Source organism: Gallinula chloropus (genome assembly GCF_964237585.1).
Source record: "Gallinula chloropus genome assembly, chromosome: 1".
Taxonomy (NCBI): Eukaryota; Metazoa; Chordata; class Aves; order Gruiformes; family Rallidae; genus Gallinula; species Gallinula chloropus.
Window position 1 is genome coordinate 183,692,495 of NC_140085.1, and position 123,845 is coordinate 183,816,339.

The following is a 123,845-nucleotide window of genomic DNA, read 5'->3' on the forward strand; positions in this document are numbered from 1 at the left end:
ATGCTTTACCAGACGCCGTGGACACTGCAGGATGGGATTTAAATCCCGATCTCACCTGGATCTCGTCCGAGTCCTGGCAGGGGTAAGAGCCCAGCATGTATTTCTGTTGAGCTCACCAGCTTGGGGAGAGATTTCACCTCCCATCCCCTCTTCCTCAGGACAAAGCCCAGCCAAAGTCCCACATTATTAAAAATAATTCTGGGCACTACATTTGCATGGGGAGCTAATCTCAGTCCCCACCAGATGCTCGCCCCTTAACTTAGAGCTCACCTGGAGTAGCTATTCACAGCCCTACATTAGAGGCAACCAAAAAAGCGTGAGAAGCCTCATTTCTGAGGAATACAGATGAAACCACCACCTTTTAAAGGGCTAACATCCTTTGCCAGCGATCCCAGCTCCTAACCAAGGCAAACAGGAATATCCCAAATCCTCACTTCAAAGTGACACAAAGTGGCAACTTCTGCCTCAAACCTGAGGTGAGATATTCCTCCAGTACAGATTTAAAGGCTTCACATCAGACAGCTGAGCCAAGTTTCCTCTCTAGACCACCTCCAGAGAGAGCTCAGTGAGGGATGGTATGGACACCAAGCTCGGAGTGGGATGAGCCGCCCTCCAAAGCAGCATCTTTCTCCACGAAGCTCACTGGACACGTGGACAAACAGCACAGGCTGGCACTTGTCACTCAAAGGACTCAGTGTGGGAGAAATCAGTGCTGGGAACCGATTCATGAGCACCTTGCTCTGCCCCAGCTCAGTGCAGAGAGGGATGGGGCAATGCATCATGTGGCATGCTGGCACCTTACACCCTCTCTGGGGTTGGCCCTTTCTCTTTTTATCGGACACCACAGCCTTGAGGTAAACATCATAGAGAAGGTCAAACGATAAAAACTCTGCCCTTGGGCTACTCCTGAAGGTACCAGCTTTCCCTAAGGCAACACAAAAATCTAAGCATGTTACGTTGTTAACTTGCACAGTGTGTTTTTAAGAGACTAACTTCATTTTTTCCCTTTCCTGAGGGGGAATTACATCTTTTCCATAGAGCATCCACCACCACTTGTACCTCAGCAGGTAAAAAGACACACTTCTGTCACCCCACGGAGTCCAACGTTGGTGGGTGCTACCCTGCCGATTAATAACCACGAAAAAGCTGGTTTAGTTGCACATGAAGAGGCCCCACTGGATAATCTGTGTATCGCCAAGTTCCCTGAAGCACATTCACAGCAGGTTCTGAGTAGCAGCCCTTGGAAGAATAAGAACTTTTATCTAGCAAAAATCACTATCCTCCGTTTGAGCCTCAATATGCCTGTTTTCCCTGTTCTGAGGAGGAAATGTAATCTGCACTCAATTTACAGGTCAACTCTGCTGGCCTTCTACCTGAGGAGATACCTTTGGACTTCAATGGGAGCCCCCAGCCTGCCCCCAGCCCTGCGTTGCAGCAGGAGAAGCAGTGCGAAGCAGAGTAACTAAAGGGGACACACACACAAAACAAACTCTCTGCTTTTCTAATACTCTGCTGCACATTCTGTGCAGTTAATTCTCAGGTGACAGGAAAAGGCTTTGAACCATCCAACAGGAGTTAAGCTGTAATTACTTAGCGCTCTTACCTGTTATTTTTTTGTTGTTGTTGTTGTCGTCGTTGCCAAGAGGTTATTAAATATTTCAGAAGAAATGTTTACTTCAGTTCATGATTTGTAGCCGTCTGAAATCGGGAATGACGTCATTGTGAACAGCTAACAATCCTTTATAGTCTCAAAGTACACTGAAAGAAAAAAACATCCCTCTACACACTGCTGAGGACTCCGGCCTCCACATATTCAAATTCCATTATATTTGTTTCCTTTAAAGTGAGCGGAGTCCTCGGGCTAAAGCAGGGGTAAAGCACTTCAGAGAAATGTTTGTGCTTGTTTCTGTAACTTAGAATCATGCCATCTAATAGAGTCCACAGGAAGAAAAACCCCAGCCCATTATTCCTGCCCTTTCCATTTCTTTTCTAAAGTGGCAAAGAGAAATTAGGGAGCTTGAACAGTGAGTGTGGTAGCAATAAATTACAGAGGCGGATGATAAACACACAGTACATTATACATATATATTAATTCTGCTCATTTAGTCACCCACTTCCAGTCTGTCTACCTCCTCCAAGATGACTTCCAGCATCCCAAAGCTCTAAGCAGCCTCAGATAATAACAAAAAAATAATTTCCTTCTTTACCCCCAAAAACTGTTGAAGGCCAAGGCCCCGGGCCATAAAAATTAAATACTTCACAGCGACAGGTATAGTTGTGTAATACTGGATTATTACAAAGGCAAAGTTTAGAATACTAAAAAGATCCCCCCACCCTTCCCCTTCAAATAATCTCCCCCAAAACACAAACCAAAAAACAACCAATCTAAAACCTAAAGAATCCTTCCACGGGATTTTGCCCTACCCTTAGAGGTCCCAAGATACCAACATTATGGCAATTTATTGGGGTGGGAGGAACTAGAAACAAATTACTTAAATTATCTACATCGTAAAGCTGCTACACTTTACCTCAAGGCATTTAGCTTTATGACAAAGCAATATAAAAAGTGTGCCCAACACCACTAACACCACTTCCAAAGCCTCATAAAATAGGAGGAGAGACTTCACAGAACTTTGTGCTTGTATACAGGCTACAGGCTCGCAGATACTTGTTTTCCTCAGATCCCCTGCAAAAGCAACGCAGCCACCCCAAATTAACACCATTAAAACTCTTCTTCATCTAATTGATCCCCAGGACAGACAGAGACACCAACACCCCCACTTTCTCTCCCTCATAAAGTTGGAGGGAGATAAACTCAGAACTGAGCCTACACACCACCACCACCACCACCACCCCTCTCTGCCCACCAGTCTCCAAAAGAGCCACCAGCACCAAAAGGAAAATGAAATGCTCACCCAAACAAGGCAAAGGAAAAAAAAAGGGGGTACGCTCTACAGAGGGGCAGGTGGTTTTTCCCGTGGCCATTTAAAAAGCTGGCTGCTCTCAGGACCAGAAAATTGATGTCCCTTTAGTGAAGCATGGGGGGACAGAGAGCAGCCAGAGGCAGCGGCTGACCTGTAGCTGCATTTTAGCTGAAATGAGAAGGAGGATTTAAATGGGTGCTTTGTATAGGCTATTCCTAAAAATGCAAACATGTCTTCAGTGGTTTTCACCTCTTCTTCCCCCTGGCTCCCCCTAGTGCTTTTAAGCACATACTGCTTTTTCCTTCCTATTTAATGCAATTATACACAGTTGCTAAGATTATTTTCTTTTTTTCTTTAAGAGATGCGCCAATTCTTATGAACTGCTCAGGAGGGGTTTTTAAAAACGTGTTATTCACATGCACATCATTCCAGCAATCATGTGCTGACACCGGCCTTTCTTCCAGAAACCTTCATACTTTAGGCACAGGCCAATATATTTAAACTTTTATACATTTTAAAGGCATCCATGGGGTCCATCCTTAGAGAAAGTCAGCTAAAACTAATCCCTTTCCCTGCACGTTCCCAGCCCAAATAGGAATTATATCTAACCAGGAGGTTGCTAAAGCCCAACAGCTGAAGATGAAAACAGATTAAAATTTTATGCACGACCCTTTTTTAAAGGGTCACTTACAAAATGTTCATCTCATCCCTTATCTACCATGTCCCAACACAAAACACAATTAATTTCATTCTCTGTATGCATGAGGACCAGGGACCTCATGACAACATCATGCTTCTTACCTGTGGACATACACAAACAGAAAGATGTCCTCCAATATCTGCAACTCCCCGAATTGCTGAGCAGGTATTTTTAATATAATTAAAGCCTTCACCTCTCCAAACCACTTCTGTCCCAGCTCTGTGTAGTCAACCACTTCAGTGGACATGTTTGCTTAAGTTCTATTCACAGAATTAAAAATATGGAAAGGAAAGCTCCTTTCAGAAGGAACAAGAATGAGAGCTTTGCTGAAGACCTAAAATTTAACCTCTCCTCACACGTGTACCATGGGAGGTCCAACCCCACAGTTCGTATCATGTTGCACTAAAAAACCAGTTATTTACAGTAGCAACAAATAAAAGATGTGCACAGCCAAGCAAGCCCTTGCTGCCTAGTGCATTGGAAGGCAGTCCTTGCATCACTGCTAGCACTTCTCTTCATTAGACTGCAAAATTTCCCCATTGTCTCACCTGCCATCTCCCGCTTCTGAAACACCCAAATGGTATTCATGTTGCTTAGCCTTCCTGCAAATATTAAACCTAGTTTGCTGGTTTCCACATAAGCTCAGCAAGCAATTTCCTTAGTGTTAGGCATGAATTAGTAAGGCTAATGCAAGTCAAGGTTTCAACGCATGAAAAACACCTCCGCTCCCTCACTGGCAGTGAAAGACAAGAGAACTCTAACCTCCCTAATAGTGCTTGAAGCTGAAAGCTATCTTAGTGCATGTTCATCTCACTAATGGTGATTCCTACTAAGAGGATCAACGTTTGATGACAATGATTCTTTATGCCGAATGTGCGAGAAGGGAGAAGGCAGTTTGAGAAAATAAACCCCAAATGGAATGCAACTTTTCCTCTCCTGACTATTCCTAAGGAAGTGTAAGGCATTTTGCATCAGAGGCTCTCAAGATGACTTGCAGACAAACAAAATTAAGATTAATTTGGAACACAAGTTAAACAGTCTTGTGAGGCACTCACCTCAACACTAGCTTTAGTATGAGGAAACTGAGGTGGCACCAAGCAAACACACACAGATTTGCACTCTAAAATGTATCACTCAAGAATAGCAGAAGATAGGAACCATCATTCCAGATCAAAGCTCCATCAAATCCTGTCTCCAAGCGTAGCTGACACCAAGTGCAAAGCAGAAAATAAATATGTATCAGAAGAAGGACCACTCTTCCAGCTTCTGGAAATCAGCACCTTAGAAGTCTGCTGAAGTGTCATCCAAAATCACCACGCTAAATAGCTACGAGCAGCTCCACACTCTTTCACTTTAAAGATCCTAAAAGAACAAATACTCCTTTTCTTGGGAGACTTTGAAATGGTAACAGCAGAACTTGGATATAACGGATTGCTTCACATTGCTTCTGATCCTCGAGAACTGAGCAGTCAAGAGAGCTCAGAGACTGCTATTTGCTCTTGATGAGAGATCAAACAAGAAATCAGCACCGTCAGTGATTTACTGCATCCCAATTAGTTACTTTTTCAGGACAGGAAAGGCCAGGATTTACCCACAGAACCGCTGTACTTCTCCAGTGATTGCCTCAGCCAGGAGAACAACTGCTACCAGGCAGTCCCATACCGAGGGACAGTTGTACCGATGAAGAAATGAGTTCAGACCAAAGAAACTGAGTCAATTCTTATCTGTGTCACACATTTCTGTGGGATTTGGAAAAGGCACTTAGTCTCCCCATGGAACACAAACATACTAGGCAGCACCCAGCTTGCTGTTTTGGGGTTTTTGCAGACTGGGATAATGATCTTGCAATTCGTGTGATGTATGTCTCCAGAAACCATACGCACAGACAGAGCAAACTTCACAGTCCCTTCCCATGCAAGTTACTAATCCTACTAAAGCAGAATGGTTGAACCAAAACCTGAATGACATAAGGCTAAACAAGTCTAAATTGCTGCTTTTGGGTGAATTATTTTTGCTAATGTGAAACAATGAAACCTAAGCATTATTATAATTAATTTCAAATAGCTATTATTTTTAACCAAGTCTAAACTGACATGCCCACAGTCATCCAAGAAAATCTCTGGCAGTCAACACTTGCCCTGGAAGAGGAGAACTCAGGACTTCTCATGTTTTGCTCTTTACCAGTTTTTGTCCAACAACAAAGTTACTTTAACGTATTGGATCAGGATAGGGAACCTTGAGAATTCCTTGATCTCAAGCTGCACACGTTGTCTTCACAAAGTCACTCTTCCTCACAAACAATTAAGTATACTTATCACTTGTCAGCTTACAAATATATTTGCCTTCATGTGGTCAGTCAGTGGAACACTAGATGCTTGCTCGTGCTTTCTGTCCCATGATAAGGGTCATGACGTGACTTGAACATCATCCTACCTGTTGGGTGCTGAATGCTCCCTGTTTTCATGAATCCCCTATCAGAGATTTTAGTCACATATTCTTCTGGTCCCTGGATAGAGTCTTCAGTGCCTCCCTGAAGAGCTACATAGTCCACCCTGGCCAAAGGTTGCCTATATTGAGCCAATTAACCTATGAAGTCCACGTTACTCCCCACATGGGGAAAACCTAACCATCCCCTAACCATCCACTTTCCCACCTTCCTAAAAAGCCATCTGTTCTTCTCCCCATCTGTGTTGCCCAACAACCAACATTACAAAGTAATTATTATGTCAGACACGTACAACCACAAAGTGCCCAATTAAGGGCCGAGTTCCTTTTGTGTGAATTACTAAACCAGGGTCATTCTTTGAATTCCTGAAATGGCAACAGGCAGGCTGCAGGGCTGGCATTTTTTAGCACAGGAAGCCTGTCCTGAACAAGGACCAACAAGCATCAGCATGCTTGTCTTCAGGACCATCTCTGGTTTGGAGGGAGAGCAGCTGAGGTACCTAGGTGTGCTTTGCTTCAACTCTGCTCCTGGGTAGCCTCAACAGTGAAGAACCCTGGCAGGCTCTGGATACCTGGAAGAAAATAACTTGCCACAAGACACAAACAGCAACCTCTAGATATATAGGCTATACCAGGTCAAACACACTGATGGGAACCTTCTTGGCAGACATCGCTCCTTTACACAACTCTCAATGAAATGTGACACAAGTCTGATGGGGAGCAGCTGAGGGTTTAGCCTGGAGAAGAGGAGGCTGAGGGGAGACCTGATCACTCCCTACAACTGCCTGGAAGGAGGGTGTAGTGAGGTGGGGGTCCATCTTTTCTCCCAAGTAACCAGCAGTAGGATGAGAGGAAATGGTCTCAAGTTGTGTCAAGGGAAGATTAGATTGTGTATTAGGAGAAATTTCTTCAGTGAAAGAGTGTTCAAGTGTTGGACCAAGCTGCCCAGGCAGAGGTGATGGAGTCACCATCCATGGAGAGGTTCAAAACACACATAGACATGGCACTCGAGGACACAGTTTAGTTGACATGATGGTGTTGGACAGACGGTTGGACTTGATGATCTCAGAGGTCTTTTGCAACCTTAAATATTCAATTAAATGATTTATTACACAGCACACAGATCTATACTTAACAAGCACTGTCACACCCTCTGGGAATAGTTTGAGAAGTGAGAGTTTTCTTATGTAATGGTAGTTTACATACCTGCTCTCTTCCTACAGAAGAAACTGGTATTTTTTTCTCCTCTGTGTGCGCTTTTGCAGTGTGCACTCAAAAAATAACTTTATCTGCCACCAAAATCAACACTTCTGAAGGGTAGGAGACTGCTGCCATCCAATACAAACTTAAAAAAAAAAGGTCATAATGAGCACGTAAAGTGAGTAAGGAGTCCCTGACACATGGAAAAGGATTCTCAACCTGTATCAGCCCAGACATGAGAAGCTACCCAGTATCTTTGAAAAAAAATAATGCTTGTGCCACGGTCAGAAGCTACCTGAGCCTGAACACTGGCAGAACACATCTTCTGATATCAGATATGCATTGAAAACCTCAATTCTCTCTGTCATATAACATTCCTCAATGTCATGGCCAAGCCTAACATCACAAGGAGACAAAATTCCTATCTACTAAATTGAGCAGAGATTCCCAAACCCAAGGGGTCAGAGCTGTAGGAACTAAGAGAGAAAAGTCCTGAGAACATTTCTTTCAAAAGAGAAGTGTTCACAAGGACATAACGTTATGCCAGGCATTACTGCCTTGGAGTCTCCCCACGAGTAGCAGGCAAAAGAAATGGCTTGTTTCCTGAGAGCAGGAGGAATCCTGTGAGAAGGTCACCCAGTAAGAACTGTACCAGTTTAACTTTCCATTACCACAACGAGACAGTCTCTACTAGCTGTCATCACGGGATGAAGTTACTTTCACAAGCATAAGAACCTCCACTGACAGGTTTCAGCACACAAAGGCCTGTATCCAAACAGCTGCATGTTAGCCAAGTAACTAAAGAAGTAAACCTAAGCTGCTTAATACCTGGTCATTTAACCCAGCAACCGCATTGCCTGGGTTTATATTTTTTTCTATTTAAAAATAATACAGATGATTTGATTAGGAAGTTCAGAAGTAACACGTAACAAGGATCTGCGACAACATACACAGAACTCTAATTGCAGAGAGGTCCAATGCTTCCTTGAGACTTATGAAATAAGACCTTATTTGGAAAAAAGAAAATTGAAACAGATTTTTTTCCCTCTTCTCCAAACAAGGAGTGAATTCTGCTACTACCAAGAATGGAATTTAAAAACTGTGAAGATATACTGTGGTTCTCACAAAGCATGAATTATTGTCTGACACAACTCAACATCTTCCTAAAGAAGAACAAGTTCTTAAAAGATCTTGGACTTGACGTTGATTTCAAGTGTTGAAGTCCACCAATAAGCTAATGAAACAGCTAACAAGTTATCACTTAAAAGATTTTTTTTCATTTTATGCAAGTTCATATTCTTTTTTTACTTACTGCTTCTTGCTCCAGTGAAGTCAGTATTTGCAAATATGCTTTTTAAAGGCTCCCCATTTTGTTCATGGGTAAGTGCAAGATCAAATCGCCTCAACAAACTCAAAATTTCTTTGTCACTTTCTACATTCAGTGCATAGATACATTTTTCCAACACCTACACCCAGTAGTGACTTAGATTTAAAAACATGTCTTGACATGAATCCACCAAACCTGATGATATTCCAGGAGTGAGGTCAATAATACTGGCAAGGAAATCTCCCATTCTGGATTCAGTGCACTCAACTGCTATCAGCTCTTGGCTGCTGCTTATCTACAGGCAGTTCCTTATCCACTGACCGTTGCTTGTGAGCCTTGATGCCTTGTAGTGCTGGTTTTTAGGAGAACATTTCTCATCCTTAAGGTATACCCAGCCTTCCTGGGCGAATGGCGATTGACTTCCCAAAGGTTTGAGTCCATCTTTCAAGAGACTCAGCTAATGTGATCTTTAATTATATCAAATACACGAGCCCATGCCATCATTTGTCATTTTTCTACTCTACATGGCCTAGATAAAACCATCAGGAGGGATTTTTAACTATCTTCCAACCGTGTGCTCATCTGGTGTTTCGGTGGGATTTTTTTGCAAACAAATGTACAATGACTGAACATCAGAGAGTTTCATTGAGTCAGTGTCTTTGACAGACAAGATCAAACCCTTAATTTAACTGATACATTAGCTATTTCATAATACCTGGTTTGTGTTAATCACACTGAACAGTTTGACTTTACTGATTTTAAAAAAATACATTCCTCGGTCTCCATAAACTTGTAAGACCAATTTTCAAAAGTGTTCTTTCAGTCTTTATTTATTGCTGTAATATGATGGATTTATTCACAGTTACATGAGTATCCATAATATCCAGCTTCGTTCTCACTACAGATGTACATAACAGTTTTGTCTCTTCAGCATCGTTGTTGACAACTTCAGTGCAGCCATCAGACATATGTCACTGTTTTTTTGTTCCTGGTATTTTTAGAACTTCTCATTAGCCCTAGATCCTAAAGGAAATCTGAAGCAATTTAATTAATCATTTTTATTTAAAAAAAATACTTATATGTATTCCTATATATTGTCTGCTGCCCTTGAACTGCTTTTAAATCAAGATGTGACTCTTCCTTTGCTTAAACTATCTTTTATGATTTGGCTCTGCACACTCTAGGTAGCCCCATGTTCTTGCACATTTTCACCTCCAACTTTAAGACATCTTGCAAACAAAGTTAGAAATACATTAGTGATGTAACAGCATGTCACATCACGCAGAAAGGAAGATTTACTTAGTCCCCCACGTTTGCCGTCCTCAACGACAGGAATGTCACAATCTTTTGCAGCCAACTTTTCCCACGACCTTACGAACTGCAATGAAGAGATACTCAGTTTACAGGGTAGAGAGAGTTCAGAAAGAGAGAGGGAGAGAGAGAGAAAAAAAAAACAATGGGCAACACCTCTGTGCATGTTTTCTTAGCATTTAACTTCTGCCCAAGAATCAAGAATAGCATGAGGGTACCTTGGGAAATCCTCTAGCAATACCTTACTTTCCCTGACAAAACAGGGTGGAACATAGATGAATTGTAGGGGCATGTATCTCCTTGTATTAATGTTGTGGGATCTGGGGTGGTTTTTTTTGAAGGGAAAAATCTTTTCCAAATAGCACATATCCTAAAGACTATCAAGCCAATTAGACGTGGGAGTTCATTCAAACCTGCCTTCATTCAAATGGCCTTTGACCAAAAGCACTTTGTCTTTCACTTCTGTATTTTGCCCAAGGCAGCATGCAAAGCTTGCAGTAGAGAAATACAGATGTGGCAGGCAGTTACAGACCTAAACACAGATTGTAATGTAAAAGACAAGACCTATTACTGGCCTGCAGATGAGGAGGAGAAGGACCAAAGGTCAACACAATTTCTGTATAATAAAGTTCAGGCCTGAAGGTTCAGCTTTACTTAGCTCGTTTGCTAAGATACGTTAACCAATTTGTCAAAAAAAAAAAGAAAAAAAAAGAAAAAACCCAAACCAAAAATCCCAACAAAACCCTCAACCAAAAAGGATCAAAAACTACAACCCCTTGCTTTTCCCAGAGATTTATTATATGATATATTGTGATATTTACCTTAACAGGTAAACAACCACCCAGCAAACCTCACCCTATAAACTTCAATGTGGTGCCTAAATTATATCTCCTGCATTGCTCTGCAGACAGCTTCTCCTGTATCCAAAACCACAGGTAGTGAACAACCACCATGAATGGGTAGTCTTTTGCTTATTTATAGAGGTGAAAGACAGCTGCTTGCCTGCCAATGACTGCAGAAAGTGAGTCTGCATTTAAAAGGTACACCTGAGGAGAGGGAAAGGTGATACAGCCTGCCTCCCCTCTGACATATAAAAACCCAGTGTAACAAAGAGCTGAATATTGCACGTTGCTAGGATCATTACAGATGCTGGAAGTAAACTCTCTTTCCACATTATTTTATTCAGTAATTTCCAGTGTCCTTACTTTAAATAAACTCCACGCAACTTTCAAGACTTAAGAGCAAGTGAACTGCATTCTTTGCTGCAGGAAATTCGTCTGTATAAATCTGCACAAAATGCCTTTGTGCTAGATTGGCACGGGGTCTTTAACAAAGATCATCCAACCCAATTAGTTGTGACTCAACCATCACCCCCATTTCAAAGTCCAACTGCACTGCTGCGCTTTCTTCCATCTTAATTTATCGCCTCTTGCAACAGGGAACACAAGGCACAAACATTGCTGAGATATCACGAGGTGTTTGGGGTTTGTTTTTTTTTAAAACTCATCCTGTAAAATTATTTAAAGGTGTTGTTTCACACTTAAGTTTCTCTAAGGTTACACTGCTGCCAAAAAAGGGAAGTCATGCCCAGCCTGCCATCACCTCCATTGCACCAGTTCTAGGAATGGCACGACTGCAGAGGGAGACAGATCAGCCTCATGGGTACCCTGAAAATTTAACAGCTGTGAAGACACCAAACTCCTCTTACTTCCCTTAGAAATGTAGCTTTTGGAGAAGATAGAGGAACTGTGGAGGTACTTATTAAATGTAGCTTGTGTGAAATTTTTGGAATGACCTTTGTCAGTCATTTCTAAAATGGATAATGAAGGGAAGGAAAAAAGAATCCATTCACCCATGAGCAGTTTTATGGAGGCTGGGTGTGTGTGAAATGTTAAAATATTTCTACAGTGTGTGGTGGCAAAGAGTTTAAAAAAAAAAAAAAAAGAAGAAAAAGATCCTGTCCTTTCTTCCTCATTCCTGTACCCAGGCTGCAACCACACACCTTGATCTGCTAACGCAAGGGTTGCAGCACCTTGCTATGAATTCGTTAGCACAATCAATTAACCTTAAAAACAATCCTTCGCTTAAAACTCATGCTACCAAACCACAATTCACTTGACTGTTTCTTCACAAACTTGACACAAAACATATCTGCACATTAAACTGAGCTAACCAGCAGTACTTGGTGGATTCTTTTTTTTTTTTTGGCAGATACACATGAAATGTACTTGTCTAGGAACCCTCAGCTGTGAGATGTCAGTCTGCACGCAATCTACCTTCGTCTTGGTATTACTCTGTAACAGCCTATCTATCCACCTCCCTGAAAGGAGTGCCAAATTCATTCATTAGTGTCACTTCAGTAACATTTCTATCCGAAAAAGGGTTTCAAAGGTGTAGGAACACAGTTTACTTCACTTAGTCTGAGCTGCTGAGAGGATGTCTCACACGTTTTTAACATAGCTTCTTTTGTTCCAGTCATTCAAGGATTGCACAGGAAGAAAAGATAAATCAAGAAGTTAAATTCAGTTGCCCCAAAAATCAACCTATTAATCTCCACTGTCCATAAAAACCAGGAAGGGTTTTTGGCCTAGCACAACTATGAATGCAGAGGTCCAGGCTTAGGACAGCTCTGCTTCGCAATGAAGACCATCCACAATAACCTGGGCACAGCAAGTGTCCTGCCCATACCACCACTCTCTTCATACTAAAGCAGTAGTCGCATGAGCATTTTAAATTGGGATAAATGACACTGAAAATAAAATTAGAAAGCAATCCACCCATCTCCAGATGCTCATTTTTCCCTTAGGCCACCCCAAATTCCCTGTGATAAGCAGAAATATCAAGTGGCTCCAGAGAAAATTAGATGGGGAAAGTTATTCAGATAAAATTAGCTGAGCCAAATAAGTAACTTCAAAAAAAAAAAAAAGTTCCCTGAACAATGACCCAAATGAACAGGGGAGGGCTGAGAAGCCCATGGAGAACAAAACTGCTCCTTTCTTTGCCAGTAACATTTTAGTACGTTCAGAGGACTGCAGCTCCCTTGACCCTTCATAATGCTCATTAACAAAACCAAACGCAATAAACATTAATAGGACCATACTGCTTCCTACCCTTGCTCCTCCTGTTCTCCACACTGCACTGCCAGTTTCCACACCTCTCCAATGTTAGGCCAAACCAACTGTTGGTGCAGCGAAGTGAAATGGATCAGGGAAAAAAAAAATCAACTAAAAAAAGTCGTATTTTCTTCAGCTAAATTAGTTTTCCCACAGAAAAGTGGGACTATTTAGTCCAGAATGTTCTTTTTAAGAGGTCTGTTGTTGAGTCTCTACACCATGGCATGTATTTATCCTGTTTTATATGGTTGCACTCAAATTTCTTCTAGAATATATGAAAAATTACAGTTTTTGGGTTTATTTGAAAGTGCTTATACCATCCACACCTAATAATGGCTTTCAGCTTTTACTACATGCCTCCATCTGATGTTTTTTATTAGGTCAGACCCAATTCTATGCCAGGCACTCAGTCCTTTGCCTTTGTACAAGACCAGGACTAACCAATGAGCCTTACCTCAGTTGGCATCACAAGCCTTTACACTTTGATTTAAAAAAAAAATAAGGTGAAGTAAAAAGAAGTTGTGGAGCAGCCCACAGAACACTGATTAGCAGTGGAAACGCTTTAAAGTCACTAAATCTTGAAGATGTAGCAATTTTAGTCTGCTACATCTTCATTTAATGAAAATACTTTGTACACGTAATTTAATCTGCAGGCAAACCCACAGAGTCTATCAAAAGGGTCAGAATACTTTAGAACCACTAGCTTTGCTCCAGAAAATACCAGTAAAAAAACACTTCAGTTACATTCACATGGAGAAATAAAGATAAAAGGTTTTTAGGCATCCATTTATTTTGGCTCCTTTCATCACATACATCTACTGCCTGGTTTCCAGAGATCTCAGGCCGTTTCAAGTGCAAGAGTAATCACAGGCTTTCAGATCTTGTTAATTCATCTGAGTCACCCAAAATTAGAGGGCACAGTTTTAGGTCTTGTTCAACATATTGTGGTGGGGCCACGGCACAACAGAGACAATGCGTGCTGCTCGACCCGGTCCAGCATTACCTAAAGCTTAACCCAGTCCTTTCTCTGTTCATGTAACCATCTGGAATCTATCTGGCAACAAACACCAAGACTGTTAAGACAGAAATACAACTAAAAATGAAAGCGTTTCTTCTACATAAAAAGTCTGTAAAGATGAAAAACATTACATTACCAGCCTCCAAATGCAGACCTTGAAGGATATACCAGCTAGTGGATGGTTAAGAGTTTCAGCATATTGGGCCAGACTCCAAAACCCTCAAGCCAGTTGGTAATTAACAGACATCTAGGTCCTCCACATGAAAGAAGTCTATTGTTTAAACAGTGACACAAATTTTTCCTTTCCCTTTCATAGCCAGTCTCTGCCTGTGTTTTAAGATTCCCTTAGGACCATAACAGCATATGATTTTAGAAGCTCCACTTCTCAAATAGATAATTTGTTTGACTTTTAGTTGCCAGGTTTGCAAATATGCTTACATCACAGGTAGAACAAAATCATTTTAAGAGCTGAGCGGCTTCTCAGAGATCCCAAATCTCCCCTTTCTTTAATAGCTGGAAAAACTAATATTCAAATAACTTACTAACACTTAAAACCAAACTTATCTACAATAGAAATAATGATGGGTTACAGCAAAACTTCTAAGATAAGCCAAAGGACACCCCACTGAACAAGTTTTGTAAGGAAGCAACGATCTGTTTAAAATTGCCTGTTGTCTGATCTGTTAACTTAGTTAAGATCAGTGAGGTGGGTGAAAAACAATGGACTAAACTAATAAATGTGATAAACATCATGTTAAGCTTGCTTTTTGAAATAACGAGGTGTAGACAGTTCTATAAGGGATGAAGTTAAATCACCAGGAAGGATAACAAGGAGGATGCAACAGAGAAGCAGCAGGTAAAAGTACTCATACTTCAAGACAGTAAGTTACTTCAGAAGATAGTAAGAAGGAAAGAGTCGGTAAAACAAAGAGCAAATCCAGTAAGGAAAGGACAATAAGGTAAATGAGAATTATGAAACATTTTCTGAATGCCCATGGCTTTCCAAGGCTTTGTCTGCATTGCTATTTTCTGATGTCTGACCAGCATCCCTGTATCTCAACCAAACCTATCTGCCCACAGGAGGATACACCCAAATCCCCATCACATTCAAAATGATAAGAACATCCCCAGAGAAGAGAACTGGATGAGACAGTTCCTTTTGGACCAGCTTCTTCTCCTCCCACTCAAAGGAGCAGTCTCCCTGTCTGTACAGTCGTTCATCTCAAGTCTCTAAATATGACCAGAACTACGTATCACAAAAGCGTAATTCAGCAACTCAACCAACAGCACCATTCACCAGGACAGTCAGCCCCTTCATTGTCACCCAAACAAAGGTGCTAGCAAGTGCGTCAGGGAGTGGAACAGGCTGTCCTCACCTCTAGGTGCAGTCAGTCAGTCCAGGTCCACACCGCAGAAGCTGGTGACAAGCTCATACTGCTGCTGGAGGAGCGCTGCGCCCAGGTTACTGGGATGTCAGATCAGCATTGCTTGTGAGCTTCTGCCACCTAACAAGTTTGGGAAGAACTGAGCTTGCTGGCTAGCCTGCAGAGTTTTCTGATACGCTGCAGAAAGCCTATCTTATAGTTCTAGATAACAGCAAAACCTGGGGAATGCAGCTACGTTTCACAACTGACCCAGAGCCGTTTATCTTTGCTCTAATAAAAGACTTATTTCCCATTCCTTTTTGCTTCAAAGAACAAGGAAATCATATTACTGATTTCTGTTTTGTCCAAGGCATGCAGTCATGTGCTTCCAGCTTCCTCCATCACTCCCAGCTTTTGAGTGCTACTAACACTTCACAGGGGAATGACGCAGGTGACACCAACGTTACCTCTTCACTACACGTCCTGTGCATTCACTTCCTAAAATACATTAAACTGCATCTCCAATCCCGCTGACACGAAACACGTTTACACAAGTGTGTGAATAATGCAAAAGTCTGATTTCAAAATTCCACTTTAGAAAATTCCTTGCATCAGTCTCCAGGGTCAGCCTCGGCACTTCCCAGCTCTTTCCTGGAGCCAGGTCTCACCCTGCGTGTTCACTGACACACGTCAGGCGAAAGATCCCACTACGGCAGCCGGAACGAGCTCCTGCAGCTTGCTCACAGCAAAGGGGCTGCTTTGCTCTACTCAGTGCTGCAGGGTAACGCCACCGACTGCTTCCAAGTAAAACAGCCGTCGTGGTCAGATTCCTAATACTTACATTTCAGTGAATTATCACTGGAAAAAAGGCTCGAGCTCGTTTGCTGCTCATGACCCTGAGGCACGTGGCTTATCATCGCAAAATCCCAATCGTTCCCTAACCATATGAGGCAAGCAGACATATACAATCCTGTTTTCCAACCATAAATACAATTATTTAACAGCTCAGTTTTTATGAGATTGCTGCATCATCTCCATCTTGCCGACTAATGCTTACTGCATAGTTTCAAAGCCCACAGGCAACCACAGCAGGCCATTTAGTAGACATTTAAGGGAGGAAAACTTCATGAAGAAATAATCTTTTAAAACAAATGCTAATTAATACAATCATTATGATGTTTGGCCCCATCTCCCCTGTATTGGGTACATTTCTCATATGCAATTTGTAACACCACAAGCGTTTCATAACACTCACTATTCACTTACATGTGCACATATATTAATAATTCAGTAAAGTAAAACTACTTCATCTGCAATCAACACCTCATAATGCAGTGTGTTCCAAAAGCAAGACAAGTTTGTACTTAATTTTAAAATAAACCAATTACAGGGTAAAAATATCTCATTTTAAAACATAAACTACTATTTTTTATTGGGAGATTTCTCAGCACATTAGTAACGCCGAGCCACCCCGTTCCCAACAATGTTATTGTTAGTTGTCTTGTTTCTCTGTAGAGTTAGGCAGTACTCATGGGCTAATCAGTGAACTTCAAACACAGGCACAGATGCAGGCATGCTTATGTAAACATTTAAAAGGTTTTATAAAAGTACAAAGCAGATGCTGGAAATCAAAATCTTCTGGATGATCCTGGGTCTGATCAGAACTCCCAGTCATGTAAACATTGCATTCCCCCGCTGATAAATTAATTTTATACACACACCTCCCTACCCCAGCTAAAGAAATAATTTTAATATCCACAAGATTGGAAGTGCTTTGACAATTATTTGAGTCTGCACAGAGTTTTAAATGGTGGTAAAGTAACAAAAAAGATGACAACCCACCTTTTAAAAGGGCGCTTATTTTCACATCTACAGCGTCACAAGTTGGAAAGTAATACTGCCGAAACTTTTAAGGACAACGTAAACTTTATTTTCACACATAGAATAACAGTAAGCACGAAAAAGCAGCTCTTTAGCACTTGATAGGGGACAACTGCAGCCAGCAATGGCAAACGACGGAGCCGGCAGTTAAGCAACTCACCAAACAGTTACATTTGGAGGGCTGGAATGCCCAAGCCGCCCCCTCCCCCGCTGCCAGAACTCCTCTGGCCAAGACATCAATGCGGAAAGCCCGGCGGGCGGAAGGGAGGGCACAGCAGGCCGCCTCATCCTGCACCCCGCGCTGACACAACACCCCGCAGCGCCTCACGCCAGGCGGGCCCCACCGGACCCAAAACAGCGGCCGGGGCCATCCCTGCAGTCTATAACGCTCACTCAAGCAAACCAGCTGCCTGCCTCAGCCCTTCTCCCCCGCTCGCCCTCTCGGCGGGGCGGCGCCGTACCAAGATGGCGAGACCCCCACAGCGCCCGACCCTCCACGCTGCCGCCGTGAGAGAGTTACGGCACCGCCCCGCCCCCAAGATGGCGGACGCTCCGCCCGTCCCTGAGCCCTTTCCCCGCCCCATCCGCTGCCTCGCCGCGGCCGTATTGGCCAGCGCCAGGCGCAGCCAATGGTAGCATAGAAAGGCGCGCGTCGGTACGGGAGCGGCCCGCCCCTCGCACACAGACATTCGCTCGCACGGCCCGGTCCTGCCTTGCGCATGCGTAGTAGCGAAGAGACGCCGGAGTAGCCATAACCTGGAAGGTTGGGCGCCCAATTACCAAGAACTTGCCTGACCCAAACCTGCGCCGTATGGGAGCAGGGGGGTGGGCGCGATGGACTCGGCGCATGCGCCCTCGCTCCAGCCGAGTGGAGAGAGGGGGTTAAGGGCGCTAGTGCGCGAGCGCAGTGTCCGCTGCGGGGGCGGGGCGAAAGCGTCGCGGGTGGGGGGAGTGGGGAGGGGAGGGGTGCCGACTCCCCGGCGGTCTGGCGGCGCCCCCTGGCGGTCTGGCGGCGCTGGTGCAGCGCCCGTGGCTCGGCGGCGGAGAGTGCCCAGGGTGAGGGCGAGGGGTGAACCGCGTCTCGGTCCGGCCCGGACCGTCCGTGCGCCGCCGAGCGCCGCCCGCAGGTGCCGTCAATCGCGGGCGTGTTTGGGGGCGGTGGCGAACGAGGAGGAGGGTGGGTGGCTGGTTGGGGTTCGGCCCACGTGTCCGCCGGGGCCGCGTCGTCCCCCCAGCAGAGCCCCGGGGGGCCTGGCCCCTGCGAGCGCTATGGCGCCCGGTGCGCCGGGAGGAGCCGTTCGGGACCCTTCAGGCCCCTGGGGGACATCAGGCCCCTTGCTCCCCGCGCCGCAGGGAAGGCGTGCCTGAAGGAGTAGCGGGATGGGCATTGCCCGCGCCTCAGCGTGCCCTCCTGTCAGCGCCGCACGGCTTTCGCCCTTCCCCCTCCTTGATCCTCAGGAGCTGAGAGACGCTGCCCCGAGGAGGCGGGAAGGCGCTGGTGGGGGGGAGGGGGGGGCAGGCCCTGAGTGGCGCACGAGTGGCCCAAGGCGGCCCCTGACCAGAGGCTCGATCCCGCCCAGAGGTGCTGTCCCCGCCGCGGGTTTCCCTTGGCCGCGGGTTCACCCTCTGCCACAGCCGGGGTGGGGGGAGGTAGGGGGGGCAGCGCTGCCGCAGGCCCCATCCCGGCGAGCAGACCCTCTCCTGTCCGCAGGCCCCTCCTGCTGACCTCACAGCGGTGCCGGAGGACCGCCAGAGCCGATGCACCGCCCTCCTGCCGGTGCCGTTACCGGCGTTACCCGCTGCCCCTGAAGATGGAGGAGACGAGAAGTAAGCCTTTTAAAAAGGGTGTTTCAAGCAGTCGTTATAGGTAGCTCTTGCGAGAAGCAGCCAACCAAGTGCCTTTTCAGCTACAGCTTACAACAGACTAACTAGCTGACTTTCAGGCTTTGTGCTCTCTGTGTTATGAGTGGTGATCGGCAGAAATTTGGTCTCCTCAGGGCTGTTGAGCAGTGCTGCCTTTCTTCTTGGTGTTATTGCAGTGCAGATACCCAGCTTTATCTTGCATCGTTAGAGAAACAGACTCAGTAAATTTTTGACCTAAAAAGCCTTCTTTTTTTTTTTTTTTCCTAAATAAATTATTTTAGTTGTGGTGCTGCTGTACTGACAGCATTAATTAAAAAAAAAAAAGAGAGAGAAATGTGAGCTAATAGGAAGTGGGGATTATATAGGCTGAGCTAATATTCTGGGAAGTATGGGTCGTCTTGTGACAGCTCCAGGCTTGAAGGATAATAAGAAATGACTGCAAAAAACCAATTCCCCATACAGCTTGTTTCATTTGAGTGTGCTTCAGCTACGTCTTGGCAAGGTGTAGGTTGATTGTTTGAAAGTGGGATGACGATTTCATCACACTGCTTCCTCACACAGTGTTCCCACTGATACTTGCTGTAGTATTTACTTGTATGAATTTTGAAGAAGTAGCTACAACCATTTTAATTTCTCACCTGTTCTCTTCTTTGTCCATTCTGCACCTGTTTCAGTGCTGAGTGACTGCTTTGAAGTGGAGAACGTTACCGATTCCAGGGAGAAAAAGATTGAAGGTAGTACAGTTTGGATTTATGAGGGAAAGGGGAAGGTAGTATATAATTGGCACCAGTCCTGGTATGTAAATGATAACATGAAGACAGTAATTTTGTCTTTGATGGTGTATGTAGAAGCTGTTAGTCAACAGCGTTACAGAACCCTCATAGGAAGCACCCAAATATTTTTCCTGGTAGCTTGCACAAGTAGCTCTGGCCGTGGCTCCTTGCTTCTTGCTCTGGCATCGCTCCCCTGCATAATACTGAAATAAAGAGATATCTGGCCACAAGGATCCTATTGAGGGAAGAGAAAGTCCTTTCAGAGGAAATGGCCTCAGCCAGGTTTAGAACAATTATTACCAGATGCCAGTCCACAAGCTGAGTCATGATCTTTTGAGATCATTTTGAATGCTGACGAGGTAGACGCATCCTGTGTCTGCTCATTGCCTGTCCTCCCAGCTGGGATTGACAGTGGAGAGATTAGTGATGTGGGCATCTGTCTTGTTTGAAATGGAAAATTATACTGTGAACTTCAAATGCAATCTTTGCTTCTTCATGCAAAGCCAAGTTTTTGCTGCTGAGAGTTTTGGGGCACTCCAGCAGGAGAACTGGGGAAGCATTTTCAAGGTGAGCGAGTGGTTTGAACACTAGATGTAGCAGTATATGTTTTATTTCATTTTGGCCTACACAAGATTATAACTGATGAACCAGAAATGAAAAAACACATTCCTTCACCCATCCTACGAAGTAATCTATCCATCCATTATCTGTGCAATATGAGCTAGAGAGCCTGCTTTGGCACAGGGGTTGGACCTGATGATCTCTCGAGGTCCCTTCCAACCCCTGTGATTCTATGATTAGTGCTGTCCAGACTTAGCAAATATATTGAAATGTATGAAAACAACTAAGAAATAAGGACAGTGTTTTTAATCTGCAGTGGTGGAACTTCTTACTAGAATTTCCAAATGCATATTTTTAAACAGAGATATTAAATATCCTTACTTCTTGCAATTTTAGATATACGTGATACTGTCATGCATAGCAAAGGGATGGGAATGGCACAGAACGTTAGGAGTTGGAAAGGATCTTGAAAGATCATCTAGTCCAACCCCTCTGCCAAACCAGGATCACCTAGATTAAATCACACAGGAATGTGTCCAAGCAGGTTTTGAGTGATTCCAGAGAAGGAGATTCCACAACCTCTCTGGGCAGTTGTTTCAGATGCTCTCTCTTGGAGCCATAATGTAGGTTTCCAGGTGAGTCTCATCGGCATTTTTTGCAATGGGACTTTGATTTTTCCTTGTTTGTTTGGGTTTTAATTTCTGTGACTGTATGTTTCTTCAAACAGTGTGTGGCTCTTAAGCACATGGGACTGAAATGTTTGTTCTTGAGAAGTAATGCAATATCTGCAGTGCCTTGTGTTTTAGCCTTTCAGGCTGATCTCAGTGAACTCAACTGGTTTGGCAGGGATTATAATCATTTAAGTATTATTATGTCAAAGACACCATTATTACTTGGAACATTAATACTGTAAAAGTACTTTCAGCATTTTCCACTGATGTTAAATACTGTGCTTCTAGCTGCTCGTGGCATAAACAGCTGGGGTTGTGGTGACAAAACATTGTTACTTTTTTCACTGCTGTGGTGATGCTTTTGAGAGTAACCATAGACTCTGTACTGCCATAGCATTGCTTAGCTTCTGGTGTCTTGGGCAACAGAAATCATTATCTGCTAAGTCCAAAAACAAGCAAATACTTTTCTGCTAGCCTTACAGGAATGCAGAGTTCATGACTGCTGGGAAAGTGTCACCCTACCACATTTGCCAACAGAGATTTGCTGTCTGAAAGTGGAGTGTAATACTAGTATGGTAGTATTCTAGACTCTGCCTCTATAAATGGACTAGGAAAAGAGTTACTTGCTCCTTTGTGGTTGATCATTGAAGAAGAGAAACATTAACCATGAGAGAGAACCCGTTATCTTTTCTGGTGTTGCCTGTTGGCACACTGAACCATATTCTTCTTTCAGAGTCTGTGCCAAAGATGCACTGCTCATATTTTAACAGAAGTTTTCATGAATGGGCTTAATACCTCAAAGGTACATACACTTGGAAGAGGTTCCAAACCTGCAGCTTAAAAAACCATTTATTTAAACAAAATGTTCTTTATAAATATTTCTATTGGAGTCAGAAGGCACAATTTATAAGACTCATATTAATTATTGCAACTGATACCGCTTAGTGAACAGAATTTATCAAACTGCTTTTGAAATTAGTGGGAGCATTTGAACACTCCCTGGGAACTACTTGTGGTTTTTAGACTTGTAAATGGATATTTGCATTTCAGGTGATCTGAAGACATTTTGGACTCAGCTGGGAGGTAGGAGAGTGGACGTTATATTTGAGCAGATACAAAATGTGCTGCTGTTGCTGAAGGAAAAGATCAAGAATGGAACTGCCACTAACCAAGGTTTGAAAACCCTTGTAACAGTTGAGCTAGACTGCAGGGAAGCCGTGCCTTGCTTTGTGTAGGGCTGAGTGGTATCCGCCACAATTTGGATATCTATGAATTAAAGTGACTTAGTAGTTGGTGGTTTTAAGCAATTTTAAAAATACATCTGCTTTTTAGATGGAGACTAATAGTTTCAGGTGTATTTTGCCACTATACTTCTTCAAACAGTGTGTGGCTCTTAAGCACATGGGACTGAAATGTTTGTTCTTGAGAAGTAATGCAATATCTGCAGTGCCTTGTGTTTTGTTTATCTTATCATCAGAAGTTTTAGCCTTCTGGGGTGATCTCAGTGAACTGAACTGTTTTGGCATGGGATTATAATCATATAAGAATTATTTTGTGTCAAAGACACCATTATAACTTGGAACATTAATAGAAAAATACGACAGCAATGCATTTAAGGTTGTTCCTGATTTTCATGGAAATATGTTTACTTTATCTACATCAAAATCAGAAGTCTGACAAGCTTGGAGTACTACACAATTTTCTTTTTACTGGCTTATTTAACTCTGTAAAAATACCTTTTTTTAAAAAATTGTCACCCACATAAACGTAATCTATAGATTTTATTGGGGTTTTGTGCAATATAACCTGCAGTAGTGTAAGATGCTGGTATAGCTACACACTCTGCATTGTACTGCCTGCTCCAAACAGGTAGTGCGCTTTTTTGTGTACTTGGGCCCCCACACCTTGATTTTTATGACAAAATACCACAGCAGTACATAAATGAATCTTTCATGTGGTTAAATTTGAGGCTTTGTATGCTCTGTTCTGTAAAGATTTCAAACTAAAATGCTAACATGGATTTTGCTGACATTTGTCTGCCACCTTGCAATATTTACTGAGTGGGGTAAAAGGTTGAGACAGAACCGGTCTCTTAGTGTTCTTATGATCTGAAGGTCATTTCCACCAATTTAGGAGTAGCATTAATTTGGTCTGCCAAGATCTGACCCTTCCTAGCAGGAAGGTGATAGTCTGATGACAAAGAGAGGAACTCGAGCTAAATTGTGTTTACATGTATTGTGGCTACTGGTTTGTGTGTGGAAACACTCCCTCAGCTGTCTAAAAGCTGATTTGCAGCTACCAGTATGAGCTGTGATCTGCCTGTATTTTGTAGATGGGTGTATTAAGGGCTGTGCTGCAGAAGGTTTCTAATAGCATGTCTTGCATTAGCATAGTGAGGGAAAAAGGTGCCTCTGGAGGATTTACACCTTGTTTTCTCCATTATCACTGTCCCTGCAATCATTGCTTAAATTACACTGAATATCTGTTTTGGTTTTTGCATAGAATGCTGGCAGGCTTGGGCACTGGTGAATGAAGCTAATCTAAGTGATCTCTTAACCTTGACAAATGGTATGTGCATCTCGGTTGTATTTATTTGGTATGTGGATTGTACTCACCAGGAGCTTATTTCCTTAGATGAAATCAATAAAATAGATACAAAAAGCATTACAAGGGAAAAACTGTAATTATTGTTTTCCCCAGGTACTGGGCTGTGGACCCTAATCCAGATTTGTACTTTTGTGGTTCGTGTGTAAGTGTATATGGCTTGTACTGAGTGGAGAGCGTTTGAACTAGTGAGCCCTGACGAACGGGAGCTGGCTGCAGGCTCCACTAGCTGCAATACCCTGGCATCCTTTTACCTCAAATAATGAAATCTGTATATGTGTTTCATATGCATATTGTTTCTGTGTGCTTTGAAAGCTGTATGGATGATTTTAAGGTGCACATCACCTGGTGCTCTGTGAAAAAGAGTAACTCTTCATGATGCGTTTCTACCTCGAGTTTGTCAATACGCACCTCAGTTTTTCCCCATTGGGGAAAAAGAAGGGAAGAGGAAGAGGAGGAGAGAAAGCATGAGAGGGTGTGTCGTGCCAGCTAGTTTCTCACTTGCACAACTATTTGCAAATGCATGACTTTTGTATAAGTTATAAAAAGCTCTTTTTGAGGGTTGGGGTTTTTTTTAGTAGGGCGTTTGCTAGCATACTCTTTGTGTTCCTAGCTATGCGTTGGTTTTGATGTATTTTGTCAATCATCTCTAGGTTTGATTATAAATTGAAATCTGGATTGCTGAAGTTCTTGCTTGCATTTACATTTTTTTTAGAAAGTGATGTGTTTGATGGAGATGGCAAACAGGAAACCAAACCGAAATCACAGCGTCTTCTTACAGACAAGAACACTGCTAACTCTGGAGAAGGTTCTCATGGGTCAGTGTATTTAATAGCTTGTTCCTGTTCCATACTGACAGGTTCTTTAGTGCATTTGAGAGAGATTTTAATCTTTCTTGCATTTCTAAATTCAACGTTTTAACCCCAGTTTTGAATCTTGACAGTTTTCAAAGTGAAAGTATTTTTCTAACTTGACCTACATGGAAAACCTGAGGTTTTGAGTAGATTTGTCTAATTTACCATGTGAGAATGTTGTAGAAGAAAACAGGGCATTAGGTCATGAATAAAGATCCATGAGTACTACCAGGATTATTTGGGTTAGGACTGAGCAAGGTTTGAGTTTGGTTCTCAGGCTTTTACAAGCTGTGCAGATTGTCAGGCACGTGACCTACTATCTCTGTATTTGGCCTCAGGTACTGATTTGGAAGGTGGGAGTAAAAATAGCATTCCTTTGGGGTTTTTTTAATTTATTTTCAGTGTCCTTTCTGTGATTTATCATGTAAGGTTGGTTGTTTTTTTTTCCTAAGAAGAAGCAATTTGTGGTTTGTTTGGGGTTTTTTTTAACATGTGTTCATATGATGTTAGGAGAGTAACACAATGCAAACAGCAATTCAGTGAAACTCTTTAACTTCGAGCAAAGGGCTGTTTCTCTCCTGTGCTAATACTAAAAATCTAATACTAAAAATCTGAGCATTTAACTGGTTGTCTAAGATGCTGTGCTGTTTTCTTTGTTCTTTTTTTAAATTCCAAACAGCAGAAAGGAGGAGATGGAAAAAACATGTTCAGAGAGTAAAGAAGCGTCTAGTAAAATTCAGGATTTACCTTTAAGCCTGCAGTATCAGAACCACAAGTGCTCTAGTGCATGTCTTGACAATAGAGCAGCGGGCTTCTACAAGGGTGAAAATCCCCTGAAGATACCGATCCTGTTTCGCTTTCAGCGCCGCCACGCCAAAGCAGACTGCCTTTCCAAATCGCTGGACGTCAATTACAAAGCTCCGTGCGGCCGAAGCCTGAGGAGCTTTCAGGATGTGCAGAACTACTTGTTTGAAACAGAATGCAACTTCTTGTTTGTTGACCACTTCTCCTTCAACACCTACGTACTGTTGCGCAGGAACACCGTCCATCCCAACCCCCTGGTGTTTGATTTTGACATTAGCGATGGAGCCGAGTCTGTTCCCATTTCCTTCTGCAATGACCTCGACAGCGCCAGGTTGCCTTATTTCAAGTACCGGAGGGCATCGTGGCCGCGCGGATATTACCTCAACAATTTCTCCAGCATGTTTGTTGATTCATGTGACTGCACAGATGGCTGCATTGACAGGTAGGTAGAAAAATCTAATCCTAGACCAGAGAGATGTGTGATGCCTTGGTAGTAGAGTGGCAGTGTAATTGTGAAGGCGCATGGTACCAAACAGTGCCAAATAATGAAGGACCAAGGCTGCTGGAATATCTGTGGTAGTTGTCTTGTGCCATCCTTTCTGTTGACTGGCACCACTGTGTCTTTGTCTTCTACAGAATTTGGGTGCTCCTACCCATCCAGCCTCTGTTGTAGGGAAGGGAGCAATCAACATGGGGATTTATTGGATGCCTTTCCCATTCTTCCCAAATTGGCAGTACTTTTCCTCCAGGTGGAGCTGGCAAGCAGATCTCTCTGCTTTGGGAAAGGAGTGGGGAGAGTCTTTGTGCCAGCAGAGGAAGGCTCATTTTCCTGTCAGGAAGGGAAGGATCCTGCATGACAACTTCGGTTGCAGCTCCTGCTGTAGGATGATATGCTAGAAATGGTGTGGGACAGCTTGGAGAGATCAGATCATTTGGAATTTAGAAGGTTACTGAGGGCAGAGGAAGAAATGTCCCCATTCACAGCCTCTACATCCCATCTTTCCCTCATCTAAACAGAAATTGTGAAACCCTGTGGTCACAGAACACCTTTATCTTCCAAGCAGTTCAAGTGATGTTGCTCATTGATGTATTTTTCTAAAAGCCAGTAACTCTGGGCTACATACTACTCTGTGGGAACATGGCACGTTTTGGTGAGAACTTCATCTGGTTTCTTTAAGGGCATTTGCCTGTCACCTGATCTCTGCCTGTAGTTGTTATTTGGTGTTGAACCCTGTTTGTATTATTGATATCTAGGGCAGTCCCATGTGTTGGTGTACAGGATAATTGCCTATGGCCCAACAAGAGCTTGAACTTGCAGCCTGGTATAATGAAGCTCCTGTAATTTCAGTTACTTCGTTTCAGCAGAGCGATGGGGAACAGCAAGCACATAGCATGCTGCTGCTTTGCACTGAACTCTCCCGAGATTTGAAATGCTTTTGATGTGTGGTTTTAGGGTCAGGGTTTGGTCCGTTGCTGTTTGCACAAATGCTGTGGGGCTTTGGAGTTGTCATGACATAAAAATGTTGAAGAGCAGCATTATTGCTTGAGTTCTCAACTCTGCAGTGTGAAATTCTTTGCTTCCGGGAGGCTAGGGTGGGAGAAAGCCACTACTTCATCACCTAACAGGCCAGGATGCTGTGCCAGAACAGGTGATTTTCATGTGTTCATTCAATCCATTTGACAGTGCCCTGTTTATAATAAATTTATGTTGTACTTCACCTGTTTCCATGTGCCTTTTACGGAGCTTGGCAGAAGGATGGGGTTGGGTTGGAGAGAACATCGTTATTGTAAGGCACACACAACCAGGCAAGAGGCAATGAGAAGGGTAGGGTGCCTGGAACAGCCGTGTGGAGTAAAAGTGTGTGTGGGGAAATGCAGGTATATACAAAAGTGTGTCTGTGTGTATAGTCAAGTACATTTTAAATTATCTGTATTTATGTTTGGTTTATGCTGCCCCAAATACATTCTGAGATGTTGTTCTGTTAACCTTTAGGTCAAAATGTGCATGCCTACAGCTCACTGCAAGAGGCTGTAGTAAAATGTCCCTGTCTCCAGGTAGGAAATCATCCCAGGGATACAGTTACAAAAGACTGGAAGGACCTGTTCCTAGTGGGTAAGAAAGACCAAACTATTAACTGTTACTTTATTTGTAACTCTTGTTTTACTCCTGGAGTTTAAGTGCTACAGGATTAAAATAACTGTGGTTTCTGGATTACTGAAACCTTCCATTTCTGACACAATTTTACTGACAGGTCAGGGTGATATAAAATAATTATTGTGGCTTGAGTAATAAGAGAAAAAAACGCTTTTGTATGGCAGACAGGACAATTTCACAGCTTAGTTCAAGGCCCAAGGAGTGCGAAGAGTGACACAGTGTTGGGCCTGAGCTCCTGGACCAGGTATCTGGCCCCTGTGCTGGTTCATTCAGGCATGCCAAGGGGGGAAGGGAAGGAAACCTACCACAAGGGAAGGAGGTCTGTTGCAAGACCATCGCAGCCTTTGTGAGCCAAAGAAGTGGGAAGCAGCAGCCACCGTTGCTTTTTGCATTGGGCACCCATTTACTCTGCTAGGACCAGAGTCCTAAAGAAATTATCAGCCAGCTGCTGTTGCCAGACTTGGTTATGTGTGACACCCAAAAGTCTCCAAAAGGATTCCAGTGCTGCAAGTGTTCACCCTTTCTTTTATTTGCCTCCTGTGGATTAATATGTAACCTGGGGAAGGTGCCAGTAACCTCAGGCACTTAGGAGAGGAATTTTGCAAGGTAGCTTTTGGCAACAGCAAAGGGCTGAACCCACGGGAGCCCCTGTCAGTCCTTTGTTGCTGTGAGACATTAGTTTGATTGATGTGCAGAATTAAAGTTGCCAGTGAACCCAGAAGTAAATGGAGGGGGGGGAAAAAAGGGCACAATTGTAAATTCTTTTAGAAATACTTCCTTGAATCCTAAAACTCATGACAGCCGCAGTGAGGTCCAGGCAGCTGGGTTGTCTTTGCTAAAATCTGTTCCAGCAGAGAATGAGGTGCTCTGTAGGGACTTCTGCTTCTGTGTGATTTACTCCTATAGAATATAAAGATAGACTTATATTTTTTTTAGTCTACTTAAACAAAAATCTGGCTAACAGATTCCTAAAATCAATGAACCAGCAATCAAGAAAGTAATGAGCTTTCTTGAGCACTGCTGCACAATCACTTTTTGTCTTTTCAGTTAACTGCCTTTATTAATGCTCAGGAGGGAAGTTAATAATAGCAACTTTGATTTGGTAATGCATTCTTTTATATCATGTTTTGTTTTGCTTCCTTTTGACAGAGTTTATGAGTGTAGTGTGTTGTGCAGGTGTAACAAGATGATGTGTCAGAACAGAGTTGTACAGCATGGCATTCAAGTCAGGTTGCAAGTGTTCAACACGGAGAAAAAAGGTTGGGGAGTCCGCTGCCTAGATGATATCGACAAGGGGACGTTTGTTTGTACTTACTCAGGTAACAGAAGGTGACCTGTGGAAGATGGATAGCATAACTCTCCCTCTCCTGTGGCCTGGGCCCTGCAATTCTTTTTTGAGAACCAAACAGGGAAATACGGGGTTGGAAGAGAAGTGAGTCAATATAATCTTAACTTGCAAGATGATCAAATGGACAGAAGAGCCTTGAAGAACTCTGCAGTGTGGTGGGACCAAATGAATAACCAAAACACTCTGGAGCAAAACCTATCTCACACTGTTGATTTTTCCCTTGCAGGTCTGTGCATTCTGTGCCAGGGCCTTTTCCTTCAGTATTAATGTATTCATGTTCTGCTTTCCCAAACAATGTTCTTGTAGTTTTAATTAAAGTTTGAGCTGCAGTAGTAACTGTGAGCCATCTTAGCAAACCAACAATTAAAAAATATGTATTATTTTTCTTTCAGGCAGATTAATGAGCAGAGCTGAAGTTCAAGTATTGGGAGATGCTGATCAAGAGCTGAAAGAGAAGAGTGCTGGGAATGAGAGAAACGACGTCTCTTTTTCCAAAAGAAGAAAACTTAACACTGATTGTTCAGACTCTGTGATTGAACTAGTTCCTATTGGCAAAAATAACGTTCTTGAGAAGCAGGAATCTTTGCCTCAGACTGTGGATAATGAAAAAAAATCAGTGCTGTAAGTTTACCAAATCAAAACTAAGCATAACAAAACTAATACTCTGCTATTCTAGAAAGTCTTTTATAAAACTTAGAATGGAGCTGAATGTCCTTAGCTGAGGGTTTGGGGGTTTAATTCCTTCTCAAACTTTTTGTTAGTTCTTGATTATTTCTTCTAGTGGGACAGAGTTCTTCCTCTATATTAATTTTACTTCCTGTTTTCTAGAAATCCAGTTCATCTGGGTGCACTTGATCCGTTCAGGGCATTAATCATCACACTAATTTGAAAGAATTAATAAAAGATACTTGACATGATTTAATGACTACCTTGAGTAGTGTGTGCAGTTCTGGGCTCTTCACCATAAGAAGGACATTGAGGTCCTGGAGCAAGTCCAGAGAAGGGCAACCAGGCTGGGGAAGGGGCTGGAGGGCAAATCCTATGAGAAACGGCTGAGGGAGCTGAGGATGTTTAGCTTGGAGAAGAGGGGGCTGAGGGGAGACCTTATCACCACCTACAACTACCTGAAGGGAGGTTGTAGAGAGGTGGGCAGTGGTCTCTTCACCCAAGTAACAGGAGATAGGACAAGGGGAAATGGCATGGAGCTGTGCCAGGGCAGGGTTAGATTGGATATTAGAAAAAAATTTTTTACTGAAAGAGTTGTCAGGGCCTGGAACAGGCTGCCCAGGGAGGGGGTTGAGTCACCTTCCCTGGATGTGTTAAAAAAAAAAAAAAGGGTTGATGAGGTACTTCGGGATATGGGAATGATTGAACTTGATGATCTTCAAAGGTCTTTTCCAACCTTGTGATTCTGTGATTGATAAATTGCAAATTCTTGCTCATTTCAGAGTAGAAAATTACTGTGGATCTTTAAGAAGCACCATGAAATGGCAAGTGAAAACTTTTTAAAAATACCTGCCACTGTATCCTCACTTGCATTTCAGTATCTTGGAAACCTAATGAATTAATGATTTTGTCTGTTACATAATTATCGGCAGTCAGGTGGATTTTGTGCTAAAAGCTGTTACTAAAATTGCAGAGAAGCAGAATCTTAAAGTTGCATTTTACTGCACTGCTGTCCTAAATCTCATAAATATCCTTTCCTGATAATAAGAATGTTCTGCATGTGGCCTGTCTGGAAAAATCCAAACCACATGTGACGTAATCACATCACAACTTCTTTTGCCTACTGTACCTTTTGAATTTACAATGGAGTTCAAATTTTAAGAAAGCCTTACAGTAGCATTTGTTGCCATTATGAGTATCCCAAAGAAGTATCACAAGGTTGGTGGTTGTGGCAAGAAAACATGTATAAACCTTTCAAGGTGCAAGTTTTCTTGAACAAGAGCTTTTACTTGCTGCTATAGATACTAAGATTAGTTTTGAAATCAGTGTTTTCTTCTGCTCTCTGAATGTAATCCGAATGAATATGATTTTAAATGTTTTAAGTTTATATGCAAGATGCTGCTTTCCATCCTTCCTCAGGCATCTCCTGATGTGAAGATGTGAGGTTCTTTTGTGGGAGAGTATTTCCTCCATCTGCCATGTGTTGCCTGTCTACCCCTGTGCCTTCCTCTCTATCCGTAACCCGCACGGCACCTTCGCTTTCCTGTTTGAACGCTGCACAGTCAAAACTGCCAAAAGTGGTAGCAGGAACAAGGCAAAACTCTTCCTGTGGGTGCTGTATTGTGAGATGGTCTGATATAATAATAGTAAAGCAACAGAGAATTTGGTTCTTGGCAGGAGAACCGGGAAAGGATGTAAAAGCAGCTGCTGATCTCTCAAAGAACAGCTGATTCTTACAAATGCAATTGAGAACCCAACCTAGGTCCTGAATTCTTACTAAGGCAAAATGGTGACAGAACTTGCAGAGAGGACAGATTGCAGGCAGACTGTCTGCTCTTTGTGAACTAGAGATGGGTAGAGAAATGTGTGTTGTGAGATTTACTTAGGGGTCTTTTTGTCACCTATAATTTCTTTTTGACCTTTCTGAACAGGGTTCATTCAGAGAATTTAAGTAACGCAACGACGAGAAGGCCTGGAACTAGAGCAGTTGCTTTTCATAACCACCAGCTAAAAATGGTAATAATAATAATAACAGGCTTTAACAGATTCTTTTTTCACTGTGCTGAATATGTTAATGTTGACCCTTTGACTTTGTACATTTAAGTAGTTCTAATGATCGTTCTTCGTGAGATCGTGTCACACTGTGAGCTAAGCTGGCATGCTGGAAGCTGTGCCCCATCCCCATCCCTTCTCCATTATCAGTCTGAACATGTTCCCTGAGACCAGCACTAACTAGTCCCACAGCCTTCCCTTCCCCGCCCTTCACTTACACTTCAGCCTTGAGTTTTATGAAATCATACTCCCTTTCCACTCCCTGCTGGAACTAGCTGCAGGGTTAGGGGGTCAGAGTGATAATATTTTTGTGATGTCTCCCCAAAGAATGATGTAGCAGTGAGAGAACTCAGCAGTTGGACACTATTTTTTCATTCAGTCGTGTAGTTGGGAGAATTTGATCTGACCTGGCTGTGAAGTGTTGCCTGCAAATAAGTGCAAAGGAGGGGAACAAGTAAACCTTACAGGTTTCATTGCACTTAAGAAATGCATGTGGGATTTTCATGCTAACATTTGGCAGTGCTGTCCTTTCTGGAGCCTCCATAACTAATTGCCTTTTTGTGGGGGGAGAGGAGAAATCCTGCCACATCTGTTCATTTTATTGAAACAACGAAAAAAGGTTTGTTTGGGCTTTGGTTCAGCAACTTACACAAGCATGTTTAAATTCTAGGGAAATTGTTGGGACTTAAACCTTTGTTTAAATGTTTTATTGAGTGGGGAGTTCATTCCAGGTTATTTTGAAAGATAATTTGAAATAAAGATAAACGCTGCATTGCAGTAAATGTATTAACTTTTGAAAATCAGCCATAGCCTTGCATTACAGTAGGTTTGAAACTTCAACCCTGAAGTCCTAAAAGCCTAAACTCAAAGTCCAACTTGTCCTAGAGTTGCATAGAGCAACAATACATCACTGCCTTTTTGTTATCTTTTATTCTTTTTTTAAAGGAGATTGATACATTGGTGCAGAGTGTCAGCTCAGATGAAGATAATAATTCTCGGATTCATCAGTCAAGCAAAACAAAGCTAACCAGTGGGACAAAGAAAGGCAAAGAAAGTAGGTTTGCAGAGCTATACATACCACACTCATTTGATGCCCCATCAGATGACAGGCTTAAAATGTAGAAAGGGAGCTTTGGATGTGGGCAGGCCTGTTCTCAGAGTTGAATGATGTCACCTCCATAGGCTTGGGTGGTTTTAAGAGAGAAAAGCAGTACAGAAATTATGGCTGCCTTGCATCTTACAGCGGATTACAGTACAGGGCAAAGTTGATCTTGGGACATGTTGGACAGTCCTGACAGTAGCTTCTCAAGTGTAGCACAGTTGTGGGGATGCCAGTCATGCAAATTTTATTGTATGACAGCCAATATGTGTTCCGGTCAACAAAAATTGAACGGGTTATAATGCAGGGATGGGCGGGATCTCAAGCTTGAGAGGTGTCCTGGTTTTGGTCAGGATGGAGTTAACTTCGTTTGTAGCAGCGGACGGGATGCTGTGTTTGAGAGTTAAAATGGGAGCAGTGCTGATAACACCCTGATGTTTCTAGTTGCTGTCAGACAGTCAAGGACTTTCTCAGCTCTTCATGAGAAAGGAGGGGCGAAGCCAGGACAGGTGACCCAAACTGGCCAAAGAGAGTATTCCACGCCAGTTACGTCCTGGCCAGTGTATCAGGGGGCTGATGGGAGGAAGAACGGGGGCGGCTCCGGGACGCGCGGTTCTTGGGGGACGGTCGGGTTCCGGGACGGCTCTGGGTGGCACGGCCTGAGTTGTGTGGTTTGGTGAGAAACTGCATTGTGTATCAACAGCTTAATGTATTTTTGCTCTAAAGTCCTGTTAGCATTGTTATATTGTATCTTTCTGTTATCTTAGTAAACTATCCTTACCCCAACCCACGGGCCTCTTAATTTCTTGGTTTTGGGGTTATTTGCCCCTTCCTTTTCCCTTCCCTTGCCTCTCACCCCCCCCTTCCCTCTTCCCCTGCTTTTTTCCTTTAAGGAGCAGGCAACTGCGTGGATCTCAGCTCTCAGCCGGGGTAAAACCACGACAAGAGGCCATGTGAAACTGATGCTATTTGCACATGCATCTTATTCACAAGAGTTTGTGATTCTCTTGGGAATTAAGGTGGAGAATGATGATAAAAATGCTCTGTGGAAGAAATCAGGCTGGAGTGGGACTTGAGGAGAGCAAGAGACTAAGTTGCTCACAGGAGACTTGAGCAAGTGCTTTACACGGCACAGCAGGAAACAGTCATTTGTGGGAAGATTGATGAGATGTAAGGAAAAGGAAAGTTGTGTTACAGGCTTGTAAATAGCAAGGAAGCTGCACACATCTTGGAGAATGAAGGGTGGGGTGGATAAGAATTGAGGGCCAAACAAGGGAAAGGCTTTGTCCTTAAACCGGTGTTGAAAAATAACTTAGGTATCCATTGACAGGATCCACTCAGCAGCGGAGGGAAGAATATCCAATGGAACTTGAACGGACTGAATCCAGTGACACAGACAGTACAGGATGCAAAAGAAAGAGTCAGTCTCTGCAGGCTGTTGGTTGTCACAAGTCAGGTGTGCTGGATGACACGTCTGTGGTGAGGCCATCCAAAAATGTGCCACTAAAAGCTGACTGCAGAGGGGAAAATCACGGGCAGTCAAAACAAGACACATTTTGTGAGGAGGCTGATGGTGACTATATGCTTCTGAAGAATGCTGATAAAGGAGATATTTATGTACTGGATGCCACAAAAGAAGGAAATGTTGGTCGCTTTCTTAACGTAAGTAGAAAGTTGCATGTGTTCTCCTAGTTGTCTTATCTCCAGTAAATGGTATATTTGCATAATCTAGAAAGCTTTTGCACATAAAGAACAAACGTGGTAGGTGCATGATAGGGCAATACGATAGAAACTATACTTTAAAGAGACACAGTTACTGCAAAAATAAGTGTCAGTGGTATTGAGTAGTAGAGGTGGAGAAGGAAGAAATTAGCTGTACTAGTGACAGATACCCAAAGCAAAATAGGTTCTTCAGCCAGCAACAAGGTGTTTCACTGTTTCTGACTGATGTATTTTGTTTTACAGCACAGCTGCTGCCCAAATCTCTTTGCACAGAGTGTGTTTGTAGAGACTCACAACAGAAGCTTCCCATGGGTGGCGTTCTTCACAAACAGGTGAATTTTTGGAAACTTAATACCCAGTCAAGGCACTAAGGGAAAAGCAGTGCTTTGTTACTAGGAAATATTTAGCTAAGGGGCAGGGGGGTTGGGGGGTGGGGGACACACACGACAGATGCTTAGATCACCATAAAACTACCTTCTTGGTGACTTCTTGTTACACACTAAAGACAAAGAAATACAGCTGCTGTTTAGCGCTAATGCATTTTTCTTCAGCTTTGCACTGAAATGTGAAGTGGGGAAGCTTAATTTTGATGCATGCATTTCAGTGATAATCTTCAGTGAAAAAATAGGTTTAACTTGGCATTTTGAAAGCCAAGATTCACTGATCCCAGTGTTGTGTCTCAAGGAATGACCAGCAGATCTGGGTCCTGTAGGACAGGATCAGACCCTACAGGATCTTAAGGTTGAGACACTGTGTGCCCAACAAGTTGGCTCCAGATCTTCTCCTCACAGCTACCAAAAGAAGCAGGTCTTTGTGTACCTTAACACATCCTGGTGGGGTGGCACTTACTTACAGGTAATGCTTCCTCTGAAAGCAAAAAATGTGGGTCTTCCCTTAGTGGATGGCAGAAAGGTGATGACAAAGAGGTGGTGCCAGTGAGACATGAGAAGATGGCAGCTAAACCCAGGAGGGGAAAGATTAATGAATGAAGCTGATGCACAAGACAGCAGTAACACTAGGCAAGAGCATATAATAGAGAGGAGAGGATTAATTCCAGGGACCAGGGAACACTGATCCTCTGTGTAGCCCTGCAACCGTGATCCATATGGACACAGATACTGTGGATGGTTGGCATGTAAAGGGTATGAGAATGGAGTGCAGCTGAGGGAGGCCCTCCCATTGAGTCATGAGGTTCAGAAAGGACCCCCTTACTTTCTGAACTTCTCAGAGAGGATCCTAGGTGCAGGTAGGTCCAGTCCAGTCTTAGTCACAGACTCGGTCAATGGTTTATGTCCAAAGGATTATATATATATAATTACATATCAGAGTCAATGTTTGCTGGTCAGAGCCCCTGAAGGGCTTTCACTGAGACAGTTTTGCAAAGTTGAAACTAATAGAAGGTTTATTAAAGCAACAGATGTAGAAGTGATTGCAGTTGATAAGTGCACTTACTGCAATAGTGCTAATATATCAATATGATTATAATTAAAGTGCTAGTAAAATATTATCCTGAGTATTTTCACCAAAAAGGTGAAGTTGCAATTGCTTACCAAGAAGGCAACCCTGTCTTGGGTGGAGGAGGAGTACAGCCTCTTCAGGGAGGCTGTACCTGTACTACAGGCAGCCTGTCAACTGACTCTTCGGGGTCTTTAATTTCTTCTCCCCTGCGGTAGCTTCCCCTATACCCTCTATACCCAAATCTGAGCTGTTCCCTCCCAGGGGTGACATTTAAAATGATTTGGGTGAAGAGTTGATTGCTATGGTCATACATGTTTAGTAAGTACTGCTTTTTACTCACTAGCATATTTAGGGGTGTCAACTTTTATATTAATTTTGCAGTTAATAAAGCAAAAGAGGTTGCTCTGGGCACTGTGGCTGTCAAAATTCTGTGTAGAAACCACCTGTCTGCTCGCAGTCTCTAGCCAAAGCAGGGCAGTCCTGCTGCTGTAAAGACTCCCTCCTTCAGCTGCTTTTCACACCAACATTTCAGATCTCTACCCACAGTATTTGTGTAAGAGATAAGTGGGCACTGAAGTTTATAACCTCTTAGGTGCAGTTCCCACAACAGTGCTGTGAAAAGGGCTTCCAAGAACCTTGAAGACAATGTTTTGCAATATGTCAGAAAACAAGGTTTTGTTTCAGCTAGAGTGTAGCTTGGGCATTTGATAAAGTGGGGACTGAGGCCAACTATTTGATACTATTGATATATCAACTATTTGATAACTGGGGATTGAGAGAGGTAATCGCGGACAGCACAAGACACTTAGGGAAGAAGATTGTTGAAGGGAAGTTCCCATGGCTGGCCCTCCTGCTTTCTGGCAATCCCCCTTCTCATAGCTTTTCTACATTAAGGAACTGCATCTGGGTCATTGAGCTTGATCACATGTCTTCTGTGAACTTGCCTGCTCACCTTTTAGCTGTTTTACATTGCTGGTCTCTAGAACACCCCGAAGCAGAAAGTTGCAGGTTGTGATTAGAAGCTCTTTGAAAAATCTACATTGTTTGTTCTCAGCCTGCTGCCTGGTAAATCACTGGATGTCTCGTATCCAGTGAGAAACATCAGAGAATTACTCTCTTCTTTGTGATACGCATATTTTACTCTATTTTCCCTCAGTTGTTACTCAGCAACTTAGTCTAAGATATTTAGTCTGGCATTCAGTTTGGATAATGAATTTCCTACCTTAGAAATTCCTTTTCTTTCATATTCTGCACATATAGATAGTGTGTTTGCATTAAAATGTAGCTTTAGACCAAACGTGGTAGTCTTCATCACCACCATGTCCAGAGATCTGGTCAGCTGTCAGTGATGCACTGTACACAGTAAAAATAACAAACTTGTCTCATGTTTTCATTTAGATGTATTCACTTTTTATTTCTTCCCTTTTTTATTTATTTGTTTGTTTTCCAGAACTCGCCTTGAAGTTCAAGCAGGTTGTTTTAGACTCTGACCCTATCACACTTCTTAGTAAACTGTTCTCTCCTAGGTGTGGGTATTTGCACTCTCCATAGCTCTGGTAGGCAAAGCAGCATGAATGTGCCAGAGACTCCTTATGTCTCTTGGTTCTCTCCCAAACAAGCTGCCTGTGTGATGTTCCCTGCCCCCTACGATTTTGGGGTTTGCATGTGAGTCGCTGGTGACAAAAATTGTAAGCACAGTAACGTTTCACTTAGCTCAAACAAATTGACCAAGTGTTTTATTTCTTAGGCATGTGAAAGCTGGAACCGAACTCACATGGGATTATGGTTACGAAGCTGGAAGTATGCCAGAGACAGAGATTTCCTGCCAGTGTGGAGTTCAGAAGTGCAGGAAAAAAACTGTATAGGCAAAGCTTTCCTACTGTCAACACGTCACGTACCTGGAGATTTATGTGCTGGAAGGGACTACACAGCAAGCAGCGCGCTGAAGTCTGTGGTGCTAACTACGTTCAACTGAAATGCCTTTCACCTGATACTGAATTTACGTGTCTAGTTTACAGAATTAGAACTCCTTTGATAAGAACAGGCATCAAACTTTTCTTAGATAGTTTTAGCACTCCTGGTCTTCCCCCAACACCCCCGTCCCTTTTTCATTCACAAGCAAAGCTCATAGTACGCTGGCAGAACTTCTGTGCCCTCTGCACAGCGACATGACTGATTCAGAGCAACTGTTACTTAATGTTTTCTATGCCCTTGCACAATGCTGAGTTAGCAAAACTCAGTTTTCTGAAACTCACTGTGAATACAAGTCTGCCTATTTGGGAGCTAATAATTATTAAAATATAGCTAAGCCCGGTGGATCCAGTGGCACAGATAGTCTTGAATGGTAATTTGTTTAATCAGAACAGTTTTGCAGAGCTGCTTCTGTGCTATGCAGCGAGGTGGGCAAGTCCTGCTGCTGCAGGAGAGAAATGCCTGGGTTTTGTTGGGTTGCATCTTCCTCAGTGACACACAGGGAGATCCACATGCCGTGTTTCAGTGTCATATTGTGTGGTGTGGGACAAGTGTGCCACAGGAGTCCCTGCTGTGGTGGTTTGTTAGCAAGAGAGAAGCAAGCTATGGTAGGTGACATGTGAGTGCAGGTGCAGGAGGTGACTCTGAAATGGAGCAAGGGGTGGGTGTTTGCAGTGTGTGGCTCTGGGAGGTGTGGAAGCCTTGTGCAGAGAAGGTGGTGTACATACAGATGGGCGATTTGAACCACTTGATGAACCGCCACAAAAGGTATCAGCAAAAGTGGTTTTATTGAAGCAAGAAGTTGCAAAAGTGAGACTTAAAGTTCTGTGGCAAGGCTCACTGCTACTGCAGAGGATCTAGTAAAGGCTCAAAGTGGCCAGTACAGACATCTTGGTGTGCTATAACACAAGGTTATGCACAATACCCGTCACTTACCTGCTGTTGGCAAGGGGTGTCTCAGCCTCAAGGAATAACCTCAAGAGACATCCCAGCTCAAGGGCAGATCACTGGGAGCAGCCAGCCACTTAGCAGGCCTCGAAGAAGGTTCACTTGGGCTATCGTATGTACAGAATGAAGTGGTTGGCTCATAGTCATATTACATGGAAGGCAAAAGGTAAGGAGGAGACTCCCTGTACCCACAGCTTGGTTTCTTCCTTGATAAATGAGGAAGGACAGCAAGCAAGACAGTCCCAACAGAGGGTCAGTAGGGATGTGAGGATGCATAAGGGCTCCATGACCTACAAAGGAAATAAATATTAGCGCCCAAGGTGAGCATACAAATGCAAAGACAGCTGAAGATCACTTATAGCATGGGTATGAAAGAAATTGGACTGGAGTGCATTACACTGGTTATTTTTTAAATTTTATTTTTAAAATTTATTTTTGCTAAAAAATTACTGAGTGCTGCTTTGCAGCTCCACCTCCTTCAGCAGAACTATATGGTCTTGTAGAACCGGGGGTAGGAAGAAGAAATCATGAAGCATTTGCTGTTGGTCTTCCTCTACAGATAATTGGGGGTTTTGTGTTGGGGAACAGACTGGTATTAGGAAATTTTTCCTGGTTGAAGACTTAGGCACCTGTGAGCATGCTTGAATCCAGTTGACTCCTTCAAGTGCCATCTAGGTAAGAGTTTCAGAAAATGGTGTTGCATAGCAGCATCTGGCTAATAGCTACGATGTAACCACAAGCCTGGACACCTGCTGACCTTAGCTCTGAAATGCTGGGCAGGCACAAAGGGATTTGGGAAACCAGCTGGAGTAACGCCAGCAGTGCCGGAAAGCCAAGCTGTTCTATTCCGTAAAGGGAACGGATCAAAGATTTTTCCTTGTTGTGTTTGGTGTGGCCTTTCGAGAGGCCAGAAGGTGCCCTGAAGAGCTGTGGCTGGCGAGCTGTATGGGGGTGGGAGTTTACGGCTTGTTTAGTTACCCCATGCAATGCAGAAGACCTTCACCTAGGCCCAAGCCTTGGTCTTGCTGGCACAATTTTGCCTCTGAACCTTGAGTCGCTGATGTTCGAAGAGCTGGCAGAAACACCACACCTCTGAGAAGCAGGAAAATGAGATCTTGGTGGTGTGTGCAAAGAGCTTCTCCCAGTATCAGTCACGCTTTGCGGTTAGCTGGTGCGTGCTCCTCATCCCTTTATAAGGGCAGCAGGAAGCCATTAGGTTACGTATGAGCCATCAGGTTTATGGAGAAGGAAGCAGCAGTAACACCACGCAGCGAGAAGATGGCGCTGTAGGAAGACTGCTGTCCCTGGCTACCCAAGGCTGAGCCTGTCTCTGACCTCCTGACAAAGGGAAGCACTGGCCAGCGGTGCTGGGACGGTCCAGTTCTCCGTGTGCTGGTGAGTACCATGATGGCTGGGTACGAGGCCTGCGCACCCCTGCCACTTTGCGGAGATACTGACTGAATCATAGAATCATAGAATCATAGAATGGTCTGGGTTGGAAGGGACCCCAAGGATCATAGAGCTCCAACCCCCCTGCCACAGGCAGGGACACCAACCTCCAGGCCTGGATCTACACAAGGCTGCCCAGGGCCCCATCCAGCCTGGCCTTGAACACCTCCAGGGACAGGGCATCCACCACCTCTCTGGGCAGCCTGTTCCAGCACCTCACCACTCTCTCTGTAAAAAACTTCCCCCTAATATCTAATCTAAACCTTCCCTCCTTTAGCTTTAGTCCATTCCCCCTTGTCCTGACATTATCTGAAGGACAGGCTTGATGGCTGTGGGAGGCAAACCAGCTTGTGCCAGCCCTTCCTGCCCCTCTCTTGGTCAGATGTCAGCTGGCTGGCACTGAGCGTGGCTCCCTGTAACCGCGCCACTCACCCACCGTCCCGCTGCCCTCCTTGAGGGACGTGCATAAATGAACGGGGGGGGGTGTCCATGGGAGAGTGCTGGGTATCCCCTTCAGCCTGGGGAAGCCCCGCGGAAAATGGCTGCCCAACGGCGGCCACCGGGAGCGGGTATCGAACCCGCGGTTCCCGGACCTCGGCACGCCCAAAGGCTCGGGGGGGTGGGCCGAGCGCCGCTCCATCGTCACGTGACCGGCGGAGAGGGCAACGCCTCCATCCCCCTTCCCCTCCACGCCGGAGCCGCAGCCAATCAGCGCCGGCGGAGGGGCGAGCGCAGCACGCGGAGACCCTCTCCCTGTGTCCCCGCAGGGGCCGCGGCGCAGCGCTCACTGGGCACGCCCCGCGCCGCCGCTGGGCACGCCCATTTCCGCGCGGGAGAGGCGGGAGGAGGGCGGGGGGCGGCGAGCGGTGAGGGCGGAAGCGGCTGTTCCTGCGGGCTGGTCTGTGAGGAGGCGGGTGGATGGTTCCCACCGCTCCGCGGTAAGTCGCGCTGGGCGGGGGGAAGGGACGGCGGGAGCCTCGCGGTGTGCGGTGCCCGCTCAAGGCGCGCTCCCCTCCCGGCGGCTCAATGAATGGGCCCGGCTCGGGCTGCGGGGGCCGCTTCGGCTTTCCCGGGGCGGCGGCGGCTGCTGTTGTCTTGGAGGCGCCCCCGAGGCCGGGCCGGCTTGGGCCCTGAGCCTCTCTCTGCGGCAGAGCCTCCCGGGGAGGCTGGGCGCTGATGCAGGCCCAGCCGGGTGGCAGCTCAGCCCGCTAGGCCTTGAGGCTCCAAGGGCGCGAGGGGAGGCACCACCTCAGCAGGCTCCATCCCAGCCCCGCCTCAGCGCCCAAGTGTCAGAAGTGGTGGGGGTCGATCTGCATCCTCCCTATAGCTCGGCTGCGTGGTGCTTAGTGGTTGTAGGAGGGCAGTAACTGTTAGTCTCCTGAAGACGTCAGTGATGCTGGAGGCGGCGTGTCAGTACAGGGTAAGGTGTTACTGTGTGACACGCGTCTTGGAGCGATTGAGGACCTCTTAACAACAGAATTCCGAGCATCTCCCACCCGGCTGTGAGGTTCCCAGCACGAGGAAGGCATGGAGCTGCTGGAGCAGGTCCAGAGGATGTGCAGGGGAACAGTCAGAGGGGCTGGAGCACTTATTCGGTGAAGACAGGCCGAGACAGTCGGGCTTGTTCAGCTTAGAGAAGACTCCAGGGAGACCTTACTGTGGCTTTTCAATACTTAAAGGGGGCTTATAAGAAAGATGTAGAGTTTTTATCAAGGCCTGTAGGGACAGGACTTTAAAAAGAGGGTAGGTTTAGGTTGAACATAAGGGAGGTGTTTTATGAGGAGAGAAACTGGAACAGTTTGCTCACAGAAGTTGCGGATGCCCCAGTCACCAGAAATGTTCAGGTGAGGTTGGATAGGGCTTTGAACAACCTGATCTAGTGAAAAATGTCCCTGTCTATGACAGAGAAGTTGCACTAGGTGATCTTCTGAGGTCCCTTCCAACCTGAACAGTTCTGTGATTTTGCAGATAGGTGAGAGCACTTAGATCTGATGAGGACCCCTCCAGTCATCCCCATCACTTGGATCAGATACATTAACATATACTCTTCTAAAGATGTTGGTTTGGTTTTTTTTTTAAATATTTCCCCAGTACTGAGTGAAGGGTGATCAGAAAGATGGATTTCTTCATTGGTTTTGTTTTGAAAGCTTTGCAAAGGCTGGGTGTGTTTACACTGCTAATGACTTGGTGAAGAACAGAGGTCACGCCTGGCTTACACATGGCCAGCGGTGCATCTTTCCTCACAAAATGCGAATGAAAGGTGCAGTGAGTGTAGGGTAATAGGTGCAGAGTTTCCTTCCTTCTCTGCTTCAGCAAATCTACTCCCTCACTGGAGAACTGAGCAGGCGGTGGGTTTAGGTGGCAAGCTGGAAGTTGGGGAACTCATGTTGTTCTCCTTACTCCCTGAGGATGTGCCGTGTGACATTCCACGCCTCGGTTTCCTTCTGGGTACACATGTGTATATTTACCTGCCAGGATGCTTTCGGAGCTGGTTCTGGAGAGGAAGTACTCGGGCAGTGTTTCAGCAAGGTGTATGGGAAATGGCACAGTCCCTGTGCACTTGCCAACAATCACTTTCTACTTTCAGTTTTGTTTCCTGTTTTATTCCATTTTGTCACTGTTGCAAAAAGAAATCAAAACAGAAACCAGCACGCAGGAACCTGCACAGGTACCATAGAGACGCAGCCAGAGGCTTGTGGCTGCTCCTTTCCCTCAGCTGCTTCTCCTCTGTCTCCTGATTTGCACCTTCATTTGCTCTGTTGTTACTGGAGGGCGGTGGAAGGGCTGCTGGCTCTTACAGGTGAATTGTTTGCGTTAGGTTCCCAAAGTCCACTTCTGTGGCAGGGAAAGCAAAAGCCAACAGTGAAGAGTTGCAGAAGGGCTTTGTGACAGCGAGTGGCTTGACTACAAAATCCCTGGTGAAAAATCTAAAGTAAGTGGGAAATGATGCGTGTCTGAGTGACGATCACAGTGCTGATACCCACTATGCTGATGCCAGTTTGGACGGAATTCAGGGGTGAGTAGAATATGAAAGCGTCAGGTCCGTGCTCAGAAGCAATCCAAAGCATGGTTGAAATATTAAGAACTATTAAGAAAAGAGTAAAATAAGGAGTGCCACTGTGACTTTGTGTTGTAAATGGTAGCCTACCCTTTTGAATGTTGTTTGTTCCTCTTGGAACATAGCAGGAGGAGTAGAGAAGAGATCGAGAAGTGACAGGGGCGATCAGAGATGTGGAGGAGCAGGTTCTGTGCAAGCAACAGCTAAATAGTTTCACATTCTTCAACTTGGAAAAAGAGATGGTAGGAGAAAGAATGTCAGGTCTACGCTGTCACTGGCGTTACTGGAGGAGCTGAGTAAGGAATAAAGATTTCTTCCCCCTTCAGTCAGACCCTGGTGTGTCAGTGGAATCCATGAGCAGCAGGCTTCAGACTGTCAAAAGCAAGGCGGTGTTTACGTGAGATGCAGTTGAACTATGGAACTGGAACCATGCCCTTAGCCTCTCCCTTGAAGCACCCAGGCAGATTGGTTGCCTCTTTTAGCTCAGTACCCTCTCCCTGGCAGTAGTCTGTAGGAGAAGGAAAAGGGCACAGGGCCAGAGCATCACTCCTGTGGGGGACAGTGGGGAATGGCCGAGAGCTGACCTGCCACCACTTTAAGGCTCCTGCAGAGGCACTGGAGTAACCCAATGTCTGACCACAACTGAGTGTCTTCTGTTCTCCTGCAGCACCAGTATTTCTCCTGAGCCTGTAAGAACACCAGGGACTGTAGATTCCATCTTTATCCTCTTGCTCAAGAAATTCCCAGAGTCCCTGGAACTGGATCCACTGATTGGGCCTGAGCAGGGCCTATGTATCTACATCGATTCCAGGTACTAGTGTGCCACTTCCTGAGTTCTAGACCACTCAAACTCTAGCTTGTTCTGCTTTTTAATTTCTTCCTGTGTTTCTGGCCTTCCTGTGTCTGCTGTTTCTTGTTGCTGCATCTTGAGTGCTGTGTTCAGTTTTGGGACCCTCACTGCTGAAGCATGTCCAAAGAAGGGCAACAAATCTGGTGAAGGGTCTAGAGCACAAGTCTTATGAGGATCAGCTGAGGGAACTGGGGTTGTTTAGCCTGGAGAAGAGGAGGTTGAGGGGGAGACCTTATTATGCTCTACAGCTGCCTGACAGGAGGCTGTAGCCAGGTGTCCCTTCTTCCAAGTAAGAAGTGATAGAACAAAAGGAAATGACATCAGGTTGCACCAGGGGATATTTAGATGGGGTATTAGGAAAAACGTCTTCACCAGATGGGTTTTTACTTTCTGGAACAGGCTGCCCAGGGAAGTGTCACCATCTCTGGAGGTATTTAGAAGACCTGCAGACGTGGTCCTTAGGGACATGGTTTAGTGGCTGAGTTGGCAGTGCCAGGTTAATGGTTGGATTTGGTGATCATAAAAGTACTTGCCAACCAAAATGAGCCTATGGTTCCAATATTCCTGTTTCTAGGCATTTCTACTTTTTCTGTTGTATTTGTTTACATGTAGGTTCTGAGGCTGATGTGATGGTCGCTGAATAGATGGGTATAATGAAAATCAGCCCCTACCCTGCCTTGCTTACAAGAAGTAGAAGGATGGGGAGAAACAAATAAATAGATGGGTGTGAAGGTGGGGTGGCCAGTGGTGATTAAGTAAATTCATAGTGGCAGAGCCAAAGGAATAAAAAAAGCCCCCTTCTACTCTGGTGTTCTTACTTAAGACAGCCCCCTCCACTTTGTGGAAGGGAGATGGGAACAAATGAAATGGGAGGTTGGCTGTTGAAAACCACAGAAGGGTTTGCAAGATTTGCTGGGTTGTGAGATTTCCTGTCTGTTTTGTGCTTAGACCTTCCTGCCTCTCTCTCACTGGAATCATGTAATTTCAAATCTTCCTGTTTCCTGAAAGTAACAGCAAACTTGTCTTACCCTACAGGAGTTGGTGCTGTCAGAGGTGACATCTCCAGCCAACGGCAGAGTGGGATATTGCACCTAGCAAGAGTGGGGAATCCTTGAAGATTTCTACGGTGGACTTGCACAGAAACCACAGACAAAGTAAAACTCTTGTTACTAACGTGTGGCATGGTGCTCTAAACTGCTTGGGGGGTGGGGGGTGGAGGTAAAGGCTTATCCAGAAGTATTTGGACTGTTTTGTGAAGTAAGAAGCTGGCATTAAAATTTTGCAGCTGCTGGGTGGAAAGAGAGACCATGTGAAGAAGAACAAGAACAGTAAAGACTAGAATGGATGTGGACAGGAAAAGAGGACAGATACCTGTGGGGCAAATCTCAGGGTATAGAGAAAATTATGTTGTTCGGTTAGTGCTCATCTCATCGAGAGAGAATGATCAAATCTCTCATATCTGACTCTGTCTTCTGCCCCCTTTTATTTATAAGCCTCTCAACACTTCTTCACTACATCCTTTTTGCAGTAAGAAATTGTGTTTCTTGTTTTCTGTGGACTCCTGGAATGCACTGGAGAAGTTTGTGGACAGCTGTGTTGCTCTCCTTCATTGACATGCTGACATGCATGTGGCAGAACTAGCTTAAGGAAAGCAGTGCTACGAATGATCCCTTCCAAATAAAAAAGATTTCACATCTAGGGCGTGACTTGTGTGCCTGCTCTGCCTGTTGTTGTTGGAGCAGGTGTTGCCAAGCAAGCTTGAAAGCTCCTGTATCATCCCATACACACCTCCCATCACTTGTTAGTGACTTTCTAAGCGGAAAGAAATCTGTTTCCCTCCTGTTTTAGCAGTTCCAGTGCAAGTGCTAGCAAGCTCTGCTTTCCTTTGTCCTTCCTGGTGTGTGATAGTTGTGTCAGTTGCTTTGTGTCTTGTCCCAGGTTCCCTGCTCCAGGTGTCTTCTGGATGATGGCGAAGATGGTGAGGAGAACGTGTGCGTTTTGCTCGGACGGGGAGGCTGGTTCTGTGATGTATATTGCCAAAGAGCGAAACATTGCAGCTCATCAGGACTGCCTGGTGAGTGGCTGTTAGTACCTAAGAGGAATGGGGAAAATGGGCTAATGGGGAAGCTTCCTCTGCTTGTCTATTTTTGACTCTACAATGGTGTCTGAATTAAAGTGTTGGTTGTGTTAGATTGAAAAGCTATGAAAAGCAACAGGGCTTGGCCAGAATTTCAGACAGGGGGAGGATGCAGCTGGAAATGTAAAATCACAGTCTGATGTGGTTTGGAAGGACCTCAGAGAACATCTAGTTCCAACCCCCTGCCATGGGCAGGGACACCCTCCACTAGCCCAGGTTGCCCAAAGCCCCATCCAGCCTGGCCTTGAACACTGCCGGGGAGGGGGCAGCTACAGCTTCTCTGGGCAGCCTGTGCCAGGGACTCGCTGCCCTCACAAGGAAGAATTTTTTTCCTCATGTTGAATCTAAATCTATCCTTGTTCAGTTTAAACCCATCACCCCTTGTCCTGTCACTACATGCCCCTGTAAACAGTCCTCCTTGTACTAGGGACCCCAGAGCTGGATGCAGTACTCCAGAATGGGGTCTCATCCACCAGAGTAGAGGGGCAGAATCACCTCCCTTGACCTGCTGGCATTCTGGGCTGCAAATACGCATTGCAGGCTCATGTTGACCTTTTCGACTTCCAGCACCCTCAGGGCGGCTGCTCTCTATCCATTCTCCATCCAACCTGTACTTGTGTTTGTGATTGTGCCAACTCTTGTACAGGACCTTGCACTTGGCTTTCCTGAACTCCATGTGGTTCATACCAGCTCACCTCTCCAGCCTGTCAAGGTCCCTCTGGCTGACATCCCTTCCCTCCAGTGTGTCAACCTCACCACACAGCCTGGTGCTGTCGGCAAACTTGCTGAGGGTGCACTTGATCCCACTGTCTGTGTCTCTGACAAAGGTGTTAAACAGTGCTGATCCCAGTGCCAGCTCCTGAGGAATGTCACTTGTCACTGGTCTTGATGTGAACATTGAGCTGTTGGCCTTTGAGTACCACCATCCAGCCAATTCCTTATCCACAGAGTGGTCTATCAAACCCATGTCTCCTCAATTTAGAGACAATGATGCCACGTTGGACAGTGTCACAAATGCAGGTAGAGGACATCTGTCACTCTTCCCTTATTCACCAGTGCTGTAACCCCATCATAGAATGCCACCAGATTTGTTGGGCATGATTTGCCAGCCTCTTTTCAGTGGTCTGTGGGGACAGGACAAGGGGCAATGGCTGCAAGTTGGAGCACAAGAAGTTCCGCACCAACGTGCGGAAGAACTTTCCCAGTGAGGGTGACAGAGCCCTGGGACAGGCTGCCCAGGGAGGTGGTGGAGTCTCCTTCTCTGGAGATATTCAAGACCTGCCTGGACGCTTATCTGAGAGATATGTCCTAGGGAGCTGCTTTGGCAGGGGGGTTGGACCCGATGATCTCTGGAGGTCCCTTCCAACCCCTACAATTCTATGATTCTATGATTTTTGAAGCCACACTGGCTGTCACCATTCACCTCCTAAATTTCCATGTGCTTGAGCATGGTTTCCAGGAGGATCTGTCCCATGATCTTTCCAGGCACGGAGGCGAGACTGACCAGTTCCCTAGGTCTTCCTTTTTGCCCTTTGTAAAATGAGGGCTATATTTCCCCTCTTCTAGTCAGTTGATTTGTGGTGTTTTCTTGTGTGTCTCTGCCTGAACAGTGGTTCTGGACACGTGGCCTATCAGTAGGAATAGGTCTTCTTGAGACACAGTTGAACGTGGCTTCTCAGACAACTAAAAGTTGTGTACTTGCTTAAACCTTTGCAGGAAAATATTCACCTCACTTGGTATATCAGCAAGGTAACAAACTTTCCCAGTCTGTACCTTAGGCAAAATAAGGAATAAAAATATCTCTGAGCCTTTAAGTATGTGGTGGTCCTAGAATGCTTTTTCTTTTCTTGCTATCAAAAAGCCTCCCCTTCGTTGTGGGATCTTGGTGGAGCTGGTTCTTGGTGTTCAGAATCCATTGCATGTGCCATGTTCTCCCTTCAGTGATGGTTGCTTCGTGCAGGAGATGGGTGTGCTGCTAGAAGAGCTTTCTGGCTTTTGCTGTTCCATGTTTTATGTTTCCCTCTTTATTTTTCCACCTTTTTTTTTTTGTTGTTTTTTGGAAGCAGAAGGTTTCAGAAACATCTGATACCTGTTTAACAATGTTACTGGGATGTTTTGTTTGAAACCAACATTGTGAGGGATACAATGTTGCTTCAATGTTGAAACTTTGTCCTCTTTTTTTTCTTTCAACAATAACTTCACTAATTTCTCCACCCTTGACTTCCCTGTGTGTTTGGCTTTTTCCCTGAGCGCATAGATTGTGCCTGCCAGTTGACCTAAGGGTGATTTTTTTGGAATTGGTGTTGTTTGGAATTGGTTATATATGATTAGAAAAACGTTGTTGATGGTTTCCTCCTTACTTACTGTGATGGCCCAGGACTTCTGTGGGAATTAAAGTGGCCCAAAAGTGCATAGATGTGTTTTCTGTGGGTTTCTCCTAGGCTTTGTATGATGTTCCTGTGTTTCCTACACATTCAACTGTTGTCAGCATTGGACTGTGTGGAAACTTCATTAGAGAGAAGTGTTGTGTCCAGTGGGTGAGAAGATGTTCAAAGTGTGGAGGTCTGTCAGCCAAAGAGCTGCTTCTTACTCAGTGCAGCCTGGAATTCCAGACTTTCTTCATTCACCTTTCTTAGCTCACTTTCTCACCTTATTATCTTTTCTTAGTTCACCTTCAGGTCAGGTGAAATCTCCTATTTAGACAGAGGAACTTTAAACAGGCAAGAGGTTTAGGCACAGCTCCTTGTTCAGTCTAGTTGAAACCTCCTAAAACCCCAGAAAAACTGACCTTCCCTAGGTAGGGCAGATACAGGAAGAAAAGAGATGCCTTTCCTCTGGAATGCACTGGTGACTGAGTCCCTCTGTTAGTTCTTAATACTGTCTCTTTTGTCTCTAGTTATTTTCCTCGGGATTTGTGGAATCTGAAGAATATAACCCAGATAATCTGGACATCAGGTTTGATGTGGCATCAGTGTTGAAAGAAATCAAGAGAGGAAAGCGGCTGGTAAGGAATTCCTTTCTGAATCTACACACTTAGTCCTAGTTCATTCTGTAAAAAGGACAGAGAGTCTTCATACTTGGAAAAAAGAAGGGAGGTACTTGATCCTAATATACTAAGAGTAGGGAAATCACAGATTTAGAGTTAGAAACATTGATTTGACATTATATTTGGTGAAATCCAGTTCACTTCATATTAAAATGTTGTTGGGTTTTTTTCTGGCCTTTAAGTCCTTAGTCTAAGTTTCCTAAGAGACTTTGGTAAAGGACTAAGGCAGTGCCTGAAACAAAATGATGCAGTTCATCAGAGGGAGGCAACCTTCTGGTTTTAGCAGAATGAAGCTTATTTATATGAGGTTTTCTTACTGGTGTTGTCCTCAGCTGCCCTCCTCCCTTACATCCCAGGTGGGACTCTTTTCACTACGAAGTTAGCTTAGAAAACACAAATCCAAGCACTAACCCCAATAGGTGTTGAAATAACTCGGGCAAGGGTTGGAGGAGGAAGGGATGTTGCCTGGTGCCTTCACGTGGCTCTTATTCATCAGTATGAAACAGAGGTGAGATAGCAAAAAGGCAGCTGCAATAGTGTCTAGGGTAGGGGCTTGCAGGAGTCAATGAGGACAGTATTACCCTCGTGTGGCAAGACTTTTGGTCACAGCCTGTACCACTCACCTGCTCAAGCTCATCCTCTTCCAGATGTGCAACTTCTGCCGCAAGAAAGGCGCCACGGTGGGCTGTGAGGAGAGAGCCTGTCGCAGGAGCTACCACTACTTCTGCGCCCTCTGCGATGACGCGGCCATAGAGACGGATGAAGTAAACGGAGTCTACCGGTATTTAACCACCGATTCTCCAGTCGCTGTCAGGGTTTCAGTAGTGGGCTTGGGAAGAGAGGCTGAAGGGTTGTGTGGGGTTTAAAGGGCTTTTCTTCAAAAGGAAGTACATTCTCCTCTCTTAAAGTGATCCTCTGTTCACAAGCAATGGGGGAAATGTTTGCTTTTCACAGGAAAACATCACACTGGTGGGAAGGAATCTCTTTAGTGTTTGAGGCTGCAACACACCTGAAAGATCACAAGGCTAAAACCACAAAAGTCAGTCCTTACTGGCTATTTAGCTAGTCTTCAAGGACCAGTATTTTTATTAATGTCACTCAAATTCTCAATTTCTGTTGGTTCAGAAGCTTCAATAAATGTAGTCTGAGCACTTCTGGATCTGTTCACACGAGGCAAATTCTGACCATTTTCCCTCCACATGCTAGCAGAGAACTCTGTTCCCACCAAAGACCTTCCTGCTTTTCAAGTACATTGCTAGTGTTAGTACAAGCACATTTTGAAGGGAATTTTCTGTCCTGATCATGCTAGTCCTGGTGTCTGCTCCATTGAGTTGTCATTAATAGAGCAAGTGGTTTGCAGGTTGCAGATGAAAGAGTTGAGAAATTGTGACTTAGGGACCTTTTGGAGTGCTGAAGATAAAGTAAAATCTGAGATGCATAAAGCCTCCATTGCCCATTTCTGTCCAAGGGCCGTGTTAGTCTGAGATTAATCTAGTAAACCATCTAATTGCTACTTGTTCCAGGAAGAGATGGACTGGAGCAGAGCTTAGTAGTAGTGGAAGACAGGTCCTTTTGTGTCAAAATACTTGCACTCCTGGCTGCTTCACTAGGGTTCTTAGTCCAAAACAAATAATGTCTTTCTGCAAGGCCACAAGCCCAGCTGTACAGTGAAGAGGATGTGTTTTGTTTATGCCTGTACATCTTCACAAGTCTGCAAAGCTCATTGTGGTGTGTTGACCCTGGCTCGAGGGCAGATGCCTACTAAAGCAGCTCTATCACTGCGCTCCTCAGCTGGACAGGGGAGAGAGAATATAACAAAAGGCTTATGGGTCTGGATGAGGACAGGGAGAGATCATTCAGCAATTAACATCATGAGCAAAACGGGCTCAACAAGGAATAAAGTTAATCTGTTTTGATTGGCTAATAGAATAGGACAATGAGAAATAAAACCAAATCTTACAACACTTCCCCTCACCCTTCCCTTCTTCCCAGGCTCAACTTTATTCCCAATTTCTTTACCTTCTTCCCCCCAAGTGGCACAGGGGGGTCAGGGAAATGGAGGTTGTGGTCAGTTCATCATGAGTTGTCTCTACCACTCCTTCCTCCTCAGGGGAGGACTCCTCACACTCTTCTCCTGCTCCAGTGTGGGGTCCTTCTCACAGCAAACAGTCCTCCATGAACTTCTCCGACATGAGTCCTTTTCCACGGGGGCTTCAGTTCTTCACTAACTGCCCCAGCATGGCTTCTATGGGGTGCAGACCCTCAGGAACAGACTGTTCCAGTATGGTCCCCCACGGAATCACAAATACCCCCAGAAAACCTGCTCTAGCATGGGCTCCTCTCTCCACAGGCTACACATCCTGCCACAAGCTTGCTTTAGCACAGGCTTCCCACCAGGTCACAGCCTCCTTCAGGTGCATCCACCTGCTCCAGCATGGGGCCTCTCCACAGGCTGCAGGTGGAATCTCTACTCCTGGTAATTTTCCATGGGCTGCAGGGGGGCAGCCTGCTCCAGCATGGCCTTCCCCACAGGCTGCAAGGGAATCTCTCTCTGGCACCTGGAGCACCTCCTGCCCCCTCTTCTTCACTGACCTTGGTGTCTTTAGAGTGTGGTGGTTTAACCCTGGCTGGAGGCCAAATGCTCACCAAAGCTGCTCTCTCACTGTCCTTTTCAGCTGGACGGGGAGAAAATACATATCAAGAGGCTCAGGAGTGGAGATAAGGACAGGGAGAGATCATCCTGCAATCAGTGGCACAGGCAAAACAGACTCAACACAGAATAAAGGAAAGAAACTCTAATTTATTACACTGCACACCCAGTGAGACCAGAGTTGGGCAATGAGAAGTGTGACCAGATCTTAAAGCACCTCCCCCTGCCCCTCTCTTCTGAGCAGACTTCACTTTAGTCATGATTTTGCTCCCTTCTTCCCCACTCAATTGGCAGGGGAAGGGGCAGGGATGAGGCAGGCATGGGGTTTCGGTCAGTTCCTAATAAGTTGTTTTCCTTCTTGGCAGGGGCTGGGTATTGCTCACACCCTTCCCCTGCTTCAGTGTGGGGTCCCACTCCCAGCAGACAGTCCTCCATGAACTTCTCCAACGTGAGTCCTTTCCTATGGGGCTTCAGCTCTTCACCAGCTCCCTGAGCGTGGGTCACTGCTATGGGGTGCAGTCATAAATCACAGAATGTCTCTCAGTCTCTTGAGCCCAGACTGCTCCAGCGTGGTCCTCCATGGAGTCACAAGCTCCCCCAGCAAACCTCCTCTGGCACAGATCTCTCTCTCTCTCACTCATCTCTGTGTCTCTGTTTCTCTTCACGGGCTGCAAGTGCTGACAGAGGCTCCAACATGGGTCACAGCATCTCTTTTATGTCTCCACCTGCTCCAGTGTGGGGTCTCTCCGCAGGCTGCAGGTGGGGTCTGGGCCTTTCCATGGGCTGTGGGGGGACACCTGCTCCACCATGGGTTTCTCCATGGGCTGCAGGGGCATCTTTCTCACTGCCACCTGGGGCACCTCCTCCCCCCCTGCTCTGGTCTTGGTGCCTGCACAGTTTCTTACATCTTACACCCTTCTCTGAAGTCAAAAAGTAGCTGCTAGCATTTTTTTTCTCCTGAATGTGATTCCCAGAGGCACTGTGACCATTGCTGATGGGCTTGGCCTTGGTTAACAACAATTCTGGCTTTGAGCTGGCTGGTGTTTGCTCTCTGGGGCCTACAGAGAGCTTCTGGCTGCTGCTTGCAGAAGCTACCTCCTCCACCAGAACCACATAAGTTACAACAAAACTACAACACTCATCTTCTCACTTCTTTCTCTGGCAGCCAAAAGGTGCCCCTTGAGTTGGTTTTTTGTTCCTTCTTCAACGTGTTATCCCAGAGGTGCTACCACTGTCACTGATTGGCTTGGCCTTGGCCAGCAGCCTCCCTGGCCCCTACCAAAACCTTGCCATGCAAACCTAAAACACTCATGAAAGTGTAGCTGGAAAGATGGGAACTTTCCGTGATCACAGAGTCAGTGGCTCTGATAGAGCCTTAGAAGGACACCTCAGGCTGGTGTCCTTTCTAAGACAGGGCTTCCCAAGATGCTGAAAAATTAATTTGGACAGATAGCAGTCTAGATGCCAGGTGTTAAAGAACTGGTTGAATGTATAGTTTGATTGGGTGGTTTTCTGATCTGGTGACCTTGGAGGTTTGGAAGAGGCACCCTTAAAAATGCTGTAAGTCACTGTGTGAGACTAGCAATGAAACTAGGCTGTTGCAACCTGCATTGAAGAGACAGAAAAGGACTGGATTAGAGAGGGATGGTGAGGTGGGTTTCAGGGATTTTTGAACCCAAAGACTCCTGCACAGTAGCAGCAGCATAAATAAAGCACAAAATATGTCTTCAGCCTGAAATTATTGGAGAGGAGCAAGTCTTGAAAAGCAGCGAGTGTGGGTTGACATCCCCCTGCACTTTCTTATGGAGAAACATAAGGTGCTGCAAAGCCTCAAGAGTTCTCAAGCTGGTGTTTTTAAATCTGGAGTTGCCCTCCTTGTGATGATGATGATGTGTGATTATCCAAACAGGTAGAGCAAAACAAAACAAAAGAGAGGGCATACAGTGGTATGGAAATGGCAAGTAAGAGTAGAGGTGGGGAAATAAGCGTAATTTGTGATGCCAGCTTGCAAAAACTGCTAGAAGGGAAGTCCTGCTAAATAAAGTGGCCTGGCTAGAAAAAAGCATTGTCTGTTCTTTGCAAGATGTACTTGGGAAGGTTGTTTTTAACAGGGGAAAGAATAGAATTAAAGGGAGGGGAGGGCAATATTTGAGGTTGAGAGATGTAAATAAGGTGCCTCCGGTGCTTGGCTTTCTGATTGAATTGTTAGACATATAAATCTGGGGGTTTTGGGTGTCAAAATGAATTTCATGCTAAAAAGTTGGCTTGTCAAGGAAGCACACTGCATTTCTAAGGTCAGTGCTTCTGTTTTGTTAAAATAAAAGAATAATTAAGAAATCTCTTAGTAAATGCAGCTCCCTTTAAAAATTGCTCCCAAACACTTGAGCATTAGTCTTGACAGATTTGGAGATGAAGAGGTCAGCTAAACCATGTTCTTGACAAGGCAATTTTGCTTAAAAAGTGACTTGGGATCCTTCTGTAAGAAAGGCATTTTATAGAAGCTGGCTCACGTTCTCCACACGTTATTGTGCCCAGAAGATGAGGGGTATTTCCAGCTATATTTGTTGCATTTTGCCTCTTCTGAGGAATTCACGTCGCTCTCCTAGAACCAGAGGAGACATTCCCTTCTCACATATTACTGAAGTCTTTAAGGAACGAATAGATTGAGCAGCTTTAAGCTACTGGATCTCAAAGAGGGTACTCTACTCCCTCAGGATTTGGGGACCACCTTGTCAGCACAGGGAAGGGCACAGAGACCTCCAAGCAAGTGACTGGTACTGTGTGTGATGGTGCAGTGCCGTGTGGCGGTGCCGGCACGTCATACAGGGCTTGTAAGTTCAAGTTGACTGGTAAGGAGATAGGTTTAAAGAGGTTCTGGACATGGCATGAGCAGTACAGGGTGTAAGGGGGCAGAAAAGGTGGTAACTACAGTCAAACAATGCTAGTACTGTGGTATTTCACCTTGACAGTGTTCATCTCACTTTAATAAGGCGTTTCAATGAGTACCTCTGCCACAGCAATTGCCAGACCAGCTGAACTGTGTCTGATTTGGGAGATGAACAGAGAGCAAGTCCAAACAGAGGGGTGTGGGAGGGAGTAATGGAACTGATAATTCAAAGCTTCAGTGTTCAGAGTCCACTGAGGCTCTAAAAGTACAAATCACCAGCTTGTGTATGTACATGAGTGACTTTGTCAGGTGCTTTCCTAGGTGGGAAATGCTGGATAAAAACCCTGATTGGTTTTTAAAGTGTCTTTCAGTTTATGTTCAATGAAAAGAGGGGGAAATATCCGTTAAAAATCAGTCAGCACAACTCTGTTTCTGTATTTATTAATACTTTTTTTCTTAAAACTGAACTTACATTTTAGAGTGTTCTGCCCAAAACATGACCCAGGCAATAGGACCAATCACTACGGTGAGTTTCTTTAATGGCTTCCTTGATTTTTATTTGTTTTAAAAGTTTGCATCTTACAGTCAATAGCTCATTTGAACAACAATAACAAAATGCTACTCCACCTTTATAACTGAGCTGTTAAGCATTGTTATAATTCTGCAGGAGTGGTTTGAGATCCATGTGAATGCACAAAAATTGAGCAGGTTTCTTGCAGAGGGAAATGTTTGTCTTTCATCTTTGCTGAATCTCCCTCAAAACTGACTGAAAACGCTGTGGGACCTGATCCTTAATGGAATTCCCCTGACTCTGTGTGGGCAGGTGGGCCCAAGCAGCCTGCCAAATCCATGTGAGATACGAGAGCCACGCTAAGGAGTGATGCACAGGCTTGCAGCTGACTAGCAAAGGAAGGGCTTCCCTTGGGGTTTTTATTTGTGGTGACATTACCTGTTCACATTTGCATCTTCTGTATTCCCTGTGGTAGGTTTTTAAGCAGGGCCTTTCATCCTGAAGGATCCCAAAGAGCTTTGTTAAGTGTAACAGAAGGGGTTATGCACCCCCTGTTGAAGGATTGCTTCCTTTGCTACAGAAAGGCAGCCGAGTTTGTCAGTCCCAGTCCTTGCCGATTCGAGGTTAGCCAGGAATCTCCTGGAATTAACCAGAGCTCTGACTTTAAACTGATGCCTGCAGTCCTGCTCAGAAAGGAGTGGGCCCTAGCCTGGCCTTCACTGGGAAGTTAAGCTCTATCCAACCATGAACACTAACACTAAATGGTGTGATCCTGCTAGTGAACCTTGGCTGATCTTCTTCACAAAATTCTGGCTTCACCCTGATGCTGCTCAAGGGGTGGTTTAGGTGCTTATCCTTTAAACTTTTCATCACAGCATCTGGGGCTTCTCAGCCAGAAATACGGTCTGATTAACACCTGATACTGCTGTGGTTCACTAACCAAATACAGCTTCTTATTTCACTTAGTAGTTTTGAGGTTTATTTATCCGCAGCTTCAAGGGCTGACATTCCTCCCATCCTCTTTTTTTAAATTAATTTGATTTCTGTGGTTTAATAGTTGTCAGTCTATTGGGTATGTCCAGGGTCTCAGCTGGTCTCCTGCCTAAGTACTAGACAGGGCCAGGATTGTTTCATTTCCAGGATGAGGAGGCGGAATTAGACACAGCCCTGTATGCCACCTCCTTCACAAGGAAGGCTTAAATCTTAAGAGATTGAAGGTCTTGTTTTCTTCCAAGTGCTGCATACACAATGCATGGCCTGTTCCCCAAGAGGAGAGTTTTCCCCTAGAGGACAGCTTCAGAGGCAGTTAATTTGAGCACCCTCTGTTTGAGGGGAGGTGGATTCTGCTGGCAATGTCTGCCTGGCCTCCTGAAAGAGTAGCTGTCCCCGAGGAGGTGTGGAGCAGCTTTAAGAGTTGGGTAAATGAGGCTTGGTTCCCCAAGCCCAGTGTCTCCTGCCTCTGAGCAGCTCTTGGATGTGTGCCTGGCACTCGGAATAGCTGTTGGATTGGTTGGCTGAAGCTGTGGATATGGTGGCCCATCTGAGCAGGCAGAGGACACCTGCCTGAATGCATTTGCAGGCCTGCACAGGATGGGGAGAGAGGCAGGCTGGCATGGAAGCCCTGTGGCTCCATGGTAGTTCTGGTTTTCAGGATCCAGCTGGGGTGTAGTAGCTCAGCTGTTTCCCTGGGGCAGGCTGACCCAGCACTGGGCTGTGTGGGAGCAGGAGCTGGTACAGAAGGGCTGCCTTTCCAGGCTTGTTTTTCCCCAGGAGCTTGGAGAAAATGGAGTCAAGGAACATCCCCTTCTTGGTTCAGGCAACATTCCTGTGATGAAATGTCAGGGCTCTGCTTTGTGACTGGAAGGGGATAGAGCCAAGAGGTGTCCTTGAAGCTGTGTACAGAAGGGGAGGGGGGGAGCATTTTGGACTTGAAAATGGGCTCCAACCTCAGCTTAACCGGAATTGTTGGGTGTACCTGGAGTAAAGGCTGATGAACAGAAGAATGAAGAGCACTGTGGGGAGCCGAAGTGTTGGGCTGCTCTTCGGTCTGTGTTGCTCTTGTTTTATAAGGCAGCCCCAACGCAAACGTCAGGAAGAGATGAGAAAATCCTACCACAGATCCAGCATGTCCTGCTAGGCAGCAAGGAACACTCTGTGCCTGTGCCAGTGTCTCCTAGACTGCTCCAGGCTAGGCCAGCCAGCTTTACTTGGGATCAAGTGAGAGGCTGTGATTTGCTTTCAGGCTGTGACAAATCAGAGGCACATCACTGTACTCAAAGAAGAGTATGCCAGCCCCAGGCTTGGTATGGGAAGCCTCATGGCACCCCAGTAACTCCTCATTTCTCTTCATGGGATGATTTCTAGTAGGAAAAACCCTACTAAGCACTGAAAGATGGGAAGGGGGCAGTATAACCCCACTGCATTTAAACCCCTCCAGTTTTGGTGGGTGGTTGAACTCTTTGCTAGCTTCCTCTGCTCCTGCAGTGCCTCCCTTGCCAGAGTTGCCCTTTTCTGCTTGAGATGCTGGGGCTGTTTTCAGCTGCTGCCCATTACAGCGTTGGGGGGAGCTGAGGCATGCTGATGGAAAGGACAGAGTGAAAGCAGAGGGTCTTGCAGAGATCTTGTACCGCGTCACTGCAAATGCTTTGTAGTGTAACTACTACTGAACTTAGATGGCAGGTTGCTTCTGGAGGCTTTCTAGGAGGTCATCTCATCAGTGAAAAATTTACTGCCATTCCTGTGGTTTTAGGGCACCTGACTCTTTACGTAGTCTTAGTTTTGAGGGTGTATTAATATAAACAGGGACTGACTGGAAAAAGTCAGTAATCATTCATAAATTTGTGTGAGGTTTTTACCATGAAGAGGTAGTGCTGCTGCTGCTGGGGAGAACCAGTTCACTCTGCCACAGCCAAAAATCTTACGTTAAAAACTGGGGTTTGCTTTAATACTGAATTTAAAAGGCAGAGTGATACCCCAAAGTTGCAGTGATTTGCACTTCTTCCTAATGTTTAGGGCTTGAAAGTTTTCTTACATGGAAATAACGTGAATTCCACTGATATTTGGGGAAACTGAAACATCCTCTTGCCTTGCTGTGTGGAGTGCCTTGCTATTGCTGGGGGTTTTTCTTGGAAGAGAGAGAACTCTGATGATGTGAAATTGTCAGTCTGAGGTTGACACATTTGTTCTTTTGTTGTCTCTTGATTCATAGATACGCCAAGTAAGAGGAGAAGACACACGCTGAAATCTTCCACCATCGCGGAACAAATGGTAATTCTGACTTCAAGCAGTTCTAAAACAGGAACCCACATCTGCTGCAGCAAAGCAGGACTGCTTTAGTGGAGTGTTGTGACAGCATAATCAGAAATCCACTTCCTCACAGAAGCAGTAGCTTTTTCCTTATAGCTGCCTTGGTTTGATCTTGTTCTGTCAGAACAGAGCTGGTTGCATTTGGAGCTACTCCAGGCGGAGCCAGCGCTACCTGAGGGTGACATGGCACCCTTGCAGTGGGAAGCTCCAAACCAGGCTGACTGGGTGGCTGGGATCTTGACATGACCAAAAGACCTTCCCTTTGGGGGCTCCTTTTCTTTGGGAATACTACAGCCCTCGGATTTGCCCAGAGCTTGACACAGTAAAAAACTGCTTTGGATGAGTCCCTTGGCCTTTGAAAGGAGCACTTACTCCTTTGGGAGCCTGTGCTCACGGTAGCTGCAGCAGATTTTCACTCACATCAGGCAATTCTCAGCTCAGCCGGTGCCAATGGCCTTCCCAGGTGTTTGGGAGCTACCAAGCAGCGCATCCCTCTGGTTGCAGGGGAGTTATTGTAGAGGCTGTCGTTAAAAAGCCCTGTAAATACAGCTTGTTTCAAGTTTTGAGGGTATTCTCTTGGCTCCACAAAGCATGCAGGGGAACTCCCATTGACTCTTGGAGGGGTCAGGATTTCTCCTTCCTAGAGGAATTAGCATCCAGCTTTCCTTGAGGAAAAAGTTCCGCCTTTTCTAGGTCTTGAGATTAAAGAGGTGTTGATGTGAGCGGATGTGAGCAATCTTTGCAGCTTTTATGATGTGTAGTAAGGGCAGGTCCCTTGTCTCCAGGAATTTCAAGGCTGTAAATCCACTTACCGTTTCTGCAGCAGTGTGCCATTTCCAGTGCTCCTGGGGCCAGTGAGCTCAGAAATCAATGCAAACGCTGTAGATAAGAAGCTGGGGGTGCCCCAGATTTATCACTGCAGGATAAATTGTTTACTGCTGTGTAAGCAATGTGTTTTTACACTGGACAGAGTTTTGTTGCACAGCTTAAGCCTTTGTGGTATTGTGGTATGGTGTGGAACGGTGGAGGATGACTGTGTCCTATCCAAAGGAAAAGAGAAACATTCCCCCTCTCCTCTCGCATCCTGTCTGGTATTAGATGGGGTATGGGGAATCAGGGAATTGTAGGGGTTGGAAGGGACCTCAAGAAATCACTGGGTCCAACCCCCCTGCCAAAGCAGCTCCCTAGGACAGGTCGCACAGGGAGGTGTCCAGGTGGGTCTTGAATATCTCCAGAGAAGAGACTCCACAACCCCCCTGGGCAGCCTGTCCCAGGGCTCTGTCACCCTCACTGGGAAAAAGTTCTTCTGTATATTGGTGCAGAACTTCCTATGTTCCAACTTGCAGCCATTGCCCCTTGTCCTGTCTCCACAGACCATTGAAAAGAGACTGGCCATTTCCCCGTGTCCCACACTTGAGATATTTATAAACATTAATAAGATCCCCTCTCAGTCTTCCTTTCTCAAGGCTGAACAGCCCCAGATCACTCAGCCTTTCCTCGCAGGGGAGATGCTCCAGGCCTTTAATCATATTTGTAGCTCTCTGCTGGACTCTCTCCAGGAGATCCCTGACTTTTTTATACCAGGGAGCCCAGAACTGGGCACAATACTGCAGGTGGGGCCTGACCAGGGCAGAGTAGAGGGGGAGGATCACCTCCTTTGACCTGCTGGCCACACTCCTCCTGATGCACCCCAGGATCCCATTGGCTCTCTTAGCCACCAGAGCACACTGCTGGCTCATGGCCAACCTGTCATCCACCAGGACCACAGAATCTTGATGATTCTGAGGAATTATCAGTAAGCATTTGTTAGTGTCTGTGCAAATGCAGTGATTAACGGGGTGGGCTGGCTTTAAGGACTTTTGCTTTGAAGCAGTTCTGTCTTACCTTTCTAAAAACTGACTGACTGGGGAGGAGTAGCATCAGCTGTGCAGCGAAGCTGACTGTAGTTACAGAAATAGAGGTTGCTTTTCCTCTTTCTGCTAATGTACAGGCAAGAGAGGGAAAAACAGAGCAGTAAATTGTCAGTGTGGTGTGAAAGTGCGTTGTTCTGCTTCTCTTACAGAGTACAGAAGAGACAGCAGAGGAAAACAGCTTACGGATATTGAAAAGGAAAAACAACAGGCAGAAAGGTGTGACTGGCTTTGCAGCACAGCTGGGAGACATGGTGCTGGGTCATACTGAAGTTCAGAGCTTGGAGATGGGCGACAGCAGCGGGGCTGCGAATGCACCTTCGTTACTCTGCTGAGACGAGAGATTCTCCGCTCCGGGAAGGGAGCGGAAGTCTGACGCGCGGAGTGACTGCGCGGGTCTTAGTGACTGTGCAGCGAACAGATCTGGGCTTGGGCCGAGACTGGCTGTGGGATGTGAGCTGGGGGGGCTCCTGGGAGTGTCCCCGCTCTGTCACCTCGGTCTCCTTGAGCTGAGCCCCTTGAAGGAGAGGGGTGCAGTGGTGCCAGGTGGGGCTCTGGAAGGGGTTAGTGGGGGAGGCGTGGGGAGCAGCGGGGGCTGAGCGGTGACATGGCAGTGTGAGAGAGGAGTTTAGCACACCTTGGAAGGGAGCTCTGGTTCACTGGGTGGGAATGGGGATTGTTAAACGCTGGCACGGGCTTTGCTGCTGCCGCATGCGCATGCTGGTTTTCACCCCTAGGTGTATGTAGGGTGCTTCACACTGTTTTACTGCATCAATACAGTTCTACGACAGTGACATCAACCACCAGACCCATCCTTCAGTCCTACAGTTTTTGTGCTACCCCAAAGGTCCTGCTGCGACCTGTTGGGATTATGCTGTCACTTGGAAGTTTAACAGGTGGTGGCGGTGATTATTCACTGTCCCATGGCTATGCGCAGTACCTGGGCACGGTGGTGTAACAGTAGGTGGCTGCTTGAATTTTTACTACCACTATAAAGAACAGGGAACCTCTAAAGAACCCTGGAATGCTCATAGGGCATCTCCTGTAAATGAAATGATGCTTCTTTTCTGGCAGAAACCTCCAGTAAAGAGTAAGGTCGTGAGCTGATAGCTCTTCCCAACAGCCCACTGAACTGATCTTACTGAAGCTCTTGCTGCCCTGCTGCTCTGAGATGAAGGAAACACAAGTGGTTATGTGCTTGGCAACCTGAATCTGACAAGGGCGTGTAAATGCGAGTTAGTGTAATGCCTGAAGCACTTGGGAGTAAAAGTAGCCTTAGTTTTCTTCCCAAATCCAGTACTGATTCACTTCTTGCACTGTTTTTTATCCTTCCGCCTGTTCAGTCCGCGCTGCAGTCTTGAGGACTGGGAGGGAAAGAGTGAGGCAAATCACTTGTTTTCCTACAGTAGGGGGTATGGGGAGGCGTTGGGGTTGGTAGTGGAGAGCTGTGGAAGTGCTTCTCGTTGCTTCTGCTGGGTTTGGGCAAATCTAGCACCTGCTTCAAGGGATGGCTTCTCTGGCTCTGTGTCTCCCCAGTCCGGATAGACTTCCTGCGGAAGTGCAAGCAGGCCGGGCTTCTGGATGACATATTTGAAGAGATGTTGGACACCCTTCACCTGGCGCAGGAGAAGCTGATGGATGACAACACTTCAGAAACAGGTAGGAGGCCCATGGGGACTCTGCTTTCAGAGCAGAAGTGCCAATCAGAACGCCGGGCACTTGGCCCTGGGCCACCTTCCCAGGGATACTTCCATAGTGCCAAATAACTGGGTCCTTTCAGCTTTATGAAGTTATGACTAATCCCTTTGGATAAAGAATGATAATTTATGCAAAGTAACTGAAGCAGGTGTATGGGAAGTGGAATGTCCCACCTGGCTAAATCATCTTCACGAGCAGCTTGTGTGCAGCTGCCAGAAACAGTAGTGAAGTCCAGGACTCTTTAGGAGTTCAAAGGTCTTCACCATTAAGCAAACCCCTGAATGGCAGTGTGAATTCTCTAGGCATTCTGTGTTTCATTCCATGGGAAGCCTTAGTTAGGAAACTGAGGCATAATTCTGGGCTGGATTTTAACACCGAATGGTGATAACACTGTCCCATGTGTCACATGATGGGCCAAGAGGCATGGGTATGGTCAGCCCTGCTGCTACACAGACAGCGCTGGCACCATGGAATGAAATACGTCTGCTTGTTAAACGGGCTGTTCACGTGGTGTGGAGCCAAACAGGGAATTGCAGGTAGGTCCCAGTTCTGGTCTTCTGTACGAAACAGCAGCAACAACAACAACGAAATAGAACTGACAATATGATCCTTCTTTCTCAGTATAGATAAGGATAACATCTTAAACCCTCCAGCAATCAGAGTAATAGAAAATAAATAATACCTGGTTTGTGCTACCTCTGATGTTGGGCTCCACATTAACATGAGGGTTCTGTAAACCTTTACTCAGAAACACTAAATCCAGTTCTCTCTTTCCCAGAATATGAAGAGACAGTAATGTCACTCTTTGACTGTGGACTGTTTGAAAATATACTGACCAATATTCATTCAGGTATGTGGAAAAAAACCCTGTTGGAGTCGTAGCAGTTGGTGTGTGGGGTTTGGCACTGAGGTTGTTCCCAGCTTGCTGATGGAATCACTGTTTAAAATGAAAATTCCCAGGAATGTTTTTCCCTTGCTGCCTGTATCTTTAGAAACACAGTATGTCAGGTCTGGCTGGCTGACCTGAAGGGGAAGGCAAGTGACAGTTCCAGAGCTTTAATAAAAGGCCAGAGGGTCTCCACCCCAGAGGAACTCCCGTCTCCTGCGGGCTGTTTCCCTTCCTCCTCCAGCAGCTTGCCCGCCTCGAGCCTGTTCAGACTGGCTGCTGGGATTCAGTGCAGAGCATTAAGCTCTTTGAGCAGAGCTTACGTGGCCTGATGGGGATTGCAACGTGCTTTGTGAGGAGCAGGCTGGGGATGCCTAGTGAAATGAAAACAAGGGCTGGAGTACTTGCTTGGCACCACCAGTGTGGGAGGAAGCTCTGGGACTCGGACTCTAGTCTCAGCTATTGTAAGCATCGAGGTTAAAACTTCTTCAGACAGGCGAGTCCCTGGCTCCCATTTCCCCTTCTAGCAGCAGCTTCCTTCTAACTTGGGTTGTAATTTATCCCTGTGAAAGGGGAAATGGGTTTCAGTTAGCTAAAGCTGAGGTTCAGTAGCTGAAGGTGATGTTTGCTGCTTCCCCTTTGCTCGACTGAAGAAGCCAGGCTCCTCTTCAGTCTCCCGTTCTCACATGTAAGTCCCTGTTTTGGGAATGGGAGTTACTGGTGTTGCAGCGTTATCTAACACAAGGTTCCACTGGTGCCTCATACCTCATCCTGAGGGCATTAAAACATCTCTGCTTGGAATTCCTCATGTGACACAACCTTGGATCACACTGCTGCATCCATGATTGCATCCACTTCTCAGCTTGCATGAGGAATTCCTGATGTTGGCACCTCTGCACACAGAACAGTGTGATTCTCACGTGTACAAGTTGCCCCCTCTCCCATTCCCCACTACTTGAGCAGTTCTGTTCCTCCTGTACCACAGGAACCTTCTTTGCTGATCCCATCAGCCTGCTTTTAATTCAAGGTCGATAACGAACACACATCAAGATTGGTTCCAAAACAGATCCCAGGGAACTCTTAGAATGAACCAGTCAGAAAGAAATGAAAACCACATTGGTCACAGGTGAAACAAGGGAGGGAAGGGAATCACCAGCTGCTTGGGTTTTTTGGGGGGTTGGGGTGGGTTTTTTTTTGTCCCAATCTGTCTAGGATTACTATTGGTAGGACAAGAGGGAATGGCTGCAAGTTGTGCCAGGGGAGGTTCAGGTTAGAAATAGGAGAAATTCCTTCTCAGAAAGAGTGGTTGGGCATTGGAACGGGTTGCCTAGGGAGGGGGCGGAGTCACCATCCCTTGGGGTGTTCAAGGAAAGGTTGGATGGGGTACTTAGGGACATGGTTTAGTGAGTAATACAGGTGGTAGGGGATGGTTGGACTAAATGATCTTGGAGGTCTTTTCCAACAGTAATGATGATTCTACTATGTCATCGTTGATCTTACTCCTGGAAAAATAATATTTTAGGTCATCTGACATGTTTTTCTTTCATCCCTTTTTAATAATTTACATATTTCACTTCTTGGATTGTCAGTGAAAACCCCTGCTAAAGCCTTGCGTGGCAGCACTGTGAGGCTACTCTGATCTGCGACAGTTGCTGTTAGAAACCCCCTTTGCGTACAGAAACGTTTCCTTTGGCACACGCAGCGTTAGGGCGAGCGTGGCTGCCTGTAAAGCTCTTCACATGGGACCTGCTGTCACCTCCTTGGTAACGTCAGGTTTCTAGGTTGGAGGTTGAAGTGACTTCCTTTAGTCTTGCTTTCTGGACAACACCTCAGGCGCTTTTGATCTCCTCTGCTGGTCATCAGTCTGTCCATCTGGTAGTGTTCCTTGTCCGGGGGGCTCTGGCAGTGGCTCCTGCAGTTCAGTTGTGCAGGCAAAGGCGGTGGTGACACTTTGTTTGGAAGCTGCTGTGTGGGACCTTCACTGAGAGCCCCACAGCACTTGTGGAAGGGTGGGTGTGGTCATTCCAGGTCCGTGCTCCTCAGGCCATTCCCAATTTTACAGAAACCTGTATGTTTTCCCTTTATATCATCTATATGAGGTGGGAGGTCCCAGGCTGTTCCTGCCTTCCTATGGAAGCACACCCATAGGCCGGTCATTCCCATTGCTGACATCATTCTCTGGGCCATTTCTATTTCTGCCACGTCCTTTTGGAAGAAGTGGTGGAGCTGCAGGCTGAACAGAGTGACACAGCGGTCGTGTCTGCTCTTTATTTCAGATAATTTATTAATTGATACCCAAATATTCTTGGGTGGGGGATGGTGCCTCCAGCTCCCACTAGCACCTACCCAGCTTTAACTTCAGATACACACCCAGCTCATTCTGTTAACCACACAGAGCTGCCCTAGAGGCTGCCTGTGGGAGCCGTGGAGGCGGTGATGTCCATCACAGACCTGCCAGCTCTTGAGCTGACACTGTGGAACCAGTGGGCACATGCTGTGGTGGGAACAGTGACTGGATGTGCTGCCAAATGTCAGTGATGCTTGACTGCAGAGGGGAGCAGAGAGAAGAGGGGTCAGCTGGGATTTCTTAGTCCACGATCAGGCCAGGTGTCCAAGTCGCTCTTTAACGAGCCACTCCCCGGACCCTTCAAGAGGCACTGGATGCCACCGGGGTTCTGGCTGCTCCTTTCAAATGAACGTGTTACAGACATGGGTGCACATCACCATCCCTGATGTCCTGCTGGCCCCTTCCACCCAAGGCACAGCCCATCCCTTGACAAAGAGACCAAGCAGACAGGGTGTTAGGCTGGAGACTTTGCTCAGCAAGGCAGAGGTTGTGTTGTGGGTTAAACCAAGCATTGGTATCCTCTGCAGCACTAATGCATATATAGCATTTATTTTAGATTAATAGTAGTTATGTATGAATAAAAGCTGCTCTCTTTTGCCTAATAGGAACAGAGGAAAAAATTCAGGAACTTCTGGAAAGCAGAAGACAACTGGATAGTAAGATTGAGCTACTGCAGGACTTGAAAGAAGTCGTCCTTCCTGCCCAAGAGAACACTGCCAGTACGTCCAGCACAGTGTCCGAATAACCCCCGAGTCTGTCTGTAATGGTGTCGGTATTTAGGATTTTCTAATTATAGGAACCATAGAGCACGTCTGGTCAGTGTCTGAGTAACCCCCTCTCCTCCCAGAGTATGACACAAGCAAGAGCTGTGCATTTTACTCATTTTTATACCGCGCTGGTGCAATAATTGTAAGTTGTCCCTTTCTTTGAATTTTCCTATGGATTAATGAGTGTTCTACACCAAATTTAGCTTTTTTAAAAGCTCCTCAGCAACACCTCTGCTGAGGCCTCTTTCTCAAAGACAAGGGAGCATCAGCTGCCCCTGAGCACTTGTTCAAGTCACTTTAGGTGTGGATGCCCTGTTCTGCCTGCAGTAGCTGCCGCTTCCCTGGCTGCAGCCAGCGATGTTTTGCTACTTTGGCTTTCCAAAGATGAGCGGGTAGCAGGACTTGCACTCCAAGAAGCCTTCTGAATTATGAACAGGAGTTTGAGTTTCTCTTTTGGGTTTTTTTTAATTAAATGATTCTTGATTGACTGCTTAATGTATAACTAGTTCTGCTGTAAGGGCAGTGATAAAACAGTCTTTGCAGGCAGCCCAGGAAGGGCATCATACACTAAACAACGTGTGCTATGTACAGTGGATCAAATAAGGGACTGTATCTTCCTTTCTACATTAAGAAAGGATGACTTCCACCTGTTTTTGTCTTAAAAATGTTTGAATACAAAAATGCATCATTTAGGTACAAAAGGGTAAGTTAATGAAATAAACCATTTTTAAGAAAGCTGTGTATTTAGTCAAGCTCACTACCCTGCCGTTGCATCAGCTGTGGCTGAGGAGGGGTGTGCCCTCATGCTGTAGTTTAACTACACCTGGCTGAGGAGGGGTGTGCCCTCATGCTGTAGTTTTACACCTGGCCTCACAGTAGTACGTGTAGGGGAACCAGTGTGAGTCCCTGCCCTTCTGATTGCATCACATCCTGCTTGTCATGCCAGGCTGCAGCACCATCCTCCTGCAACAGCTGTACTCACCCTGACAGAATCATCCCTCCCTAACTTGCACTTGTTCTGGCTGAAGGTGAGGATGGGTAAGCTGAAGGACATACAGGCTCCTTAGCAGTGGCCAACAGAACTGTTTGTTGGTTACTGACCCAGTTCAGGCCTGCTGGCTGTTCAGGACAGCAGCACAGCTCAGTTACCACCTGAGCCAAGGCCCCAAGCACTACTCTCAGATTCTGCTAGAAAACTCCCCAGCCAGCAGCATAGTAACATGGGGTTGTCTTTTATCAAGGAACAAAGACAGGCACAGATTACATGAAAATTCATGTGACTCCTTCCTTGTAGCAGGGCCTGTACTCTTCTGTTCCATCCAGCCAAGCTAAAGCTCTGACTGGAATTTGCAATCATAGCAAGTTTTCATTAGAAGCATTTGTGATGATGCATGTGAAAGCAGAGTGTCAGTCTCACTGTGCCTGGCCTCTCACTGTCCTGTTACAGACACGCTCTGGCCTCTTATCACCAGTACAAAATTCCTGGCAAAGTCATAACCCCACTGCCAGCCCCATAGTTAACCCAACAACCACAGCTCGAGTTCCAAGGTCTTGGCTTTGCCCCGTACTGGGTGTGGAGACAACACCTTAAACAAGCACACTAGAACCTGTCCACGTGCATACCCACACCTACCTGCTGTCAGGCTACAGTCACACAGGGGCTCAGTAGTAAAAAATAATCAGAGCCATCAACTGTAACCATCAGTGCCTACAGCTTACTCTTCTGAAAATGAGGTGGCAGCTATTTGTCAAGCACAGGGAAACCAGGGACAGTCAGGGCCAGAGGAATGGTTTTGTTCTTTGGTTTGCTTGGGTGTGGGGTTTTTATTATTTTTTAAAATAAAGCAAGGTTATGCTGTACATAACACAACCCCCTGCAATTTCCTTCATAGTCCAAAGACAGTTTCTAGGAACAAGTACAAAAAAAGTTAACTTTAATACCTATAGTTTAAAATTTATACAACACAAATGTCCCCCTGTATCAGAACAGTGTATCCACTCCCCTCCCAGAGAACCAATGCAAGCTGAAGTCACCACAGAGGGGATTTTTTTTCCATTAACTGTTATAAATATTGCTTGATACACAAGCACACATTGCAACTCAGATTAATGTACAGTCAAATATAGATTTGCTTCCCATTAGATTTGCTTTCTTCAAAGTCACTTGTGTAGGCTTGAAGGACATTATTTTTGCACACTTTCCTAAGCACTGGATATGCTTAGTTAATTACAGGCAGCAAATGGCAAGCTCATTGACAATCATGCAAATGCAGTTAAGAGATACCCATTTGCTTCTCTATAATCCCAAGGGAGTTAATGATTTAAGTGACATCATTCAGCGGCTCAGGTCACACTCCAACCCCAAAAAGTACATTGAAAATACTAACAGTGCTAGAACAGAGATCTCCCTAGGCTAAAAAGGCAAGTCCTTAACACAGCCAGTGTCCTTCACGTACTGCAGCGTCTCCTCTGTCTGAAATGTTGAGCTGGTTCCCCCATCCAGGTTTGCTAAATACAGGTGAAATTTTTGCTTGATGTTTTAACAACAGTTCACTCAAGCACAGTTTTCACTGTGGCTTCTCAGGTAAGGGTTGTGTTCACCTGTACAGTTAATGACATCCTGCTTTAACTGCAAAGGAAGTCCCTATAAACACCCATAACTTACAGCCTCACTTCAGTTCTTAAAGGCTCCACATTTACTGGCTTTAGCAATGAATTCCTTCAGCAGGGGCCCATCCATTTGCCAAAACGCTGTAGTTTGGGTCACTTCTGTCAAATGATTGACACAAAACTTAAAGCAGAATTCCTCCAAGTCCTAAACAGAGAAAGGAAAGAGAAGAGAGTCTCATTATCTTTGCTTCCATCACAGAAAACCACACTCAGGTACAAAAGCCTGCAGATGCTTTGTTTGTTGCAGACAGTCAGACAAACACATTAACCCAGTGGCTCTCTACCTTCTTCCCCCCCCCCATCACACAGTCAGGACATAAAGGCAACAGAAAGTAACATGGCTACAAGGGGAAGCATTAACCCTCATTTGGATCTCACTGTACAGCTGCAGGCACTAGATCAGTTGCTCTGAGCAATAAATATTTGCAGAGTTCTCCCACTTGAGGGGTTTCACCTGCGTTCACTGACAGTGACTGAAACCCAGCACAAGCAGGAGATCTCTGGGTTATGAAACAGAACCAAAACTGAATTAAGGAAATACAGCTCTTTTGTTCCACAACATGAACTCCCCTCTATAGGCAAGGTTGCCTTACTCCCTGCTTTGTTAAGGGCTTAACTAAAGCCCTGAAGTCTCATGTCACCAGGATCAATGCAAGCCCATACTAACTGGAGAGTTTTCAAGCACAGCTTGGGCAAAAGGCCTCTCGGTGAGTCAGAAACAGGCACCTGTTACAAAGTGTTTCACCCATGTCCCAGAAATGATTGAGCAGAAATACTGTGGCACAGTGCAGCACCACAGCTCTTGGGTATCTGAGTCTACCTGGAAGTGCCTTTTATCTATCAGCAAAGCCTCACAACCACCACTGCACTTGCATGGTGTCAGAGAGCAGGGAGGTCTAAAAAACCCAAGACACAGTTGCTATTAATACATAAGGTTGACCACAGGCTGCTTCCCACTCCACTTGTTTCCAACTCCTCCTCCAAGGAGGAAATCTACCCTGTGTGGTGCAGACTAAGCTGCTCTAAGGAGGATGCAGCAGCCCTCACAAAACAGCAGCTCCCCACCCAGCCCTAGGTGCTGTATTAGGAGATGCAGCACTGGAGCTTGAGCTGCCCTTCCTGTGCTGCTCAGCAGGCTGGGTGCTGCTGCTGCTGCCTAGCGGAATCTGCGGAGCTTCGTAAGCCACGTGAGGCGGGACAGACTGATCAACAGTCGTGTTCTCACAGAAGGGCAACACTGCAAGCAAGAGCAGCCGTGTGCCAGGGGCAGCTCTTGTCACAACCATGATATAAAAATACACCCTGGCCTCAAACCAGGCACTCTGTAGCTGCAGATCTTGGCTTGTGTGGCATCTGTGCAACAAAAAGAGACAAGCTCATTAGAACTGAACGCTGGTGGGTTTCCTTCTTTTGAAGGACAGAACAAACTGGCATTTTAAACAAAACTACATCATACACATTACAGTATTTTGCACTGCTTTATTAAAAAAATCATACTCCAGGTCAATGCAAGAGAAGTATACAATGCACAGAAATATTGTAGTATTAGTAACTTTGGAAAATTTAGATTTCTGTATAAAAAAACCCCTGAATTTCATTTGCAGAAGGATGCACTCCCAGCAAACTGTAATTAATAGAGACTTAAATGAATAAAGGTACACAGTACATCCAGTGGTTATTTTAAAAGCTGCAATAAGAAGCCAGTCCTGACCTAATTCTAGCAGCTTCAGTCACCAAAAGACAATAATAGGAGAGTTTTATGTCACAGAGGTATTTTAAATTAGCAAAGCAGCTGCTTTTAACTGTTGTCTTCCAGATGCACAGTCCCTCGAATGAACTACATCACTCAGGCAGTTTCAAGCCCCATCTAGCATTACTGCATGTAAAAATCACATTTTTACTAAAACCCAACCCCTCAGTGTCACCCATTCTCTCCTGAGGTAGCACTGAAGCCTACTGCTCTAACTTCACTTCTGACTTCATCTAGCTAGCATGGTATAGCCAAGGTATAGTAACCAGACTTCTACCCTTTACGACCTGAATCGCACACTGAAGACCCACCCTGCAAAAAAAAAAAAACCTTTTAAGGCTAAAAATATGGAAATCTTCCTATTTTCTGTTAACTCCCACTGAAGAAATCATCATTCACAGTAGAGCTGAAGGCACAATTCAGCTAACACAGCCCTCTGGGTAAGGATTATCCCATCAAGCAAGACACTACAAGGCTCTGAAGTAAGTTAGGGCATCTGCACGCCAATTGCTGGGTATTAAGTGCAAGAGAAAGCACAGAGGTGATTTCTGAGTACCAAAACTGCTTTATAAGCATAAGAAGCAAGTTAAAAACTAGCCAGTTGCAAACATGATGCACAGATACTATGCTGAACACAAATAGCCATAGCAAGCTCAGGAATACTTCCTGATTCATGAAGCAGCATGTTAGTGATCTCATAGTGAAATCAGACAGTATGCAGCAGGGAAGTTTCACTCGCCTTCCCTCCTTTTCACACACTGTTTCTGTCTTCAAAATGTATTAGGCCCATAAACCAGTTGTTCTCCTGCCATCTCATTAGTGTACTGTGAAGACTGAGAATGTATTTCACTGTAGCTAAACAAAACAAACAAAAAAGGCAAGAAAAATCCACCCCAACAAACAAACAAACAAACCACCCAAAACCAAATGCACTCAACCCCCAAACTTACCATCATATGACATCACACACACACCACCACCCCCCCCAACCTTACAAGTAAGTGACTTAAGGATTACAGGACTGCTTTTCATAGGGTTTGCTTTCTATTAAAGCCCTTCCCCTGTTTCAGTTAGCGTTTTCATCCTCAGGAAGTTTTGGTTACAGGAACCCCACCCCCCAGCCCTGCAACAGTAATTCATGAAGCTTGTTGGCACAGCCTCCTAACCTTTTACCCTGGTATTAAGCAACACAAGCACTTACAGGCACCAAGTCTCACCTAAAGATGACTTAAGTCACAGGCTAACTGGGTACTAATTCACCTTCCCAGTACCGGTTTATGGCGGGAGGGGGAGCAGGGAAAAAGATACAACTCCCTACAAATACAGTTTTTATGAGTCCAATGTTCTCAAACTCTTAACACAGCAAATAGTATTACCTGATAGTAAGCAAGAGAGCACTTATACAAAAGTATAACTGGCTGTTTTTTTTCCATAATCTAAGTCAGAAAGCAGTTTAGAAGTTTACCTCTGCATCGTATCTGACAGCAGCAGAGAGCAATGAAAATGCATTTTCCACAGTAATTCCTCTCTTGATAATGTGCTGACACAGCTTTTTCAGTCTATTTTCACAGTATGAAGTAGCCAAATCCAAGAGTCCTGCAATTAAAGGGCCATCATTAGTCAGGTGTAATGATCTCTGCTCAACAACGTTAATGCTCCTGGGGCACAGGTTACACTTGCACTCTGTATGCAGAGCTCCGTACATCTGCAACGTGCTTTCTACAAGCGTGCCACTGTTTGAAAAGAGTTATTTCACCATTACATAGGAAGAAAGGTCTTTTATAACCTCAGTCCTGTTAATCTCTGTAATTAATCTCTGCAAGCTGTTCCACTGATTTTCATACCTAATGGTGAGAGTAGAACTGTCACAAACAGGCACCACAACACAAGCAAAAAAAGCTCCCACTATGAAACTCTGTTTGAATCTTGAATCACAGCTTGCTCCTTGCTCTGCTGCCCAGGTTTCCCTAACGAGATCTACTGAGATTCTTTCATATTAACCTAAACAATAATTGACTCAATTTAGTAAAATAGGTATTTTAGTTTCTTTCCCAACCTGGAAAAAAACGCTCACAGTTTATTTCTAGATCTCTGGCTGCAGTGAGTTTGCTACAGCAGTATTTTAAAGATAGCTTCATTGGTCCCCAGTAAAATGCATTGTGAGCTGGACCAGAAGCCTGTGTTAACACATTCATCCTGCACCCCATCTTGGGTTCTCTGGGTGCTGCTCTCTAACGTAGCCCGACTGTAAGTAATACCTATTGCATCTTCAGGCGGAAGGTCAACGCTGTCTGTATACAAGTACTCAAGAAAGGCACGATACACAGGGTAAGAAAACTGGTCAATTTCTATCACTTCCTTCATATCTTCATTCCAGTACGATTGGAACATGGTCCTGAAGTGTTCACACCTAAGAGACATCATCAGGAGCACGATTACATGAACGTGACGTTACAGTCCCCCTGTGATACCCATTTGGTACACTCTATTCACAAACATTTTACCACACCCCATCATCAGTTTGGTTCCTAATACTGTGGGCTTTGTCATGCTTGGGCATCAAGGTAAAACTCTTATTTAATCTGTGCTACAGGAACATCTGTTACACATTGCAACCAGACCAGTTTTTATTATCCTGGAAACAACAAACAGACATAGTGAAAACTTAAGATGGATCATTTGAAGACAGAGTTGAACACAGGCTAAGAAGACATAGTTTTGATTCACCACCTTCTACAATCACTTCATTTCAAGTGATTATAGATATGCAGATGCAAAACATTACAGGTCTATGGATCCCTCCCTTTTATTTTTTCCTCCCCCTTAGATACAACAATACATATCTGTGGTGGGTCAGCCCTGGACAGTGGCTGAGCACCACACACCACTTGCTCACTCCCACAGGAGAGACAGACAGAGCCTCTGTGGGTTGGGGTAAGGACAGTTTACTGACAAAAGTCACCATGAATGTAGAACAGTAATGGCCAGTTACACTCACACCCAGTGCTAACACAGAGCACCTTACTGACCCAATGATTACAGAGTGCTGCCCAATGGCAAGGAATGACCAGCCCCAGCCACACTCAAGACTTGTCCCAGAGGCAACAAGCCCCTACCATTCACCAGCTGCTTTTATGGGGTAGTGGTGTCATGTGGTATGGAAAGCAGCCCAGGCTGATGATTCAGCTCACCTGTGCTGGCTGCTTGGGGAGGTTAACTCTGCCCTGGCCAGAACCAGGATAGTATCCTCTATTCTGTCTAGGTAAGAGCTGTGAAACATGACCACTACCTGATTTTCAGAACAGCTTTGTGGACATGGATGTATTTTCCATCCACACGAAACTTTAGGTCTGAGGTCTCCAGGCTGTCAAACTCTTTCTTCAGAGATTCAGCTACTGTTAAGAAGTCTTCATGTTCTGCAGAAACATGTTTAAAACAACCAAAGCAACACGTTAATCATCTTAAACAAAACACACACATCACCAACTAAAGCCAGCAGATCAACTAAGAGCACGTCATAGAATCACAGAATGTGTAAGGTTGGAGGGACCTTTAGAGGTCACCTAGTCCAACCCCCCTGCAGTGAGCAGGGACACCTTCACTATATCAGGTCACTCAGAGCCCCATCAAACCTGACCTTGAGTATATGCAGGGATGGGGCCTCCACTACCTCGCCAGGCAACCTGTTCCACCACCCTCATACTGAAGAGCTTTTACCTAATACCCAACCTAAATCTCCCCTTTTCTAGTTTAAAACCATTACCCTTCATCTGACTGCTACATGCCCTCGTGAACAGTTCTTCCCCAGCTTTCTTACAGGCACCTTTCAGGTACTGGAAGGTCCCATAAGGTCACCCTGGAGCATTTTCTTCTCCAAGCTGAACAAGCCCAACTCTCTCAGCCTGTCTTCACAGGAGAGGTGCTTTGATAATTTTTGCAGCCCTCCTCTGGGCCTGCTCCAACAGGTCCATGCCCTTCTTGTGTTGAGGGCTCCAAAGCTGGACACAGTACTCCAGGTGAGGTCTCCCCAGAGCAGAATAGAGGGGCAGAATCACCTCTCTCAATCTGCTGGCCACACTTCTTTTGATGCAGCCTAAGATAAAGTTGGCTTCCTGCGCTGCAGATGCACATTGGTGGCTCTTGTCCAGCTTTTCATCCATGAGTACTCTCAAGTCCTTTCCCTCAGGGTGGCTTTCAAGCACATCATCTCCTAACCTGTATGGATAACAGAGACTGTCCCAACCCAGGTGCAAGACCCTGCACTTGGCTTTGTTGAACCTCATTAAGTTCACCTGGGCCCACTTCTCCAGCCTGTCCAGATCCCTCCGGATGGCATCCCATCCCTCTGGCACATTAACTCATTAACTTGACCACTCAGCTTGGTGCCAGCAAATTTGCTGAGGGTGCACTCAATTCCACCTTCAGTATCATTAATAAAGATATTAAACAGCATTGGTCCCAGCACAGACCCTTGGGGAACTCTGCTTGTCAAGGAAAACAGATCAGTAGCAGGGTTCCATTGGCTTAAGGGGTGAAATGGGAAGATGGAGTTAATCCAACACCACTTCCTGTTGGCAAGGGCTGCTCCCCAGCAGCACAGACAGCGATGGTCAGCAGTTCCTGTTCCAGAGAGGTAGCACAGCACTAAGGATAATACCTGGAGAACTCCCTTTCTCTGTCTTCTCCTGGCCACCATCCACGACACTGAGAGTCCCCTGACAGCTCAGTGTGAGTGCTGGGTCAGCTCAGCTCTGCAAACTAGTCCCTGCAGCTAACCCACAAGCTGCTGGTAACAAGCATCTACAGCATCACCTGCAACTCACCTGAAACACTGCGTGCAGTACTTCAGCTGCACTGACATGGGGTGGTCTGAGCCTAAATAGTCACAAACCATGTCACCAATTGGCCACTTTTTTGTGGTGGCAGATGGGATATAGCCTGCAGGTTGCCTGTTAAGGTCTTTGAGCTATCACTGACAGCTTTCTACTCAGTTTATTAGTCAGTTATGACAACACAAAATCCAACAGCAGTGCTGCTGAAGAGGACAGACTGTGCCAAGAAAACAGTATCTGCCACCAAGGACACAGGATTTTAGCAATTTTGGAAGTGAATTAATGCTGAGGTATCACAGCTCTTTCACAGTTCTTTACATTGATGCCTATGGCACTGGTCCCATAGAGGTCCCCATCCTCTTGTCTCTAGAAATCACACAAGCACTGCAGCACAGCTAAGGCTTGTGGTAAAGCAAGAACTCTGAGGTTTTAGAAAACAACACAACCCACTGTTTGAAGTTCCTGTTGATGCAGCTCAGAAGAGTATTTCAAAACATGTGGCTTCTAAGCAGCAAGGTACAGAAAAGAAAAATAAGTGGATTTCCACTATAACAGGATGTGGTTTGTCTCTCATGTACCACAGGACTGCATATTGCTCATCTATACACAATCCACAAGTCACTCTTCACAGCTAAATTAGTTGGTATTTAGAAATAATTACTGCTTTAACAAACTGCTCTAACAAACAAGTCATTTTTGTGCCACAAAAGACCATACACTTCTCATTTACACAGATCACTCACAGAGCCTGCACCTCATCAGAGCTAACTAAACCATGCTCCAATCTCCTTCCATTTGCTCATGTGATTTTTTTTCTAGGTCATCAGCTTAGCTTAAGCTATGCAGTAGATCAACTTTCACTCCAAATACCTTCAGTTAATTCCTCAAAAAAGACTGCTGATTTGTACTGCCTCACAGCCAATCCTGAGTGACTGGCTCATTTTTTTTTGGCAGAGCCTTCAAAACTGAAAAAAAAAAAAAAAAAAAAAGAGAGGGGACACCCTCCCTATCCCCCCCCCCCCAAAAAAAGAAACCTGTGTGAAAGGAAAAAATGCATATAGAAAATAGAAATTGAAAACAGCCCCAGAATGGGGCTTCTGATTTAAATATTCAGTAAGTAGGATTATCAGGAGAGGGGAAGAACCCCCAAAGGCTAAGAGAAATTAAAATGCAGGTACAAAATTCATCTACCTTGTTATATTCAGTCTGGGGATATTTCACAAAATTCAAGAACTCAAAATGTACTGAGACTGGGGAGATGTCACTTGAACAGTCTTTGCTATTAGCAGAAGGCAACAGGACCTGGGCAGCCATCAGACCTCTGCAGAGGGCAGGACTAGCACATATTGGAGCGGATTAGAGAATAGAGAAAGTGAGAAGTGGGATAAAACAAGACTTGGATTTACCCAGAAGCAGATCACTCCAGGCTAATCTTCTTTCTCTTTAGTAAAACTACACAGTTTTTCCTCTGTAAATGAGCTGCTTTTGTCTGGACCTCTATAAGTGTAATAACATGCTAAATGAGAAGTTAAGATGAAGAAGCTGGGGTAGGACAAGCCACATATAAAGTGTGAGCCTGGAGAAAGGTTACTTAGGATGCAATCCCTCCAGAAAAACAATTCTGTACAAGGGCTAACACGATCAGAACCTGTTGTTCAATATGAAAACAGATTAGATCTAGATTATCTTGAAAACTGAAGTGACAGATCTAAGATGAAAACATCTTCATGCTTTGAACATGAAAACACTTTCAGCTTGTACCTCCCTGAAAACCTAAGTGCAAGCTATTTGTGGTCAAATAAGAATTAGCAGCATGTAAATAAAAAAATAATCCAGAAGAGAGGATTGTAGTCACAAAGACTGCATCCCGAAGTAAAATCCAAGGCAGTAGGAGAAGAGAGAGTTCCAACAGAGAAAACAATTTTATTAGAATCTTGTTATAAGGGGACTATTATTTACAAGCTTGCCTGTCTTTGGGGGAAGTAAAACTAAATTGAGTTGAGATAAATTATCTCAAAAAATGAAAACTTGGAATTCTGTTCCTTTACTTTCCTAATGTGAAGCATAGGAGAGAGAGTCACTCCTCCATATTCATATTGGAAAGGCAGACAGTAGTATGTAGTTGTTCGATACCTGTAACAAGCATCAGGAGCAGTCTTCCTGAACAGTTTTAAGAGGAAAAAAAAAAATAGGTTTTACTTAATGATCAAGGAGTCCTCTTCCCAGCCCTGAGCTGGAGCTCAAACAATACTAGCGTAGGAAATACACAATATTCACAGGTCAATGGTAGAATAGGGCTCTCTCCAGATGCATACTAGCAAACAGTCTTGTTAACCCTGTTCTGGACCCTTAGCTGCTGAAGTGGACTGGTTTCTTTAGAAGGGAAACAACATAGCTAAGAGAGCTCGTTTGAATTGCTGGTTCTCCTTCAAGCAGAAACCACACTGGCACCGAAGTGGTGTCCTGTGCTTTTATCACCACAGAGATACAGCACTGGCTGCCACAGCAGAGCCTGTTTGACTCACCCACGGAGAGGAGGCGCCACATGACGGCGGGTGTGGCAAAGCAAGCAAACACGTCATCGGTGCAGGCAAAGTGGGTGAGGTGGGGAAGGATCACCGACTGCCCCCGGCACTGGCCCCACATGTACACCTGGCCGCTCTGGGTCTTGGCAGCTGAGGTGTGAGCAGAGTGGCAGGCTGCAATCTCCACTACCCTGCAAACAGAAGAAACCTGGTAAGATACTTTCAGGTACAGAATCAGGTGATTTTCCAAATGCCTCACCAAAATCACAGCCAACCAAGCTATGCTTCTACACTCCTGTACTTCTGTCTTTGTCCTGCATGAAGTTGATACTGTTTGACTGGATCAATTTCTAAAAACTGCACTGACATTTTCAGATTGCTTGTAAAGTCTACATAATATTTTCACCAACCTCACATACTTCCAGAAAATACTAGAGCTGCAGACACACACATCTGTTCTGATCTCCCACTGCTCATGTAATGGTTCAGAAATAAAAACCGTGATTGCAAGAATTTAGGGGAATGGCCCTGCTATTGAAAGGACTGCAAATACATTGCAATGATGGGACCTCATTGCAGCCTTCCAGTACCTGAAGGGAGCATACAAACAGGAGGGGAATCAACTTTTGAAAAGGGTAGACAATGGCAGGACAAGGGGGAATGGACTAAAGCTAAAGGAGGAAAGGTTTAAATTAGATATTAGGGGAAGTTTTTTTACAGAGAGTGGCGAAGTGCTGGAACAGGCTGCCCAGAGAGGTGGTGGATGCCCCATCCCTGGAGGCGTTCAAGGCCAGGTTGGATGGGGCCCTAAGCAACCTTGTGTAGGTCCAGGCCTGGAGGTTGGTGGCCCTGCCTGTGGCAAGGGGGTTGGAACTGTATGGTCCTTGGGGTCCCTTCCAACCCAGACCATTCTATGATTCCACATTGCCACTGTCTCTATTCACATAAGCAAAACCCAGAAGTTCCAGCACTAGCTCAAAATAAGAGTTACATTTTCCTGTTACTTCTGCATGTTAAAAATGCATCAGATTTCACACTCTTCTGCCAGAGAGAGATCAACAAATAGATGGGGCAAATAGATGTCTTTTCAAGACGACTAAGAATATACACCATGAAAACGTTTATTCCTTTACAGAACGATGTCCATGAAGAGTTAGACTTTACAGAACACTTTTTTAGCACAAACCCCAGGTTTTAATCACAAGTATTATTTCAGGATAAAGCACAGGAAGAATCTACAGTCACTTTCAGTGTAGGTATCGTTAATTTCTGGCAGATAAGAGACTAAGGGGTTGTTTTACACCATTATCAATTTATGATCCTCTACACAACACTGAGATCTTTCAGCACCTCTGGATAAGGCATCATGAAGTCATTATTTTAGGGACAACTTATAGTACAAGTACTGTAACATACAGTACATGTACAATGTAACATCAGAATTCAGGAAGCTGACCTTCATAATCATTCCTTCAGGATAACACAAAGTCTTTAAGTTCCCTACAAGCTATACGTGTAATATTCTTCAAGACAGCGTCAAATGCCACCTCCTAAGGAACTGTCACCAGCATGACATATAAAGGATAAGAGAGTTATATAAATGACCAGGAAAAGCAGCATTAGTATGCTTCATGGGAAATGACAGCTCACCCACTTATAACAGTTTCCAAGGGAGCCAGGTCAAACAACTTCAAGTAACCTCTCACCCCCTTAGATTCCAAGCAGATGTTCTGTATTTTCTCCCTCCTTTAGTCATTGACCAAATGCCAGTTTTACTGTAATTCTATTTGCAAACATATACATTTTTCTTCTAGAACTTTTTAAAACAGTATTTCACTTTGCTTCATTAATGTTAGCTCCTTCACAGACAAGTCAGCCTCACCTCAGTGGTTTCTGTTGTGATTCTTCTTTCCTCTCTCCCTTATTTTTTTTTAAGATATGAAATAATGTCACTACTCTGCAACTTTTAATTTAACATTATGTGTGAGAAACAGGAAAAATTAGGAATGACTTCTCAGGAGGACAGTCCAGAATTGTAGGAGGAAAAACCAACCACAAGTGTTTGCTAGTTAAGGGGAGATTACAAGTTAAGAGATTTACAGGTTAAGGGATTTCTAGACTAAGAGGATTCCAAAACCGACGTACATTAATCTATAGGCCCAGAGAATGGGACTGAGGTGAAAGTCTGTAGGTGAACAGCAGAAAAGCCATCCCAAATATGCACAGGAAAAAGGTGCTGAAGGAATGTGGACAAGGGTTAGGGTTATTCTTTTGAGTCTAGGGAGCTAAGAAGCTACAAACTACTGACTGGTACCAATGATAAAAGCAGTATTACCAGTATTACCTGCCCTTAGCTATAGCAACCTTGCAAATTGAGTTGTTTTCATGATTGGCTATTGTCAGCCTTTCAGAAAATTGTTTTCTCCTCACATGTGACTTCTTACAAAAGTGGTGTTTCTCCCCCTTCCCCCCTACCCCCCCCAATTTAGGCCTCAATACAGCTTAAAAGCTTGGCTTATTGATTCCATAGCTCTGCATTTTTCTAATCAAAGGAGCCACATTTAGAATAGCCTAACAGTCATTATCTCTCAGTATCAGGTATACAAAGTATGTTTACTTTCAGTAACGGTTACAGATAACAAAAAGCATTAAATTACCATCTTTTCCTGTATTTTTGACATTAAACAGCCCTAAACATGCACGCTTCTAGTGCTAGAGACTGCATAACACATGCTCAGACTTATCAACCCAGAAACAGCTTCAGCAAGATTACCTTTCTTTTTCCATCATGATCTGCACAGGGCTTAGCTGGTTACTTTTATTGCCAGTTCCCAGCTGCCCATAAGTGTTAGCTCCCCAGGCATAGAGCAACCCCTCATCTGTTAGTGCTAGTGTGTGCGCATAGCCACAGGCAATCTGTAAGTAAAGGTACAAGCATTACCACTAAACAACACAAAGATGGGAAACAACATTATTGTACAAATTAACTTAATGCAGCTGACATTAACTATCTCAGGCATTCTTAATTTAGCACTACAAAGTGTCATTTCTCAGTACTTTAACCTAACACAAAATACAGTAACTGGAAGTACTGGCAAAGTCCCAATTTCATTAGTGTTCATTGGTTACTCCTTAATAATCCACTGCACTCTTGCTAAGCCTCGGAGCCTTTACTTGCTTTCAGTTACAGATTCTTCACATGAAGAACAGTGAACTTCATCATCACATCTTGCAGCTCTACAATGCTTTCAGAAGTTTGCATTTTGAAAACTATACAAATTATGACATGAGAGCTACAGTTAACAGCCAACAGCTGCTCAAACCAAGTTATCACATGAAACTCCACAGAACCTTACTGAAAACTCAGGAAATACCAATTTATTCTTTAGCTGGGGGGGAAAACAAAACAAAACAAGAAAACAACCCAACCAAAAACCCCACAAAACAAAACACCCAAAGAAACACCACCACCCCCTTCCCTGAAAAAAACCCCACAACTCTTTTTCCCCTCTCCCCTCACTTCCAAAAGGGCTAATTAAAATATTAATTTAGAATCTAGTTCGAACAACTTGTTCCCCTTTATTTCTAGGGCCTTTCCCACATTCACCTTTGTTACAAAGATGCAATTTGTATCTGTAGCATAATTTACTTATAGTTACACCAACTAACTTCAAATCATTCACATTTACAGAAGAAGTATTTTACAGCTTACTCTTTCTAAACCTAATATAATTTAAAGGAGCTAAAAGAAATATTCAGCATTTGAGCTGTGAAATCTAGAAGCAGATATGCGATTCCAAAGCCACAGTTTCAGCAGATGCTACACACACAAATGCATTTTCATTTCCACATTAGACATACCTGGAGTATACAAACACCATGTAACGCTGCCACCCTGCACGGTGTCAGTTGATTGCCATTGTTTCCAAGGCCTAGCTGGCCATTACCATTGTAACCCCAGCCATAAACCTGATTGTAGAAGGAAAACACGTCTCTTTAGAGGTACAGAACATTTACAACTTGGTATCAAGCACAAATCAAAACAGTACATCTTAAAGTATTAGTGGAAAAGTACTCTATTTCAAGAACAATAGAGAGGAGGCTGAAAGACACAAAATATCCTACAATGACTGACTGTATCCAACTTCTAAATCCTGGATTTACCTTTTAAAGAATGTTTCTAAAATGTATTTGTCTTTGCAGTACCAGGAATTTCACAGTAAACTTACACCAAAATCTCCCACAGTGTCAACATTTTTGTTTACCTTTACAGTTTCCTTTCTCCTTATTACTTTTTCTTTCTTTGAAAAAAACAAGAAGTGAGCTATTCTGATCAGCTGGTTAGCTGTGAGATTAGTTTAAACTGAAGTCCTCAGTTTCTAACTTTTTCCTTTAGTTTTGTTAAGTCAGGCACATCCAGACAAAAGTATGTACAAGGAGTGCTCATCTCAACACCTCAGGGACTTTTACAGTCCCTCCAGTCACACAGAAATACTCTGCTCCAAGTTTGGTGAAGTGTAGTAAAATTGAGGCTATATTTTGTACCTAGAAACAAGAGAGTACCATAAACTTATGTGAAACTGTATAGTTGCACCATACTATACATGCTCACAAGCTTGGCTTGGTTTTGTTGCCAGCAATTAAACGTGTTTAAGAATCAGGATCACTGTGTTCTTGAAGAAAGATGAACTACTTAATTGTGTATGGAAGTTTTTTTAGATCTAATTAAGACATGTTAATCTAGTGAAGTATAGAAGACAGAAATGCTTAATATAACTGTTTAAATTCTTGCAGTTGCAGACTCAGTAAGAACTATGTTCCAATATGATCTCTGCAATAGGACTGTTTAAAGACAGCATCTTCAGTTAATTGCAGAGCTTTTCTTAAATTGGTCTCTCAGAAGTTATTGATAACTAAATAAACTCTGTCAGTATAACTCCAACTTGAACACTCCATGTCAGCACTTCTCCATGTTCAGACATTAAGCTTCTAAGTTTGTGTAACAGAGAGAATGTGAGAAGGCAGCAATGCTTACCTCACCGTTGTTTACTACAGCCATGGAGGAGGTCTGACCACAAGCAATGCCAACAACCATTTTACCCTGTAAACAGTTTGAAACTTTGCGAGGAGTTGGCTGGTTTGCTGTAGATCCAGATCCAACTTGACCACAGTTGTTATAGCCCCAAGCATACAGCTGTCCATAAAAACAAACACACACACAAATAAAAAACACAGCTTAAGCCTTGACAATTGTAATAGATGATAATCTTATAGTCAGCATCAGATTGAGTAAGAAAGCTTAAAATTCATTTTCAACAAATGCAAATTATAAACCACAATAGGACTGAGCAAACGTGAATACAGCACTTTTTTCAGCTTCTTGCTACAGAACCAGAGCATCTGACTGTAAGAGGGACAAAAACCCCAACATAATTCCATATTAAATATAAGTCAGACTATAAGACAAAGAGCACAGCAAATAGACTGTCATTATACTTTCATGATGTTGGAATAAGGAATGCAAGCTAGAATGTGATTTGTTTCCCAGACAAGCTGAACTCCCCCCATTTACAACTATTTTCCTTTACAGAATCGTTTTGGGTGTGTGTGGCAAGGTGTTGGCAGCAGGGGGAGCGCTGCAGGGGTGGCTTCTGTGAGAAGAGACAATACCAGCCGGCTCCAAGACAGACCCACCGCTGACTAAGGCCAAGGCAATCAGTGACACTGGCAGCGTTTGTGTTAAAACATATTAAGAAAAAAAAAAACCCAACCCAAAACCCAAGCAGCAGATTTTTTGCCACCAGAGGAAGGAGACTGAGAAGACATGAGAAACTCCACAGAAACCAATGTAAGTGAAGAAGGAGGGGGAATAAGTGCTTCAGGTGCTGGAGCACTGATTCCCTTGCAGCCTGCCAAGATGACCATGATGAGGCAGGCTGTCCCTCTGCAGCCCATGGAAGATGATGGGGATTAGGGATTCCCCCTGCAGTCTGTGGAGGACCCTACACTGGAGCAGGTGGAGACACCTGAAGGAGTCTGTGACCTAGTGGGAAGCCTGTGCTGGAGCAAGCTCCAGGCAGGACCTGCAGCGCACGTAGAGAGGAGCCCATGCTGGAGCAGGTTTGCTGGCAGGAGGTGTCATGCTGTGGGGGACCCACGTTGGAGCAGAACTCCAAACCAGGTTACTGCTGAACACTCACCATACATACATCTTTTCTATCTTTCAAAAGCTGTGAAAGGAGATAGCTCTGTCAGCCAATGTTTCACAGCAGTGAAACTCTTGTTATACAATGGCATCAACAAAAAAGCAGTTCAAACTGTTACTTTGCCAGTGGCAAACTAATAATAATAAACCCAAAAATATTTATTCCTTTCCTCTAACAGTCCAGAAGACAGGGAAGTAGTATGCTATAAAAAAAATTTACTGCTTTGTATTTTCAGTTCCATCCCTTTATTATGTGCATACACCCCTAGAGCTTGGCATAAAACTATTTCTCATGGTCCATCCTCTGGTGCTTCACCCAGTTAAAAAGTTTCTCCTCTAGGAAATACCCAGCACAGACAAGCTACTCAGTAAGAGCACACCCACCAACAGAGGCACCCTAAAATGAAGCCTGCACATCCGTTGGTGCCAGAAGCTGCCTTTTTACTGTGACACCAAACCAGAAGTCAGTCATTAGAAACAAAAATCTCCTCCATCAAACAACAGGAACAACTACACCTCCCCCCAAACCTAACACACACCAGCAAACAAAAAAAAAACCTCACCAAAGACAAGAACAACAAGGCTCCTGCCCACCAACACAGCTCATACACCATGTCTAATGTGAACAAAAGAAAGCATAAGACCCCTTGCTATTTGCAACTTGTATTTGCTGGATCTTTGATTCCTACTGAATATTTGTATAGTCCTTGAAGTTTATCAAGATACTTTTTAAAAAATTTACACTGCATTAAAATTGCACTGAACCAACTGTGCAAATCAGTAATGTCAATTTCCAAAAATAGTTCCAATTTCAATGCCCCTCTGAAGCTCCAGATATATCAAGTCACAAGGGCTTTTGTAGTCAAATATTTCTGTAAATAAAACTCTGCCTAATACATCTTACTGCTTTCAGTATAATCAATGCTTGTACAGATAAAACCTCAGAGCACAAATAGACTAAGCTACCACTAGGGATGAATTTATAGTCTGTTAACTAGCCATAATGGCCAGCAAGCTGCAAATACCAACTCCATACTAAATACAAAGAAGCTTCCCTGCTTCCATTGAGATTTTAAGAACGTTACATTTATTGCAAGAGACAGCCTGACCATCACAAGCAGCTACCACACGTGAGTGGGCATGACTGGTTTAACTAATACACCAACACCCTTGCCTTCCCACATGCAGAGCAAATTTTATAGATTACCCAAGTCAAATGTGACAGCATGAATATCTTTCCTAAGCCTAGGCTATCCTTTCAGATACAGCACAGGCCACTTAAATTAACCCAAGGTCTTTTTCCTACCCTCAAAATACTGCTTTGCTACTCTGTATTACTGTTGCACCATGACTCCATACTGAATTATAACACAGGCTCAGATTACCAGGATGAAAAGAATTGCTGTTTGCATTTTCATTGTCAGGAAAATTTGAAAATTAGAATCCTTCTTCTGTTAAAGCAGAGATGAAACCAGGCTTTCCTCCATGCATTAACACACTCTGCAGATATCCAGGCACTGGTCAAGTCTGACCAAGTGGAAACTAATTGTACATGTTTCCCATGACACACAGCCTTAAGCCATGTCAGCAAACAGCACAGAGGAGACTTGGATATAAAGCAAGTGCTCTTTCATTAGCCACACACAAAGGTATTCAGAGGTGTGCAGAACAACATCTTTCACAGTACCAGTGTGCAAACCACAAGAACTACAAGAAACAGACTAGAGGCAAAACAGTGAATGCCAACAACTAAATGTACCATTTAAATAACAATTGCAAGCAAATAACAATGTTACATTTTGCACCTTACAGATCATTCTTTTACCTCTAAGTGGCACAGCTTTCGGGTCTCAAAGGTCATGTTGTAACTCTACTATAGGGAAAGAGAGAACTTCAGACTGCAAGGACATCTGCACTACTGGCTTCAAGAAAGATATTCAGAAGTTTGAACTGGTTTTGACTTACATCCCCATCAAACGACAGCGCCATGGAATGATGAGAGCCACATGCTACTTCCACCACTTTCTTTATTAACAGATTTGTGCAAACTTGAACAGGAATAATGCCCTGATTGGTTGTGCCATTCCCAAGCTGGCTGTAGCCGTTATGTCCCCAAGCATACACTTCACCATCTGCAAAAATATTTACATTTGGGATTAAAAATGACAAAACATTCCAAGGAAGTTCAGATAGGTAGAATTCTAAGAAATTAGTAAATTCCAAGATTAAAGTGAACAGACATTAACAAATAGTGAAACTGCTACAAGAATCCTCTGGTTGGTAAAAAAAATATGTACTTTGTATACAACTATTTTTGTATATATATATATCACACAGTACAGTCTCTAGACTTACTGTAGAAATACATGCAATTACATAGGTTAAGACTGAATATGTCATAAAACTCTACAGTTGCAACATAATGGAAATGTAACAAATTTGCAGAATACGTTAAGTTCTACTTAAGACCAAGGAGAAGCAACTAGTGTATGTTAACCAATGAATAACTTCATACAATTATACCTTAATCCATTTGTGTTAAATGAAGTGGAACTTAAAATCTGTAAATTGGATTTCTATACTAAATGTTAATTTTCTACCTTCAGTGCAAAGTACAACATGGGGTCCACTTCCATAACTGAGACTGGAAATCTTCTTTCCACATAAGGCTTCTAATTTCTTTGGTATTATTGTGCTCTGATTATCTCCAGTTCCCAAACAATTACTGCAGTTCAGTCCAAAAACAAAAACCTGAAAAACAGAGAAATATTCATTTCAAGTGATTCATACTCAGGTATACACAGACATGGTAATATCCAGGTCTTTATAAAACCAGAACAGAGTTTTGCCATGGACTCTCATCTCAGCAGCTGGAGACTTCCCTCACAGAAGTTAACAAGCTCAAGAGTCAGCACAGGGATACTTTGGAAGTTCACTGATGAGTGAATTCTTCAGATCCATGCAGGACTGGAAACTAGGCTTCTCATTTGCAAGAACTATACTATAAAAAGTATTTACCAGTGAAAGGAGGAGACACCACCTTCTTTTAAAAGTGGTTTTATAAAAAGCAGCCATAGCTGTACTACGAGAGGTTCATCCCACAGGCAGCTTCGGCAGGACTTGGGAGGGAGGGGGGGGAATAAAAATAACGGCACTCTACCCAGTCTTACAAGAAACCCGCCCCATTAACACATCCCAGCACATGTGCCTTGTTTTCTTACAGCAGGACAATAATAACTTACGTTGAGTTTCTGAATCATTAAAATCAACAGATAATCTTCTACTGTTACTTAGCAATCCATATCCTCATGTTGTAACTTCATACCTGAGACACTTAATTCCAAGTTACCACAACTACTTTTGAATTCTTGCCATCTTCAGAAATGCACGTACTCTGCCCTGGCCTTTGTCACTTGTAAGTTTTCTAAATGCACACTCTATATTGCCCCCCATACAAGACTAAAAAAAGATTAAAATTACAAGTTATATCCAGTATGTTTTAAAATACTCAAATCTCACACAATGCTTTTGAGAAGCTATCAATATACAGGTATTCAGTGAACAATGAAAACAGCTGTTTGTAGAGTGTATGTTGCACTTCATCACAGCCTTACCTCATCATTGTGCGTTATGTATATGGCTTCGTTGGCCGATGTACCAAAGACACATGCCTTCCGAATAGATGCAATTTCTTGAGGAGACAGTAAGGTAAATATTGGCCACTTGCCTACATCCACCATGATGCTGCTGTGTGTCATGGTGTTTCTAGAAGTAAGACGACGTTGCTGTAACAAAAACAAAAGCTTGTTAGAAGCTTATTTTGCACCTTCATCAACAAGCAATAAATTTCCTTTAAATGAGAGCAGAGACATGTTGTGTCTCTGAAAGTACATTCCATTCTATATGAAATATGTAATTATATTTCCATGTATTAAGGTGAAAAAAATAGCAAGTGACTTATAGGACACTGGTAGAACAGATCTGTTCTTACCAGGATATTTAAGTAAAACATATTCAGTATTACTGTCTGCTGTTCTACAAGCAAACCCATTAAAGGCTTGTGATCTTGGAAATATCATATGGCAGCAAAATGCATTTCTGAAGTCATTTTTAGAGAGAATCAATTGGAATTCTCATTTATAAAATTTTCACTCAAATATTTTTGCAGTCTTCCAACTTACATATGCCATGTAAGCAACCTCTTGATGTATGTGTGAAACCTCCGAATAGAAGTAAAGCTGAGGCTGTTGAGCATGTGACCCAAATCTGCCATCTCTTACACAATCAAAAACTTATTATGGTCAAAAACTATTTGTGAGAGCACAAAAGCATGAGATAAACCCATGAGTTTGTACAATTAAGCAGCAAAGCACATAAGAGAAATTGATTAGGTGAAACTGTCATAGTCTGTTACTTAGAAACAAGCTAGACCACACTAAAAGCTGGAAACATCACTGGGTACAGACATGGTCTCTCAGTGAACACAGATGTATACAATCCATCCTTCCACAATGCTCTTTTTTTCCCCTCAGTTTCCTTGGGGCAATTGCACCAGCTCAAGAACAAAGCTGACAGTCAAACTTAGAGAGCTTATTTAGGCCTTCAATCCTTCACATAAAATTTACAACATTGCTCATACCCTAGTGGGATTCTGCCACTTACAATCTATGAACTTTGCTCAGGGGTATCAGCAAGTTCTGTGAAATTTGAAAAGCATTAGGTGGAGAATTCCACAGAACATCAGCGATGTGATACAAATCACAATAAGCCACTGGAGGAAAAAAAACAGCGCAGCTATGGAGTCATTCAGTGGAGAAGAATCAAAGTCTCTATTCAGATGCCTTCTTCTCATGAAGAGTTAGTTATTTTAATGTGTTTGTTCCAGTCCTATCCTATCACCCTATTCCTTCCCCTGTCGCTTTCAAGCCAGGCTGCTTCTTGCAGACGCCTGGGTATCAGATATGGACAACAGCAAGAACATGAGAGTGCCTCTTTCCCTTGCTTCTGATGCTTGGTTCTCAAAACTGTGCTGACAACCAAGCCATGGCTTCAGAAAACTATTCAGGATAAGTAGTCAATCCTAAAATACAGGTTGTTTGATGCATGCATTTTCTGGAAGGACCAAGTTTATTGTTGTTATTTTTCAAAAGTTTGAGAAACACTGAGTGTACAAAAAAAACCCAAAAAACCCAACACAAAACCCAGACTTGCCTCCTCATTAAATTCTGTAACCCTGCTCAAAGAAACCCAGCCCTGCTCTATAGCTCTCTCACTAAAAGCCTGAACTCACATTATGTTTCACATTTGAATCAGGTCTTAAAAACCTGAAGTCTGGTCCTGTTTTTGGCTAGGATAGAGTTCGTTTTCTTTCTAGCAGCAGTGCAGTGGTGTTTGGGAGTCAGGATGAGAGCAGTGCTGGTAACACCCCCATGTTTTCAGTTGCTGCCAAGCAGTCAAGGACTGTTCAGTTGTGCATACTGCCCTGCTAACAACAAGGCAGGGGGCACCCAGGAAGGTGGAGGGGACACAGCTGGGACAGGTGACCCTAAGTGGCCAAAGAGGGTATTCCATACCAATTACGCCACGCTCAGCATAAAAGGGGGCTTGTGGGGGGAAGAGTGCATGGCTGCGGGATGCGCAGTTTTGGGGGATGGTTCAGTTGTGGGACGGCTCTGACCTGTATGGCCAGAGTTGTGTGGTTCACTCAGAAACTGCATTGTGTATCACCAGTTTCATACATTTTTACTATAAAATTCCTATTATTGTTATTTCTCTCTCTGCTGTCCTAGTAAACTGTCCTTATCCCAACCCATGAGGTTTGCCTTTGTTTTTTTTCTTTTCCCCTTATTCCCCACCTCTCCTCCCCACAAGAGTGAGTGGGTGCATGGTGCTGAGCTGGAGAGAGACTGGGGCCAGAACCACCACAAGTGTCCAGATGGCACATTCATAACAGATGTATTTCTAGAACAGCTTTTCAAAGTCTACCTGATGCCAAGAACACAGCACATTCTACACCACTAAACAGATTTGAATGCATTTAAGCCTTCTTAATTTCTAGTCCAGTTACAAACTCAGGCTGGTTAGCTGCTAAGATTTCTTACCCCACTTTGGCAAATCTTTTGACATATGGCACTATCAATCAATTAAAAGGAGAGAGCAATGGCTTGTTCTGTTGAGCAGACCAAGTAACTGTTCCTTCTGACTTTACCTATTTGGCTTGCCGCATATAATATACAATCAGTAAGGCATAAACATGTCACAAACTGGAAATTTGGAAAAATACTTTCTTCAGTGAAGTTCTTTTCAACATATCCTGCCAATTTAAGACATGAAGACAAAAAAATATTTTAATGGAGAACTTCCTAGTGAATTAACAAGAGAACCTATTATATTCTAAAGGTAACCAGTTTAAAACATGCTACTTCACCACTCCCTTTCTGATCTTTGCACTAGGTCCTTAATCTACTTGGTTTATTATCCACTATTGCCTGACTCAGTTAACCAGTCCCCTTAGGCAAAACCTTTCCAAGCACTTCTAAAACCTATGGAGTTACACTGCATTTCCCATACCTCAAAACTGGCTATCTTGTCAGACAAGTACCAGTAGATAAAAGAAAAGCTTTTAAGCACACAAGACTTTCCAGACTGAAGACATAAGCAAAGAACTCCACCTACAGATGAAGAATCTTCTTATTTTTGACAGGTGTAACATTACTCTATCTAAATGAATGATGTATAGCTCCAACTTCAACCATTACTACAACCCTACAAAGTAGTCTCTGAGGTTTCTCATTACAACTTCTCTTCCACTGGCAGGTTAGTTTCTTTAATAAACCTTAATCCTAAAGTCTCTCTATGTATAGCAATAAAAATCCTTAAAAATAAACCCAAGCAAACAACAAGAAACATCTCTGGCCTTTTAGATAATACGTACTGTTTCTCCCCAAGCACACACTCTTTTCCTCTCCTAATACTGTCTTTAAACGATGCCATTTCATGGAGTACCTGTCATCATTCAGTTGCACCATTTTTTGCAACAGCTTTATGTCTAAAGGAGTGCAGTAACATGAAAATCTGAAAGTTCTGGGGTTTCTATAAGGACTGCCACTTTTTAGCTTTACCTGACCACAGAAAGCTGATTTAACTACTTATTCTCCTTTTTGCACAGAAAATGAAACACCCAATCTAAGCATAAGCACCCCCTTTTCCTCTCTAAAGACGGATTCCTTAACAACCTTAGCCACTTGCCTAGTTTTCCAATAGAAGTTCTATTTGCCACAGGATAAGAAAAAAGGTCTACAGTGTGGGAAAAGGTAGTTGGGGAATATATATTTATATACAGTACTGTAAATGGAGATGTCAGTAAAGTAACTGTGGCGGTTTGACCCTGACTGGAGGCAGATGTCCACCAAAGCCATTCTATCACTGCCCTTTTCAGCTGAACGGGGGAGAAAAATGTGTTGGGAGGCTTAGGAGTCATGATAAGGACAGGGAGAGATCATTCTGCAATCTGCAATTAGCAGCACTGGCAAAACAGACTGAACATGAACTAAAAAGAGAGAAAAAAGTATCTAATTACACTCTACACACAGTGAGACCAGAGTCAGGTAATGAGAAGTGCAACCAGATCTTAAAGCACCTCCCCCCACCCCTCCCTTCTTAGCAGGCTTCACTTTACTAAAGATTTCACCCCCTTCTTCCCCCCCAGGGGGGCATGGTGTGGGAGAGTGTGGGGTGGGAGAATGGAGGTTTCAGTCAGTTCCTCACAAGTTTTTTTTCCTTGGGGAGGGGGGCATTCCTCACACCCTTCCCCTGCTCCAGCATGGGGTCCCACCCACAGGAGACAGTCCTCCACCAAATTCTCCCACTTGAGTCCTTTCCCATGGGGCTTCACTCTTCACCTGCTGCCCTGGCATGGGTCACTTCTATGGGGTGCAGTCACAGAACATGTGTCTCAGTCTCTCCAGCCCAGACTGCTCCAGCCTGGTTCCCCACAGAGTCCTAAGACCCTCCCCCAGCAAGCCTGCTCCAGAGTGGGTATCTCTCTCTCTATGGGCTGCAGGTCCTGCCAGGAGCTTGCTCCAATGTGGGTCACAGCATCCTCCACATGTCTCCACCCACTCCAGTGTGGGATCTCTGCTCACCCTCATCTTCCATGGGATGCAGGGGGACAACCCACTCCATTATGGTCTTCTCCATGGGTTGCAGGGAATCTTCCTCTCCACCCCTGAAGCACACATCCCTACCCCCACCCCGGCTCCCCCACTGGCCTTGGTGTCTGCAGAGTTTCTTACATCTTCTCACTCCCCTCTCTGGTGGCAAAAAGCAGCTGCTTGTGGGTTTCTGTCTTCTGAAATGTGATTCCCAGAGGCACTATGACCATTCACCAACAGGCTCAGCCTTGGTCAGCAAGGACTCCAGCCTTGAGCCGGCTGGTGTTTGCTCTGTCAGGTCTGCAGAGAGCTTCTAGCTGCTTCTTGCAGAAGCCACCCCTGCAGCCCACTTCCCCCATCCCCAGAACCTTGACACAAAAAACCTTAAAGGTAACTCAATGTTACCACAACAGAAACCAAATTAACTTTAGTATCAAGCAGATGCTCCACAATATTGTGACTGACCCCTCACACCAATCATACTCAGACTTCACCCTTGTGCAACATTTGTCTGGATGGGGGGGAGGGAGGGGAAGGCACGTGCCAAGTTTCTTCTGGGCAAATCCTTGCTATGAAAAGCTGATCTAGGAGACTTCAGTCACGTCACTGCAAGCAGTTGCATAAAGAAACACAGTGTCCTTCACTCACCCTTCCTGTACTGCATCAGTAAGAGAGCTCAGTTTATTGTTTACTTCTCCTGATAATCACGTAGAGGCCTGTATTGCACCCCACTACATTACTATGCATCAACTGCACCTTAAGTGCAAGTTTAAACGCAATATAGTAGCAAACATACCACATGGAGTCCAAAGTAATGCAGCTATGGTAATCTGTATGCAAATAGCTGTCTCTACATTAGTTCTCAAGCTATTGAGATTCTGTATGCAACATGGCAGCAGCAGTTCTAAGGAATACCTGTCACATATCAACACCTGGATTTTAAGTTAGCCACAATTAAAAACCAATATGAGTGTAAGTGTCATAAGGTTAAACTTGATGCTCTGGTAGATCGTTAGTTTCAGCAGCTGTTCTTAACTGTCTTTTCGTTTCTGCTGCACGATTCAGTGATAAACAGCTATACACTATAATAGTAGTTCTATTTCTACTGCGGAACCAGCCAGCAGAGGGAGCCCGTATCAACTGTACCTCTCCTGAAGGCTTTGACATCTCTGCAGTTATCCAACAACGCCAGTGTGCAAACAGGAACAGAAACAATGATGATGGAATTTCAGCGAAGCTAAAAATAAGCCCGAGAGGATAACTTGTAGAGGAGGAAACTGAACTGGCCGCTTACTGTGATAAAAAAGAAATTGATCTCAGAGCAGTCGCTAATGGGGAAAAAATAATCTAGATCTGCTCAGAATTTCAAAAAGCCACATGGTTTCAGAGACTGAAGCTCTTGAAAAGTTCTATGCCAAACCGCTGCCTATGCACTCAACTTCTCACTCAATAGTTTGTTTTTAAAACTAAAGTCAGACTGCAGTGTCACTGATACACGCAGGCAAACATGAATCCCTGCTCTAAATACAGATAAACATATTTTTAATTATTTTTTTTTTAAATCTAAAAATCATTTAACAAAACACTTTGTAAAGTTTTACAGAGTTTCTAGTTCAGCTAAACAAATCTGTTCTGGAGAGAACAATGGCCTACCACAACATCCTACCGGGAAAACAATACCAATTGTCATCACAACAAAAAACTATCGTTAACCCCTCAAAGATCACCCCCTGTTTGAACACAATTGCATTTTCATTTGTTTGTTTCCCTCTTTCCTCAGGCTCCAATGCTGCAGTTTGTTCTAGCTAGGCAAACTTGCCTCTGCACAGAAAGAAACTGCAGGGTCAGGCCTTTGTTGCTATAGTTCCCGTAGTGGGGAGAACACAAGAGCTGGGATAACTGGCTTTAGAACAACAGAAAATGGCTGGCACACTTATTTTTTCAAGCATGCCTCAGCCAAGAGAGTCAAATCCTAGACATAACACTAATCTTCCCCATGTTTTCTCCATTTATGTTTGGCTTTTTAATCCCTTATTTCAGTATTGAGAAAGAACAGGGAAACAATAAATACTCTTGACATTAATCAGGTATGTGAACTAAGTGACTTTACTGTGGCTTTCTCCCTGCCAAACAAAGACATTGCACTCCCTGAAATCACATGCCTTAGCTTACTTTCCTTGCACCTTACATAAGCCAAGATTTCTGTGACAAAACCAATGCGCTCCAAACTCTGTAAAATGGCATTTTTAGATGCCTTTTATGAGCAATACAGGGAAAGAAAAACTTGCTGATCTAAGAACTGACAACCAGACCTCCTGTTTACTTTGAGTAGCCAACTGACACAGGAGCAAGTGAAAACCACCACATACCTGAATATCAAACATACGGCTGCTTTAGCCACAGTAAAAATCCTTTAAGTAGGATGACAGTCATCCACCCACCACAAAAAAAAACCCTGTAATTGCAGTCATAGTTTGTTTTTTTTTTCTCATCTGAGCCATTACCACAACCTACTGAAGCCATTTGCTCAGGCCAAGAAATCTTCTAAAGCAATACATTTCAATCTGATGTATACACAGATAAGCATTCAAAGGAAAACATTCGTATCAGGGCTCTGTGGGAAAACAACAAAAGAAGGGTGAGGATGACTGTTAGCGCGTTCAAGTGACTTGCAGCTGGGGTGTAGAAAAGCACATAGATCACACTAATCGCTGTTTAGTCTCATGTGCTTGACAAGTAGAACATATGTGTTTGGATAACACAGGCCTTCGACAGGCTCGGAGGCAACCCTATCCAACATGCCTGAGATTCCTGCCCCACTGTGGGAAAGCTCAGAGCACGGTGGTGAACGCTGTGAAACCTGTGAAACCCCGATGCTCCAGCAAAACCTGCAGGTTCTGTAATCCTCGAGCAAGGACCCAGCTCCGTGCTGCCTGTGCTCCCGCTCGTGTGTCCGGGTGCAGAGGGGATCCCCCCCCTCCCCCGTCTGCAGAGTAATGGAAATAAAAGCAAAGAGGTAGTTTAATCCCTGTTTTTCTAGTTGTTCCTCTGTCCTGCCTGTGTCAGCTCACACAGGCTCTGAAGAATTACCGCATCGCCCAAACAGTTTTTCCTGAAGAGAACTTTGTGCTCCAAACACATTTCCATTTACGATGCTGAAGACTTTTTACTCATAACCCCACCCCTAGTTTACACGCTTAAAATCCGTTTTACCTGTCATCAGTCGGCGGTAACACCCCTTCTGAAAGGGGTCACTTAAACTGTCTCAAACAGAGCTCTGAAGGTGCCTTTTTGAAGAGGCAATATTCCTCTAACGATTGCTTCAGAGCAGAAACACTCATCATTCATATAAAGCCCAGGGAAGGAAAAAAAAACCCAAGCACATACTGTCATACCTGCTTTTTCGGTAGGCGACATTTCAGCCTTCGGGAAGCGGGCAACAAAGGGGAGGATGGACCGAGGCAGCGCGCACCAGAAAAGCGACCCTAAGCTACGCCAAGCAGGAAGAGAGGCGCTCAGAGAGCTGCGTGGGAGGCATCCGCAGGCGGGCCAAGAGAGCGCTTCGCCTATTCACTCGGATGGCGGCCCCCAACCAAGCCGTGTTTACCAGAGGAGGTGCCTCTCCTCCCCTGGATGGGCAATCGCCGGCCCCACGCACCCTCGCCGGGGTCTCCATCCGGCCTCTCCCCACCGCCGCCGCCGCCGGCAGCTCCCGCCCGCGCCCAACCGCAGCGCCCTAACGGGAACGCGACGGGCGTCAGGAGCCCGCAGCCCCACCCCCCGCGCCAAGCGCTCCTCACCCGCTCCCGGCGACATCTCCCCGGCTGGCTCCGCGCGGCCCTTCCGCCCGGCGGGCTGGGCGCTCCCGCCGCCTCCAAGGTGCTCTCGCGCCGGGGCTCTCGCTCTCCGCCGGCGCCGCGGCCGTTACGCCGGTTGCGGCCGCCGGGCACCGACCGCGCAGGGCGCTCCGCCCGCCAACGGGCCACGGGCTGCGCCGCGCGCGCCAGGGCCGCGCACGTGACAGCGGCCGACCGGGAAGAAGGCGGGACCGAGGGAAGAACCGGGGGGGGGGGGGGGGGGGAGGCGTAGAGAAGCGTGTCACGTGACGCCTGGGCCCCGGCAGGGCCCCCTCCCGCTTAAACGTTCGCGCGCGCCGTCACCTGGCGGGCGGTAGGTGGGTTCTCCCCGCTCCCCTCCCCTCTCTCCTTCCTTACCGCCTATTGGGCGCGCGGGCGCACACCGCCCGCTCTCGCTCTCCCGGCCCTGCGAAGGTGCGGGGGCAACTGCGGGCCCTGCCGGGAGGGTGAGGGGGGGGCGCTCGGGCCCCGACAGCACACAGGTCCCGCCTGACCCCTCAGCCGCGGCTCCTGCCCTGGCACCGCTCTCCTCCGGCCCGGCTGGTGTCCCCTGTAGGCATCGTCTCGAGGGCCTCGTCTCGAAGGCGCACAAACGAGCCCGGATACTTGTGCCGTCCCGTCGAGGGCTCAAGTGAGTCCTTCGGGCGTGGCGCCCGGGGCTGGCCGGGCCCAGCGAACAGCTCCGCGGGAGGTTTCGCTCGAAGAGGTCGTGGCAGGGACATGCTGGTGTGCCCGGCCCCTTTCTGAAGCAGGGGATGCAGGGGGGATCGGCCAGCCCCTTCTCAGTGGTCTGTGGGGACAGGACAAGGGGCAACGGCTGCAAGTTGGAGCACAGGAAGTTCCGCACCAACATGCGGAAGAACTTTTTCACAGTGAGGGTGACAGAACCCTGGGACAGGCTGCCCATAGGGGTTGTGGAGTCTCCTTCTCTGGAGATATTCAAGACCTGTCTGGACGCCTATCTGAGTGATATGTCCTAGGGAGCTGCTTTGGCAGAGGGGTTGGACCCGATGATCTCTTGAGGTGCCTTCCAACCCCTACAATTCTGTGATTCTGTGATTTCTGCCCCCACGCCCTCACTGGCATGAATCCCAGGGGGAAGTGAGGTGGGCTTGTGTGGTGGTGTGACCCTGGCAGCCAGCCCAGGCTACCTGCCCTGGTCACTGCCAAGTGGAACCTTTGGGCGCTGTGGCAGGATCCATACAGGTTATGCTCAAGGCTAGCGCCTGTAATGCCTGAAACCTCCAGATTCCCACAAATAGTGTAATAATGGTGTTCTGGCGCAGTTGCATAAAGACTTCATTCAAAACCTTCTAGCCAGTGTGCTCTTTTGAACTCAGTGTTGAACTCAATGACCTCAGTGAAGGGATTGAATGCTCCCTCAGTAAGTTTGCAGATGACACTAAGCTGGGAGGAAGTGTTGATCTGCCTGAGGGCAGGGATCAGAGGGATCTGAACAGACTGCACCGATGGGCTGAGACCAACGGGATGAAGTTTAACAAGGCCAAGTGTAGAGTGCTGCACATGGGACAGAACAACCCCATGCAGCGCTACAGGCTTGGGGGAGACTGGCTGGAGAGCTGTCAGGCAGAGAAGGACCTGGGGGTGTTGGTTGACTGCAGGCTGAATATGAGCCAGCAGTGTGCCCAGGCGGCCAAGAAGGCCAATGGCATCTTGGCTTGTATCAAAAACACTGTGGCCAGTAGGTCTAGGGAGGTAATTGTGCCCCTGTACTCAGCATTGGTGAGGCCACACCTCGAGTACTGTGTGCAGTTCTGGGCTCTTCACCATAAGAAGGACATTGAGGTCCTCGAGCAAGTGCAGAGAAGGGCAACCAGGCTGGGGAAGGGGCTGGAGGGCAAATCCTATGAGGAACGGCTGAGGGAGCTGGGGGTGTTTAGCTTGGAGAAGAGGGGGCTGAGGGGAGACCTTATCACCACCTACAGCTACCTGAAGGGAGGTTGTAGAGAGGTGGGCAGTGGTCTCTTCAGCCAGGTGACAGGCGATAGAGCAAGGGGAAATGGCATGAAGCTGTGCCAGGGCAGGTTTAGATTGGATATTAGAAAAAAAATTTTACTGAAAGAGTTGTCAGGGCCTGGAACAGGCTGCCCAGGGAGGGGGTTGAGTCACCTTCCTGGGATGTGTTCAAAAAAAGGATAGATGAAGTACTTAAGGATATGGTTTAGCTTAGGATGGGAATGGTTGGACTTGATGATCTTCAAAAGTCTTTTCCAACCTTGTGATTCTGTCATTCTGTTGATGTAATCTTGTCCCTTCATAGTTCTGTCTATACCTGCAGATTGAGTAGGAGACAGAGCTGGAGGGGATAGTGGAGGGGATCTGGGAAAGGGATGATTGGAGACCAGCCCTCCCAAGAGAGCTCTTTTGTTACACAGAGTTGTTACCAGGAAATGGCTTTGGCTTTTCTTAAAACTTAACTTACTTTCCTGACTCTGCACAGGGTCAGAAGGCGGGTGGGGTTGGCAGTGGGTTGAGGGCTGATTTATCTGAATCATAAAGCACAAGGGCAGAGTCCACTTTGGGAGGAAGTATTAATCTGTCTTGGGTGGCAGTTGATTTAGGTGAAAGCTGTTGAAAGAAGAAATTCTAATAAAGGGAAAAGAAAAATCAGTTTCAGCATCCAGGAGTCAAGTGTGGATGGGTTGCTCTGATGGAGTCAGTGATGCTGAAGAAATTCTGACTTGCAGTATGAGGCAGGGGAAGCACAGCAGTATGTCCAGGGAAAAAAAAGAGATTTCTCCCTGCCAAGTTCCTGCTTACTGCACTGTTGAGTGACTTTAGCTGGCATCAGGAAGGCACTGGTGAATAGGCTGTGCAAATCCTGGAGCAACAAAAAGAGAAGGCGTAAATAAAAATATGTAGAAAAGTTTCATCGGAGCCTCCATGGGAAGCCCTAAAAAAGAAAGAAAAAAAAAAAGACAGAAAAGGAATATACACAACACTTATTTTCAGCTTGGGTTTGTGACTCTGCAAAGCACTTGTCTCAAGAATGGGTGCTTTTCTTGACATGGCTAGGGAATGGTGCAAAGGTAGGGCTGTGTAAACAGAACTTTGATCCTATTTAGACCAGGCATATGTAGAACAGGCCTGTTCTAATTACAATACAGAGAGACCCAGTTGTATGAACAGAAGCTGGAACACAGGCCCTCAAGTCAGGTTTTTTTATTCATGGGTTTGAGTTTCTTATTATTAGTTATTGTTAATTAGCTTTTACATCGGCCAACCAGGCAAAGCAGGGATGTTCAGAGGCAAGTTATGTAGAACAAAAGGAATTACTTCCTAAGACAGTATACAGGTAATGTGTGTAACTCGTTGCTGACTTTGGTGCGTTAGCTCATGGTGGTTTAGCCCTGGCTGGAGGCCAGACACCCACCAAAGCTGCTCTATCACTGCCCGTTTCATCTAGACAAGGGAGAAAATATATATTGAGAAGCTTAGGAGTCGAGATAAGGACAGGGAGAGATCATTCTGCAATCAGCAACATGGGCAAAACAGACTCAACACAGAATAAAGGAAAGAAACTCTCTAATTTATTACACTGCACTGCACACCCAGTGAGACCAGAGTTGGGTAATGAGGAATGTGATCTTAAAGCACCTCCCCCACCCCTCCCTTCTGAGCAGACTTCACCTTAGTCATGATTTTGCTCCCTTCTTCCCCCCCCCATTGTGGCTCCTCCCCCAGGGAGGGGCAGGGACTGGGGGAATGGGAGGTCTCCTCATGAGTTGTTGTCCTTCTTAGCTAAGGGCTGGTGGGGGCATTCCTCACACCCTTCCCCTGGGGTCCCACACATTGGAGACAGTCCTCCATGAACTTCTCCAACATGAGTCCTTTCCCATAGGGCTTCACTCTTCACCAGCTGCCCCATCGTGGGTCACTTCTCTGGGGTGCAGTCACAGAATGTGTCTCTCAGTCTCTCCAGCCTGGTCCTCCACAGAGTCAAAAGCCCCCCCAGCAAACCTGCTCCAGTGTGAGTCTCTCTCTCACTCATCTCTCTGTCTCTCCACAGGCTGCAAATGCTGGCAGAGGCTTGCTCCAACATGGGTCACAGCATCTTCTGTATGTCTCCAAGCACTCCACCATGGGTTTCTCCACAGGCTGCTGGGGCATCTTTCTCTCCAGCACCTGGGGCGCCTCCCCCACCTCTGCCCCTTTCCCTGCCCTTGGTGTCTATACAGTTTCTTAAATCTTCTCACTCCTTTCTCTGGTGGCAAAAAAAAAGTCTGCTTGCAGGTTTTTTTCTCATAAAAGTGATTCCCAGAGGCGCTGTGACCATCGCCGAGTGGCTCAGCCTTGGTCAGCAGCGACTCTGGCCTTGAGCCAGAGCAGAAGCCTTGAGCAGAGACCTTCTGGATGCTTCTTGCAGAAGCCACCCCTGCAGCCCCCCTTCTTCACCAGAACCCCACCATACAAAACTACAACAGCTCAGATGCTGGTCCCTCTCTTTCTTACACACGCAGTCACAGAATCACAGAATCATTAAGGTTGGAAAAGACCTCCAAGATCATCTAGTCCAACCGTCCTACTACCACCTACATTACTTACTAAAGCAGTAAGTAATAAGTAAGTAAGATTAGTCTCAGCTGACACCTCTTTTGCTAATGCAGCAGGTGTCTATGGAGTAGTTTTCTCAAGTGGCTGAGAACTGAAACAGACAATGACATGGCATGGAATTACTCCTCAAACCCTGTTGCAGCCCGAATCAGCAGTTTCAGTATCAAAACTGGAGATCTCACAGACGAGCACAGTCACAGATAAATCCAGGCGTAGGCAAATTTGTTGCCTGTTGTGGATTAAAACATCCGTTCTGTATATGTGACCACAAACAGTGAAGAGTCATAATGGTCAGTGGCCTGTTACAGGCCATTAAAAGAAGGAAATTCTTCAAAGTGCTTCCTCCTCAGCTAGTGCTATTTTTTCGATCAGTCAAAAACTGTTCCCAAACAGTTTTCATTTGCACTGCAGAGCCCTAGGAGAGGATGCGAGCTAAATCCATGAGACATTAGAACAATCTGGAGCTAAATGTCACCTGCACAGACCTGGCATCTTGCTCCACCTCTGTTCTGCAGCCCTCACCATCAGCTTTCCCTGGCTGTGAAAGAGCAGCCACACAAAACGCAGCGTAACGACTGATGTTCAGCAAAACCCTTTCCAAAGTCGTTTATTTGCTCGCCCCCCCCCCCCCCCCCCCCCCTCCTCTCCCCCCGCCAATGGAACAGGAGCTCCGGCATCCGCGTTCTGGCAGGAGCTGGTGCAGCTGGAGACCGGCTCTGCGTTGAGAAGTGTGCGGGATAACAGTGACGCTCCGTGGCCAGCCGGCAAAATGCAGTTTCTGAATTTTCAGGGGTTTGTTTACATCTGTTTTCCCAGGCAGAAAGGTAGGAAAGATACGTTTGAGGCTCTCGTTCCTGGGGATAAATTCCGGTGTCTCTGCAGCACACCTCCTTCGTTGTCACAAACTGTCCTAAACGCCGAAGCCAAGACGGAAACTAAAACGATCCAAGGAAACCTTGTCTCCCAAACCCCTGAACCTGCCGAGCGCTCAGATTGAGACTCTGCTGTCGCTCTGGAGCGTGGCAAGTTGTACGAGGTGCATGTTCAGGTCCATGCGTCACCTGTCACTTCTTCCCGTGGAACGGGGATGAGAGAAAGGCTCCTTCAGGCAGAACTGGATTTGTATGTTGGGAAGCAGAATTTCCTCAGGACTCACCTGGAGAGATGAGCTTTGTCAGTGGGCCTCCAGGCTGTAACTTTTACCTCCCTTATAAAGAACAGATTTACCTATATTATACATAGGGCTGGTAGGCAGTGTGGTTAGACATCATTAGATACCACCCTCAGCAAGTACACCGATGATACAAAGCTGGGAGGAGTGGCTGACACGCAGGAACACTGCGCTGCCATCCAGAGAGACCTGGACAGGCTGGAGAGCTGGGCAGGGAGAAACCAGATGAGGTTCAACAAAAGCAAGTGTAGAGTCTTACACCTGGGAAGGAATAACCACATGTATCAGTACAGGCTGGGGGGTAACCAGTTGGAGAGGAGCTCTGTGGAGAAGGACGTGGGGGTCCTGGTTGATGACAGGTTGGCCATGAGCCAGAAGTGTGCCCTGGGGGCTAAGAGAGCCAATGGGATCCTGGGGTGCATCAAGAGGAGTGTGGCCAGCAGGTCAAAGGAGGTGATCCTCTACTCTGCCCTGGTCAGGCCCCACCTGGAGTCTTGTGTCCAGTTCTGGGCTCCCTGGTATAGAAAAGACAGGGATCTCCTGGAGAAAGTCCAGCGGAGGGCTACAAAGATGATTAAAGGCCTGGAGTATCTCCCCTGTGAGGAAAGACTGAGTGAACTGGGGCTGTTCAGCCTAGAGAAAAGAAGTCTGAGAGGGGATCTGATCAATGTTTATAAATATCTCAAGTGTGGGACACAGGGGGAAACGGCCAGCCTCTTTCCAACGGTCTGTGGGGACAGGCCAAGGGGCAAGAGCTTCAAGTTGGACCATGGGAAGTTCTGCATCAACATGCAGAAGAACTTTTTCCCAGTGAGGGTGACAGAGCACTGGGACAGGCTACCCAGGGGGGTTTGTGGAGTCTCCTTCTCTGGAGATATTCAAGACCCATCTGGACTCCTCACTGTGCAACCTGTCCCAGGGAACCTGCTTTGGCAGGGGGCTTGGATGTCCTTTCCAACCCCTACAATTCTGTGATTCTGTTATTCTATGATAACCTCTTGATAGCAACTGAAGGGATAGTTGAAAAATACCCCAAACCAGTCATTGCATCATTCAACAGATGGAGGAGCCAATACTGGGGTATGTAAGAAGACAGAGCCTTTTTCTGGCATGCATAACTGATAGTATTGAATGTGTACCCATTTTTTTGTCTTTTAAATTTTTTTTTTCAACTAGAAACATTAAAAAAAATCGAAGAATTGAGATTAAGGCATTTCAAAATAGTCAAAGTTCTATTTTAACTAGTTTCTAAGGTGAAAACAGCATGTATGCAGTATGTAGCATCGATTAATGTATGACTTAAACAGGGACAGAGACCAACCATAAAAGGAAAACTAATGAATAGTCTCAGAAAAGGAAGTGATGGCACTGGGATAGGTGAAGACACCAAAGAAGTTTAGTTTTGAATTGCCCTGAGGAGACAAAGTGAGATATTATGAGTCAAGAGGAAGAGTTTTAAAACAAAAGAAGAAGGACCTAGAATGAGAGTTCCAGTGGTATAGACAGGAGACAAACAATATGGGTAACACTTGAATAAATGAGTCTATAGAGAGGAACTGCATCCTGGTAAAATTCAAAATTATAAATGCAGAGACTGGAGTAACAATATTTACGAAAAATATTCTCCAGTTGTTCACAAAAGACATAGTAGTTTGAACAGAAATCAAAGCAAGGTAGGTACTTTTCCTTTCCACAGCAGCTGTTGCAATACCTGCCTGCTCTTGGAGCTGGTCCAGAGGAGGGCCACGGAGGATAAGAAGGCTGGAGCACCTCTCCTACAAAGACAGGCTGAGGAAGTTGGGGGTGTTCAGCCTGGAGAAGAGGAGACCACAGGGAGACCTTACTGCAGCCTTCCAGTGCCTTGAAGGGGCCTACAGGCAAGCTGGGGATGGGCTGTTGATCAGGGACTTTAGTGACAGGACAAGGGGTGATAGGTTTAAACTAAAAGAGAGGAGATTAGACTCTAAATTAGGAAAAAAAAATCTTCCCTGTGAGGGTGGTAAGTCCCTGGCACAGGCTGCCCAGAGAAGCTGTGGCTGCCCCCTCCCTGGCAGTGTTCAAAGCCAGGTTGGATGGGGCCCCTGCCCATGGCAGGGGGTTGGAGCTGGATGATCTTTGAAGTCCCTCCCAACCCAAACCAGTCTGTGATTCTAAGGGATGAGAACATGAGGGAAAAGTCTTTACTTTGTGCCATATTTCTCCACATCTCCCTCTTTGTTGGGGTGCATTGAAGGCTCAAGACAGGGCATCAGGGCAGGGTCTGGCAGGCAGGAACCACCCCACTGGCCCCATCCAGGGAGCAGGCACACTGGGGAGCATGGAGGGTCTAAGATGCTCATGCCTGAGATGGCGTGGTGTCCCTAGGGAACCATCAACCAGTATCTGCTGCGACGAGAGGGAAGAATGCTGCCAATCAATGGGATTGATAAAGCACTTCAACTTTATTGCAAGCACACACTTCCTTTTATACTATTCCTACCACGTGTTATACTTATTGTATTTTAATTGGCTCTTAACTAAAGGTTACATTTACATACTCCACCCATCTTGCAGCCTGGGAATCATGTCTCCTTTTCAGTCCCAGGAACACTGAATCCTTATCACACCTCCTGCTCCCACATTCCGTGGCCGTGCTACATGATACACAAGAATACGCTGACCGATTGTTGACCCTTCTGTTCTCACCAAGATGGCATGGGGCCTGGTCTTACTAAGCTACACAGGCAACTGCTTGAACAACTGCTCCATAGGCTCATGGCCTTGCTTCTCAAGCCATTCTGCAACAAGTATCTTGTTCTCCAAAGCCTGTGTCTTAGGTCACAGAATCATAGAATTGTAGAATGGTTTGGGTTGGAAGGGACCTTTAAAGATCATCTAGTCCAACCCCTCTGCCATGTGCAGGGACATTTTTCAATCAAATTGCCCAAAGCCCCATCCAACTTGACCCTGAACACTTCCAACAATGGGGCATCCACAACTTCTTTGGGCAACCTATTCCAGTGACCCACCACCCATATTGTAAAATATTATGTCTCCTTATGTCCAATCTAAATACCCAATCTTGATGTAATAGAGAGCAACCCTGAAGAAAAATATGGGGGTACTGACGAAAAGCTGGACATGAGCCAACAATGTGCACCTGCAGCCCAGAAGGCCAATTGCATCCTAGGTTGCATCAGAAGAAGTGTGGCCAGCAGACCGAGAGAGGTGATTCTCTCCCTCTGATCTGGTGAGACCTCACCTGGAGTACTGCATCCTTATTGAGCCCTCAACACGAGGGGCACAGACCTCTTGGAGTGGCTCCAGAGGAGGGCCACAAGGATGATCAGAGGGCTGGAACACATCTTTTACTTAGACAGGCTGAGAGTGTTGGGGTTGTTCAGCCTGGAGAAGAGAAGGCTCCAGGGAGACCTTATAGCGGCCTTCCAGTACCTGAAGGGGCCTACAGGAAAGCTGGGGGGGGGCTGTTTGCAAGGGTGCGCAGCGACAGGACGAGGGGCAATGGGTTTTAAACTAGAGCAGAGTAGGTTTAGATTAGACATTAGGAAGAAGTTCTTCATTGTGAGGATGGTGAGACACTGGCACATGTTGCCCAGAGAGGTAGTGGAGGCCCCATCCATGGAGACATTCAAGGCCAGGCTTGATGGGGCTCCGAGACACCTGATCTAGTGAAGATGTCCCTGCTTACTGCAGGGGGGTTGGACTAGATGACCTTTAGACATCCTTCCAACCTAATACATTCTATGATTTATTCTAAATCTACCTTCTTTCAGTTTAAAGTCTCTTTCTTCCTCACAATGAATATAGTGATTGGGACAAAATTCCAGTTACTGGCTTATTTAGGGCATGGGGCGGGGGGGAGGGTCTCTCCTATAGTACTAGTCCGGATTCTTGCTCTTTGTGATGAACATCTAGGAAACAAGGGGATGTGGGCCTCACCAACAGCGAACAAACAAACGGACTGAAATTCTCAGGAACTATAAATGGAATTAGCAGCCATTGGCTTTGCTCCTGTGAATCTGGGCACAAGAAATATGAGGCAAGAGCATTTGTTCTGCCCATGTAAGATGTATCTGGGGTAAGGGCTGTCCTTGTCTCTGAATGCAGTTTCTGAATTATTCAGTGTATGGCCTTTCTGCTCCGGCAGTAGGCCCGCTCAGCTCATCTGCTTTTACTTCTTTTTCTTTTATTCTTCCTTAAACAGGCTTGTGATTGCTCCCATGTATTATTTATTGGACATACCACGCTTTTAAAGCATAGATGTAGGTGGAACTGACTCCGTAGGCACAGTTTGCACCCCTTATTTGGAGCAATTGCTGGAAATAAAGAAAACAGGCTGCAGTGCAATATGTAAGGTGCGAGAATGTAAAAAACCCAAAGAATATAGAGTTGCCTCTCTTTGCCCGTGGATTACTCTATCCTGTGCCACAGAAAACCTGAAAGCAGTCTTCAGTAAAACTGTACCCTAGTTGTATTCTTTATTTGGGTTTGTTGTAGTTTTGTGTGGCTGGGCTCTGGTGGAGGAGGGGGTGTTGCAGGGGTGGCTTCTGCAAGAAGCAGCCAGAAGCTCTCTGCAGGCCCAAGAAAGCAAACATCAGCTGGCTCAAGGCCAGAGTCATTGCTGACCAAGGACCAGCCCATCAGCAATAGTCACAGTGCCTCTGGGAATCACATTTAAGAGAAAAAACCCACAAGCAGCTGCTTTTTGCCACCAGAGAAGGGAGTGAGAAGATGTAAGGAGCTGTGCAGACACCAAGGCCAGGGAAAGATGGGGAGGAGGCACCCCAGGTGACAGTGAGAAAGATGCCCCTGCAGCCCATGGAGAAACCCATGGTGGAGCGGGTGTCCCCCCACAGCCCATGGAAAAGGCCGAGACCCCACCTGCAGCCCATGGAGAGACCCCACACTGGAGCGGGTGGAGACACACAGGAGATGCTGTGACCTGCGTTGGAGCCTCTGCCAGCACTTGCAGCCCGTGGAGAGAGAGACACAGAGATGAGCGAGACAGATCTGAGCTGGAGCAGGTGTGCTGTGGGGTGGAGCTTGTGACTCTGTGTGGGACCAGGCTGGAGCAGTCTGGGCCTGAGAAACTGAGAGACATTCTGTGATTTATGACTTCACCCAGAGACGTGACCCACACTGGGGCAGCTGGTGAAGAGCTGAAGTTTCGTGGGAAAGGATTCGTGGGACATGTTCACGGAGGACTGTCTCCTGGGGGTGGGACCTCATGGTGCAGCAGGGAATGCCCCTCCTACCCCCCTTCTCCCCCCCCCCCCCCAACTAAGGACACCAACTTGCCCAAGGAACTAACCAAAGCCCCCTTTTTCCCAGTCCCTGCCCCTCCCCATCCTATGGAAGAAGGGAGCAAAATCATGACTAAAGTGAAGTCTGCTCAGAAGGGAGGGGTGGGGGAAGGTGCTTTAAGATCTGGTCGCATTTATTACCCAACTCTGGTCTCACTGAGTGTGCAGTGCAGTGTAATAAATTAGAGAGTTTCTTTCCTTTATTCTGTGCTGAGTCTGTTTTGCCCGTGCCACTGATTGCAGAATGGTCTCTTCCTGTCCTTACCTCCACTCCTGAGCCTCTCAATATATATTCTCTCCCCTGTCCAGCTGAAAAGGGCAGTGATAGAGCAGCTTTGGTGGGTATCTGGCCTCCAGCCAGGGTCAAACCACCACAGGGTTTTATTTCTTTTTGTCTTTTTTTTTTTTTATCCAGAAGCAGCTACTTCTGTAGCATATTCAAGAGTGATGCAATAAAGACTCCAGCACATCATATCTCAAATACTCAGCTGTTCATTGGGTGGTAGAATCTCCTCCCTTGCTTTCTGTTTCTGTATTTTAGTGTACTTTAAAGTCATTTCTTTGCTATGAATGTCTGGTCAGATGAAACAGACGTGTACCACAGCCTCCTATCAAGCCTCAGAGAAGACAAGTAATACCAAAGGCAGTATAAACATGAAAAGATTGAGAGATGATTCAATTGAGCCACTGGTACATCAAAAAACCCCAACTACAGTTGATTTTCCAGTACAATGCAAGATGGGGAGGAAGGTTTTCCCAAAATGGAGAACAAGCAGATTAAGGAGCCCGACAACAATTTAACTTATTTTTAAAAACTGAGATCTGAGATGAACGGGGGTAACCCTGGGGCAGCGGCGCACACTGCGGAGTGTCCAAACAGTTCCCTGAAGGATCAGGATCTGCTGCACATCATAGTTCTCTTTTTTTATTCCCATTTAGAGAGCTTCCTGCCCTTTTCCCATTTATAGTCTGGCTTCAGAGAAGATCACAGATTAACATACACTGCATGATTTGTCACATGCGTGGTGGTGCCTTTATAGTTAGATTAACTCTGCAACAACTGCTGTACATAAGCTTTAGCTTTTGAGTTAACCTAAAGCCTGACTGTAGCCACACGTCTCCACCAGCCGCACAAACCTCATGGATGTGTTTAGCTCCACTGGGCTCTGTGGGTTTCCTATGGGAGGGACAGCTTGAAAAACATGGTCTGTAGGATCCCTTGCGCTCCCATGCACCCAAATCTGGGCTGGGTTCCTGGTTTTGTTTTGTTTTCATCTTCCTTTCTTTAAAAGATGGAGAAATTGCACATCTTGCCCTTGGGGTAAGAAATACATCTCTGGTTGGTCACCAGTGACCTGGTCACTGACCAGACAGTCCTTTCCACATGCTGAGCTTCACCCCCAGCAACGGTGGCTTGCAACATGCAGGCGTCATGCAGAGATCATCGCTGGGGAAACTACATGTCCCACAGGCACATGGGAAGGGCAGATGAATCACAGTTCCTTCTCCATCCTCAAACAAAAGTGGCTGGAGAGCTTGGAGCAGTGTTAACTCTGCGATGTGCGACTTACAGCCGCTTTCAATTCTGCACGCCTCTCAGCAGTCTCTTGGGAGCAAAACCCAACCAATAAAGAAGGTAAATACCAGCTTTGCTGGGCCTCTGCCTGGCTGCCATAAACTGCTCTTGCACAAGCGATTCTGGGAGCTGTTTCAGCAGCACATTTTTGCCTCTGGCATTTAAAGTTCAAGTGGTGCTGTCTTGTTAAATATTTCTCCCTTCTTTTAAGGGTTTTTCTTTCCCCCTCCTTCCCCCAGCCACAGAGGACTGACTTTGCTTCACTTGCAAAAGCTGCAATCTAGTAAATACCTTGATGTAAAGAATGGTATAGATTTCCACCCCAGGCAAGGCGATTGGACCGGCCATTATTTCAGTGAGACATTAAAAAATGATGCTTGTGTGTGTTTGGTTTTATTTGGAATTGCTGTTGTTGCCAGCTGTGCAACAGGTACTGGAAGCTGCTGCTACGGAGATTGGGTTTGGCAGCAAAAATAAATGTCAGTTGTTGCTCATGTTTAAATCCACACCCCTGAGCTGTGATTCAGCAAATTCCCAGAGTAACTCTAGTCTGAAACCCAGGTTCCTCCTTGTCCTGTCCTGCCGGGGGTGGATTTCCCCTAGAGAAGCCAATGAACAAAAGCTCGTTTATTTCTGTACGCGATGAGGAGGAAACTTGCTCCACCATCTCTCCACCTCTTCCTGCAAAATGCTGGCTCTGTTTTGCACCAACCACTTCAGGTTGTGAATGAAAATGGAAGTCTCAGCAGCGGGGGAGCTGGGATATAGAAATTGTTGTTTCCAGCAGCACTCCCTGGCTGTGCTCCATGCCTCATAAATATTAGCGCTCACCTCATTTTGGCTACGAAGAGACGCAGAAGCAAGCTGCCCTGTGGCTTTCTGCAGCAAATCTAAGGTGCTGCCTTGGAGAGGCAGGACCGAGGACTCTCTTGTTAACTGACATTATTGAGGAAATACTCTTGCTTTCTTGCTTTCTTTTTTTTTTCCTCGCCACGGTTGTGACAGCATCTTGATGGGGAAGCTGATCTCCAAAGGCCAGCGCAAAAGAGATGCTCGAGTCGTCATGCTGGGGCTTGACTTCGCTGGCAAATCCACCCTTCTGTACAAACTGAAGAGCGGCCGGGCTGTGGAGACCTGCCCGACCGTGGGCTTCAACGTGGAGTCTCTGCAGACACCCTGTCGTGTATCCTTCACCCTCTGGGACGTCGGTGGACAAGGCAGCCTGCGGGCAAGCTGGCCTGACTACCTGGAGGACATCAGCACCCTCATCTTTGTGCTCGACAGCACAGACACCGTCCGGCTGCCCGAAGCAGCGGCAGCGCTGGAGGAAGCCCTGAGCCACCCCAGCATGGCTGGCGTCCCCGTCCTCCTCCTGGCCAACAAGCAGGAGGTGCCGGGAGCGCTGTCTCCTGCCGAGCTCGGGGAGAGGCTGCGGCAGGGGCGGCTGGCAGCGTGCCGCTGGGTGCTCCAGGGGTGCAGTGCCCACACTGGACAGGGCCTGAAGGAAGCCATGGCTGTCTTGGGAGAGCTGCTGCGGGGTCTGGAGTAGAGCTCCCCCCAAGAGCAGACCCTTGCAGGGCCAGCGGAGATGAAGCAAATCAGAACCTCGAGTGGACCCTTCCCCACTCGTCGCTGCTCACAGGTTTGCCGCAGAGGATCCCAGACTAACCCCCTAAAATGAGCAGACCTGCAGTACGCACATGCCACACTGAAAAGTACCCAGCCACTCGCCACTGAAACCCACCGGGAAGACCTCTGAGGAAAACTCCCACCGCGGAGCGGTTTTGGCTCCGTCTCTTAGACTCTCATCAACAGCCGCAGCCTTCCCGGCAGCCGCCAGGCTCTGCTCCTCCGCTGTGTGTGTGCCCAGTGCTTCAGCAGGGATGCTTTCTGCCAGGGCCCTGTCAGTTACACCAGAGATACGCATAAGGGACCGAGCAGTTTGTTTTAGTTCCCCAACTCCCAGCCCTGCTGCAGCTATCCTGTGATGGGGTGATCCCCACGGGGAGGGGCGGGTGTTTTGACATGCCCCACACCGCTTCTCGAATCACGAGTTCATCAGCTGGAAAAGCAGCAGCTGCTGGAAGGGAATGGCTGGACTGGAGCACTGTGAGCACCGGAGTTTGAACAGCCAACAGCCAACTGGTTTTAATGCAGCATCTACGGGTATAACCTTGGAGCCGTGGGCGTGAGTCAGGGCTGAACGCTGTGATGCAGCTCAGGGATGTGCACGTGTTAGTCTCTGCGTTTCTTGGTTTGTGCCTTTCTTTTACATCTGTTATTTTTAACAAATGTCACTTTCACGAAGGCAGTACCTCATTTTCCTTGGATTATATTTAAATATAAATAAATTAAATCTGACTTCTAGACACTTGGTAATACGTCTGCATGGGTCTACCTATAAATATCTTCATGGTGGCCTGAACAGCCAACATGAAGCCCTGTCTCTCAGACTTTCTGAAACTGGATGAGTGTACTCTACGGGCAAGGATTGGTGACCATGGGCACCTGTGGGCAAAGGCAGGTTTGTAACCAAAGGGTTCTCCACACTCAACCACACCTGGGGCAGTTGAAATGCTCTGGCAGCTACAGTGGGGCTGGGTCTCTTGTTGCAGTGATGGTCTTTGTCTGATCCTGCTGAACCTACCATTGGAAAGACTTATAGAATGTGTACCTGAGGGCTCCCTGAACCCAAAATTCTGTTATTCATGGTTAATATTAAGGGATTTCATAGTAGCCCCTACTTCAGTATGAAGGAAATTAAAGTGATGAGAGAAAGGACACAAATTTTTCAGGCAGAAGTCAACTCTTTCAAGGAAGAACTAATTCAACTTAGAAACACGAAAGGGAAACAAATGGTGAAATCCTCTTCTGATCATACCAAAGCATTTTACAGCTGTTAAGGTATTAATAATCCAGCTGTTACTGGTGCTGTTATTACACTCACTTCATAGGAGGCAACAGCTGGAAAACAAGGCTTAAACAGCCATGAAGAAACATAATATGAGATTTATAGGAAGGTCTCAATAAAAGAAATCCTTCCTGGCAGAAAATGTCACATTTTTTAGCTGCATTAATATAAAACAACTATTACATGCTATAAAATAGTTCTCCAGCACTGGAACAGGCTAGGCTGCCCAGGGGGGTTGTGGAGTCTTCTTCTCTGGAGATATTCAAGACCCCTCTGGACACCTCCCTGTGTGACCTGTCCTAGGGAGCTGCTTTGGCAGGGGGGTTGGACCCGATGATCTCTGGAGGTCCCTTCGAATCCCTACGATTCTGTGATTCTGTGATCTGGTCTCAGTATAGTTAAACAGCACTGAACAGTATGATGAACTATATGACAAAGCTGTGCGTATGGTAAGGAGGACAAAACCCACATCTTCAAATCTTTGCAGTTAACATAAGCAGGTTGATCTGCCTTTGGCTTGTAGGTGATCGTCATTTGCTTCTAACATGCTCCACATGCAGGTGGAGGTCTCTGGAGGTCCCTTCCAACCCCTAAAATTCTGTAAAATTCTGTGAATCTGTGCTGGGTGTTTGACTGTCAGAGGTGGACTGAGTGGTTTTTATGAGACAGTGTACGTGCTGGTATCTAGGCAGAGATGGATGAGCTCAGGTGATCTCTGCAAGCTGGTTGCCAGTAGATGAAAAATCCATGTCTTCTCAAGGGCCCATCCAGCTGTTTTGAACACCATTCCTAGAGGCATCACGAAAAAGGCTCTGTGTTGTATTGCCATGCAAAATAAAATCCCTTTACTGAGATGGTTGGTGTTTTGGTCCTGCATCTCATGGTACAAAGGATCAGCAGCAGTTTAACCTCAGCATGGACTGGATGGTTGTTCTGGTGATGTTTGGCTCTTGATGTGTGCATTTGACTGTACAGGATTGTCTGCTGGTGGTTAAAATAGGGCACTGAAGCCTTCCCATTTCCCTTTGAGTGGTTTTTAAGGTCTCTAAAGAAAAGAAGTAGACTCCTCTGGCAGCAAATAGAGATAACCACCAGCCTTTGTGTTGTTTTTAACCCAGCTGACAGCTGAAACAACCACACAGCCATTCAGTCCCTCACCCCCCGCAGTGGCCTGGGGGAGAGAATTGCAAAGAAAAAAGTAAAGCTAGTGGATTGAGTCAAAGACAGTTCAGTAGGACAGAAAAGGAAGAGAACAACAACAGCAGCAGCAACAACAACAACAACAATAATAACAATAATGAAAAAAAAATTATACAGAAGAAGTGATGTACAGCACAGCTCCTCAGTACCCAGAGTCAATGTTCATCAAGCTCCTGAGCCATGCTGCCTCCCAGCCAACCCCCAGTTATATACAGAGTATGACATCATATTGTATGGAATATCCCTTTGGTCAGTCTGGGTCAGCTGCCCTGGCTGTGCCCCATCCCAGCTTCTTGGGTACACCCCTCCCCCCCCCCCCCCCCCCCACTGGCAGGCCACTGTGAGAAGCTGAAATGTCCTTTACTACTTGGCAACAACTAAAGCATCAGTGTGTTACCAACATTATTCTCATCCTAAATCCACAACACAGCACTACACCAGCTGCTAGTCCAAAACTAACTTTATCCCTGCCAAAACCAGGACACTTTGGTGTCCATCACCAATTAAAAATTAAAGTGGCAAGGTAGGAAGTGGGGAAGAAGGGGTTGCTCTTGGCAGTAGGAACCCTGAATGCCTGAAACTGATGAAACAACATCCCAGTTACTGAAAGTGTTCTCACTTCCCCTTAAGCAGTAATTTGGCAAAATACCCCATCTCATGGGGCATCATGTGATTTACCATCCTTGTTTTCTGGATTAAGGCTTTTCTAGGTGATGAGTCACATTACTCAGCCCATCTATGCCATTGTTAGAGACTGTCAAGACGATGCTGGGTCATAATGTTCGAAAGAGCAACATCGAGTTTATTTCTAATTATTTCCTCTTTCCTCCCCTGTCAGAAAGTGTTAACACAAGTCAATCCAATGAGTCCTGCACTGATGTAATCAAACGCTTGCAGGACACTCACCCAACGGCACTTAAATGCTTTGGCATCTGAACTGTTCAAAGGAAGACCATGGATGCCTGCAGGAAGAAGCCAGCTCTAGGGAGGGAAGTTTGTTGCCTCTTTTTCTTGGTAATTCCACAGGAGAGCTGCTGCCATGTGGAGCAGCATTAACCCCTTAAAAATCTACACTATACTGACTCCAGCACCCTTGAATTTATGTTTTCCATCATCCTGGGCGTGTGATAGGTGTCACAGGCTCTGTGGTGACTTCTAACATAGAACAGCTTCTCTCTTAGTAGCAGGCAAAAGAAAAATTCCTTAGGACACTTGACTGTTTTGGGTTCCTCATAAATCTGGAGTATAGCTTTTGGGTTGTTGGCCCCAGAATCCACTCGGGTTGCTCAGGATTGGTTTTTTTAGCAGCTTTTCTGATGCTACATCCATCCACTTGCTATCCCTGACATTGGCCAAAAGGAGACCTTCAGAAGGTCTCCAAGCCAAAAGGAGACCTTCAGAACAGCAGGCTGTTACTTTGCTTTTTGTGGTGTTTTTCAGCAGTAAGTATTTGTTTGGCTCTGTTTATAAAGAAGAAATATTGCTTGGGAATAGTTTCACTGCTGCTCTTTTCCCCAACTGCTGCAACTTGCATCCCACCTCCAGACTCTGCTAGCAACTTCCTCCACTTTCATCAGCTCTCTTGAACTGAGCTGGTCAGTATTCAGTTGTTATCATGCTTTGCTTTTGTGTGACCACGAATCTGGTGGTTTTGGCTAAATGCATTGGCAAAAGTGGCCAGCTCATAGGACAGCAAGGTTTGGAAGGGACATCTGGTCTGATATCCTGCTTAGAGATCCAGGGCCTGGTGCAGATATTTTGAATGTCTCCAAGAATGGAGGTTCAACAGCCCAACACCTTTAGACCATGAAGGTTAATATATACTGGAGTGACATGGATGTAACCATTATTATGGTCCTACTTACCTTTATGCAACTAGAATCTCTAATTGTGTATTAACTTCCCAATCACCACTCCACTGAGAAGAGCCATACTGCTAAAGCTATCAGAGCAGCCTCCTTGCCCAGGGCCATCAGCTTGTCTAGGCCTAGGACCTCCCATCCCTTGTTCCCCAAGCCTCAGTGCTGGGTCTGGATAGTCGGAACAAATATTCTGTTCAATATCTTTATCAATGACCTGGATGAATGGATTGAATGTTCCCTCAGTAAGTGTGGTGGTTTAGCCCTGGCTGGAGGCCAAATGCCCACCAAAGCCACCCTATCACTGCCCTTTTCAGCTGGACAGGGGAGAGAATATATATTGAGAGGCTCAGGAGTGGAGATAAGGACAGGGAGAGACCATTCTGCAATCAGCAACACGGGCAAAACAGACTCAACACAGAACAAAGGAAAGAAACTCTAATTTATTACACTGCACTGCACACCCAGTGAGACCAGAGTTGGGCAATGAGAAGTGCGACCAGATCTTAGAGCACCTTCCCCCACCCCTCCCTTCTGAGCAGACTTCGCTTTAGTCATTATTTTGCTCCCTTCTTCCCTCCCCATCGTGGCGCCAGGAGGGGCAGGGACTGGGGGAATGGGGTTTCGGTCAGTTCCTCACAAGCTGTTTTCCTTCTCCAGATCTTAAACCACCTCTACTTCACCCCACCCCTCCCCTCTTAGCAGACTTTAGACATAATTTTGGTCCCATCACAGCACAGGGAGGGGCAGAGAATGGTGAGTGGGGGTTTTCAGTCAGTTCCTCCCAACTTGTCATCCTTCTTAGCTGGGGGGGTGGGGTCATTCCACACCTCCTTCCCCTGCTGCACCATGGGGTCCCACCCACAGGAGACAGTCCTCCACAAACTTCTCCAACGTGAATCCTTTCTATCTGGGAGGCATCTCCTCACCAATGGCCTCAGCATGGCCTCCATTCATTGGGGTGCTGACCTTTGGGCCCAGACTGCTCCAGCCTGGTCCCCCACAGAGTCACAAGTCCCCCAGCAAACCTGCTATAGCGGGGGTCAGTGTCTCCACAGACGGTAGATGGTCTCTGCTCCCTGTCACTATTCATGGGCTGCAGGGGGACAGCCTGCTTCACCATGGTCTTCTCCATGGGCTGCAGGGGAATCTCTCTCTCCAGCATCTGAAGCACCTCATTCTTCCCTCCTCTCCTCCTTCCCCAGCCTTGGTGTCTGCACAGCTTGTTACATCTTCTCACTCCCTTCTCTCGTGTCAAAATGCACCTGCCTGAGTTTTTTTTCTCAAATGTGATTCCCAGAGGTGCTGTGACCATCACCGATTGGCTTGGCCTTGGCCAGCAACGACTCCAGCCTTGAATTGGTCCTTGTTTACTCTCTGGGGCCTGCAGAGAGCTTCTAGATGCTTCTTACAGCAGCCATCCCTGCAGCTCCCCCTTCTCTACCAGAACCCAGCCACGCAAAACTGCAGCAGTAAGTTTGCAGTTGACACTAAGCTGGGAGGAAGTGTCGATGTGCCTGAGCACAGGGAGGCTCTTCAGAGGGATGTGGACAGGCTGGATGGATGGGCTGAGACCAAGTCCAGAGTCCAGCACTTGGGACATAACAGCCCCATGCAGCGCTACAGGCTTGGGGAATACTGGCTGGAGAGCTGCCAGGAAGAGAAGGACCTGGGGGTGTTGGGTAGCTGCTGACTGAATATGAGCCAGCAGTGTGCCCAGGTGGCCAAGAAGGCCAATGGCATCCTGGCTTGTGTCAGAAACAGCGTGGCCAGCAGATCCAGGGAGGTGATTGTGCCCCTGTAATCAGCATTGGTGAGATCGCTCCTTGAGTACTGTGTCCAGTTTTGGGCCCCTCACTACAAGAGAGACATTGAGGTGCTGGGGCATGCAGAGAAGGGCAACCAGGCTGGGAAAGGGGCTGGAGAGCAAACATTATGAGGAGTGGCTGAGGGAAATGGGTTGCTCAGCCTGGAGAAGAGGAGGCTGAGGGGAGACCTGAAAGGAGGTTGTAGAGAGGTGGGTGTTGGTCTCTTTGCCCAAGCAACAGCTGATAGGATGAGGGGGAATGGATCCAACCTGCGCCAGGGCAGGTTCAGTTTGGATATTAGGAAAAGGTTCTTCACCAAAAGGGTTACCAGGCACTGGAACAGGCTGCCCAGGGAGGCGGCTGAGTCACCATTCTTGGATGTATCTAAAAGGTGGGTAGACAGAGTGCTCAGGGATATGGTTTAGTAGAGAATAGATACGGTTGGACTCGATGATCACAAAGGTCTTTCCCAACATAGTGATTCTCTGCTTTGTGGGATCACTGCAGCAGAAGCTGCTTCTTTTGAGGACACCAGGACACTCTGGTCACACCGTTTATGGAAGGATGCAGCTAAGTCCTCTCTGATTTACTAACCTTTCTGTGGGGCTGGCTTTCAAAGCAGCTTCAACAAACCCTTTTCACGACTATGAACCCAGTGCAGATTTATTCTTTAATTTCTGACAGTGAGTTTTCCATCTGCCCCCAGAGAGAAGGAAATCAGTGAGCTGGAAAAAATTCAGCCAACATTAAAAGCCAGTGCAGGAAGGACAAGTCACCTTTCCCTCTTCACCAGTAAAGGAAAGATGAATCACCTTTTCCCCAGTTTTTTCCCAAGCTTCCATATTTTGACACAAAACAGTTTCTACGTGCTCTTGGCATTGTTTCTTTGTTTTCAGATGACCGATGTGGCATTTGTCCCACAGTTACTGATGGAGCTGCTCTGATGGGTTTCACCACAGTCTAGATCAAGGGCCTGAGATCAGAGGGGAACCAGGTGACCCCAAGGCTGCAGGGTGAGGGTCAGAATGGTGGATGATGGACTATTTAAAGAGGGGAGAGGCAGCCATGGGGTATGTGAGGGGAAGCTCTGACCAGCTGTTTCACTGGGAGAAGTGTTAGGGCAGTAGACAGAGACCTGGGGGAAGGCTTGGGGGAGAAAAAGGCAATAAGAATTTTTGGAAAAGCTTAGAAGAGCTTTCCAATATGAAAAAAAGAAAAGTACAAAACCAAAACAACCCCTTTATGTTAGGAGACAGGCTGTGTAATGCAGTGGAAGGTCTTGATTATGGCTTGAATACACCTAACGGCTGTGAATTAATTTCTTCCTGAAATAGCACCTGGAAAGATTCACCACATTTAACTCACCAAGAAAAAACAAGGAGTAAAACCACATGTGACATCACCTCATAAAAAATATAAACACCCTTGCCAGAGGGTATCATAACCCAGTCATGCAATTACCACTAAGAGGGATGACACACTAGGGTCCAAGGCACTACAGCCTTCAAAGAGCTAATTAACTGGCCTTCGTCAAAACTGTCTGATGCTTGATTTGTTTTCTGTGATGCATTTGCTTGAATCACAGCCCTGAGCTGGCCTTCCAGGTGTCCTTAATGCCAGGTGCAGGTTGGCCTTTGGGTTAGGAGCCCAGCAATGCATCCATGGCTGAGAGCACGCCATCCTCCCACCTCCCACTTCACACCACGTATAAAATTCCTGTGAATAAGAGGAGGGGGGGGATAAATCAGGCAACCACTGCAAATGGTGATGCCTGGAAGCATGTCCCCCTCTGCCCACGCCCCTGCCTCCCTCTCTGCGGTCAGACCAGCAGTGTAACCTCACTGTGGCACTGTCAACGTCTTGTCTGCTAATTGCTGTGAGAAACAATCTCCCTGCAACTGCCAGAGCTGTTGAACTGTTCTTAAGTTCTCCCTTAGGCCTCAGAGTTTTATTAACTGGGGTTTTTTTGGCCTGTGCTGGCCAACCACGTTTGGATGAGGCAACAAAGGTTTTTCTCAACAGGGCAGAACCTGAGGCACAGAGGAAAAGCACTTGGTGACTGGCAGCTCTGCAGCCACACCCCACTTTGCCTCGGAGGTAGGAGTGACACTTGCTTTGTAATCAAACCGTGCCAGGGCTACAAAAGCACCAGTTCCTGCAGAGAGAGGACAAACTCCCACAGGCTTACGTGAGGTTTCAGGATGGAGGGAAAGGACATTGGAAAGACCAGCCTGGGGCTTTCCTTGGGAAGAAGAATACCAGCTGAGAGCGGAGCTGGGACCCTCATTTTCCAGGGCCCTACAATCAGGCAAGGGTCAGTTCTGCTCCTAAAGACCTGGACTTGTATTGGTGAGGCCACACCTCGAGTACTGTGTCCAGTTCTGGGCTCTTCACCATAAGAAGGACATTGAGGTCCTCAAGTGAGTCCAGAGAAGGGCAGCCAGGCTGGAGTTTGCTCCAACCTCTTCACTCAGCCAACAGGAAAGTTGCTGGAAAGCTGGAGACGTCCTCCAGAAGCTGCATTGGTAACGATGACGGTCGCTGCAGAGCTGGAGGAAAGCTGCTGCACCTTGAAGTAAACTTCTGGGATGTTTAGAAGGTGGCAGGTCCCCAGTGCAGTAGCAATGCACAGCACCACAGGGAGTCTGGGGATAAGGACCTTATTGGCAGTCTGCTAGACTTCTGGTGTCCCACAAGGGAGCATGTGACAGCAGCCACAGGCTGCCAGGACAGTCAGTCTCTCAAATGCATGTGGAGATGCCACCATGAGGCTTCCCCAGGTGAAGAATCCCAGGGGAAGTTCCAGACCTTTCCTGTAACCTTCAAACCCAAAGCCCAGCTGTATGAAACTTCCCAAAATGCGTTCTCCACCTACCTTCTGCTGGGAGTGTGAGAAACAAATCCAAACATACTCAAAGTACACAGAGGAGCCCCAACAACTCTTTCAGTGAAAATATTTTTCCTAACATCTAATCTGAGCCTTCCCTGGTGCAGCTTTGTGCCATTTCCTCTTGTCCTATCTCCTGTTACTTGGCTGAAGAGACCTTTGCCCACCTCCCTACAACCTCCCTTCAGGTAGTTGTAGGCAGTGATAAGGTTGGTCAGTTGTTTGCTTCCAGCATGCAGCTGCCCGCTTCGCAACGCCAACCACCTACACACCGAGTAAGTCAGGAGTAAGTTACATGCACACCAAATTGGAGTGGAGGGGAAAAGCCTGGCTTGGGGGAGGTCAGCTTCCCCAGGGATGGAGCCCACAGCCTGTGCTGAAAACAGGTGCTACCACACCAACAGCTTGGAAGAAACTTCAATGCAATTTTAGCAACTTGCTCTTTTGATGATTTCTAAGTGAGAGGGGAGAAGAAAAGAGCCCCCAGGTCCTCAGTGTTAACTCTTTAATGCCTGCAGCATTTCTCTTTGAGTAGGTGATGGCAGTTGGGGCAAGAGCAAAGAAACTGATGAGCTCTGAGGAGCACCTGTAGCAGTATTCCTGCTACCAGAAGCACAAGGAGCAGTCCCCAGGTTACGTCAAGAGGGATCACAGAGTTTAATAAACTTCCATCTCTAAACCTGTAGGATTCACATTTTCAAATGTTCTCTCCCACCTTTAAAGATCTTTCTTGTATCCAATGTGGGTTAATGCACAAGTGCTTAAGTCAGTAAAACTCCTGGAATCACAGATTCCCAGAATCGTAGGGGTTGGAAGGGACCTCCAGAGATCACTGGGTCCAACCCCCCTGCCAAAGCAGCTCCCTGGGACAGGTCGCAGAGGGAGGCATCCAGACGGGGCTGGAATATCTCCAGAGAAGGAGACTCCACAACCCCCCTGGAGTATTTCAAGAGCTCAGATGTTGACTAAAATCCCGAATACAGAGAACACTGTGACCACTACAAGCAGGGATTCCTTCCTTCTCCATCAGTTTTGAGTGTTTCAGGCACAGACCTCTGTTTGAGCTCCCCTAAAAACACCTCCCTGGGTACTGGCAGCCACGCAAAGCTCAGTGCAGACATTTGGCTCCATGCCACTGACAACAGGGTCAGGTGTAAAACGCCAGCAGTTTGGGAGCGGGGAGAGTGGGAACATGCTCCTGCTGCAGAAGCAACAAGGTGCCACCTTGCTTCCCCTTGGACTGTGCCCTTTTCTCAGCAAAGGGCTAAACATTTCAGCACAGAGCTCCGAAACAGAATCACAGAATCATAGGGGTTGGAAAGGACCTCCAGAGATCATCGGGTCCAACCCCCCTACCAAAGCAGCTCCCCAGGACAGGTCGCAGAGGGAGGCATCCACAGAAACGCTGGGGTTACACACAGAGCTGGCAGCCACCACACTGCCAGCTCCTTGGAAACCTTCCCAAGCCTGCCCTTGGGAGGGAGATTTTCCCCCGTGAGACGCAGGTGTCAGCGTGTGTGTTGGCAGCACTGGAACCATTTCTTTTTCCACTTCCAAACATGCAGGAAAAAAGGTGAGTTTTAAACTTCTGTTTTTAATTTTTTGTTACTTATTTTTAATATCTGTACTAAATCAGTAAAGGCAACGGCTCAAGGATGTGAAAAAACATGGTTCAAGGGATGCAAAAGCTGGAAGACTAAATTGCTGAGGAAACTACACATTTCTGGAAGGGTTTGGATGCCTTTGAATTAAATGTGAGAACTTGGCAAGTCGACTCTTCCCTACATATATTTCATTCCCTGAGATTTCTCATGCTCTGCCATGTGCTGAAGGGCAAACCCCAAGACCACACAAACCTTTCCCAAAGAAATAATGCCAAATCCTCTCTTTGACAGTTATAGGGAGGGGGCCAGACCTCACTGTAGTCATTTCTCCTGTAAGCTAGGGTCACCACGTCGAGAACAGGACCTTCTCTCTTATTTTATATACAATGCAAACTATTTCAGGGAGCCCTACCAGGATGTAGAGTCCAGAATGTAGGGGACATCAAACAGACAGGTCTAATCCCAGCTTCACTAAGCATCTCCCTGCACAAACCTAGAACTGAACTTGCTGAAGCCACTGGCAAGATACTTCATCCTCCCTTTTCAGGTGCAGAGAATTTGTGGCTTTATGATGTTTAAAGTGAAAAAGAAAGGCAGAAAAAAGCCACTAAAGATGACCACAATCGCCTTCTGCAAGACCCTACATAGTAAGGAGGATGGTTAATCCATCTTCTGCATCTCTTCATGCATCCCTGGGCCCTACTTAACGTGCTCTGAGCAAACAGAACTAACCTCTTCCTGCAGCTCCCTCACTGTGTCCAGGGAAGAGCCTTCCTGCGGCGCAGCTAAATCCTTCACAACACTTTTCCTGGGAGGTTGCGTGCCGACATCCATCCTGTTTTCCTGCTGGTGAGCGAAGGCAGAGTGTGCTGAAGACCATAACCTTCATTTTAAAACATGAGAATCATGATTTTAACATTTTCAGGTGTGATGCACAAAGCTGCAACATCCCAAGATGCTTTTTTAAAAAGCCAACGTCGGAAAAAACCCAGCTCCTACGTTCCTTTCTGAACTTGCACGCTCCATGGGAAACCAGGATCATGAATACATCTGAAATAAAGAAGCTGCTCACGCTGCTGCAGCAGCAGCTGGGAAGTGCAAAGCTGCTTTAGTGCTCTATCTCACATGAGGTGATTTGGCACAGTAACCACACACCCCAGAAGCAGACCCAAGCATCTCGGGAGGTCCCAGCTCACCCTGCCCAAGCTGACAGTGGCAACCATGACAAACCCCTGTGGCAGAACCTTCCAAGGCTTTGCCTGCTGGAGCTTGCTCTTTTCTACTGGTTGTTTTCCTTTTGTGGTTGTTTTTTTTTTCTCATTTTCTTCTTGAAAAGAGCTTCCTAACGGCTTGGTGTAATTTGTTGCCCTACATACGTTTGAATGGAAGCACAATTATGTCACAAAAGGGAGTGTTTCTTAATGCAAGGAAACAGAAGGAACACAATGCAGCTGGGCTGCTTTGGTAGAACAGATTAGCTTGAAACACACTTAGAATGCAGAGGGCATCGTGGATCAGATCAGAGGAACAAAATGGGCCTGATCTATCATTCAGTCTGAGATTTTAAACCATTTAAAATACCTGTTAGCAGGTCTCCCTACTCACTCCTTGGCTTCGCAGATCAAGCAAACAAAACTGAAGTGTTTACACTTTTAGAAGTACTGGGAACATTGATATTGTCAAGGTTTTATTGCTTCTAAATGAGATTTCTCCTAAAATAATGCATTCCTTATTCCAGCATAGTGTTACCTAGGTAGGACCAGTTGGACAATTAATGGGTTGCAAACTCCCCTATAAGATTCAAGAGTTTCATTTTGTCAACTGAAAGCTGAAGGAACTAGATTGACCTGCTTTTGGGCATGGGGGTTGGGTTATTTTAAGATCTTTATATCCCCATGGAAGGGCAGTTGCAGAGGTTAAGGCACTGAAGCTCCTTTCCATTCCATCACTGACCTAATGAGAAAGAGAGAGAGAGAAAGAGAGAGAGAGAAAGAGAGAGAGAGAAAGAGAGAGAGAGAAAGAGAGAGAGAGAAAGAGAGAGAGAGAGAGAGAGAGAAAGAGAGAGAGAGAAAGAGAGAGAGAGAAAGAGAGAGAGAGAAAGAGAGAGAGAGAAAGAGAGAGAGAAAAAGAGAGAGAAAGAGAGAAAGAAAGAGAGAGAAAGAAAGAGAGAGAGAGAGAGAGAGAAAGAGCGAGAAAGAGAGCGAGAAAGAGAGAAAGAGAGAGAGAAAGAAAGAGAGAGAGAGAGAGACAAAGAGAGAGAAAGAGAGAGAGAGAAAGAGAGAGAAAGAGAGAGAGAGAAAGAGAGAGAAAGAGAGAGAGAAAGAGAGAGAGGTATCTCCAGGTGACCTGTCCGACTGACATGGAGCAAGAACAGCAAAGCAGTAGCTGCTGACCCACAGTCCAGGTTTTCCCCCACTGCTGCCATGGCGCCATCAAATCAGGACTGTACTAATGAGGGGGCTGCTGGACAATGCAAGTCTCCTACGGCTCCAAGCTATCCCAGAGCAGCACCCCAATAGGGTCACTCATGCCCAAGGTGAGGGACACTGGCCATGCCTCCAGCTCCAGAGAGCCATGGAAGGCTGGTCTCTGGCAGAAGGAGTAGGGCCAGCTTGTACAGCATCC

At 45.7% G+C, this 123,845-nt stretch overlaps 4 protein-coding genes across 7 annotated transcripts; 3 read left to right on the plus strand and 1 right to left on the minus strand.

Annotated features, from left to right (window-relative positions):
• The first annotated feature begins 18,340 nt into the window (after positions 1 to 18,340).
• SETDB2 (SET domain bifurcated histone lysine methyltransferase 2) lies at positions 18,341 to 38,231 on the plus strand. Its single transcript, XM_084263279.1, has 15 exons — positions 18,341 to 18,410; positions 18,995 to 19,110; positions 19,821 to 19,880; positions 22,202 to 22,324; positions 23,654 to 23,719; positions 24,471 to 24,573; positions 25,289 to 25,855; positions 27,407 to 27,526; positions 28,718 to 28,887; positions 29,309 to 29,537; positions 31,514 to 31,598; positions 32,580 to 32,688; positions 34,064 to 34,395; positions 34,699 to 34,787; positions 37,661 to 38,231. Exons 2-15 carry the CDS (start codon positions 19,095 to 19,097, stop codon positions 37,776 to 37,778), a joined length of 2,187 nt encoding a protein of 728 aa, XP_084119405.1. The 5' UTR covers positions 18,341 to 18,410; positions 18,995 to 19,094; the 3' UTR covers positions 37,779 to 38,231.
• Positions 38,232 to 45,332: 7,101 nt separating this feature from the next.
• PHF11 (PHD finger protein 11) lies at positions 45,333 to 67,231 on the plus strand. 2 transcript variants are annotated; one of them, XM_084260137.1, is made up of 10 exons: positions 45,333 to 45,343; positions 46,128 to 46,263; positions 49,223 to 49,330; positions 50,005 to 50,153; positions 55,389 to 55,435; positions 58,629 to 58,687; positions 60,789 to 60,855; positions 62,173 to 62,295; positions 63,113 to 63,184; positions 66,173 to 67,231. In XM_084260137.1, exons 2-10 carry the CDS (start codon positions 46,153 to 46,155, stop codon positions 66,310 to 66,312), a joined length of 876 nt encoding a protein of 291 aa, XP_084116263.1. In that variant the 5' UTR covers positions 45,333 to 45,343; positions 46,128 to 46,152; the 3' UTR covers positions 66,313 to 67,231. The 2 variants fall into 2 exon arrangements, with proteins under 2 accessions (XP_084116263.1, XP_084116264.1); XM_084260138.1 differs by having other exon boundaries at positions 50,020 to 50,153.
• Positions 67,232 to 68,155: 924 nt separating this feature from the next.
• RCBTB1 (RCC1 and BTB domain containing protein 1) lies at positions 68,156 to 96,357 on the minus strand. 3 transcript variants are annotated; one of them, XM_084268123.1, is made up of 12 exons: positions 96,270 to 96,357; positions 87,931 to 88,101; positions 86,917 to 87,067; positions 86,282 to 86,448; positions 83,147 to 83,305; positions 81,973 to 82,080; positions 80,885 to 81,027; positions 78,112 to 78,302; positions 74,044 to 74,170; positions 73,013 to 73,164; positions 72,220 to 72,350; positions 68,156 to 69,149 (listed from the first exon to the last, which is right to left on the minus strand). In XM_084268123.1, the coding sequence occupies exons 2-12, from the start codon at positions 88,072 to 88,074 to the stop codon at positions 69,009 to 69,011; spliced, it is 1,614 nt and encodes a 537-aa protein (XP_084124249.1). In that variant the 5' UTR covers positions 88,075 to 88,101; positions 96,270 to 96,357; the 3' UTR covers positions 68,156 to 69,008. The 3 variants fall into 3 exon arrangements, with proteins under 3 accessions (XP_084124249.1, XP_084124251.1, XP_084124250.1); XM_084268124.1 differs by lacking the exon at positions 68,156 to 69,149 and adding an exon at positions 71,262 to 71,587; XM_084268125.1 differs by lacking the exons at positions 86,282 to 86,448; positions 86,917 to 87,067; positions 87,931 to 88,101; positions 96,270 to 96,357 and adding an exon at positions 86,142 to 86,212.
• Positions 96,358 to 109,963: 13,606 nt separating this feature from the next.
• On the plus strand, positions 109,964 to 110,500 carry ARL11 (ARF like GTPase 11; the record flags this gene model as incomplete). Its single annotated transcript, XM_084263883.1, has 1 exon — positions 109,964 to 110,500. The coding sequence occupies one exon, from the start codon at positions 109,964 to 109,966 to the stop codon at positions 110,498 to 110,500; it is 537 nt and encodes a 178-aa protein (XP_084120009.1).
• Between the last annotated feature and the right edge of the window lie 13,345 nt (positions 110,501 to 123,845).

Excerpts from the sequence above, each read along its gene's own strand:
- SETDB2 (XM_084263279.1), top strand. Across the intron at positions 28,888-29,308 it reads GTTTGTTTGTACTTACTCAG|GCAGATTAATGAGCAGAGCT; the intron begins GTAACAGAAGGT and ends TTTTTCTTTCAG. Across the intron at positions 34,788-37,660 it reads GTGGCGTTCTTCACAAACAG|GCATGTGAAAGCTGGAACCG; the intron begins GTGAATTTTTGG and ends TTTATTTCTTAG.
- PHF11 (XM_084260137.1), top strand. The coding sequence starts at position 46,153 with ATGATGGCGAAGATGGTGAGGAGAACGTGTGCGTTTTGCTCGGACGGG. Across the intron at positions 50,154-55,388 it reads GAAGTAAACGGAGTCTACCG|AGTGTTCTGCCCAAAACATG; the intron begins GTATTTAACCAC and ends CTTACATTTTAG. Across the intron at positions 58,688-60,788 it reads CCACCATCGCGGAACAAATG|AGTACAGAAGAGACAGCAGA; the intron begins GTAATTCTGACT and ends CTTCTCTTACAG.
- RCBTB1 (XM_084268123.1), bottom strand. The coding sequence starts at position 88,074 with ATGACACACAGCAGCATCATGGTGGATGTAGGCAAGTGGCCAATATTT. Across the intron at positions 74,171-78,111 it reads GTGGCGCCTCCTCTCCGTGG|AACATGAAGACTTCTTAACA; the intron begins GTGAGTCAAACA and ends ATGTTTCTGCAG. Across the intron at positions 73,165-74,043 it reads AAAGCTGTTCTGAAAATCAG|GTGTGAACACTTCAGGACCA; the intron begins GTAGTGGTCATG and ends GATGTCTCTTAG.